This window comes from Polistes fuscatus, unplaced genomic scaffold (assembly GCF_010416935.1).
Source record: "Polistes fuscatus isolate 324 unplaced genomic scaffold, CU_Pfus_HIC Scaffold8, whole genome shotgun sequence".
Classification (NCBI taxonomy): domain Eukaryota; kingdom Metazoa; phylum Arthropoda; class Insecta; order Hymenoptera; family Vespidae; genus Polistes; species Polistes fuscatus.
Window position 1 is genome coordinate 1,867,921 of NW_025113162.1, and position 143,731 is coordinate 2,011,651.

At 32.5% G+C, this 143,731-nt stretch overlaps 10 protein-coding genes and 6 long non-coding RNA genes across 25 annotated transcripts in view; 5 read left to right on the forward strand and 11 right to left on the reverse strand.

Moving 5' to 3' along the window:
- Positions 1-47,290: 47,290 nt before the first annotated feature.
- LOC122524828 (nascent polypeptide-associated complex subunit alpha) lies at positions 47,291-50,047 on the reverse strand. 2 transcript variants are annotated; one of them, XM_043647301.1, is made up of 6 exons: positions 49,896-50,047; positions 48,867-49,139; positions 48,650-48,769; positions 48,011-48,106; positions 47,777-47,935; positions 47,291-47,561 (listed from the first exon to the last, which is right to left on the reverse strand). In XM_043647301.1, exons 2-6 carry the CDS (start codon positions 49,125-49,127, stop codon positions 47,547-47,549), a joined length of 651 nt encoding a protein of 216 aa, XP_043503236.1. In that variant the 5' UTR covers positions 49,128-49,139; positions 49,896-50,047; the 3' UTR covers positions 47,291-47,546. The 2 variants fall into 2 exon arrangements, with proteins under 2 accessions (XP_043503236.1, XP_043503237.1); XM_043647302.1 differs by lacking the exon at positions 49,896-50,047 and adding an exon at positions 49,738-49,841.
- A 1,952-nt stretch (positions 50,048-51,999) lies between these two features.
- LOC122524805 (endoplasmic reticulum junction formation protein lunapark-B) lies at positions 52,000-55,704 on the reverse strand. Of its 3 annotated transcripts, XM_043647247.1 has the most exons (10): positions 55,288-55,681; positions 55,062-55,123; positions 54,249-54,290; positions 53,973-54,160; positions 53,602-53,788; positions 53,138-53,393; positions 52,835-53,005; positions 52,576-52,758; positions 52,423-52,500; positions 52,000-52,150 (listed from the first exon to the last, which is right to left on the reverse strand). In XM_043647247.1, the coding sequence occupies exons 2-10, from the start codon at positions 55,086-55,088 to the stop codon at positions 52,080-52,082; spliced, it is 1,203 nt and encodes a 400-aa protein (XP_043503182.1). In that variant the 5' UTR covers positions 55,089-55,123; positions 55,288-55,681; the 3' UTR covers positions 52,000-52,079. The 3 variants fall into 3 exon arrangements, with proteins under 3 accessions (XP_043503182.1, XP_043503181.1, XP_043503183.1); XM_043647246.1 differs by having other exon boundaries at positions 55,062-55,681; XM_043647248.1 differs by lacking the exon at positions 52,000-52,150 and adding an exon at positions 52,323-52,349 and having other exon boundaries at positions 55,062-55,704.
- Positions 55,705-55,987: 283 nt separating this feature from the next.
- On the reverse strand, positions 55,988-57,193 carry LOC122524806 (malate dehydrogenase-like). The gene is made up of 3 exons (XM_043647249.1): positions 56,901-57,193; positions 56,453-56,836; positions 55,988-56,356 (listed from the first exon to the last, which is right to left on the reverse strand). Exons 1-3 carry the CDS (start codon positions 57,153-57,155, stop codon positions 56,006-56,008), a joined length of 990 nt encoding a protein of 329 aa, XP_043503184.1. The 5' UTR covers positions 57,156-57,193; the 3' UTR covers positions 55,988-56,005.
- A 188-nt stretch (positions 57,194-57,381) lies between these two features.
- On the reverse strand, positions 57,382-58,958 carry LOC122524807. 2 transcript variants are annotated; one of them, XR_006305631.1, is made up of 3 exons: positions 58,822-58,958; positions 58,583-58,697; positions 57,382-57,613 (listed from the first exon to the last, which is right to left on the reverse strand). It is a non-coding gene; the product is annotated as an uncharacterized LOC122524807 (long non-coding RNA). The 2 variants fall into 2 exon arrangements; XR_006305632.1 differs by lacking the exon at positions 58,822-58,958 and adding an exon at positions 58,779-58,817.
- Positions 58,959-59,633: 675 nt separating this feature from the next.
- On the forward strand, positions 59,634-61,395 carry LOC122524676 (microfibrillar-associated protein 1). The gene is made up of 2 exons (XM_043647052.1): positions 59,634-59,924; positions 60,066-61,395. The coding sequence occupies exons 1-2, from the start codon at positions 59,828-59,830 to the stop codon at positions 61,349-61,351; spliced, it is 1,383 nt and encodes a 460-aa protein (XP_043502987.1). The 5' UTR covers positions 59,634-59,827; the 3' UTR covers positions 61,352-61,395.
- A 304-nt stretch (positions 61,396-61,699) lies between these two features.
- On the reverse strand, positions 61,700-76,104 carry LOC122524677 (endoribonuclease Dicer). 2 transcript variants are annotated; one of them, XM_043647053.1, is made up of 26 exons: positions 76,002-76,104; positions 75,748-75,912; positions 75,467-75,644; positions 75,140-75,379; positions 74,716-74,995; positions 74,557-74,633; positions 74,383-74,486; positions 74,167-74,305; positions 73,684-73,814; positions 73,323-73,563; positions 72,243-72,482; positions 71,872-72,132; positions 71,120-71,293; positions 69,143-69,347; positions 68,738-69,053; positions 68,312-68,679; positions 67,862-67,995; positions 67,477-67,602; positions 63,863-64,159; positions 63,537-63,752; positions 63,246-63,446; positions 62,984-63,065; positions 62,650-62,870; positions 62,309-62,480; positions 62,099-62,174; positions 61,700-62,012 (listed from the first exon to the last, which is right to left on the reverse strand). In XM_043647053.1, the coding sequence occupies exons 1-26, from the start codon at positions 76,022-76,024 to the stop codon at positions 61,850-61,852; spliced, it is 4,830 nt and encodes a 1,609-aa protein (XP_043502988.1). In that variant the 5' UTR covers positions 76,025-76,104; the 3' UTR covers positions 61,700-61,849. The 2 variants fall into 2 exon arrangements, with proteins under 2 accessions (XP_043502988.1, XP_043502989.1); XM_043647054.1 differs by lacking the exon at positions 76,002-76,104 and having other exon boundaries at positions 75,809-75,900.
- A 351-nt stretch (positions 76,105-76,455) lies between these two features.
- Positions 76,456-76,857, forward strand: LOC122524725. Its single transcript, XR_006305610.1, has 2 exons — positions 76,456-76,649; positions 76,737-76,857. It is a non-coding gene; the product is annotated as an uncharacterized LOC122524725 (long non-coding RNA).
- A 1,152-nt stretch (positions 76,858-78,009) lies between these two features.
- LOC122524928 (nucleoporin-like protein amo1) lies at positions 78,010-81,701 on the forward strand. The gene is made up of 6 exons (XM_043647448.1): positions 78,010-78,565; positions 79,178-79,263; positions 79,343-79,379; positions 79,460-79,631; positions 79,729-79,815; positions 80,007-81,701. Exons 2-6 carry the CDS (start codon positions 79,182-79,184, stop codon positions 81,489-81,491), a joined length of 1,863 nt encoding a protein of 620 aa, XP_043503383.1. The 5' UTR covers positions 78,010-78,565; positions 79,178-79,181; the 3' UTR covers positions 81,492-81,701.
- A 161-nt stretch (positions 81,702-81,862) lies between these two features.
- LOC122524603 (putative uncharacterized protein DDB_G0282133) lies at positions 81,863-90,222 on the reverse strand. Its single transcript, XM_043646935.1, has 9 exons — positions 90,024-90,222; positions 89,598-89,794; positions 89,320-89,502; positions 88,924-89,163; positions 88,806-88,859; positions 83,739-88,734; positions 82,493-83,567; positions 82,280-82,399; positions 81,863-82,008 (listed from the first exon to the last, which is right to left on the reverse strand). Exons 1-9 carry the CDS (start codon positions 90,041-90,043, stop codon positions 81,874-81,876), a joined length of 7,020 nt encoding a protein of 2,339 aa, XP_043502870.1. The 5' UTR covers positions 90,044-90,222; the 3' UTR covers positions 81,863-81,873.
- A 125-nt stretch (positions 90,223-90,347) lies between these two features.
- LOC122524600 (N(6)-adenine-specific methyltransferase METTL4) lies at positions 90,348-92,489 on the forward strand. The gene is made up of 5 exons (XM_043646930.1): positions 90,348-90,947; positions 91,012-91,376; positions 91,716-91,890; positions 91,972-92,140; positions 92,223-92,489. The coding sequence occupies exons 1-5, from the start codon at positions 90,693-90,695 to the stop codon at positions 92,408-92,410; spliced, it is 1,152 nt and encodes a 383-aa protein (XP_043502865.1). The 5' UTR covers positions 90,348-90,692; the 3' UTR covers positions 92,411-92,489.
- A 59-nt stretch (positions 92,490-92,548) lies between these two features.
- LOC122524601 (UDP-glucose 4-epimerase-like) lies at positions 92,549-95,271 on the reverse strand. Of its 2 annotated transcripts, none has more exons than XM_043646931.1 (7): positions 94,921-95,271; positions 93,860-94,107; positions 93,676-93,789; positions 93,424-93,600; positions 93,142-93,322; positions 92,783-93,064; positions 92,549-92,697 (listed from the first exon to the last, which is right to left on the reverse strand). In XM_043646931.1, the coding sequence occupies exons 2-7, from the start codon at positions 94,103-94,105 to the stop codon at positions 92,603-92,605; spliced, it is 1,095 nt and encodes a 364-aa protein (XP_043502866.1). In that variant the 5' UTR covers positions 94,106-94,107; positions 94,921-95,271; the 3' UTR covers positions 92,549-92,602. The 2 variants fall into 2 exon arrangements, with proteins under 2 accessions (XP_043502866.1, XP_043502867.1); XM_043646932.1 differs by lacking the exon at positions 94,921-95,271 and adding an exon at positions 94,822-94,896.
- An 83-nt stretch (positions 95,272-95,354) lies between these two features.
- Positions 95,355-96,892, reverse strand: LOC122524602 (40-kDa huntingtin-associated protein-like). The gene is made up of 7 exons (XM_043646934.1): positions 96,743-96,892; positions 96,624-96,670; positions 96,352-96,554; positions 96,070-96,271; positions 95,893-95,995; positions 95,691-95,809; positions 95,355-95,596 (listed from the first exon to the last, which is right to left on the reverse strand). Exons 1-7 carry the CDS (start codon positions 96,823-96,825, stop codon positions 95,427-95,429), a joined length of 927 nt encoding a protein of 308 aa, XP_043502869.1. The 5' UTR covers positions 96,826-96,892; the 3' UTR covers positions 95,355-95,426.
- A 20,618-nt stretch (positions 96,893-117,510) lies between these two features.
- LOC122524565 lies at positions 117,511-121,628 on the reverse strand. 2 transcript variants are annotated; one of them, XR_006305572.1, is made up of 4 exons: positions 121,278-121,628; positions 120,522-120,930; positions 119,641-120,441; positions 117,511-117,725 (listed from the first exon to the last, which is right to left on the reverse strand). It is a non-coding gene; the product is annotated as an uncharacterized LOC122524565 (long non-coding RNA). The 2 variants fall into 2 exon arrangements; XR_006305571.1 differs by having other exon boundaries at positions 119,641-120,930.
- A 12,598-nt stretch (positions 121,629-134,226) lies between these two features.
- LOC122524568 lies at positions 134,227-143,425 on the reverse strand. 2 transcript variants are annotated; one of them, XR_006305575.1, is made up of 3 exons: positions 143,402-143,425; positions 143,185-143,311; positions 134,227-134,669 (listed from the first exon to the last, which is right to left on the reverse strand). It is a non-coding gene; the product is annotated as an uncharacterized LOC122524568 (long non-coding RNA). The 2 variants fall into 2 exon arrangements; XR_006305576.1 differs by lacking the exons at positions 143,185-143,311; positions 143,402-143,425 and adding an exon at positions 140,600-141,330.
- Positions 142,035-143,396, forward strand: LOC122524574. Of its 2 annotated transcripts, none has more exons than XR_006305582.1 (2): positions 142,035-142,854; positions 143,306-143,396. It is a non-coding gene; the product is annotated as an uncharacterized LOC122524574 (long non-coding RNA). The 2 variants fall into 2 exon arrangements; XR_006305581.1 differs by having other exon boundaries at positions 142,035-142,796.
- The window catches only part of LOC122524566, an 800-nt gene continuing 489 nt past the window's right edge, over positions 143,421-143,731 (reverse strand). Inside the window, exon 3 of the long non-coding RNA XR_006305573.1 lies at positions 143,421-143,458. This is a non-coding gene — a long non-coding RNA (uncharacterized LOC122524566). The remainder of the gene's footprint in view (positions 143,459-143,731) is intronic.

Here is a 143,731-nt window from a genome sequence, read left to right on the forward strand (position 1 = left end):
TCTTCATTTCTTTTTTATTAAAAATATATAATTAGTCGCATTCATCAAACGGGTTGATGGTTAAATTTCATAAAATTAACATAAAAACTATTCCAAAGAAAAAATGGTTATCGATGTACCAAACTCTTTTGATTTGTATTTTAAAAGATATGGATAATAATTTTTGATTTATATCCCTGTATTTCTTGTACACAATCGTTCAATTATTCTCACGAAAATAATGACTGAAAAAATCTTTAATTGGCCATCTTTAAGAGTCGAACGTAACACGTTCGTTTGAGACGTAACAGCAGGAAACTAATTGTAAGGAAATAAAAAAAGAAAAAGAGAAGCCTTTTGCATTTCATTTCCGGCAGAATTTTAAGGAGACTAACTAATTGTTAGAAGAAGAAAAAGAAGAAAAAGAGATGGAGGAGAAGGAGGAGGAGAAAAAAAATGGAATAGAAGAGAGTTAGTGGCCGTGTACAACAGTCGACGAGTTCGAGCGGATCCGCAACGGAGTAAATACGCGTAAATACGGCCGTCGCAATTACACGAGTGCCTGCAAGTATAATGAGCCGTGCGTTTCATTGTGATTTATGTCATGGCACGGGTACCGTCTCTTTCTCTTTCTGTTTCTGTCCTTTTCTCACTGTCGTTTATTCTTCCTCCTTTGAAATTCGCGCGTAAACTTACCGAACAAGGCGGACCAAAGAACCGTCTCGAATTCGTACAAGTTTCTTTAACCATTTACTTATTCTTCAGCGATCATAAAATATCATTATTTGTTGTACAACTCGATACATTGTTCGTTAAAATGAACTCATCTTTATTTTCACTAAACATTTATTAATTCTCAAAAACCACCAAAATTTATTAACACTATTTTTACTACGGTTTTGTTTATACGTATTTCGACCAAAAAGTGTCTTTTTACACTTTTGCGTTTGAATGCAAATATTTTGAGATATCAAATAATTAATTCAAGAACCATTATAGAAATAGTTAACAATTTATTGAAGAGAAACGATTAAACTAATGATGATAATTTTAACCGAAAATTTCAATAAGTATCTTTTGACACCTTCGATAGAAATAGTATATATTAAACTATATGAATGATTTATATTTTATTTTTATTTTTATACAAATTGTACCTTTTTACGAATTTGAATCACTTCGCTACGAACATCTTCTTACACCTATCAACAATATACGGTTTTTGTTTTTTTCAAACAAGTCTCCCATCCATTTTGCTAGTCGTGTCAACGTTGTTTGACTTTACTGAACTATTGTGATTATTTTTGTATAAATAAATTTATACGAACAGATTAAAACAAATTGTTTAACACTTACATTTATTAAATAACAAAGGAATTATACTTTTGTGACTTCAGCAATCTTTATGTTTGTAAGAAATAAATCATGACTATTGTACATATAATTCGATTTGCTCGAAACCTTACCTATATATTCTAGAGTGTCATACCTACATTTAATGTTAATATCATTTTGGTATAAATGTTGTATAATATACTTATTATAATTAATAAAATATTTAATGGTAAGTGTTCAAATACTTTTGTGAATCATTGTAATAATGAAATATATTTCCCACGATCGTATCTGTTCGCGCGTTGAGTTTGACAAACGTTGAGATTGGTTTGATGAAGAAGAGACTTCCCCATCTATAGAACTCGTTGAAAAATCTCCATCCACCATTGGACGAGAAGTTAGACGACGACAACGATGACGACGACTCGAACGATGACGTCTACCTTCTCGCGATCGAAGGAATGCAAGCTCGCGCTCGCATTTATCTTGATCGATAAATCGAGTGGGCTAAACAACTCGTCAAAAAGCTGACGTATGACCCGAGAGCGACATGACAGGCGTCATGGGCATCGCGTGTCGCACTCTAGACCGGTCTAATACTATTCGGTTACATGTATTATTCAATCAAGAAATAATGAAAACACGCGATTCATATAACACTTTATCGTTCTATCTTTCTATTTTTACAAGTTTCTGTAAATTTCTATAAAGATATACATACATATATGTCTACATTATTGATCAGAAGTTTGAAATGTACCTATGTAAATCCAAAGAAATGTCTTTGAAGTAACCAAGATTGATTTATTTTTTCCAAAAAACACATGAATACAATGGGACTACCAGTATCACATATATATGTGTATATTATCAACCAAAAGTTCGGAATCTTTACATGAATTCAAAGGAACAGGATATTTTTCATGTATTATTAAGTATTGCTAGTCTTCTATTATACATATATTTCTTTAAACTATACAAAACCATTATGATCATAAGAAGATACAGAAATTTCTTAAAACATAATTCAACAGAAATCGGCAAATGATTTTAAGCTTTTAACCAGTAGGATACATAATTTACGTATTTGCGTTCCTGTATGTCTCTCATCTGTATATATATTTCAATACACGCATACATACATACGTATAGATGATATACGTACGTGAATATGTATAAGTATGGTTCGATTGGCTTAAATCAATCGCGCATATTCTTCGAGCAAGAGAAATTCCACTCGGGCGAGATATTAAGTTATAGCGGTGTATTTCAATCAACGGCAATCAGCGGTGTACGTTCGAGCTCGTTATTAACTCCTTTTACCGAGCCGACTTCAAGCTCGTTACACGTCCGACCATTCTTTCTAACGTCTCGATGCACTTGACCGACCACGATTTTATCGATACCCATACACCAAACTATTTACGTTTACTTATATACTTACATCGATCGATTGCTAAACTTTATTATTAAGTCTTAACTTTCTTTGTTAATATTTTTTAAATCAAATACATCTATCCACCTCGTTACGAACAAAAATTCATTACTGTTCTTCAATTTAATAAAAAAAAAAAATTTTCAATAGTAATCGAACTATTTTTTTTATTGTTATATTGTAAAATATAGAAATTTATTTTTTTCGATTTTACGTGTATCAAAATTATACAGGTAATTATGCTAGTGGTGTAAGTTTAAATATTATACAAATTTATATTTGATGATTTATTTTATTATATAAAATAAATGATAATTACCACAGAATATTATTATGTATATATATCAAGTTTTTCATTTGATATTGGAAAATGAAAAATGCTAATGATTAATATTATTTCTTGCTACCAGAATTATATTTTAATTCCCAATTGAAAAAAAAAAAATACAAGAATTTTAAAAGATATATGAGAACTGTATTAAAATGAAGAGAGTTTAGATCTTTTTATAAAACGATAAAAGTCGATTTGCTTAGGTGAATGGCCAATTCCTAGATTGATATATAACATATACATAGATGTAATGTAATAAATTTATGTTTATATGTATGTGTGTCTACTTAACACCCACGTAAGCAAGTCACAACTTGCCGTTACTTTTTTATTTTATCGAGTCGTCAAATGACAAGAAGAAGAAAAAAAAATAAAAGAGGAAGAAAGAAAGACAGAAAAGGAGAGAAAGAGAGAGAGAGAGAGAGAGAGAAGATTGGACGAATACGGAGAGCTGACAGCTTTATTTTTCCGCGCTTTCACTCAAATCCCAAGAGAGTTTTATCGACGTCCTAAATTTGCCGACAAGCTTCTTACGAGGAGTGTAACTTTTCTCCCCCTTTCTTTCTCTTTTTCTGAAGGCATGTAAAAAAAAGACAGCTTTATTCATAGCTAGCTTCTTTTCTTAATCGACTTTATTCCTACTTTTCGTTTTAAAATTTGTGAGATTTAGAATTTACACAAGAATTAATAAGATTTTTCCATAATCGATGACCTCAATTGTTATATAATATTTTTTACAGGATCTCGTATTATTGTACATTCCAAAGTATTCTTGGTAAACTTTCTTAAATCATATTGGAATAACAAATTTCGATACAACTAACGAAACCGATGGTTTTTTTTTGTATACCTACTACTTTGTATACCTTTGTATACCTTTTTGTATACCTACCTACTTTGTAGGTATACAAAATCATGAATATTTTTTATGAAAAAATTTTTCGAAGAAATCGATGACGAATCAGCAAGATAGAAAAGATATACACGCGAAATACCTGTAATTTTCAAAAGATCGTTGTAACTTTACCTTACTCGTCCTACCTCTTCGTAAGTACTCCCTTCGATCTTTCTGATATCGATCTATCTACTTGCTTTTCTGATCTAAAGTGTGTACGGGCATCGTATATTCATTCGATTAATATAATAATAAACTCTCTCATTTATATTCCGATCTACGCGTTGATCGAGAAAACACCTCGTTAAGAAGCGTTACACGGGTTATGCTCGTCAACGATGCGTAAAAACGTACCTCGCTCACGCAACATTGTTTTTCGAGCGAATAACTGACACCATTAAAAAGATCATCATCGTATTCCTGTTACAAGCAAATAATAAGCCTCTTTTCTCAGAATTACGTAGATATATTTTCATACATTAATGGTTTGATTAAAAGTAAATTTAAGTATAACTAAATGACTGAATTAAATATCAATAAGTGATTAATGCTATTAGTGTTTAGAATGTATTATGATAATTAGTTTAAATAATATTACAGAAACAAAATAATACAAGTTGATCATCTACGAAAATTAATTTAGTAAAGAAGAAAATTTAAGATTATTTAATGTATACAACAATAAATATTGCAATATTATAATTTTTAAATATTTGATATAAAAACTATACCACAATTAGCTCCAACATTCTCAACAAACCCAATAATCCTATTCCTACTTACAGAAAAAAAATCAAACAATAATATCCTTCAACATATAATGATCGTAAGAAAAAACAAGTATTATAAATCCTTACCCTAGGAACATAAGGATAAACTAATCCTTCGATTTGTGGAGCAAGACTTGTAACATTGAACGTTGACGGACGACGACTCGATACCTCGTTCGATCGAACATATCCCAGTGCATTGCACGATACACAAGCATCCTCCTTTTCTTACTCTTTTTCTTCCTATCCCTCTGTTCCCTTCTTGGTAGGCTTCTTTGTTTCCACAAATACGTTGGACAGATCGCGAGCAAGATCGCGCTGGGATTCGTGCGAGCTCGTGGCTACTTGCCTATCGAATCCTCACGATCTCTTCTTCTTCTTCTTCTCCTTCTTCTTCTTCTCCTTCTTCTTCTTCTTCTTCTTCTTCCTCTTCTTCTTCTATATCCTTCTTCTTCTATGTCCTTCTTCTTCTATGTCCTTCTTCTTGGTTCAACACAAGCTCTTTGTGTCCTGTTTCTTTTCCATTGGAAACGGACAAGCTACCGTGAATCTGACGTTCTCGTAAAATCCTTCTTCTTTTCTTCTTACCCTGTAAGTCTTTCCTGTACGATCGTCAGATGGCTCTTTATTAGGGAGTGGATCGATTATATTGAAGCTATTCATTTTATTCCATTCTTTTTCTAGATACATCCTTAAACGGATCAACTACTATTACCAAAGAAGATTATTTTTATTACCCCAACTACCAACGATCTTGTTTTTTCATCTTGTTAATACTAAATTGTTATATATCAAGCAATTTTCTTTTTTATCGTTCAAAAGATCAAGCTAAGGATCGAACCGAATCAAAGCTAAGGATTAATACGTCATAGACATTTACCTTTCATTATTAATATTTATTTATTACTCAAAGATATTCCATTTTTCCAATAAGTACCATTGTCTATACTATTGCTAATTAAAATGATTCCCTAGCTGACATTTTGTTTTTTTTTTCATTGGAAATATCGATGATTAAAGATAAATATTTATACATCATAATATTTATCTGTCTTGATTAATAACATTTTTAATTACTCGAAAATGTTTCACTTTCCCAAGAGCTACTGCTGACATCACTGTTGCTATTATCAATTAATGGCGATCTCAAAATTGCTGATTCACGAACAGTTAGTATTGTTTTTGTACCAATTTTTAAATCAGGGTCGATTACCGATGTCGTACATCTTGCAATTATAATAATCTTCTCGTCTTCGTGTTCCTTCGAAATGTTTTAATGAAATATAATAAATTTGAGTATTAAAGAAAAAAATTAATCACTCATTTTATGAAACTAACCTCTGTCTGTTTATTTTTAATCCAAATTCGTTTGCATTTCCGAATCCATTCATTCAAATATCCTGACAATCTACTTCGCAGTTTATCAATGATTCATCTAATTTTTTATCATTACAATCTTAAAAAAAAATAAATCAAGAACATTCGAGAATATAAATTCAAATATGATAAAACGAGAAACGAACAAATTTAAGATACGACAAATGAAAAGTAAAATTTTCCTATCGATTTCTACAAGGTGTGTGAGAACAAAAAGCCAAATACAATAGAACATCTCACGGTACAAATCGGTGATCTGTTGTGAATCTTTAGAATCGGATAATTTGTATTCATTGAAAAATAACTAAAACATGACTTTATGCGGTTATAACAATAAAAAAGAAATAAAGAAAAATTGAATCAAGGGCGAAATTCGAATTAGGATAAAGTCGACTTTGGAACGGTTCGTTCAAGTTTGAGTATTCGTCCTTTGAAAATTTACACGCGTGTAAAATAGAAAATAAATAGAGAGAGAGAAAAATGATACGATTTTACATGGTAAAGTAAATCGACAAGAAAGGAACGTAAAACATGTGAAAAACTCAAGGAGGATGATTCTTGAGAATAAAAAAAAATAAAAATAAAAAAGAAATAAAATCTCAAGAGTGAATATTTCCTATTCAATTATAAAAAGGTAAGAAATGTGTTTTCTATGGTGTTTCCCTTAGAAGAGTAAAAAAGCATGAAAGGGGATCTTCCTCGGCTCGCTAAACGCATCTCGAGGATCGCATTTGAAAATTGGATCATTCAGGTGCAAAATAGGCTGTCCAGTCAAACTGAAAGGTATCTTCTATCTTCTAATTCTAATTTTCTATTCCCTCTTGCCTCGAGTGAATACATTTTCGAAATGGGCCCTGTCATCCTCGTCTGCTTATCTTTTTTTTCTATTTTTTTTCTTCAAATATCAGGAATCTCGTTTTGATCGTTTTCATGTTAAACTATAAGATATTTGTTTGGGGGGGTTTCATTTTTATCTAATTATTTATAATAAATGTCGTTAATAATAAAAGATAAGTATGCGTGCATTTGTTAATTATTATTATTCCTACGGAAACAGTAATTGGTGGTAAAGAAAAATGAAATTTTGTATAATTGGTGTCTAACCCGTCGGAAAGATTAAATTACTTTACTTACAGAAATGTAAGCTATAAAAAAATCTTTAGTTACAATAATAGTGCATACAAAGTGTCTCATTTAGATTACACAAGAATACGAGTCCAACAAAATTACACTAACTCACTAACTCGGATTTATATGAACATCACATTTATTCAACATTGTTTTAGTTATGACGCCATATTTACCAAGAGAAAATATACAGTCATACAAATTATTTTTATGTTATAAAAAATATTATAAAGATTTACGAAGATAATACTTAAAGTGTATACTATAAATAATATGATTTAATATATAAATAAAATACGTGATATTTGTTGCAATGGCATGCCGGATACGATCAAAGAGCGATTTCTAAGGCGAATATTTACGCATGTCCACGCATGTTCACTGATCGTAAAGATAAAGAAAAGACAGCGAAACAGTGACACGTTAGCGGTACTCTCTCTCTCTTTCTCTCTCTCACTCTTTACGAAATATATTTATATATTTTTCTCATTTTACGAGAATCTTATCGACCAAACGTTACATTCGCTACGACAGAAAAAGATCCTTACCGGCGTTAAATAATTTCTCGCTTTACGATCTCGTTTGAGCAAATATGTACGCGCTTCTTATACGCATGCGCACATTTATAGCGCGAGTTTTGATTCGCGTCGGACAACGAAAAAAAAGTTGAAAAAATAATGAAAAATACGCCATTGGGCACACGCGTCATAAATTTTCATTTGACAGATAGAAAAAAATAAAGAAAAATAAAAGAAAAGAAAGAAGACAATATCGAGGCCTTTTTTCAATAAATTCACATGTTCAAAATTGGATCATTCAAGTGCAAAACAGCTGAGACTGACGAACGATTCTCTAAAGAATTTTTGAACAAAGAATTATTCCTTAGTCGTGGAGAATTTTCTTATGTTATACGGATTTCTCTCCTTCTTTTTTTTTTTAGTTTTTTCGTCTCGCAGCGTGAAAATCGGTCGCATCAGTTTCATGAATTTCCATCTGAAACGAACCACGACATAGGACATTTTTTGTGAGGTTAGTTTTCTATTGTGTGGATTCTTTAACATTGGCGTCGCGATTACCCTCGATTTGTTTTCTTCTTTACTTAATCTTCTGAATTCTTCTTTCAACCCTTTTTTATTTTTACTGTCATGTATGAAGAATGTTTAAACAATTTCTGAACAATACGACAATAATTACAAATTACAATATATATATGACATATATAATCTTTTTATTTTAATAATCAAAAATTTTTAAAATATGAAATAGTTTGAATAAATAATTTCTAAAATACACAAGCATTTAATAAACAGCATTGCCATCATTTCAAATTACACAACAGATATTATAATGATGAAATTGTAAGTACATTGAATCCGTAAGAAGTCAAGCGTAAGTGAGAACCACAGGGGAAAAATAGCTAACAATTACTTTATTTTGACTTTGTGGCTATGCTCGTTGGCTTTGAATAATGCCGCATGTAACAAAAAGTATTTGTATGAAAAGCTGGTGGAAACTCCAGCTTCGCCCAAAGCCGCATTTACCTGTTATTATTCCTTTACCTGTCAACCATGCGGAAGATCAGTTTCTATAGCGACAAATGGTCTTCTTCTTTCCTCCTGCTTCTTTCTTTTTCTCGTTTTTAGAAAAAGAAGGAGAAATAAAAAGAGAGAGAAGGAAGATCTATCTATTTGTTGCGATACATACCGAATTCTATACAACAACACTCGTTTCTTCGGGTAAACGTATAATATAACGTAAAGCCTTCCGCTTTGCAAGCCCAACGGGCACGTTTGCAAACAATCCATTTGATCGAGATTTACGAGGAGAGATGTAAACTGGAAGTTTGCGGATGCATATTCTAGAAATTTAGGGTAGATGATACACTTGGGATCACCTATACCAACTCGTTACATCAAACTGCGACACTGACTCAACTAGGTGATTTTAAAGCTTATTATCGTAATTCGAAAATCATCTGACGTAATTTTAATCTTGCATTATTATTGTATTTTTGTTTTATTATAGAAAAAGATTATGCCTGGAAAATCTATCAATTTTTCTGGCGTATAAAAATTATTTCCTAATAAACAGTAGAACAATAAGAAAATACCGATAGTTTCTTGCTAAAACGATAACAATATCAGCCTTATGTAAAAAAATAAAAGCACAACGTTTTCGTATACAGTACAGTGCTAAAAAAGCATTTAAAAAAATGTTAAAAAATAGAAAGAGGTATAAGAAGCAGAGATTTTATTTTTATATCGGCTTAAAGGGCGTCCGAATCAGGATAGAGATTTTTTTCGTCCTCTCATCGGCGGAACGAGGTACGTGCCACGGTCGCGGTCGCTGGATCCGCACGAGTCGATCCCCTTTTATGGCTTTCCCAAGACAAGATTCTCAGGAGCACCATGCACCGAAATGGTGGACCTCCTACGGTCTCTCTCTTTCTATCTCTCTCCCTCTTTCTGTTCGTTAGAATCGATCATTGCGAGTTTGTCAACTTGCTTTGGAGGATCATTTCCTAGCTTGTGTCTTTTCTTCTTGGGTGGTCCTACGAGTTATTAACAACCACAAAATCCTTCCCACTTTCGAGAATATTTTTATTTTGTTTAATATAAATGTTAATTTGAGTTTTATAAAGTGCAAACAAACGTAACAGCAAATGTTTCTATATGCGTGAACTAAAATAATAATTTATCAAAGTCATCAAGTCTATTTACCGGTTGATGAGAACCAAAAATAATTTTATCAGCGGTTGCCGTTTGCTTGCTTGTAGATCAACAAAGCCGAAAGGATAATAGAATGGTTTTTGAAAAAAGGTTAGGTAGAGGTAACGCGTTCCTGTCTAATCTAAAGACTTAACCATGGCGTGTATCGTAATTCAACGTTTTATGAGAACCTTACACGTCAAGTAAAAAAGTCGGAACGCTGTATAAGATTGTCAACGGGGACAGAGAAAGAAAGAAAGAAAGAAAGAGAGGGAGAGAGGGAAAGAGCAAGCACATGAAAACCTTTCGAGACCAATCAGCTCCGGCATTATGCCCGTCACACAAGGCGAAGACGCAAAAGCAAGAGGACCTGAAATGCATCTTGGGTGGCCGTCCCATAAAACGCTTTGCGTTCTTAATATTATGCAGGGCACGCATCTATATAAAGCGTCTCCAATTGTGCCTCGACTTAGCTAAAGAAAAGGTTTAACTTTCAAGAGAAAATAGTTGTTTCCGAGTTTCATCCAGAAATGGAAATTCAGAAATGTAATGCGGAAATTTCGAAGTTTCCGAGTGTTCAAATTATCAAATTATTTACTAACTCGGATCAATTTCTATTCGAGAAAAGATCATCGTCATTGTTTACCTTTCATTGGTGATTTAAAAGGATAGCCATGTAGAATGACTCGAAAAATAATTTGTAAATACCTAAACAATATCTGAAATCGATCTCACGATCGTCCGAACAAGAGGGTAAGATCGTATAATATCTAAGAAACATTCTAGCGACTTTCTAATCTATGATAGGTCTACTCCTCGAAAGATTTTCTTCAGGAGGGGCTGATGGTACCCATCTCTTCCTCCCCTCCTTCTCCTCCTCCTTCTCCTCCTCCTCTTACCTCAGAATCGGTCGTGCCGAATGCCGCAGAGTCTTTGACTTTTCGCGGTTCGTTTCATCCCCGGATGGATAGAATGCATAGATCACCAGGTGTCGCTCTGTTTATACCGCAAACGTCCAAACAAGTCGGCTTGGCTTCCCCTTGGGTCTATTAAGTGCCGGGGTATTTCAAAAGATCTACACCGATGGAAACGGGGAAGGGAAAAGAAAAAAGGAAAGGCGCGCGTTCTATACCTGAATCCAAAGAGGATCCTAACTGTCCTGTTGGCAACCATTGATGTCACCGCACTAATCCAAAGGACAACTCGACTATTCGGGGCGTGCCTTATTTTCTTTCTCTGCTCCATCCTTATCTACTTCTTCTTCTTCTTTTTCTTAATCCTTGTCCCTCTGCCACACGCAAACACATACAGAAAGACTCAACATGTGAGTATTCTATCGATCTCTATCTTGCGACACCATAACATCCTTTTCTTGATCCGCCGACATCGACCTCCAACGATATCTTCGAGTATAACCTTTCCATGAACGAATCCTACTCACCCTACCTTTCTTCCTTTACCTTTCCAACATGTCCTTCTTCTCCCATTAGGACGTCTCATTTTCGTATCACTTCGCGTTATCTACTAGAATTTGTCTTTCAAAACGTAAACGCACCCAACTAGTCACTTTAATTTTCTTCTTTTTCTTCTTCTTTTTCTCTACTTGCATCCTGATCTTCTCAAAGATCTTTTTTAAAGATCTAATGATAACTTTAGAAAATATTTTACCGATCTTCCCTGTCACGTCGTCACTCTAACTATCTTTTTAAAAGATTGGTTTGATAATCAATTTTTAATCATTTCCTATTTTTCGTTAATATTACGTAATTTGTTATAATTTTATGATGATAATTGTAAGACTGTTTGTTGATGTTACAAACTTTAGATTTGTGTTCTTGATGATTCACAAACTTCCCATTCGATGCCACCAATTTACGATCGATCGAATCATCTCATTAGTACACTTTCTCTCTCTTTCTCTCTCTCACTCTCTCTCTCTCTCTCTACGTCCATAACGTATTCGCACGATCAGTATTTTACCCCTCCGGCTTGGTAATACGTATTCATTACTAGCACAAGGGCGTACGCTCTAAATGATTAGCTGTTTGGTTACGCCCATAGAACGGCAGTCTGCCAGTCATCGTGATGCCAATCGTTCTAAATCCTAATTAGAAAAATCAATCCGAATACACCAAGATTATATAATTTAATCAAATAATTAATTACAGATATTTTTAGATATCTATTACCAATCAGAACGTATCTAATATCTTTTTAATTTATATTCTTTTTTTGACATGTGTAAATTAAAATTGAAAAGAATCTCATATTATTTCAAGATTATCTAATCTTATTTATTAATTAATTATCGATATTTTAAAGTATCTATTGTATTAATGATCAGAATGTGTTTAATATTTTTGAAATTTTTAACATATATAAATAAAAATTGGAAATTTTATATTAAAATTATATTATCTAATTTAACAATAAATTATAGATATTTTTAAATAAATATTACCGATCCAAAATTTATCTAACATTTTCCATTTAAAAACACTCTTTCGAATCTATAAATCAAAATTTAAAAAAATCTTACAAGATTACATCAAGATTATTTAATCTAATAATTAATTGTAGATATCATAAAAAATGTATTGCTGTTTAGAATATATCTAATGTTATTCATATTTATAAATTCTTTTAATGCATATGAATAAAAATGAAAAAATAAACTTTAAATAAAAGAAGTTCGCCGTAGTTCTCTTGATCTTTTTTAATTCTCGAGTTTGCCAGAAGGTAGCAGCACCGATAGGACTCTAAAAGCTTAGGGCAGGAAAGGTAGCCGAAAGAAGAAGAAGAAGAAGAAGGTATCGAAACTTACGGAAGCAAGTCGAGTGGGAAAGTAACAGCTGTGTCCGGTGTTTCTCCCTTTTTTTTCTAACGTGAGCAGGGAAGAAGGAAGGGAAAAGGATGTAGGGTGTAGGACGAAGGACGAATGGTAGGAAGAGATAAAGAGTAAGAGAGACTCATACATCAAGGACGCCTCCCATTCTTTCATTTCCATCCAGGGTGACACGCGCTTCGTCTTCACGAACCCATTAGCAAGCTGTTCAGCTAACATAAAGCCCACAGTCAAGATTTTCTCTCGGTGGTAAAAAAAAGAAGAAACCGGAAGCTTAAGGAAGCTTAAGGAAGAAAATCTGTTCATTCCTGAGACACCACGGAGCAGCTGAAAAGCGTCTTCACCATTTTGGGAATGAAAAAAGGTACGAAATTTTAGCATATAAATAGCATGAAAATATTATTTGTTGTGTCGTACGTTGAATGATCGTTAATGGATTTGAATCTGGATATATTATTTTAATGGATTATCTACAAGATAAACACTTCAAGTCTTCACCATTTTGGGAATGAAAAAAGATACGAAATTTTAGCATATAAATAGCATGAAAATATTATTTGTTGTGTTGTACGTTGAATGATCGTTAATGGATTTGAATCTGGATATATTATTTTAATGGATTATCTACAAGATAAACACTTAATCGACAAATTAAGTCTAACAACAGAAAATATATATATACCCGAACAATTCTTAGAAACGATGAGCTTAGAAAAACAGATCGGTTTCAAGAAATACATATCATGTTTAAATCTTATTGAATAGAGGTATGCAAACGGTAAGTTAAAAGTCGGAAAATGGACAAAAGAAGAAAGGCTAAGTGTGGACTACTGTAGATTCGTAAATAACCTCACACCTCAATCCCTCTCTTTTTGTCCCTCCTCACAAGGGGATCACTTTCATTTAGTTTTTCTTTTTTGGTTAAAACGGCCACCTAGGTCGCACGGATCGGTCTGGATAACCACTCAAAGCGCCGTCGGGTTTCTCCTGGTCGTATAATGGCGCCCGTTTGTCAAAACACGTCAAAACACAATCCCGGCTACGAAATCCTCTCGGTCCATAGCAGTCACGCCCCGCGATGCATCATGCGTCCTGGTGTAGAACAGCCTCGTCGCTTTCAGGTAGATATCGTCTTGGTATTCTCTACAGAAAACCAGAGAGAAACAGAGAAAGAAATCACTAAAGAAAGAGATAGAACGTGTACAAGTGAAGCGCCTCCTCGAGGCAAGCCTCTTCTTCTTGCCGAGTCACTGGACCAACATTACTCTCTCTCTCTCTCTCTCTTTCTATCTATCTATCTATCTATCTATCTATCTATCTCTCTTCTCTCGTTCGATCTTCAAACGTGAAAATTCTCCTAACGTTCATTCACGTTGCCGACGGCTCTGCACTTCTGCTTTTCCGATCTCCAATCTTAAATCTCGACATGTAACTAAGTACATTTAATGATTTATAGGAAAAGTTACAATCACGAATTAAAGCTATCGGTTTATTCATTTTTATTTTCTTGTCTTTGTTCTTTTTGTTTTTTTTTAATTGTTTTTTCTTACTTCTTATTCTTCTTATTTTAAGTACTTACTCTCTTGATTTTGTTTTATAACGACGCTTTAATGCTGTCTTCGTATTCATTTAAAAGGAGCGATCAGTTAATGTGACTTATAAGTTTATAACGTGCCTAACTCCTCTCATTTTCTCTCCGGGGGCAGCCATTTCCTCCACGAAGCAGGAAGCCGAGTTACCTTAGTAGATCTTGACTTTATTTATGCAAAGACACTTGCGTGAGTTTCCTTATCAGCCGATTAGGAGGAGCATTATTAGGTGACAGAGATCGCGTGGTAACTGGTGTTGCAGCCAAGTTTCGTATAATGGCGAACGGTCACGTTAACTTTTAGTAACAACTACTGGTATATGAGGAAATTTTAAATAAAATATGTGTTTGTATCTGTTTGCGTATGTGAGAGAGAGAGAGAGAGAGAGAGAGAGAGAGAGTCGAATTTTCGACAACGTACGATCATACACGGTACATGGACAACGTGCAATCATGTTGAAAAATAAAATGCGTAATTTACTGTATAAAGATAATATTAAATCATCGAGTCGCAAAATTAATAAACGGGAACTCTTACGACGATGTACTTTTCTTTCAATTGGAATGTTAATGAACGGATTAACACAAAATTGAACGACGAATCGACACCAAAGAGAGACAGAGAGAGAATATTTTCAATTGAAGTATCGATGGATGATGGATTTATAGTTATTTTATTAATTCAAGAAAAGTTTTTTCCAACTTGTACGAATGAAAATTTGAATATTCAAATATTAATTATATTTATTATATTAAATTTATCCAGTATAAGCAGGTACATACTTAAGTATTCCTATTATCTGTTATTTTAAATAACATTTGGTATAATAAATATATATATAAATATTTTCGAGTATCTTTCCAGTTACAGAATATTTCAGTTCTAGTCTCCACAAAAAAAAAAATATTGATTCGTTAAGCTAAAAATTGAAAAATATAATTTTTGTTATGGAAAACAAATCTCAAAATATAAAAGTATTTATTATACAAAATGAAGCCAGTATATAAATAATTATAGTGCATTAAAATCAAGGTTGTTAACGAGTCGACAATGAAAATAAAAGTAAAACGAGAGGTACGTTAATGCAGGAGGTACCTACCTGCCTTCCTGCCTGCCTGCCTGCGCTTGCCTTCTTGCCTGATCTTCTCGAACTCGCACGAAGCACATGATATTTTTTATCGGCATATCAGAGGAAAGTCAAAGTGCCCTTCTCACGTAATAACGCAGCAGCTCACAATCAAGAGCGGCTTGATTAGACGACGCGGAAGTGCGTTGAAATAGCCTTTTAAAAACCCTTCACGCGAGAGTTCAACCATACCATAAAAAACTACTATTACTACCACTATATCGTATAAGACTTATTATGGTGTTCACGAACAACGTTCTACGAAATTTTATTTAATCGTTCCTAATTCGATACTCATTAAAATCACTATAAAACGACCTACTCTGAACTGAGTTAAATTCAATTATATGTTGTTTTTTCGACGAACTCGCGTAATTTCCCATTTCAATCTTCTTTTTCGTCCTTTTTCTTATTTATATAAAAAGAAAAATCAATCTTTTTTTAACTACGAAGAATATTTAATATACAAACTAATTGTATTAATATATTGGGTTCTCCGTAAATTTCATGCCGATTAATCATTTTTCATACATTTGAATACATTTTGCTCAAAATCTGCTCCAACTTTTTCGGAGAATCAAATATTATTCTAAACAAAAGTGTATATAAATTAAAAATATAAACCAACTAAATATATTTATAAATCAGGCCAAACTTTTCGAACAACCCAATATAACATATTCAAATTCCATCGCAATAAGTAGCAATTCACGATTTGCCGACACATCGTCCTTTTAATCCGAACCATCCATTAGATTTATAAGAACACGGACACCCCTGATGTTAGGAAAAAATTGTACGATTTTGCGATCGACCAATGAGAATACATCTGTCTCTACTCTGCTGAAGTTCATTCGCCTCGCTAAACGTCACAAATGGGCCGCGTTCCATCTGCTAAGAATGAGATGACGAATGTCTCCCAGTGGACGCACAAAAGGGAGAGGATGATCTTGTACGTATATTTATAAATATCTGTGTGTGTGTGTGTAAAATCGCAGAAGTAAATTGTGAACGCCCCATGAAAAGAGATAGAAAAATAGAAAGAGAAAGAAAGAAAAGAAAAGAAAGAAGAAGATATAGTTCGAGGGAGGATACAACCACCACTATGTATACACAGGAACGAAATTTGATTTTCTTGTCGCCTTACAATACTCAATTATCCTCGTCAGACCTGGGGGATGAAACATCTGTCGTCGGCACCCTCTTCCTACCCATAAATACAACTCCTTTCCCCATTAACGGATTGACGTACATAACGTATAGGTACGCGTTACGATTCATGAATGCCAAGGAGACCACTATAGCAATGTGTATATATCTACGTAAGACACTGTAACGTTATATAAGCCTCGAGGTAAAGATCTATTATCTTATTTTACACGACGATGATAACAAACACCTTCAACAATTTCCCTACGTTAATAATTTTATACGATAATATATAAATTATTATCGAGGATATAATAATGATTATTAAGCACGTAAACAAATGATTTTTCAAAGATTCTTGGAATAATTCAGTGATAATGTATTCGTGATACTTGAATAACACGAACATAAATTGGTATACTCGTTATCAATCTTGCTTCCAGACAGCTCCCAACACTTTCCTATTAAAGAATTAACATCGATAGTGTTACAACGTACGAAGCGATATAATGTGTGTGTGAGAGAAAGATAGGGAGAGAGAAAGTAAAATAAAGAGAGCAAATAGAAGTGTGGGCCTATTATTTGCTCGTTGAGTGTAGTCTGGAAGAAGCGATTATAAGGATAGCCGAGAAGACAGCGCTTAGGCCAGTATACTAGAGCCTCGCGAAGAACCTAACGCTTGCCAGGACGGCAGGATGGAAGTGTTGATCCCATAACAAACTCAATCCAGCGGCGTGTGTAAAAGCTTCATTTAGCTGTAGCATTCAGAGGAGAGGAGAACAAGCGTAGATAAGTGTATAGGTGAAAGATGGGTTCTCTTTCTTTCTTTCTTTCTTTCTTTCTTTCTTTCTTTCTTTCTCTTTCCATCTTCACTCAACGCGATCCTCAGAAAGGATCCTTTTCGAGCGATCAGATTTGATGGACCGATCGTTATGGATTATAATTACTCGCCAAGCCGAACCAGTCTTCCTTCCAACGCGTTCTATTCACTTTGAATGTATTATAATAAATGGACACGTGTGTGTATATGTGTGTGTGTGGTGTGTGTATGAATTTACGTACACAAATTGCATATACGTAGATGAGGGATCCTGTTGCCTCCTGACTCCTCGCGAACAGGGCCCTGAGAGTATCCCCACCTTCGTCCTTTACCAACCAATACCACAAGAGCTTCGAACTCACCAACATACACCTCCTGCTCCCCTTCCGCCGTCCTCTTTTTACCGGTCGCCCGGTACACGGGGGAAACATGGCCGCATGCCTCCTCACATGGGCCAAACAATGGCGGATACACGGAGCCGGCCTGTTGTTTGCTCGCTCGTGTTTCGATGAAGTAGGGCCCCGCACAATACCCTCGCCTTTCCTTCCTTCTTCTTTTTTTCTTTTTCCTTTTTCATTTTTCCTTTTCTTTTTCTTTATTTACTCTTTCTTCTTACTTTAATTTCTTTTTATCTAACCTGACTTTTCCCACTCATTTTGTAAGAAAAATCGATTTTTTTCACAAACAACCGAGGACAATAAACAGTTTAAAGTCTTAAAAGAATGACAAACATCATTTTTCTATCTTAAATTCAAGAATTTAATTGTAACACGGTTTTATTGATGGTATAAGAAAGTAAAGATATTCCATTAGACATATTAGAATAATTAATCATAGTCATCAATTTTGTCGCCGATCTAATTACAAAAATATATTTGATTGGACGATAATTTCATGCCGATTTATAAAAATATATGTCCGATTAATATTTTGTAATAAACACGAATTTATCTCAAAACCGGTACGAACTATCCGGACAACTTAATTAATGTTATAAGTATTAGATTGTTAGGAAAATTCATTTTTAGACAAATTTATGTGTATATTTTGTCACAAATTTTCTTAGAACCCAATATATTTAATACTTCGTATAGAAAATCTGTGATATATGTATAAGAATAACTTGTAGGAAATTGATAAAGTTAAGTTATAAAACAAAAGAAATATCCATTAGGTTAGATTTTTCACAGTACTTCTTCGTGTCTCTTGGTACATCGAGGCAATATTTTCACGACATCGAGCGTGCCCACTAACTTACCTCATACGGATCAGATAATGGCGGACATGGGCCGGCCTCTGTCCACTGGCTCGTGTTCCGCTGACGTAGAACCCAGATCGCATAATACCAGGCGAGACCATATTCTCATCCTATTTCTCCTTCTCTTTCTTCTTCTTCTTCTTCTTCTTCATCATTCTCCTCTTTATCTTCCTTCCCTTATTTTTATTCTTATTCATTTATTTGTCCTTTTACTATCGGTCTTTTCCACCACCCATTGGATTCGTGGTGTTGTACTTGGGGATCCATTGAAAAGGTTCTTTCGATCCCGCGGACAAGACTTAAATAAGACGTGGATAACATATACGAAAGAAAGAAGAAGAAAGAAATAAAGAAAGAAAGAAAGAAAGAAAAAGAGAAGTTGTTCGACGAGGAATTAAACGGAGCCCAGGAGAATTACACGCCATCAAAATATACTACGTCTTTCGGTATTGGATTACACGTACGGAAAATTTAACGGGCGACGTCTTAAGCGCATTTTGTTGTTCGTATTAACGAACGAACGAACGAACGAACGAACGGCCCCGATCTATATGCGTATGTATATGTGTAAATCTACATGAAAAGTAGTCAAACGCGATAGATATATTTCATTGTAAATAAACGTGTGGATTTAATCATTGCGTTTCGATCCTAATGAATTTACTGAAATATCTAGAAATTTATTTGAACGTAAGCAGATACATATGTATATGATCTGTATATATATACAGATATTTTAAAAAAAAGAAAAAAGAAATTTTCAAGGTCCGTCGGATATATAATCGTTGAATAATCGACTAGTTTATTTATTGCTTTTTAAACTCTTCCTTTCTCTCTCTATCTCTCTCTCTCTCAATACACGTCCCACCCATCGTCGTTAATACGTTTTAATTGATTACAATAAAGTTCTCGTACGAGTGAGCGCGATAACGCTCTCAAATCGAATAGTTGCGTAATCGGGAGCCGACAGGTGTTGCATCCTCGTGTTATGTGATGATACCTGCATATACATACACTTATACACATACATATTTATATACACGTAGAATAACTGACGATCGTCTTCAGTTAAAACGTGGTAGACAAATAATTCTTTGGCGTAATTTAGTTGAGTCGGATCCGCGTACGATTTACGACTATGTAAGGTGCGTTTCATTTACTTTACTGCTTATACACCTTTGGTGTATAAGCGACGATGAAAGAAAGAAATAAAGAGAAAGAAAAAGAGAAAGATAGAAAAAGAGAGAGTGAGAGAGAGTACAACAAGCCGGTTGTATTTTAGCCTTTTCAGTGGCTTCATGCCTGACTCGTTTGCCGGTATGTATAGATCCGTTTGCTGGATTATATTCAAATATTTAATAGCCAAGTTAGCGCGTGTTTCGCTAACCTAATGAGCCGAACATCGAAGTTTCTTATCGATATTGTTAAAAATATGATAGAAGTTGGTAAATGGAACGTGGTTGCTTTATACTGTCAGATTATATTTCAACCTAACGAAAATATAATCTCGAATCGATCTGATCGGTATCTTATATCTTTCTAACGTAAAAGATATGTTAGAGAATTTAAAGTTACATTAGAGGACGTATTTATCCAATATATATATATGAAACTTTAGAAATGCATAAGACATTCGTTTATATACTAACCTATCAAATAAAATAAATAAAGAAAGAAACCCTTTTTTTTAATTTTTAGTATTTCATCCTAACCCCCACAAATACGTAGCATAAATCGTAATTCCCATATTGAAACACAGATCTCCCAAGCGAGCTGTTTTATTAGCGGGTTCGAAAAAAAGGAACATGAATGTTGTCTTTCCATCCGACAAGTCCCAATATCTTTGACACTGGCCCCTTCCTGCGAGCCCTCATCGAGCTTTATATTAGTATTTATATATGTATGCGTATAGTTTCTACTTAACTAAGGTTATATATGTAAACGCGGACCAAATCGTTAAGCATTTTAAGCAAGATTTTCTACCGGTCGTAGGACCCCGACGAACAGAGTTAAATAAAAAAAAAAAGAAAGAAAGAATAAGAAAAAAAGAAATGAAATAATCGCCGGAATGCGGCTGGCTGACTGGTTCGTTGTTGTTAACGCTCACTAGAGGATTATAATTCACGCATGAATCTTATTCGACTCAGGAGGGGGTACTGGAGATACCGTGACTTAGAAAATCGAGACTCTCTTTCTTTCTCTTTGATGAGAAAAATATAAAATAAAATCAAAATGAATTCTTAGGAATGTAGAATTGAATGTTGAAAGTAAAAATGAAATAGCAATTTTATATTAAAAAAAAAAAAAAGAAAGAAATATTATAAAATCAAGAAAGTAAAAGAGAGAGAGACGTTGCTTTAAGGTATGGGTGTTTGAATGAAAAAATGAAAAGATGGCGACGGACATCATGAATCAGGTTTCTCGTAGAAAGTAACTCGTTTTTGCGAAGTCATACGGAACGGTAGCCGGTGACGATGAGGATAGCCGATGTTTGAATATCGTTCAATTTTCAATTCGACGAGGGAGCCTCGAAAGAAAAAAAAATGAAAGAAAGAAAGAAATAAGGTAAAGAAGAGGGAAAAATGGAAAACAGAAAAGAAGAGAGGAAGAGGAGGGAAGCAAAAAATAAACGCAGCTGGTACACAGCACGAGGGAATTGGACCAATCAGAAGCAACGGGCTCCAACGTTCAAAGAGAGAAAGAGAGAGAGAGAAGCGCACTATTAATCCCGAGGGATTTGCTATGGGGTTTTTGCCTTCGTGATCCGTACTCAGGGTGGCGTTGCGGTCGGAGCTGCGGTTTGATTTATCTCGAACCGCTTCTCACGCAACCGCGATAACTCACCGACCCTTAATTTCTATTTTTCACCCTCCTCCTCTTCTTTTTCCTCCAACACGATCACCACCACTACTACCATCACCGATACCACCACCTTTTCCTGCTCCTCCTCCTCCCCCTCTTCTTCTTCTTCCCACCCTTACTACACACATTCTTTGCTGTTTCTTCATCGAGATCAACAAGACTACACCATAATTGTTAATTTGCAATAATAATTAATTAAATATAATAATAAGAGAAACAAATATAATACAGAAAAGAAAGAAAGAGTGTGTGTGTGTGTGTGTGAGAGAGAGAGAGAGAAAGAGTTAACATTAAGTTACGTAAAAGTTAACTCAAAATAATCATCAGATAGACGTTTAACTGTTTATTCAGTTGTCCCATCTCCGATAATACGATTTCGAAGACGTCCTAGAAATTGTGAAGAAGAATATCGAGCGGGTCCAAGTATTCGCAAATTCATCGTCCTTCCTCTTCGTTCTTAATACTATTGAAGCACCTGAATCTACACTATAAAGTTGTCGTCGCGGTGTATCTGTTTCAATTCACTCGTTGATCATTCGACGATAGCTATATTTTTTTCTTTCTCTTTCCTCTTTCTTTTTCTTTTTCTTTTTTATACCGTCAAATTACGAACATAATGAGAAATCGATTATGAATCCATAATATATACATAAAAACTATAAATGTTTAAATATAAATATCCAAACATTTTATTCGGTAATATAAGTAAGTGAGTAATATTTCGCATACTCGATCAACATTAATTATCTCGTAGACGGTAGTAAACGCATGAATAGAAATATTTCAATATTATCCAATAAGACGTCTTTCATCCTATGCCTGTTTTTCAATTACGTTACATTTAAAAACAGTTAGATCGTGTATTAAAAACGTATATTATAAATAAAATCCGATAGTATCGATGAGTTATTATCTTTAGGTGGACTACACCTTAGAGTGTAGTGGAAAGGTAGGTAAAACGATAATTATAGATGGAAGATCGAATCGCCGATGGGGGAAAGAAAAAAGAAAAAAGAAAGAAAGAGAGAGAGAGAGAGATCTCCAGTGAGAAAAGATGTTTTTAGTAGGTGGAGCCTGCAAGCTAGCCAGGGTGTGGCTCCTGAGGAACGTACGAGGGTAGTTAGTATAGACAGGAAGTACGGTAGAGGGGCTGAAATGATTTAGGTTCTTCGTGTCGCTATGGCGTAGTACGAGGGGGTCGATGTTCGATGGGGTGGTAAATGGGTGGGGGTCTGTTTGGAGTTAGTACGAGGTGGAAGAAGAAGAGGAGGAGGAGGAAGAGTAAGAGGGTTTGTTTCAATATGAACCAGCTGGCGCCTCGCACGCGGATCATCGTTGATACCTATGTTCCATTTCGATGAAAACCGGCTTTACGTCCCACGTTTCGTCGCCTTTCAGAAAGAAAAAGAGAAAAAAAAAAGTCGACGAGTTCGCGAAACGACTTTGTAAATTATATCGCGTGGTAAATCGGAGATCGTAGTGCACGTGCTGTGGTAAGTGGAGGTAGTAATAGTAGTAGTAGTATTTCGTGTTTGATATTATTACTTTGTCACACACACACACACACAGACTCGCGCGCATAGTATTAAGTGATAGAATTAGTAGATATGTAATACTAATTTTTAGGTATTTTTTTGTCACGGTAATTGTGCGCTTTTTATCTCACAAAAATTAACACATTTCATTCAATGTTTTACCAAATCAAGATATAAAAATATTAATGTATAAAATACTGATTTAACTTCGTGTTAAAAAAAAGGAAAAAAAAAACAGAAAATTGAATTGTCGGCACTTTTGAAATATATAAAAATTCAGGTAGTAAAAGAAAGTTCAAAGTTGATACGGTGTTACGCGCGTGTCTTGCCAGCGGGACGCTAAGTTTTCGTGTCAAGGGACCAATCGATAGGATCCTTTTGAATTGACAATGATCAACCGGTCGGCTCATGGGACAAACGAAAACACGGCTACCGCCTACTCGATCGTTTTTATTTTCAACTCACATTGTCCTCTCTTTCTTGTTGTACTAGTCGTCGTTTTGGTCGTTTTCATCTTGTTCGTCGTTCTTCTACACCAATTTCTAAAGTTCCCGTATAAACGAGACGGTATTTACCAGCCGTACAATAAAATCAGATTTGTACGTTAGTGACACCCTGGGAATTTGAACAATGAGCAACAACGGGAAATGAACAAACGCATGGGACAAACAAAATATACACATGTGACTTTCGTTTACGTTTACGCATCATTCAGGGATTTTTATTGTCAACCCAACAGAAGATGATTATTCTTCTTCTTCTCCTTCCCTGCTATTGGAAAAGATCTTTTATGCTATCCCTTTTGAAAAGAATATCATCGAGTCATCGTATAAACATCAAAATTTCTCATAAAACGAATCCGTAAAAATCTCTTTTATAAAAATGAATTAAAATTGAAATTTAAATCAAACTAAAAATGGTAACCGAATTTCTGTTCGTAAACTGTGAAAACAAAAGTCAATTTTGACGTCCTGTTTTCTATAAGAATCATTATCACGGGTCTTCTTTTAACGTCGGAAATACAAGATAAAAATGAACAAGAAAAAGAAGATGAAGAAGATGAGAAGTTTCTTTTTATCCTAAAAATGCCGACAGGAGGAGTCTCTAGACCTGTTCTGCCGACGATACTTAGCCCTTAGACACCTGGCAGCCTCGAAGCCTTCTTTCCCATCTTCTTTTTCTTTTTCTTCTTCTTCTTCTTCTTACCTACAAAAAGTGTAGAATAGAAAATTATCTGAACGATGGAAGATGACACGTGGTCTCCGAAAGAAACCTCACTAATCACCATTGACTATTATTTCGATCCCTTCCTTTCTCTCATAGAATATAATAAACTATAATCCCTCGTATGAACATATCCCTATAAAAAAAAAAACTATGTATATTAAAAATTACATTGAAATATTAAATTCGGCTTATTCCAAAAGTTTATATTTTTTAACAGTTCTCGTAATAAAAATCTTTATTTTAACCATAACGATTTAATCAAGGAACTGTGAATAATAGAAAATAGTGGATAAAGCAGATGGAAGCTATCAATAAATATAATCCTGAACAAGAACCATTTGGACACAGTTTACTTTTCTAACAATTATCCAAATCCTATTGGAATAATTCAAAATAAATCCTTTTAAAAACAATCATACATTTATAACAAAAACTATAATAAAAAAAAAATAAGTAACTTACACATTCTTTAAACAACTGCATAACAACTACAATAAAAAAGAATATTCAAAATTCTTACGACAACCCTAATTTCGAACAATTTCAAAATTCCAAGCAAACAAACAAATAAAATGAAATGAATTCTCTGTGTGTTCTGTTGTTGGTAATCTTACTTGGTTTAAAATGGGGAAGCTCGGTGGCGCGTATGGCGGCTATGAGAAGCCGATTAGCTCGAGACTGTGTTAAATTCTCTGGTAGGCGCGAAGGACGGTGGCAGGGACGACGACGACGACGACGACGACGACGAGGTCGACGATGGCGATGGTGGTTCCAACGACGATGGTGGTGATGGTGGTGGTTGTATGCCGGTAGAGGCAAAACGGACGATCGTACTCGAGGACATAATTTACGCTTGGGAAAGGGCGAAGTAGCGACAGCATTAGTAGCTAAGTGGGACCCTACGTTATCCTATATCCCCAGTGAGGATTGCACCTTTGTGAGGGCTTACGTGCATGCACGAATATACGTGTATATATACATGTGTGTGTGTGTATCTCAGCTACCTTTCTCTGTGTGTTGATATATGTAGATATGCATGTAAGTATATACTTAAATATATACATATACATATACATTTAAGTATATATATGCATATATGGACGAATGCTGTGGTTCGAGCCGATTCCTATCTGCAGTGGGCTACTCGCCACGATGGAGAACACCAAGAACCATTCAGATTACGATCTTCTACCCTAACCACCGAGACGAGAGCGAGCCTTAAAGGTAAAAAATGCTCGCGTTGTCCACCACCTTCTCTTTCTTTCCTTCTTTCTTTCTCCTTTCCCTTTCTTTCCTTTCTTTATTTCTTTCTTATTGTCAAGCTTCTTGTTATTGTTATTGCTTGTGGCAGCGTTATCATTGTCAGCGTCGTTATTGTTGCTGCTTCTTGACGCGCTTACGCGAAACTATACGACTTCGCACTCTTTCGTAAATGCACAGTATAATACGATGGGCATTACCATTCGCAGCATAAAACGAGGCGCACGCAATAAATCAACGTATAACCAGACTTTCTTCTTCTTCTTTTTCTTCTTCTTCTTCTTCTTCTTCCTCTTACTCTTACTCTTATTCCTTTTTTTTCTTGTTTTTCTTTTGCTATCAACGAAAATATTCTTCCTCGGGGCTACGTATTTACCCGAGATCTGTTACTCTCGCCGATCGCCAAGAATCACTTTGAAATCACGATCTATAGGCGTCGCATCTTTCGAGATTCGATATAACGAGGTTGCTTGGTGCGCGGTAGCACAAAGAGAGATCGATAAATCGATAGATAAATAGATCGATCATACAGATTCTACGTTGATATCAACTATATCTCGTTAAATTGTATCGAAAAGTAAATAAATAAAATTAATCAATTAATTGAAGATATTAATTCTATCGTTAAGGAATTTTTCTAATACGAAATAATTATTTCTACAGTAACAATTAATAATTACTTTCCAATGAAAATACGGAAAATATATTTTCTGCCATCTATTAAAAATATCATTAAAAAAAAAAATATAAAATTAATATTCATATTAAATTATCACACTTGAAAACTGAACTAATAAAAAGATTTCGCAATAGCCATTATACTATCGTGTCTTTTCATTTTCCGTATTTACTTTATCATACTTTCTAACATGGTAACCAAAAATCCATGTCACTTTACAATACAAGTTAAAAAATCAATAATAAAATAAATTTACTTTTTCATCATAAACTGCATCGAAAAATATAATTGTAACGATCAACGCAGAGAGAACGATTTCGAAATAACTGTGGAATTCAAAGGAGTTTCTCTCTCTCTCTCTCTCTCTCCTTTCGAGACATAAACATTTCTAAACGTTGGTGTTTAAGACCGATCGGATATGGAGGCATCCGAATACATTAGGAGAAAACGAGCGGACATTTAGAAGGCAACGGCCAGTATCGTGTGTATCTCTTCACAACCACCACCCTCCCCCCCTTCCTTGATCAGCCTCCCTTTTATAATTCCCCTCTCATCTTTCCTCCTCGTCCTCCTCCTCCTCGTCTTCCTCCTGTTCACCAACCCTTGCTCTTTCCTTTTCTCGATTAATTAGACCCAAAATGGCCACCGTCGTTCTCTCACCGTTCTCCTCTTGGACCACCATTTTATCTGAGGTGTTTCAACGGTGGGATTCGACGTTAAGCGTCGAACGTGGTCGCTCGTAAAGTAGAGATAAGTCGCCGCCTACCAGAAAGGATCGCCGAAACGGCAGCAGCTGCACCGTAGATATTATGGCGCCGAAAGGAGGCTGGAAAGGATAAATCCTTTGAGATTAGATCGTGGGTCCTGGCTCGAGTTTCAAACTCGAAGAAAGAAAGAAAGAAAGAAAGAAGTCAATACGAAACTTTAAAAAGTTTAACGTCCAAAGTTTAACTCTTAATGATAGCAGCGGAACGTTTTCTTGATAAACAAGTTTCCAATCTTGATTGTAATCATTTCAACAAATACGTTATTGATTACTCGACTGAAACAGAGATAAAGTAAAATTTTTAATCAATACTTGATCTTGATTGGTACGATTTAGTCTTTGATTAGAAATGTTAGAAAGAATGAATATCATTTTAAATGTGTTTGACTAGAGCGACAAGTACGGACAAAATATGAACTAAAAGCGTATTAGGGGGATTCCTATCCCTTCTCTTGAACCGCTGACGCAGTTGACAAGCATGAATTGATGAACCGAGGTGAAATTATCATACTATTTTAGATTATTAAATTTTTGCAGAACAGTTTGTACGAAAAATAGATAAATCTTAATGTTTTTCTCATATTCGATTGACGTTAAATTTAATCTTTTTTACGCATAAAATAAATGTTTATCTCTATTTTTCAAATGAACTTTAGATCACCAAAATCGGATCAAAATTGAGACCGTGAGAATTGAGGGTATTAATCCTTCCTTGCAAAAGGATAGAAATAGAACACCCTTAAAAGAACTTTCTTAATGGGAAATCAAAAATGGATAATCCTCTAACTAGATGCAGTGGTACGAAAGATACAAACACACATACATTCATGCCAATATACTTTACACGGTTAATCACGATATTCTCATTCGTTGAACGTATCTGATTGGCATAGAAAGGAGCAAACGAAAGCGGAAAATATTTAACGAGAAGTAAAGGAAAATACGGCTAATCTCATGACTCGTTTACCATCTAAAGTTAAAAGCGTGCTTACCGAATGGGAAACTTTGAGGCTTACGACGTGAGATGCTAATTTTCTCTCTCTTTCTCTTTCTCTTACTTCTCACGTAATTACGGACAATTACGAGCTCATACGAGCGATTAAAACAGGCCCTTCACTCTATGAGAAGCTCGTGTCCTGAGTCTAGTTCTATTCATGCCCAGTGTTTACAAGCCGTTGAATATCGCGAAAATCGTGTTTACAACGGCGCGTAACGTTTCATTCCCTCGTAATCCTTATCGTAACATGCCGCATTAAGTATCGTGACAGGATATCAAAATATCGTTTAGAAAGTCGACGATGACTTGAAGAATAGTCTTCCGTAAAAACAGACAGAGAGAGGGAAAAAGAGAAAGAAAACTAATCGTAAATGGAAAGAAAACGTAATTAAAACAAAATTATACTTAATCGATACAAGTATCGGGTAACCTAGAAAGTAGGTGCCGTTTTAAACTATAGAAATAAATGGCACACAAACCTAAAAACGGCATTAACTTTCTTGGTTATTTGAAATCTAAATAGATCTGTAAGAAAAATAATTTTACATTAAAAAAATATCATAATAAATGTATCGAAATATTTGATTGCCCAAAACGTTCGTACCGATTAATATAATTTAAATAAAAGTGTATGATATATTAAAACGTTTCCTCCCACGTATGTCGTTTTCAGTACACGCTAGAACTCATTTCTACGCCAAATAATATTTATCTCATTAATTGTATGTTGATTGCTGAAATTACTTTGAACTGGATCACTTTTTGGCACCCCAAATACTTTTCCATCCCCCCTTCATCAAAAAATTATAAAGATACAAGAATTGGTTGAAAAGTTGTAAATCTCGACAAAATAATCTTTTAATTTTGTTTTTTGTTTTTTAGTTAGTTCGATTGAAAAAGAAATTGTCTCTGCGTTAAAACTTTTAAACCCAGCAACGCGTATTTACAAATTCAAAGATATCATCTCGTATTGAAATAGGAACGAAAGGAAAGCATCGATGTTGAAATAGTAAGAAATAAATAAGAATAGGAAGAATAAGTAAAAGAAAAGATGAGATAGAACTGGAAAACAAAAAAAAATAAAAAAGAAGTAGGTAAAAGAAGCACGCATGGTGGCTACGAACGTAGCGAAGAAAACGAAATAATTGCCTTCTTAAAGTGGCACGAAGGCACATAATTTCTCACGAAAGGGGCGAGATTCTCTGGAGCGAGCAAGCGAACGAACGAACAAGCGAAAGAAGGAAAGAAAGAAATAAAGAAGAAGAAAAAAGATAAGAAAGAGAAGAAGAAGAAGAAGAAGAAGACGAAGAAGAAGAAGAAGAAAAAGATGGCTTCGCGGTAAAGAGGGGCCAATTTCGTCGCTAAAAGGGACGAGTATAATAATGCAATTATTGGCGCTCCATCTCTCTCTACGTCTGCATGCATGTTGTGCATGCGCCTCAGAACGGCGTTCTTATTAGCAGGCAATATTTTAATCTCAAATTGGATCTAATGACGTTCGTAATTCGCGTCAGCCCAACGGCCTCTCTTTTCTTTTTTTTTTTCTTTTTATTAATCTTTCTCGAACAAGAAACTTTTCTTATCCCTTCGGTTATTCTAATATACCCAAGAAAAATTTGTATTTTCAATTCAAATGTTCCGTCTTCTTCAATCAACGCGATATCATTTCTATCATCGACATTCAAAAGAAAAGAATTATTATTTACGAACAAATGTAATTACAATAAATTCGACGACGGAGAGATAAAGGATAGACAGATCGTAAAGGTTAAAGAGAAAATCACTCAATCTTTGCGAATCGATTTATCCAATTGAATCGTTCGGTAAATAATCATCCCTATAATTCGCGCTAAGTATCACCGAGTCGGATCTCCCTGACAAATGATAGCCGTGTTAACGTTAAAAACGGATAATGAAGAGTCTCTCTAACTCTCTCTCTCTTTCTCTTATATAAGAGAGAGCACCAAATTTGAACGTGCGTTCGTGTATTTGGATGTTTTACCACGATGTCATCTGCGGTTGAGAGAAGGAAAGAAGATGAATGAAAGAGAAGAAGAAGAAGAAAAAGAAAGGAACACAGAAGAGAAAGAGAGAGAAAGAGATTTCTTCAGGTACGCGTTCATCTCGACGAGATCTCGAGGGCGTGACGAGATACGAGAGGCAGAGTCAAGAAAATAAAAGAAAAGATTAAAAGAAGAAGAAGAAGAAGAAGAAGAAGAAAAAAAGCAAAAACTGATTGCAGGTACCCACGAGCAGCACTCAATTCAGATAATGGAATGACTTGATCGTACTACCACCACCTTCGCCACCAACACCATCACCACCAGCATCACCACAACAACCATTGCCATCAGCTTCGTCTTCGTGCGTACACCGTCCATCAGCCTCAAGGCCTTTTACCCAGGTCGGAATAAATTGGCATGCAGGGTGCGGCATTTCCAACCAGCTTACGCCGATTCCGTGCTTGTATTATACCACCTAAGTATCCGCGATTGGTATCCCATTTAAAGTTGCTTTCGTTCTCATTAAAACCACGCCGCGATCTAACGAAACGCATTTATTACCCTCTTTCTCTTCCTCTCCCACCCTCTTCACCTTCTTCCTTTTCTTTCACTTCTTTTTTTTCTTCTTATTCTTTTCCTTCTTCATTTAAAAGTCGCACGTTTTTCCATCTGCGGATAGGTGTACCTACATAGAAACAAACTACGAGATAGGAATTTTTCCTTTCGAAATCGCACGGAGTTATGTGTGTTTATATAAAAAGAAGAAAGAACGAAAGAATTTATCTACGGGCATAGAAAGAAACGGAAAAGAATTTGTGTCCCAGATTAGAAAATACTTTTAGCGCGGAATCATCCTAAGAAATTTTACAGGACACCAATGAAATAACCCTAGTCTTTACTTGATAACTCTTCCACCATGCCGGAAGGCATGTACGTAATAATATATACACATGTACACACGCATACACAATAAGAATACAGTGCAATACAGACAAATCGAAATTAATAAGAGCAACTTCTTATTCTCGCTCGAGGATCATTCCAAGTTGGAACTATGAATCTTCTCTTTTGCACATCCTCTTCTTCTTCTTCCTCTTTCTCCTCCTCCTCCTTCCTTACAAAATGCTATACTCTACACCTCAGACACACGCTGTTATTGCATTTCATTTTACTTATGTACTCTTCAAAGTAAGAATCATTTAGCATCGCGTTACAAAAAAAGAAACAACAACGACAGCACCCTAAAAAAAAAAGAAGGGTTGCTGTATCAAGAAGACAATGCGGTTTAAATTTGAAATCTAATAAAAAGTAGAAGATGAGCTGGCAAAAATCATTCGACCAGGATGGAAACTAATTCGTGATCGTGCCTGGTGGTGTTAAACGAAATAGAACGAAAAACAAAAAGAAGGAAACAAAAAATTACAGAGTGTGTGAGAGCAAGAGAGAGAGAGAGAAGGATAAAAGCTTAAAAAGCGCAGCGTGGCGATGGCGGACGGAACGATCTAACTCGGCTTAACTACATAACTACATCTTTCTTTTACGTTCAACCCAAGTAGGGCCCGCGGCCACTTACCTTCTTCACCCTTTGCCAGCTTCGCCCTCTGTTCCTTCCTTTTTCTCTCTCTCTCTTTCTCTTTCTCTCTCTCTCTCCTGTTCTCTCTCGTTCTCTTTCTTTCTTTCCTCATCCGTACAACTTTGTCTTCTCCTGTTTTCTCCCTCTTCTCTCCTTTCTCATCAACCATCTTCCCCTTCCCCACCCCTCCACCCCCACCCTTCATACGTCCGCGCTATATCTTTCTCTCCCTCTTCTTCTTTCACCTTCCATGATCATTCTCAGTCTCTCTCGTTCTTTCTTTCTTTCTTTCTTTCTTTCTTTCTTTCTCTTCCTTGCTTGCTTTCTCTCTCTTGCTCGTTCAAACTGTCTTCCTTCCTCGTTCGTTGCACCGCCTTTCTGCGTTACGGTACGATCCAGCGGAGTCGTCGGCACGGAAAAAAGGCGGCCCTAAAAGAACTTCATATTTTTTATGCCCTGACAGCGACTTGGGTGGTCCAAAATGGCCGCTCAATGATGTAATATAGTGCTCTCGCTACGAACCATCTCTCTCTCTCTCTCTCTCTTGCTTTCTTTCTTTCTTTCTCGCGTCTTTCGAAGAGAAGATACTCAGAGTGAACGAGTTTTAAAAATGTGCAAACTTTCTTCTTTTTCCTTTTCTCTTCTCGCTCCCCCTTCTCCTCCCACTTTCCACGCTTTCTGAAAACGCATGAATTTTTGACTGATTTTTTAATATTTTTGTTGTTGTTCATGATTTAGATCGAAATTGGCGAAATTAGCGAAAATAGCGGACTAGGAATGTATACGTACGTGGTTAGGTTAAGAGAGAAAGATGCTTTTGTGGACCAAGATCGAACATGTTGCCTTCCGGCGACGGACGATAATTGTCGGCCGCGCGTGGATGCTTTAATAGTATAGGTGTACCAAGGCGCGAACTCTTGTGTAACATCAATAACGACGGAGAACGTGTTAATATCGTATCGAGATAGTTAAGTTTCATGTTGCTTAGAGAACAGTTTTTTACAATAATTCCAATAACGACAACAAAAATCATACGAGTTTGAAAATAAATTCGCTGTAATTTAATTGAATGTGAAATAAAAAAAGAAAAAGTATTCTTTTATCAAAGATTAAAAATACGAACCATTTTAATTGGACTATCAGTAGGCATTCTTTTCTTTTATTTTTTTTTTAAATCAAAATTAAATCATATTAACGTGTTGATCAGTCATGATTACTCATATCTACTCCCTGTTTACAGATATACAAGCTGCTTATATTAATAATTATTAAAATATAAAATGAATGAAAGCATGAAATACGGAATTATTTTTTACACGCAATAGTTGGTCAACAATATGTTAAAATATTTGAATAATATCTGTGTTTTTTGGTATTTTTAAAAGCAAATATAATTATCGATATTTTCAATTCGAACCTTTCCTGAGCTTTGTGAAATTTAGATTAACGCTTCCGAAATGATTTCCAAGAGAAATAAACCGTATCCGATCAGTAGGAATCGTATTGAAGTCGGCTCGACACTACCATTTGCGGTACTTCACCAATTCCACGCCCATCCGAAAGTTTTACGAGCCTTAGGAGCTAAGCCCTTGGTTCGCCGAGCTATGTTTATCCGCACCGGGCATCGGGCACCGGGAAATCTCGGTTCAGTTTGTTGCGCTACGGTACGCTACGGAAACCGCAATATTCTTTCCACCTCCTCCTTCTTTCCTTCGCCAACCCAAAGCCCCAAACCCTTAGAAAGATCGTAACCATTGCGTCAAAGGGACCACCACCACAGGGACGAATTAGGATGAAACGTTCAAATGGGCAGAAAGCGGAAAGACGGCCTATACCTTTCTCGAAAATGGCGCTAAAATCGTCCCACGAACGATATTATTCGTTTTAGGTTGAAAACGAATTTTATGACCAACCGTAATATCTTAAGGAAGAAAAAAAAGGCGACAAATTTCGATTTCCGGTAGAGAAGAGATAAAGGGAAACCAATTTCAAATATGGTGCCAGAAAGAGGTGCGTTAGAATCGCAGAATGTATGAGTAAATGTAATAATAATTTAATAATGATTTAAATAATAATAACATCTATACGAAAAATACTTTAAAAAAGTAAATTAAAGTATAACGTAGCAAGGAAAGAAAAGAAAGGAAAGGAAGAAAAAAAGGAAAAGAAAGATGAAGAAGTGCAGAAGCGTTTAGCGCTGGAAGCATTGGTCGACGCCATTACTCACACCGTTTGCGCCTGCCACATGGCTCGATGGGTCCAATCTTATCCGTGCCTCCTCCTCCTCATCCTCCTTCTCCTCATGCTCTTCTTCTTCCTCTTCCTCTTCCTTCTTCTCTTCTTCTCTCTTGCTTTTCTTGTTTCATCCTTCGTACGATCTTGTTCCTTCCTCTTCTCTTTATAGAAGACACTGAGCTTCTCTGAAGTGCAAAGTCTGACAGCTGTATCGCATCGACATTCTGAAATTCTCGCCTCCTTCAGCTACTTCTTTCTGTTAACGAAGTAGGGAACAACAATATCTAGACGGTCTCTCTTTGTAGATATCCGACTTTATGAAGACGTTACCGGTAACGATAGTGCGACAATGACGACGACAACGACGAGGACATACGAAACATTCTTCGAGCAATACGACACATTATCTGATGTCTCGACATACGTCTTCGACTTGACAGTCGATCGTTAAGAGAAACCAGAATCAGAACTCCTAAGGAAGAGACCCTTCCTTCGTAAATTCTCATTCCTTAACCTTTTTTAAACATCTTACTTCATGTGTCCTTCCCAATTCACCAACCCAACTTTCAACTGACCTACAAAGTTGGGCGGCCATTTTTTTTTCTCGGCGAAATCAAAGAAACTTCTTCCACTAATTTCGATAATTATCTTTAAAATATAAGATTTTTCTAAATAGAATATATCACAAACTCATAGATACTTCTGAACAAATACTTTGTCTGCGATCAAAAATTATTTTTCCATCAGAACAAAAGAAAAAAAGAAAGAAAAAGCATTACGAGAATTTTATTTCTTTTCCCGCGACCAATGTTTTTGCTGCTTCTTCATTACGTGACAATATTACCAACCTTTTCTTGCGAACAATAAACGTGGATTCGGATAAGTCCAACCAGATGTCACCGAGGAAGTGTCATATACGCGACCGCAATTTCAAATATTAGCACGAATCTCACGGCGAATAAAGCGAATGGGAACGAGGGAATCCCTCCCACGCCACGATGGTTCGTAATATCGCGCTTCTTCTTTTTCTTTCTTTCTTTTTTTTCTTCTTTCTTTCCCCTTGAAGCTTTCCGCAGACAACACGTGCGCGAAACGACTTAAATAAAACTTTCACCGTGCTTCGACAGCATCCGAACAAAAGTCGTTTTCCAAAATCGTTAATATCGATAAGTACGTGTTTGTTATTACGTTGTTAGTACGTATTGTTACGAAATGAATAAATAAATTTATCTTCTTCGATTGAGATAATACAGATTTTATTATTACAAGAAATATTAGGAACATTTTTTATACAAAATATTGTCTAATTTCAACAATAATTTACTGTAACAATAGTTATATATAATCTGATATAAAAATAACATACAATAATATATATAAAAAAATTGTTAAACAGCATCACTTCAATATTTAGCGAATACTACTGACATCTACCAGGTGTACTATGAATTCAACAAATAGCTTTAAACTCGTCGAAGTAAATGGTCGGTCGATAATACAGATCACAAAATTATCATTTAATGATAAATTTAGAAAATTATATTATCAACTTAATTTTTTTTCATTATGGACGTAACTAAGCACCAAAAAATTGGCATAGAACCGCAACAGCAGAAAAAAATGAAAAAGTGGTCTTAGTTACTCAAAAATTGCTAATTTAAAATCCATAACTGCTTACTTTATTAATTAATTATTTAATTACTTATTAATAACAAAAAGTACAAAAACGTTTTTCTCATTTCTAAGCAAAGCAATGAAGTTTTCTATTGTTTTTCGTTTTCAATCAATTACTCACTTTTTGTTTGTCTGGCTCCTAAACTATATTTTATTAAATATTTTTTATTTATCGTTAATTAATTGAAAAGAACTGAAAAAAAAACAAATAATCTAATTTTTGTATACAATAATAAAGTATACTCTTTTTTTACAATCACAAAAAACCCAAGCACAAAAAGTTATTAAAAAACATTATAAAGTAATTAGTTTCTGTATATTAAATGGATAAAAGGAAACAAGGAAAGGAGTACAAGAATATGGTATTAATTGGGAAGTTAAAAAAAACTAATTACAATTATAATGTTTATGGTAAGCGGTCTTTGGCTAGATTTTACTTGCAATGGAATGTATAACATATAAAATATGTTAAACATTATACTGAAAGTAAAATACCATTGCCCAGGTCTAACCACGAGGAGGTAACCGCTTCTGAAGACCCGGGATGTGCATCCTGAAGATGTCCCCATCCGAATTTAATTGAAACCAAAGAAAATGAAAACCCCGAGAACGTTTTTTAATGAGCCCCACTCTTAGGCTCCACCCTAAGAGTTTTATTCGGAAAATCCTTGTAATTATTATCTAGAATTATGAGAAAAGTGAAATACCAAATATCAAAATGATAACGGAGGAGTGAAACATAAATAGAATCATGGAACCTGTGAACGAATAAATATATAAAAAATAAATATCACACGCGTGCGATCCTAAGGGGAGAAGAATAAATAGATTAAAATTATACATTTCATTATACATTTAATTATAAAAATAATTACCTTATACTATACTTTATTATAACTAACAATAAGTCCTCGGCTGGTCCTCAGCTGGTCCTCGGCGAGTCCTCGTGTTGCTCTCCTCCTATGTAACCTGCAACAAAAAAAAAACAAAGGCGTATGGAAAAAGAAGAAAATCGGGCCTGGAAACGAACCTGAAAAAGAAAAAGAAAAGATTATTTTAGATTTGCAAAAATGCAATGAATGATCCATGGTATCTATAAAAATTCGACTTCTGGTCCCTCTTTCACATAATTCATCCTGCCAATAAAATATTAAGAAAAGGATCGTTTGGTGTGGGTGGAATTTTAGGTAAGGACATGATTCTATCCTTGGGAGTAAGATAGAATCAAGGCTCGCGTGGGCAGGGTCGCATCCCTGAAGTAGACCTTTCTTCGCAAAGAAAGAATCTACCCGCTACCCATTGAAAAAAATACTGGAAACGAACCTGAAACAGAAAACAGAAAGATTAGTTTAGATTTGCGAAAAACCAATGAATGCATCGAAAGCATATTCCTTTTCTAGATCAAAATCCAATACTACAAATGCATTGGAATTAATCACATCCTGAAACAAAATATAAATGAAAATTAATTAAATATATAATATAATAATTGAGTAAATCTTAATACCTAAAACAATAAAAGAGACATTAAAAAACATTATAAGATAATTAGTTTCTACGAATGAAATGAAGAATGAAAAGTGGGGAAATTGTGTGTAATAGGAAATTAGAAAATGATATGATATTGGAGCGGGAATTCGGGAATGTATTGTATTCTATCATGATTTTAAAGTATTTTCTATCTTTTAAATGAAATATCATTTATAAAATCAAATTTTCTTAATACTCGATTTATTTTAAGAAAAATTATGTTTGGTGTTTGGTGGGTGGCATGGCAAATCCAACGATGTCACCTGTAACAAAAAGAAAACTATTTTAATTATTACCATTCTTAATAACCATTATAAATTATTGACGAGCAAAACAAAAAAATAAAACAATAAAAATATCAAATGACCAACGAGCTATTCTCAAAAAATTCAACCATGCTGTTGAATTTGAAAATAACTCATTAAGTCTGTAGTTGCCCTCTTGAGCCACAATTAAGTGGGGGCCTCTTCGGCTTTTAGCCTCTTCTTTCTTCAAGCCTACTGTCGGACATTCCCTACGTGCGAGCATGAAAAGAATCTTTGACCAAAACGTCAATCGTTCCAAAAAGTATTCGCATAATTTGGCATATTACAACGATTAATGATATAGAATTAGAATCGTCCCTGATTCTATATTATAAAAAAAACCTAACCGACCCTAACACAACCCTGAAAAAAAAATGTGATTAGTAAAACATCCTGAGCTTTTTACATAGAAAATATTATTAACTATGTAAAGTATCGATTCTATTCTAATACCAAACCGTTATAATATGCCAAATTATGGTCGTACAATTTAGAAACGACTTCAAGACATTTTCACCCAATTACTCTCAACTGCTTATAACACTAATATAAATGAAATACATTTCACATTACAATATATATATGAAATAATTCCATTTATTTTCTTTCATCATACATCTTATGCAAATAATTCCGATGTTCGTTAAGGGGGTGACTCTATTTATTAATTATTACAAAATGCATTCGCGTTTCCCGTTAGCTATCCTAGCTCGTGGACAATCAACGAACTTAAAAGTTCATCGACTGTGCACATATTACACGAGCACATTTAATCGAATGTCCGAGCAGTTAATTATGCTAATCGATGACCTAATAACACTTCGCACTTTTACTATCGAGTAATATAATCGAATTGAAATAAAAATAATACTAAAAATGCAATGCATTTCTTTGCAATATTTTTATTTAATTTATTCTTTATATTAAATTATATGAAACATTTCAAAGACTAAATCGCGATAGTGCGAAGTGCTAGTTATAATACTTAAAACTAAGTATCAATTCATCAAAGGTTTTGCGGATTTGATTTCGACTCTATCTCGTTCGAGATACAATCGAAATAGAAATGAATTTCTTAAATGGTTGCAAATCCCTTTGAATCATGATACATAATACATATTACAGAATTGTCACAAAAAAGATTTACAAGTCAAGCAAGATAGAATAAAAAAAGATATAATTTTGTGACAATTCCGTATAAAACCCGGAGGTGGGGACTCGCACTGAAAAGTGCAAGTATGCCACGTGCCATTCCGGGGTCCTACCTACTTATAATTAAAGTTTCACATTCGCTCAAAAAAATACACATGCATACCCACCCACACACTCCACGGTTCTCACACATACCACCAGGGTGCAAAAGCCTAAACTAGAGAGCATGCCCCGGGGCACCTCCGACACCCTAGTTCAAACGCGTTTTCTAAATTTATGGGAGTACGTACCAATTGCTGTAATCGTCTGTCAAGGCTAGTGATTATTGCATAAATGACTAATGCAAAAATACAAGTATAAACTAGTATATATGCATACTAGTTTATACGAGTATATCATAGTTTCCGCAAATAAATGGTAACTCTACTATGCAAAACGATTGTTAAAAAAAAAATTTCGTATCGTACGCGTGACTCTACAAGTATTTTTATTCAATAACTTTAAAAAATAATAAGCGCGGTATTACGTATCACGAAACGATGTACAATGCACATTCCTAACCGCACACACATGTGCAATGTACACCGTGCAATCACTAGCACAATGACAGACGCCAAATGGGGAGGGAAAAACTTAAAACTAAACCCATACTAACCGTTTCCTCACCCATACGTGTAACACCTGGGCACACGCATAAATGAGAACGCAGAAAGTATAGGGGGGAGAAACGGGGATTAGTATATTAATTGCTGAAAATCCTAATCTAAGATTTGATTATTAAATAAAATGTTCTCTCATTAATCTAAGCGGGCTATGACTCTACAAGTCATTATAATGACTTAAAAAGATTTTAAGAATTTAAAAAAAATAATAAAAATCTCGGACGACTCTTTCGTTAAATGGCTGTTCTAATGAAAGAACTGGGCTTTGAGCCACCATATAACAGCCAGAGTGTATCCGTCGCGAATGGGTTTGTCTTCTTGCTCATTTTTTATTATATCGAAAAATAAAATCGCGATTAAATAAACTAAGTACGAAGCAATGCATGTAAGACATTTATTACATGCTTTTTGGACGAAATCGAGTAAATTAATACTCGATTTCACAACTACTAAACGCGAACGAAACACGTAATAAAAAAGAAAAGTGCATTAATTAATTGCACTGTTAATTAAATGAATTTAACCGATGAGACAAGAAGACCTATCCTGAACTAATAATATAACATACAATAAAATATACAGTTTCATGAGCAATTTCAAAAAAGGACTAATCCTTTTTTGGAATAACTCATGTGCTCGTCAATAATTTTTTGGAATAATTACAACCAGTAACTCGTGCCGATTGGGACCTTTCATCCTCGGCATGATTGAGCACCGGAGGGACTTTAAATTTTAACTCACGACTGCTAACTGTTATATTACATATATGTGGCATTTTAAAAAAAATGACGCATGTATGCAATATGAACAATTAGCATTAGAAGTTCTGCGGTGGCTCCAAAACACTCCTACTTCGCAGCATGATTCCGCTGCATCCCTCGTCCACCAGATCCATCGGAGAATTCCTTGATGCACTTTTCCTCGCACTCCCGTGACTCTAATATCGCGGTAAACGAATATAAGAAACTATAAAAGAGTTTCTTATCGCGAAACCGAAATTTTTCTTAAACGGCGAACAGCACTGAATCTACATACGCGATACGATTTGAATTTAATTTACGCCCGGTCACTGACTCTACTTCGCGATAAAATGTTACTTTAATTATTCGTACAAACACTGACTCTAAATCTAATTCAAAGACTGCATTGCACGCAGTCAATGCAAACACAAAAATTTCACTCCCGATACGCGGTCACTTCACTGATGCACTTCACTGATGCACTTCACTGACTCTATTTCGCGAACAGTCTGTACGACTGTTTTAAAATTAAAAAACTATAATTTTATACGAACAAACTCTAATGCAATTAACTGCATTGCTCGCAGTTAATTTAATATATAAATCTCAAAAATAACGCGAACGCGAACACGAACGCGAAACGCGACCGAATTTTTATTAACGAGCGAACGTGCTTCTAATCCGTGATTTTAAATTATATTAAACGATCAAACACTCCCGGTACATTGCTTCACGCACGAATTGCAATGATGTTCTGAAAAAGAAAAAGAAAAGGAACGATTAATAATCATCATCGTAATAAAAACCATTGAAATTATCATAGAAATGTTTGATAGAAAAATTATGCTTACTTTTAATCTTCAGTGATGAATGCACGATGGGTCTCCTACCCTTAGGATGACGATGACTGAATGCACTGACTCTACTTCGCGATAAAAATTTTACTTTAATTATTCGAACAAACATGACTCTACTGCGCGATCAAAATTTGATTTTAATAATTCGAACAAACATGACTCTGCTTCGCGATCAAAATTTTATTTTAATTATTCGAACAAACATGACTCTACTTCGCGATCAAATTGTATTTTAATTATTCGAACAAAAATGACTCTACTTCGCGATAAAAATTGTATTTTTTAATTATTCGTACAAACACTGACTCTAATTTTTACAACTGCATTGCGTGCAGTTAAAAATCAAACACCAACACTTGCTTACCTTTCTGTGGAAAGAGAGAAAATAGCAAAACTATTAGTATCATTGTTACCATTTAAAAGTTACAAGTAATTATTAAAGAAATGTTTAATAGAAAAATTAATTTACCTTCTATCTTGATTGATGAATGCCCGATGGGTTCCTACCCTTAAGATGACGATGCCGTAGACGGTTCCAACGAAAATCAGAAACTTACGTGTTTCTTATCGCGACCACGACACTGATTCTAATTTTTACAACTGCATTGCACGCAGTTCAAACACTAACACAAACACTTAGCCTTCTGGAAAAAGAAAAAGAAAAAACAAAACGATTAGTATCATTGTTATCGTTTAAAAATTACAAGTAATAATTAATGAAATATTTAATAGAAAAATTAATTTACCTTTTATCTTCAGTGATGAATGCCCGATGGGTCTCCTACCCTTAGATGACGATGGCACACGTATAAACCGAATAAAAGAAACTTTCGGAGTTTCTTTACCCGAAAAATTTCCGATTTTTGTTTAACGATGCAAACACTCGAGTATCTCATTGCCTACGCGCTCGATTGCAATGATGTTCTGAAACAGAAAATGAAAAAGAACAATTAATATCTTCGTCGTAATCAAAAACTATTGAAAATTTATCATAGAAAATGTTTCATAGAAAAATTATACTTACTTTTAATCTTCAGTGATGAATGCCCGATGGGTCTCCTACCCTTAGGATGACGATGGGTGGACGGTAACGAAAATAAAAAACTATAAAAAAGTTTTTTATCGCGAATGCGACCGAGACGTGCTTTACCGACCGCACTGCACGTCAAAAACGTCTGAAAGAATGCACAAGATTAGTGTTCCTAGAAAATAAATCGAGTATTTTAATGTGGGATATAATATGAAGGTAGTATTAAAGGGAAAACAATGTAATGAATTGTAATATGATATTAATTAGGAAAATGAAAGAAACTAATTATCATTACAATGTTTATGGTAAGCGGTCTTTAGCTAGATTTTACTTGCAATGGAATGTTTAGCATGTAAAACATGTTAAACATTATACTGAAAGTAAAATACCATTGCCCGGGACTAACCACGAGGAGGTAACCGCTTCCGAAGACCCAAAAAATGATTAAAAAACAATATAAGTAATCGGTTAATTTTATGTTTATGTATTAGCTCAGTAACGAAATTAAATTTAAAAAAGTCATCTAAAGAAACATAAAATAAAAATATATTAAAATTATTTCTATTGAAAGTACGTTAATATGTATGTAATGTTTAAACCAGTAGATATGTAGTTAAAAAATCTGAAACATAAAGAGAGTGCATTAAAATATTAAAATAATTGTTAATTAATCGATAGAAGTGTCTATTGTTGTTAAAAAGTTCGTAATATATGTTCGAAGCTCCGTCCTCTTCGAAATTCCCCTTCAGACAGGGCCTTTGTCCTCTATGTAAATTACTTTTATTGAAAGTTGTTTATATGACTTTCTGAACGTCGCGCATGTGTATAAAAGAAAATCAATAAAATTAATCAATAAAATTTAATATTATAACGCTCTTATTTTAATATTCTTTTATTTTTTGTATAATTGTTTAAACTAATGTACATTTGTTGTTACGTTCTTGCGCAGTGATAACTTCGAGAGTAAAATTTTTATCGAATGAAATATAAGATCAAAATTAATTAATATTTAAAATAGAATAATAGATATGTAATATTTTAAAGTTGGATAATTGAAATATAAAATTTTAAAGAATATATTACGAATTCGTAAGCAACATTATCAATGACGTATAAAGTAATATCTTATTAACGATTATTTAGAAAGAGAGAGCATACTATCTATCCATTGCAGCTATGATTTAAAAAAGAACCCTGCAAAAAGAAATGTTATTCTAGGACTGTAAAGATGCAATGAATGAATCGAATGTAATCTCTTTTATAGATTGCAATTAAAATTTTAATAATTTTGGACTACTCCCTGGTATCTGCAAATACATAAAGTTATTAAAAACATTACAAAGTAATTAGTTTCTGTATATGAAATGAATAAAATGGAACCAAGGAAAGGAATAGGGATATGATATTAATTAGGGATTTAAAAGAAACAATTATAATGTTTATGGAAAGCGGTCTTTGGCTAGATTTTACTTGCAATGGAATGTTTAGCATGTAAAACATGTTAAACATTATACTGAAAGTAAAATACCATTGCCCGGGACTAACCACGAGGAGGTAACCGCTTCTGAAGACCCGGGATGTGCATCCTGAAGATGTCCCCATCCGAATTAAATTGAAACCATAGAAGATGAAAGTCCCGAGAAGGTTTTTTAATAAGCCCCACTCTTAGGCCCCACCCTAAGAGTTTTATTCGGAAAATCCTTGCAATTATTATCGAGGAGTAAGAGAAAATTGGAATAGCAGATATCAAAATGATAAAGGAGGAGTGAAACATGAATAGAATCGCATAAACATGGAACCTATGAACGAATAAAATACATAAAAAATAAATATCACATGCGTGCTATCCTAAGGGGAGAAGAATAAATAGATTAAAATTATGCATGTAATTATACATTTAATTATAAATTTAATTATACAGATAATTATCTTACACTATCCTTTATTATAACTAAGTCCTCGTGCTGTCCTGGTTTGGTCCTCGTGCTGTCCTGGTGTGGTCCTCCTCCTATGTAACCTGCAACAAAAAAAACAAAGGGATAGGGAAGAAGTTGAAAAGTAGGCTTTTTAAAGTGAAACTTTTTAGGTTTTTTTTTTAAGTGGTATCCCACCGGTTGGACTAATCCACTGACTCTAATCTATATTACGAGGAACTTACGCTGCACGTACAGTTTGCCCACCGGTACTATATTTACTGCAGGCTTGAAGAACTTAATCCCTGGGCCCGTCTTACTAATAGCGTTGGTAGACATCCCTTCTAATGCAGTTTCAGTTCCTATGCTACGTGCACATCTATGCTTGCAAAATCGCGAGTTAAAAAAAGCAAAGTAAAATAAAAAAAATAAAAAAAAAAGGATAGGGCGTTTCACTTTAAAAAGCTGAGGGAAGGACATGATTCTATCCTTGGGGGAAAGATAGAATCAAGGCTCGCGTGGGCAGGGTCGCATCCCTGAAGTAAATTCCTTCTTAACAAATGGCGCCCTTTGCGAAGAAGAAATCCACCCGCTACCCATTGAATTGTTTCTAAAAAAATAATAAAATTTTAATAAACGTTTGATATTAAATTTTATGTAACAATGATTGAAAAACAATCTAAGTAATTGGAGAAGTTTATAATTATGTTACAATCCAAGAACGCAACCAAGCTGAAGACACAGTCATCTAAAATCATAAAAATAAATTCATATAAAAATTATTTTCTATATTTAAAATACGTTAATAGGAGAGTATGTAATATTTAAAATAATGTATGTATATGTTTAAGCAATTATATATATAAATTATAAGTATTAGTAGAGAATAATACTTTGTTCAATACACCTTAAATAATTGTTAATTAAATGATAGAAATGTATATTGTAATCTAAAAATAAAGATGTACCTTTTGATGAACTTTCCTCTTTGAAATCTACTGTAAGACTGAAACATTGTCATATAAAAAAGTTTTTTTTTTAATGAATGTTATATACATGGCTTTCCGAAAGTTTCTTATGTATGTAACGAGAAAATTAATTGTAATAAATAGAAATAAAAATTATATAAAATTCTGATTTTAACATTATTTCAATTTTTATGTAATTATTTAAACAAATGTACATTTGTTGTTATGTTCTTGCGCAGTGATGACTTCGGAGAGGAGAGGTAAAATTGTCATCTATTAAAACATAAAATCGCAATTAATTAATATTCAAAATACGTCAAAAGTTAGGTAATATTTAAATAAATATATATGCGTTTAAACAATCTTAATTATAATAAGAATTTATTAAAATATTAAAATAATTGTTAATTAATCGATGCAAGCGTCTATTGTTGTCTAAAAGCTCGGAGTATATGTTCTGTTATCCCTCCTCCTCGAAATCCACCGTTGATCTGAGTAATTATCCTCTGTTAAAGTTCTTTTGGTGGAAGTTGTTTATGTGACTTTCCGAAAATTGCGCATGTGTATAAAAGGAAATCAATAAAATTAATCAATAAAATTTAATATTATAACGCTCTCATTTTAATATTCTTTTATTTTTTGTATAATTGTTTAAACTAATGTACATTTGTTGTTACGTTCTTGCGCAGTGATGACTTCGAGGAGGTGGGGTAAAATTTTCATCTAATAAAATATCGGATTGAAATTATTTAATATTTAAAATATGTTAATAAGTATGTAATACCTATATATATATATATATATATACTAGTACATATATGTGTCTAAATAATCTGAAATATAAAGAGAGTGCATTAGTGCATTAAAATAATTGTTAATTAATCGATGCAAGTGTCTATTGTTGCTTAAAAACTCGGAGTATATGTTCTGTGATCCCTCCTCCTCGAAATTCGTCGTTAGACTGAGTCATTATCCTCTGTTAAAGTTCTTTTGGTGAAAGTTGATACAGGACCTCCCGAACGTTGAACACGTGTATAAAAAGAATAATAAACCTATTGAATAAAATTTAAGATTAAAACATTATGATTTTCGTATTTTTATCTATTTGATGTAATTATTTTAATGCTTCTGAGCAGTGATATCTTCGAGGGTAAAATTCTGCTGTAACATAAAGAGAGTGCATTAGTGCATTAAAATAATTGTTAATTAATCAATAAAAATGTCTATTGTTGTTTAGAAGATCGGAGTATATGTTCTGTGATCCGTCCTCCTCGAAATTCACCGTTGATCTGAGTCATTGTCCTCTATAAAATTTGTTTTATTAAGTTTTATTTACATGACTTTCTTTACGTTGTGCGTGTGCGTAACGAGAATTTTATTTGTAATAAAGAGAAATTAAGAAATAAACGCTGTGATTTTTGCATTTTTTCATTTTTATGTAATTGTGTAAAGAAATGTACATTTTTTTTAATGTTCCTGTGCAGTCGTGACTTCAGAGGGGGAAATTTTCATGGAAGTGATTATCACATCGAAATTATTTTTTATTCGCCTTATTTTTTATGTATATCTTCTTCAGAAGGATTATGCAACTCTCGCGATATAATATTAATATAATATAATAGAAGTAAATGCGAAGTCTGTTATTAATAACTTGTTATATGACTGTTAGTGATATAAAATATATTAAAAATTACTGTTAAACAAATTTCTTTGCGCATTAGTTATTTTTTCACAATGCAGTCATTTTGACTGCTTTCAGGCAATATAGGTATATACTAAGCTCCCGTCTTTCTAGTGTTAAACAATTACCGTATATAAAAGCAGTACATTACTATCTAACAGTTTTCAAATTATCAGCTGCATATAAAAAAAGTTCGTATGTTTTTCGTAAAGATTCCTTAATGATTAAATTATAATTTTTCCTAAAAATATATTTTAAATACTTAATTTTTAACATTTCACTTAAATATGAATTAATATGAAGACTAATTCAAAAAGTAAGCAAGTAAGCTATTCGAGTGAGCCACTATAGTGGCGCATCGCCACTGTAGTGGCAGGCCGGCTAAGCTCATATCGGTAATAGCAGTGCTTTACCTTTATCTTATCCACCGTCGGTATATGTAGTTTTCTACATTAACAACGCTGACCGTCGGTAACAGTAGATTTTTAATTTGCTTTACTCTACGTCGATAATACTTTATATTAAGGTTTCCGACGGTCAATATTGTTAAAGTAGAAATTGCCATTAACAGCGTTCGATATTTTTAAAAAGGAACCTACTATTACCGACGGTCGATATTTATTAAAGTAAAATAACCGTTTTTGTATTTTCAATTAATAACTAATTAAATGATTAATTAATAAAGTAAGCAATTATGGATTTTAAATGAGCAATTTGTGAGCAACTAAGAGTACCTATTCATTTTTTTATTGTTGTTATGGTTTTATGCCAATTTTTTGTATTTCGTAACTATAATTCAATAGAATACAAAAATAAAATATATATATATAAATAAACGAAGTTTGTGTAGAAGGAATTATTGGTTCATATAAAAAGTGAATAAAACTAATGGCATATACCATGTCCTTAATGTATTTATTTGTTAATTCCGTATGAATTATGTACATACACGTAAATTTAGATTCCCGAAAAAGATCGCCTGGCCTATATATATCTATGAGATTTTGTCTTACGGAATTATGTGAATTATTGCAATGCAATGATAGAAAGAAAGAAATAATGAGTTTTTTTTATGATGCATAGATGATTCAACAGTGACTTCAAAATGCAGGCTTCGTCATACCATAGCATAACCATTTCTAAAAAGCTTCATCACATTGTCAATTCCTAAAACAAACATTACATTATTGTTAATATTGTATCCTAATTTCCATAAAATTAAATTACATTTACAATTGTGTACTTTCAGTCTGCCAAGATTAACAACAATATATTTTCAGATAATTATTAACTTTATCACGAAACCTTTTTAATATTAATCATCATGATAAAAATATTAAAAAATAATTATTAAAAATAATATTCCAATAAAATTTACTTACCATAATAGCATTGACAATGTCATTTTTATTATTTCTAAGAGCTTTAATAGCTTTGCCTTTAGATACGTTGGCCTGGCACATTACCAAATCGACATCTTTCTCTTCCACATCTGTGTCATCCACTTCTTCTTCCGATTCTTCTTGTATTGGAGCAACAACCTTAAATAATATAGAAAAAATATAAGATTTGCTATCAATGTATTATGTCAATTAGAATATGTGCAATTTCTTTACCGTTGTGCTGCCACCAGCTTCGGTTGCAGGAATCACAGGTGGTTCTTTAAATTTCTCAGCAGCTGCGACTTGAGCTTGTTGGCTTAAATCTTCAATCTATAAATATATATATAAAAATCCGAAAATAATATATTTTATTAAAAATGAGCATAATATAATAATAATAAAAAATGAAAAATCATCTATTATATATCAGTCTGCCAAGGTATTTATCTACACGATATATTCAGTTGATAAATTGTGAAACCATACAGTGTCATCATATATATTCCAATCATTAACATTTGACTGCCATACCATAATCACATGTTTCGCTTAAAGCGCCATGATAGCATTTTTATTAAAGATTTCATAGAAATTAATCTTTCATTTTCAATATTCCAATAAAAATTTGTAATTGTTCAATAAGGAACTTTTTATTTCAAAGTATATTCTAATTAGCAGTAATTTTTAGAATGCACTAAATGTAAATTTTCATTTAACTTTTACAATTATTAGTACTTTAAATGCTTCGGTCACTAATGACCACCATGGTGTCACTGGAGAACCGTGGCCGGTCATATATGACTAACGTGACAGTCAAAGTGTTAAACAAAAATGTTTTCTTATTAAATTAAATGTACAGAAATAAGAACATACCTTAGCTTCTCCAAATACAATATAAATATCTGAAGCTGGATTTTTCAAAACGTCTGGCTTATTAATGACAAACAATATGTTCTTCGACTTCCTAATGGTTACCCTATTGACACCTTGTACCTAAATTGAAAGACACGAAATGAGAAACTAATATCTAAAATGAGTAGTAGTTTTAAATAATAAATATCATTTTATGAGAATAGGTAACAAAACGTACCGGCTTCAATCCTAACTTGCTCATTAATTTTCTAGCTTTCTTCTCTCCACGGCTCTGTTTAGCTTTAGAGACCATGTCAAGAGGAAGTCCAGCAATTGCTGCTGCTGGATAACTAGCAGCACCACCGACACTGGCATCTTCTAATTCTGGAATGGTATCATCCGAATCTGAATCAGTGCCAGACCCAACTCCTACTCTTGCAGCCTCAATTTTTGTGGGCTCAGAACTGGCAGCTTTATCTAGTTCGGTTAATTCCGGCATTTTTCTTTATCTCTGACAAAAATTCAATAAATAAGTTTTTCATTATTATAACAATGTAATAAAAACATAATGTAATATAAAACAAAATTTAATCTTATCTGAATAATATAAACATGTATCTAAAAAACAAAATTTCCAAATACAGAAATAAAATTCTACTGCAGTCAATGCTACAGTAAATCAATCAATCCCAAAAGAAGAAAAATAATGCACGTGTTAGGTATAAACGAAATTATAAAACATCATTAACTTCTATCAAATAAACTTAAAAACTAAATGTTGATTATGCCTAAATCAAATGAACACATTGTAAAAACTTAAAAGTGAAATATAGAAATAAAAATAAAACATCGAAGAAAAGAAAACCAATGCGGAGTCGATGCGGCCATTTCTACAATTAAGCAGACATTGTTATGGCACCTATTGAACTACTGTAAAAGCCCGCATACGTTAATACATATTAATTGGTCATAAATTTATTTAAAAAACTTAAAAAATTTTACGCCATGACAAATATTTCATTTTTTAAATATCCAACAAGTGTATTGTTCATTAACAAAACTTGAAATTGTTAATTTGTAAATGCGAACGAAGTCGTAGACAAGCATACCAAGAACAAGATTCCAAATACAATTGCGTATATTATCGATGATATAAATTATAGTAGAATATTATTTCCATATAAAAGTTATTTCAATTAATGTTACATCGATTTAAAACAATTTAACAATTTTTGTTTGACGATGTCGATATTATCATTAGATTTACCTCGAACGATAATTCCTCGTCGATACCGCACTATTTTTACTATACTATTCAAGCGTGTTTACAAGTGTGAAATTTTCTGACACTATTTTATAATTTTAAGAACGCAAACATTGGACTAGCGTGACATTAAGTCTTATACACAATGGACGACATTATTCATTATTTTACCATCACGAATTTTAAATATCATTTTTCTTTCATTTTTTATTCATAATTTGTATCTAAAAATAATCTTTTAAATAAATCAACGATGTAAGTGTTCTAAAAATAAAATTATAAGCATTTTTCGACTCTTAAAGAACAAGCCAATCACGTTTCTCAAGAGTTGTATGAAAATGATCACACTGATCTGTATAATCACATTGAGTATAGATCAAAATTTTATTTTATTTATAACTAATCAAAAGAAATAATGAATAATGTATAGCTTAACACTATTTGATAATTATTTTATTTTAATTAAAATTATATTTTTTAACAGTATCTTAATTATTTTTTATACTCATGTTAAATAATTATATTAAAATTGTAAAAAATAGTTTAAAATAAGCAGAAAAGTGAATGCAATGATTTACATAAGCAGTTGTAAACAAAAATAAATAAATAAAATTCAAATTGTTATTACAATTATTCGAATAATTTTTCTTCCTATGCAATAGCAAAAAGAAAAGAAAAATCTGTGTACGAGGAGTTTTAAGAAATTGTATAAATCTCTGTCCGAAATACTAGTAATAATAATAATAATTTTCACTCTTAAGGAGACACAATAAAATATAATAAATGATTTATAAATAAATGATGAAAAAGTATTTCAAAAGAAAAGAAACAGATATTGTAGATTATTCTTAAGAGACAAACAAATATAATTTTTCTTTCCTTATAAAAATATTCATGTAAAATTTTATTTAACTTTTAAAATTTGTATATGTATAGCATATATAACTTATAATAATTAAATATACATATACACTTATATATTACAAATATATCCGTTTTTGTTTTTGTTTTCTGTCTCTGGAGATTGCATTTGATACAATATAAATCCAAAACAACAAGAATATCTACTATATTATGCGTATAATAAATTGATATATATATATGTATAAATTTCGTTTGATTATATATATATATATATTATTATAATAATAATAATAATAATAATATACGTTGAAGAAACAAACGCGCATCTCGGCAGATATTTTCTTTGATCATGTTTTTTTTTAATAACATTTAATTCTTCACAAGATAACATTTAAGCTTTTATCTGGCAAAATTTAAAATATTCTTTTAACAAATATATTCTTTGTTTTTCCTTTTTTAATAGCAAACGTCTCGTTAAATGTTTGTTATTATTTTCTTACTTTATTCTTATTAAATGTAAACATTTAAAATATCTTTAAAATGCTGTATTATTTTTTAATATATACGTAAAGTTTTTTTGAGACCAGCACTTTTAAATACTTAAAAATATAATATAAAATTTTACTTTCAAGAGAAAATATCAATCATCGTGGAATTCAAAATTAGATAAAGTAATGTAATCCTAACAAAATTGCATTAAAAAATAATATGATTTGCTTTTTTCATTTCCCAAAAAATGTATAAAGACAAAAAAATTATTGTATGTATTATGACAAAAAAATTGATCTCATATTTTAATTATACTTTCTTACAAAAATGATTCTTCCTCTAATATAAATACTTATTTATTTCTCTATTTATCAAGATAAAACAGTCTCATATAAAATACATATTTTATACTAAACAATATAAGAATTTGATTATTCTTTCTCTTCTACTGCTAAATGACTCATGATTGTAAAAATAATAATAATATAAACATTATTCTGATATAAACTGGAAAGCATAATTATTCTTTATCATCCCAAAAAATAAAAAAAAATACAAAAAATAAACTATATATTTTATTTTATTATACTGTGCTATTAAATCTCTTTATGCAATTTCGATTACAAATTACATAAAGATAACTTGGAATGATTTTATTTTTAATTCTCGAAAATTTCATTATTTCATCATTGTTAACCTTTATATATATATATATATATATATATAATTAACCACTACTGAACATAAAACAGAATTATATTATATTGCGCTGTATTATTGATGTCATTATCAACAGTAATATAGAGTACCTATGCCGACTGAATATTAATGATATCAATCATCGACTTCCATATCTTCCGCGAATGGATTTGTGCTGAATTGGTTCGTTTGCGAGCTTTGCATTCCTAATTACGAAACAGTTATTTGGAATTAATTAAAAAATAAATATAGATAAAAAAAATAAGAAGAATATTATTTCCTTTTTTTAACCCTTTCGTTACGGAATACTTTGTTTATATGGACATCGTCGAATGATAGAATCCCTATTTGGATCGGTTGGTCGTTCATACAGGCTCCTTTACATGGACAACTATATATGGGTTGCTGATAACGAAAGGGTTCAAAATATATAAATAAAATAGTAAAGAAATATAATAGGTAAACATGTAATGTTTACCTTCATTGGAATCGCCATCAACCTGATCTCGATTTTCCGATATTTCTGTCGGTTTTTCGACCAGTTCAATATCTGAATCTAAAAATTAGACAATCTATAAAATATATGTATATGCTTACCTAAATCAAGAAAGTAATAAGGTATTTTGATTACCAGTATCAGACGAACATAACGCATCTATTTCTGAAATTTTAGCTGTTTCAGTGATTTTATTGGGCAATTCGACCATAGATGTAGCAGAAGTTAGAGAAATATTATAAAGATCTTCTATTTTTTGGACACCTGGCTTTTGCTTTTTCGGAGGATTCCAAAAATTGCAATAACAACATCTGAATCCTATGAATGCAAGTATTACGTTTCTTCATATATTGTTTACATCTTAAGTTAACAGATTTCCAGAAATCTTATTCACCTAAATATTCAAATTCTTCTTTAAGAGCCATTCCATTATGACATTCACATTGACGACAAATTAAAGCGTAACGATTTGATGGGCCATCACCAACTAAGTAATCAATTAATCGGTCAAAAACACTTCTCTGATGCGGCAGTATGGGGCGTGCTAATATATACTCAGGCGATTCTAATATGTAACATAAATTTGTATTAATAAATAATATATATAAAATGATTACCAGAATATAAATATATTAATATGATTATTACAAATAATTAAATATTATTTATTATTATATAAATATCAAATGATACTAACTGTTTCCCATTGATGTCCTATTAAGCATTCTAGAACCAATTTGAAGAGGAGTGTTTAACGGTGTGTTTTTAATAGGAGTTGCATCAACAGGTAAAATTTGAGCATTGCTACCACTTGAAACATTGAACGATTGATTAGAATTTCCTATAGTTCTTCTTCTTAATTCTCCCACATCAGGTGAAGAAGATGTAGTAGCTTGTGATACGTTGGGTTGTCGTAATTTTTCTACTGCCTGTGGTAGTGCTTTAATGGGTGCCTAAAAAACAATAACATTCATTAATCCAAATATAGTTATTAGAATTTTTTGATTTATAGAATCTCATTTTTTTTATCTATTAAATAGTATAATCAGCAATTATTATTATAACTTGTACTTGCAGAATTCTAAATAAAGATATTACTTACCTTTACTGTAAACATATAAGATTCTTTATTTTTTACTTAATATAATTATTTAGACTTACTGATATTACTGTAAGTTGATCCGGTGCAAATCTCAACAAAATTTCTTTGGCCTTTCTATAAGTTTGTGTTTCGGTCACTTCATCTAAAATTTTAATTTTCTCTCGTTGCATTGTTATCAATTTTTCTTGATTCTGTGATATTTTCTGTTTGTAGTACCATGATACCATTTTTTTAGTTAACAGTATTCTGTAGTAATACACAATGTTCTCTTCATATTTATTATCAATTCATTTAGAAATTAATTAATCAATTAACTTATATGCTTGCCTTTATATATAATCAATTTTAAGATTTTAAGGAAAAAAAAAAAGAAAGAAGAAGAAGAAAAGAAGAAAAGAAGAAAAGAACAAATAATAATAAGGATACTTACAAAATTGGAAAAATTAATAACGGAGTAATATAGAATAATTGATCGTACAAAGAAGCTGGGAAGAAGTAAAAATAGAAAATGAAGGCTGTCATGATATAAAGAACAACACTATAAATGACAAGTGTTCCCACAATCTTTTTATGCCTTTGTTCAGTATTTTGCCCATATTCTTGTATTTCTTTTATTTTCTACAGAAAGAAAAGAAGAAATCTTATAATTTATACAACAATAAAATAAAAATAAATATGCCTATCATAAAACAAAGGTTTCTCTTACCGAATCTAATTCTTCTAAAATTTCAATAGTCGTTTTCTTTCTCTGTAACAAAATAAAAACGAATTCCTTATTATAACAAATATAATTTATAAAAAATACAAAGTCATCTTGTTCAAAGTACAGTAATCTTAAAATAAAAATATTTAAAATTTATTTGAATACTAATATCAGAAAAATATTCAATACTATTGTATGCAAATACGTTAACCAAAAGCATAAGAGTTCACCTAGCATTTTATATTGTATTCATTATCTTTCAATTTTGACTAATCATCCCAACAATATAGAATCCAAAAAATGATAACGCATTAAATCTTAAAGATAAATATTTTAACCAAATTCATTTTAACATAATGAGTTTAATTCAAACAAAGAGATTAACTCAATAACGATTTATACCATATTGACAATTATTTTTGATAATAAGTTGTAACTATAATGATTATTTTAAGATATTTAAAATCGATATGCACGTAATGTATGTAATATCTTAAAATAATAATGAAATATATAATACAACGAGCCTGTCTTGATTCTAAAAATAACCATAGTTGTCAGATAAAAATATTATTCATGCACATCTCTTTTTACATGATTTGATTAACAAAAAAAAAGAGGAAAATATAATTATAATAATAGCAATAATAATAATATTAAAAGTTTATCTTATAATATATGAAAACCTTTAATGAACTATTTCAAATATAACGCATAACCTCTTTGATACAAAAAAATTTATTTACGATGAAAAAAATACGAAGTATATAATAAGAAAATTAATGAAATATAAAAATATAAGAAAATAATACTCACACGAAATGTGGACAAAATGATTCCCATGTTTGCAAATGATAATTACGATGGTCACGTCCTTCCTTTTATTAAGAAAAAATAAATTACTAATGTGATTGGATATTATTGTCAATTCTTATGTCAGAATTAGCATTTGATTTACAAAAGATTTGTTTTTTTTTTTAAATTAAACTTCGAGATTCAATTGTCATACATATGTGTATATATATGTGTGTAACGGTTCTACCTTTTAAATCTGATATAACTACACCCGCGTTTTGTTCCGATATTTATAACTTGCTTCCTACAAAGATTTTCTAGATGCCAACAGGATAATGTTTACTCGCATATTGCCATGAAAAACTACATATATATATATACATACACGTATGTATATATATATTTTTTTTTTATTTATTTTCTATTTAAATCACAAACTCAATTTAATAGATCATTCGTTTTTTCACTATTGTTAACATTTTCTATTTTTTATTGTTTTCTTTCCCTTTTCAATTTACATGGATTTCTTAGGAAAAAAAAATTAACCACAAAAGAAATTTTAAGAAGCTACTGAAATGCAACTATAGAATAGCCGTAAGAAATCATACCAACTAAATAAATTTAAAACCTATGTTAAAATTCGCGGACTTATATTCTTTTTCAATTTTAGTAATTTGTGATTAGTTATTTATTGGCTCATTTCTTATGGAGCTAACAGAAATAATTAATTGTTGCTAGAAAATATAACCAATCATATTTCGTAGATTTAATTTACTAGACAATTCTTCTTGACACGAAATTTGAATGACTGGAAATTATATATATATTAAAATAATCTTTTTAATATTTGATTAATATTAATATGGTAAAAGATAATAGTTTTTAAATTTAGAAACCTTGAATAACAATACAAATTATCTGTAAAATATTAATAATAAATAAATAAATTTAAGATGTAATTTTTTTTATTTGCAATTAGAAGCTTTCATTCCCATTTCTATGTACTCATTAATAATTGGAATTGCACTTTCGATCATACTAACTTCCAAAGATGAAACTTTTGGTAAACCAAAATTTTTCTTTATTCCTCCCATCCCAAATTGTAATTGAGATGTAAAGAAACGACATACTGGCAATACATTTGAACGTACAAATGCACATGCATAGACATTATCGAAATCGTTTAAACCACCGACGAGAGTCAAGATTAACTTTGCTGCAGCTGATCCATCTAAGAGAGCTAAATTTTTCACTTTAAAATTAATTTGATCTTGTTTGGTTGCTTGAAATAATTCTATCAATGCATTACTTTGACCCTAAACAATTAATATATGATTATTTATATTTTATTATTACACGAAAGGAAAAAAAGAAAAAGTTTTAAAATATAACAAGATATTTTATACTCATACACTTGTAAATTCATTGATAGGCTTGGTGCACGATAAAAGCGGAACAATAGTATTTAAATCAGCTCCTCCAGCTATTGGAATTGTTATAAATGCAGGATTCAAATCTAAGACATTTCCAGTTATCGTTTCGATTCGCATTATTTCTGTAGAAACTGAACCAATCAATCTATTTGGATCCCATTTGCCTGCATGTTTATAAATTTCTGATACCATCGATAACGTTGCTGTTACAGGTTTTGTAAAAATTGCTACAAGTGCTGTAGGGCAAATTGCGATTATATGCTCTACTATTTGATGAATATATTTTGAACACCTATTAAGTTGAACATATGGATCTTTGTCGATATTAAAATCCGTCTCATCCATAAGTGCAACAATATTTGTCTAAAAATAAATTATAATTGATTTTTCTTCATTTCATTATTATAAAGTAATTATAATAACGTACTTTTACCAAGGCTTTACTGATTAATTTTTTAGTAAAATACTTTATACGAATGGTAGTATCAATATGGTTTGCATCCAAAATGGTACCAGCTAATTTTTCACTTAAATCAACTAAATGTATATCTTTTATAAAACGAGATTGTTTCAAAAGAACTGTTGTATAAATGGAAGACAAACCTCCACCAATAATACAAACATTTACGTCGACCATACGATTACCAAAAATATTATATTCATAAGATTGTGAGGGACGCATAATATTATTTCGTTTGCGTTCTTCATTTATTTTGTTCTCTTTAGATCTGTTATAACATTGCAATTTAATATTTCTCTTGCTAATATTTAATTGTATATTGGAAATATTTTGTAAAATGTAAAATTTATTAAAACAGCTAATAATATTTCGAAAGTAATATGAGAAACACTTGGAGATCATTTTTACATTTAATTTTAGGTTTATGATATTTTAATACTTTGTCAAAAAGGGATCGAAAATGATTTTATTGATAAAAAATATTAATGAAAAAAATTCTTAAGAAAACGACAATTTACAAATATCAGTAGTATTATTACATCTTTCTTCAAAAATGAATAAAAATATATGATTACTTTATCGTATTCGATATTTTTAATATGGTGTATTACGCTATTTAGGAATTTTTTTACTTTTTTTAATAACTCCAGCTTTAGCGTCTTTTTGTATTGGGAAAAAATCTGAAACAATACATTGTTTTTAATTAATTGGACATATTTTTGTATTATTCATTTTAAAACATACCTGGAGTTTTTCCAAACAAAATATATAATTTGTAAAGTTATTTTAAATTTGATTGATCAAGCTTGTTAAATTTATCTATCTTCGCGTCAAGATGATAAAGAAAAAAAGGTTATTTTTTACAAATACTTCAATAGTCTTTTGTTCTATTAGTAATAAAATCATTTATTAAATAAAATTGTATATATACTAGGTGTTTTTTAATATGTGGAAGCCACTTTGAAAATAAAAAAGTTCATATAAATATGTATCCTATTTGAGATTGTTTCAAAGTTATAGCTAATGGATATTTCTTGTCTTTATCAATGTCATACATTCAGTTAATTAAATTTAGTCATCTTGGTTTAATCAGTTCAATTTCAATACTGCTTGGTTATCAAACTAGAAGTACTTCATTATTTCCTATTTGCTGTGCACGTTGGAAGTTACATGTGCATAATTCGATTTTTATTTCTGAGCTCATTTAAAAACAATTGTGTATTCAACACCCATTGTCACTATTAAAGAACTTACAGCACATATATAAGAAGACTGTTAACAGAGCTATGGAATTCGATGAGACGACAACTGTAAGTGTGTATACAATTCAAATCTTTTTGAGAACCTTGTATGAAAATAAATTGTTTCAATAATTTGAAACATTAAAGTAGCTATAACTTTGAAACAAATTCAAATAGAAGGAGACATGTTTGTATGAATTTTTGTATCTTCTGTCCACTCCTGAAGTAGGACACATTACAAAATACTCTATATATTATATTAAATAATGAATATATTTATTATTTAAATAATACTATTTTTTATGTATTATACGAATAAAAATAATAAACCAAATATTTCTTACTAATAGTTTAATTTAAGTTTTCTATTTACTAATATTAATTAAAATAATGTTATAAATTTTTTACCAGGTGCAGACGAGAAGTTGCTTATCATTTTTTCTATATCATTTCTTACTATCCTCAAAAGAGAATAATAGTCCTCTAAGTCATTGTACGTTTTTTGTAACATTTGTAATTCTTCCTGAAAAAAAGTATGTTAAAATATTTTTTGAGTTTTAAATTTACAATATATAAGAATAAAAATCAAATATGTTTCACGCACAAAAAAATGATCAAGTGAATTTAAATCATTTCATCAAACATACTTTATCTGCCATTTGAAAAAAAAGTACTTGTAAATTGTTGTAAATAAAAACAATACACAAGCACAGGCAACAACAATAACAATACGTCGGCGTTTGATTGAAAGCTGCGCGCAATACCTTGTATCTAGTGTTTTCTAATTTTTCTGGTTAGCTGAGGGCAGCCGTAGGGCAGGGCTTAGGTTGTCAGCCTGCTTGATTTTAATTGGCTACGTAGTAGTCCCACAAATCTCTAGATCCTAATCCTGAGATCACTATAAAAATAATGTCAGACAGAATATAACGAAAAATATAAAATAATTTATTAATTTTAACAGAAATATATATAATAATATGCATAGAGAATAATAATTGCGTTTGCCGGAAAACAAAAGAGACCGCGCTTAGCGCGTAGTGGAAAACCTCGATAGTAGGAAACGCTCCTATTGGCTGCTTGTCAGATGTTGCGCATGCAGTGTTCTCATTGGTCGCTTGCCAGAAGGTAAGTATGAAGCATTCTCATTGGCTGTTTACCGGACGGCGAGTGTGAAGCGCCTTTACACGTTCATGAGGAAGCGCTGAGATGTAGGATATTCCCCACAAGTTTATGGCGAGTAATGAATGGTGAAGGGTAGAGGTGGAAAAACCGTTTAACAAGGTAATATTATATTTTCGTTTGATAACCAAAGTTAGATAACCAAAATTTAATATTTCAGAATTTTCACTTTTGATCTTTGATACAAGTTAGCGTGTAACTGCCTAGAGATTTTTTATTTTAGTACTGCTAAGTTCCGCGCCTTTCGCTAGCGCTTCAGTGCGGTAAGCGCTCTGACACGTGTTGCGTGTCCGCCACAAGTTTATGGTACACGCTGCCATCTAGATCTTAATATTGTAAACCCTATTTTTCCTTTCATATGAATTATAATTAATTGTAGTTAGTCGAAGCTTGTTATAGTGGTCTTAATTTTACAGAGAAAAAAGTGGAGAAAAAAGAGAATTTAATAATTGTTATTTCAACAATAACGTCAAAATGATGATGGATTATTTTGTAACCAATAATTCTTTAGCACCCGCACCTATGGGAATACAAAGTACAGCGGGTGCTGTACCAGTAAAAAATGATAAAGGTTAGTTATAATGATATCATATTTTTCAAAAAATTTTTAGCAAAAAAATTTATATATATTATAAAATTATATGTTAAGTAATTAGTCTTTGATTAATACTTTATATTTATATTAAATATAATTTCTTTTCTATTTTTACAGGAGAACTTTCTATGAAAAAAGTAAAAGTTCATCGTTATGTATCTGGTAAACGTCCTGATTATGCTCCAGTGGCTAGTTCAGAAGAAGAATCAGAAGATGAAGACTTTCTAGAAAAGCGTGTTCACAAAAATTATGATGATAATGAAACCATTACTGATATTCCACATACCGCTCAAGCAGTTAAAATAAGAGACGAAGATGATCCACGCTTAAGGAGATTAACACGATTAGAAAGACAAAGAGATTCAACTGTGGAATCTAATATTGAAAGACAAAGACATATTCATGAACCAGAATTAATTGAGGTAGAACCAGAAAGATCACGTGAAAGGATCAAATTAGAAAGTTCAGATTCTTCAGAAGATGAAGAATTATCAGACTCGGAGATAGAGCGAAGACGCGAAGCCTTGAAACAACGAGTATTATCGAAAAAAGAGACAGAAGAAGAATTATTACATGGAGAAGAAGATGAAAGATCTGGCGACAGTACCGAAGAAAGCTCTGAATATGAGGAATACACAGATTCGGAAGAAGAAACTGGCCCAAGACTTAAGCCAGTTTTTGTTAGAAAAAAGGATAGAATTACTGTTATGGAAAAAGAAAAAGAAGCTATGAAACAGAAACAAGCTGAAATAGAAGCTAAAAAATTAGCTGAGGAAAGGAAAAGGCAAACTTTCCGTATGGTAGAAGAAGCTATTAGAAAAGAAACACAAGTAAACAAAACTAACAACGAGCAAGAGGGAAAGCTCGAGGATGTTTGTACAGATGATGAAAACGATGAAGTCGAATACGAAGCTTGGAAATTAAGAGAATTGAAAAGAATTAAACGAGATAGAGAAGAAAGGGAACAAATTGAAAAGGAAAGATTAGAAATTGAACGAATACGTAATATGACGGAGGAAGAGCGTAGACAAGAAGCTCGATTAAATCCAAAAGTAATAACTAACAAAGCTGCTAAAGGAAAATATAAATTTTTACAGAAATATTATCATCGTGGTGCCTTCTACTTGGACAAAGATGATAACATATTTAAAAGAGACTTTTCCGGTGCTACTTTGGAAGATCACTTTGATAAGACAATATTACCAAAAGTAATGCAAGTTAAAAACTTTGGTCGTAGTGGTAGAACTAAATATACTCATTTAGTTGATCAAGATACTACCCAATTTGATTCACCTTGGATATCAGAAACTGCTCAAAACCTCAAGTTTCATAATAATCAAGCTGCTGGAATGAAACAAGTTTTTGATCGACCGTCTTTGAAAAAAAGGAAAGATGAAAATTAAATTGAATGTAAATATAACTAAGCATTTATATAATTTTACTCTGTTTAAATTATATAATCGTCTATTAAAATTTATTAATAATAAAATTTGAATATAAGTATGTATATATATATAAATAAAGAGTATAAATGTTATATATAATTTTAAGCAATTTAAAGTATATATTTATTTAAATTAGATTTATACATTAAACATTGACATTAAATTCATTGCAAAAAAATCGTTGTCTTTTTTTGTCAAGGAATTCGACAGTTGTCTGAAAGATGGATCAAAGTCTTTGAAAATAATGGAGACTATTTAAAAAAATAACAGATGTATGATTACTTTATAAATAAATACTAATTTTGGTTAAAAAGGCATCGAAATAATTACCATACGTAATAGAATTTATTTTCTTGTCCAATTACCAGATAATAATATATAAAAAAATATTTAAGAACATAAGATATTATTAAAAAAATATTAGAAACTATATAAAAATATATCTTATTCTTATACCTATTCATTTCTACAACGTAAATACTTCAAAGCCTGTTTTGCTGCTGCACATTTAGCTTGCTTCTTATTGGCACCAAATCCATGAAAAATTTTTGTTACCCTTTTGGTTACTATTTCTAAAGGTACCATAATAGTATTTGTACCTTCTACTATAGTAGCAGAGCTAGAAAGAATAATTTTAAAATTAAAAACTATTTTATACTATTCATAAAACAGAAAAATAAAGTTCTATTCTAAAATGAAATTTACAAAAACTTAGCATTTGATCCTAGCTTCTCATAGATTAAACGTACAGGTTGCTTTGGAATATTTTGACTAAAGGTATCTGTAAAAATATATAAAATTCTTGTGTTTAATAGGAATCATATGCGCTCATAATATTATAAAAAAAGTCGTCTTAAAAAAAATAAAGAAAAAATATTAGTTACTGGATGATGAAAAGGGTTCTCAGAAACGTACCAATTTCTTTGTACATAAGAGCATATAAAATTTCCCAGACTTTTTTAATATCTTTGCAAGTATCTATATAAATAGCTGCTATAAAAGATTCAAATATATCGCTTAAAACTTTAGGAACATCAACATATTCAGCCATATTACATTCTTCTTCTTTAAGTAAGATCCACAAATTCTATAAGAAAATAATTCATCAAAATTTTATAAATTATTCTCTCTCTCTACGAGTTTAAAAATTTTCAAATAAAAATATATAATAAAACAGAAGAGAAGAGAGAGAGAGAGAAATTATATTTTTATATTATCCATATCGGTATGTAGACTATAAGATATGAATAATTTACCTCGTTATCAACCGTGTGATTTCCTTCTTCTTGAAATTTAACGAATCGATCAATAACATCATTTAATTGCGGAGCGTAGTACAAAAGAGATGTATGCAAACCATACTTTACAGCTAAGCATGCAAACGTAATATTATTTACAAGTGCAGATCTCAGATCTGTCACATCACCAGGATTTAATGATTCCAAATTTTGATGAATGTAAGCAGTAATTAAGAAATCTGAAATGAAATGAGAAAAATAATTATGCTTTAGAATAAAATAATAAATATATATGAAGTATACAAATATACACATATTGATAATAAATTTATATAAATTTCCTCATTCTTACCAATAATAGCATCACCTAAAAATTCTAATCTTTGATAACCTTCTGTTATATTATTTTCTGTGAAAGATGGATGTGTGAAGGCCTATAAAAATATAAATATATTTTATCAATATTTGTGTGTGTATGTGTATGTGTGTGTGACTTTAAACATAAAATATTATAATTGTTAATACATTTAAAAATTATTATTACTGTTTGGAAAGGAAGATAGAGAGAGATAGAGAGAAAGAGAGATAAATAGATTATTAGCGTCTTAAATTACCTGTAACAAATATGCTCTATTTTTAAACTTATAACCCATATTGGTTTCTAGTTTGTCAGCCCATGGCATATACAGATTTGGATCTTCTAAACCAATTTCTGGCTTTTGTGAAACACTATATAATAATGAGTGAATATCAGTATTGGAAGGCAAAATATTAAGCCAAATCATTAGTTTAACAGCTCCTACCAATCCCATACTCTGTTTAAGTAAATAATAATAGTATAAAAAATATTATTAATAATAATAAAAACAACAATGCAATAATATTAAATAGTAAAATGATCTTACCTTAAGATACACGCTTATTAATGCTTCTACGCAATCTGCAATAGATTTATCTGAAACTACTTGCATACCTAAGAAATACTCAATACCTGTTTGAGTTTCTGCATCAATCGAATCCAAAACTTTTATTTGCATACTATTTTTTGTATCTCCACTTATATATCCAGAAAATCTTTCTATTTCGGGTATTTCAATATCGTACAACACATTCGGTGATACCTTTTATAAAAAAGTAGTGCCCAATTCATTTTTAATATAAATAAGATAGAGAAAACAAAAGTATAATATCAATTAATAAAATAATTAAAAGAAAAGAAAGAAATCAAAACCTTGTTATCTAATAAAATTTGTTGTAAAGGACGAAATGTTGTATAAGCCGGAGGGATAAACGTGCTCAGTGGTATAAAGTCGTCAACTTTCATATATCCTGGGATGGACTTTTTTGTTCCACAATAATATAAATTTCGGTTTCCAATTATCTTTCCTTTAAGTGCAGTCAAACGACCTTCATTATAAGTTGGATAGTGGGTATATAAATATAAAGATGAAATAAATTTTAAATAAGAATCTCCTAAAGTTTCTAATCTTTCCAAATCAAATACATCATTTCCGGCAGTCGTAAGCGCCTGAAAAAAAATAAAAAGTTATACTATTATTATTATTGTTACAACAATTTTATAGAACATATATGTTACCGCCAACTCCGCCTGCATGATCGCAGATCAGCGATCATGTTGCCGGTCCTAAGCCCGGGAAAAGGAGGAAGGTTGTTGGATCAGGTTAGCTCCCTACCCAACGTAAAAAAAAGAAATTTGCTCATAGAGAAGAGTTTTTGCCTCGGAACAGGACGGATATACAGATGACGACACATGCAAGGAAATGGACAACGAAATGGAAGAAAGAACATATAATGCGACTGGCTACATGGAACATCAAGTCATTCAATAATAAAGATCAAGAAACCCTGAAAGAACTGAAGGATAATAACATAGATATTTGCGCCTTACAAGAGACCAAAAAGAAAGGCAAAGGACAAATACAGTACGAAGACTACTTAGTGATCTATAGTGGTGTAGAACAACAAATCAGGGCAAAAGAAGGGGTAGCCATCGCAGTGTCTAAGAAGTATCAAAACAACATACAAGAATGTAATTACGTATCTTCACGAATCTTGGTTGTAAAAATGGAAGCGGAAAATCAAAAATTAAATATAGTGTCAATTTATGCACCAGAAGATAATAAAACAAAAGAAGAAAGAGAAGCCTTCTACGACCAACTACAAAATTTAGTCGGATCATTACCAAGTAACCAACAAATGATAATCCTTGGAGATTTTAACGCCCGCATCGGAAACGAAATAATACCTGGAATAAAACAAAGGTTCAACGAAAACGTGTTAAATGACAATGGAGAACTAATGACACAGCTATGCACATTTAACGAGCTAAGGATTAATAATACATTTTACAATCATAAGGAACACTATAAATTTACATACAGCAACACCAGAGGCTTCAGGTCTACAATTGATTACATTGTTACCAACAGATACGTCCAACCAAACCAAATATTAGATATCAGGACGTTAAATTCCGCGGATGTAGGAAGCGATCATAGCCTGCTATTAGCAAAGATAAGAATGAAGTTTAAACCCCAAAGAAATCTTGCACGAGTAACTCAAGAAGTGAAAATAAACATCGAGTCACTATGGAACTTATCAACCAAACAACTATACGAGAACAGGTTGAAAGAAAAAATCGAAAAAAGCCCAATAAAAGAAGAAGATAACATAAACATAGCCTGGAAGAAACTAAGAACCAACATTTTAGAAGCTGCATATGAAGCCCTGGGAACACGAACTGTAAAAAACCGGGCTAGAATGATCAAAACTCCTTGGTTCCGCCCAGAGATTAAGGAAATATGCAAAAAAAAGAAAATAGCATACCTTAACTATAGGACATTAAGAACACCTGAGTCATACGAAACGTATAGACGAATCCGGAATCAAACAGCGACATTAGTAAGGCAAACAAAGCAAAATTATTGGGAGATTTTTTCGAAAAGAATGGAGAGTGACTTCTATGGACTCCAAAAACAAATCTGGCGATTTATTAGAAATCAAAGAAAGGAGGTCAATGAAATGATAGAAACAAACCAGATCACAAAAGAAAATTGGATTAACTATCTAACAGAGCTCTATAAATCAGAAGAACCTCAAACGGAACTAAATACGCCAGAAATAATAACCAGAAGCGACATACAAATTGAGTCCAGTGATGTAGAAACAGCTATTCGAAGACTAAAGAATAGGAAGAGCCCAGGGCAAGATGGCATCCAAAACGAGCTAATAAAATATGGTGGTCAACGTCTCACACAACAAATAACATTCCTAATCCAAAAAATACTATGCCAACACAAAATACCTGACGAATGGCGAACTAGTACAACTATAGTTATGTTTAAAAAAGGAGACAAAAAGTTGCCTACAAACTACAGGGGAATCAATCTTTTAAACACTTCATTAAAACTAACGACAAAGATTATAACGAATAAAATTAACAGCTTAACGAATCTAGAAGACGAACAGCAGGGATTCAGATCAGGCAGATCGTGCACAGACGCGGTTTTCATCATAAGACAGATAACAGAAAAATCAATTGAATACAACAGACCAGCATATATGTGTTTCATTGATTTGGAAAAGGCATTCGACCGAGTGCAGTTAAAGGATGTTATACACCTCCTCTATAACCGGCAAATTCCGAACAATCTTATCAAGACCATAGAGGACATCTATAGAAACAATAAGATCCAAGCAAAGATAAATGGCGCCTTGACTGAACCGATTGATGCAGGTCGTGGTATCCGACAAGGGGATTCCCTAAGTCCCCTGCTTTTTAACATCATTATGGACGAAATAATAAGAAACGTAAGACTGCTAAAAGGATATAAAATGGGCAGTGAAGAAATAACCATCCTATGCTATGCTGATGACGCTGTATTAGTGGCCGAAAATGAGGATGATCTACAACGTCTACTACACCGATTTAACTGCATAGCCAAATCATTCAACATGAAAATATCGGCCCAGAAAACTAAATGCATGACAACATCAAAGACGCCGTTAAGATGCAAACTGGAAGTGGAAGGGAAGGTTATTCAGCAGGAAATGAGATTTAAGTACCTAGGAATAGAAATCTCAGGATATGGTGATGTTGAAGCAGAGGTAAGAGAACAGACAATGAAGGCATCCAGAATAGCGGGTTGTTTGAATGACACAATATGGCGAAACAAAAACATTGACATAGAGACCAAAGCAAGAATCTACAAGGCAATGGTAAGACCTATTATGTCACATACCGCAGAAACTCGACCAGACACGGCGAAAACGAAACAGTTACTAGAGACAACCGAAATGAGAGTTCTTCGCAGAATAGCTGGAAAAACACTACTGGATCGAGAGAGAAGTGAAGATATAAGAAGAACATGCAAAGTGGAAAACATCAACGAATGGATACTAAAAAGAAAAAAAGAATGGAACGAACATATTAACAGAATGGACAACGGAAGAATTGTCAGAATTGCACGGGATAAGTCACCTGTAGGCCGCAGAAGCACGGGACGCCCACGAAAACGATGGTGCGACAATTTAACAGTGCAATAGGCAGAAAAACGTCGCTACGAAACAGGCAATTTGCCTAAACTAAAGAAAGAAGAAGAAGAAGATATATGTTACCGTACAAGACCGAAAATGGAGAATATCAGGATTCACATAGTCGCTTGGTGTATGACCGAAATATTAATGTATAGAAATAAACCCAAATATTCAGTACTTCACCGACATATTTGGTATGTGTGACAAACGACCATATAAATCTTGACATTTTCCAACTTCGGTCTTTCACGATAACATATATAAATTGGAATTTGATATTTTATTTACCTGTATTATTAGTACTGGGTCTGGTCCTATATCATTATAAGTTTTATCTAGTATTTTTAAAGTTGGTACTGATACATCAGGTTTACTTGAATAACTAATTATTTTGGATTTACGTTCTGCAGACTTCTATAATAATTACAAATAAAAAAATATAATACACATATATATATACATATATATAGGACAATTAAAATGATTCATCGAGATTTAAAAATTGTATTTTACCAAATATTACTAATAAAAAACGGAATGACATATAAAAAAAAAGAAGACCTCAGACGTAATCTTAAGGCAATCCTAACGCAGTCCGATGAATTATTTGTAATTATCTTGTGTGTACATATTGTGTGTGTGTGTATATATATATATATATATATGATTTTACCTCTAGTTGGGAAGCACACATAAAATTATAGTAATATTGAATATCGATTAATTGTACTTGCTCAGCATTTCTCTCTAAATCTGATGGTTCTTGTTCTTTTGACCAAGGATACAGACTTGCATCGGTATTTAGAACTATATACAATAAAGTATGTATTAAAACATATGCATTGCTTTTATATTGTTAACCCTTTCGCTACGGGTGGGTTCTCCGCCGCGGTACTTCCGCTGAACGGAGTGCCGCAACATCACGCCGACATGGAAATTTTTCTCCAAAGGGTATTTGTAAATAAAGGGTATTCCAGAGTATTTATAACGTCTTAGCATGCACTCTTTAATTTACATTGGCATTGGCATTAATACATTGCAATTACAGTGGCATCTTATGGAAGGCCACTATAGCGGCCCGTAGTAGCGAAAGGGTTAAATAATTTTTAAAATCATAGAATACCATCAATTTCAGGTCCATTCAAATCTGGCACTGGCTGTTCAGTTTCTATAACTTCATCTAATGCACTTTCTAACACCTGTTCTGATTTAATTGGAGATTCTAGTGCATCTATAATCAAAGGAGGCCAATCATGATCTTTAAGATCATGTATTGAAATACCCAGCTTTGCCTCTTGAACAATAATCTCTCTTAAATCTAATGCAATTAAAAATTGTGAAATTCTATGAAGAACCGATGGTAATGTGGTTGCTTTAAGCCAATACAATGCAGGATATTCAATTTTAGAACACAGTTCTGGTACTAAATGTTCATCATAATCTTCAAGTGCATCTGCACGTTTTCGTTTACTTAAACCAGATTTCATAGATCTGTAAAAATGTACAAATGTTTTTATTCTCTCTTTTCACGCATAGGAATTATACATACCTTGGTTTTATACAATTAATTTTGTTTGAAATTGATTTTACTTCTAACATTGATTGGTTTAAGTCTTGTATTTTTAACTCATGTTTCTCTTCATAATATTCAACATAAGTATAAAAATCAGAACCCGGAAAACATGAATTGGGTACAAGGTCATCACATACTTGTGTGACGATATATACATTTGGAGATGCTCTATAATTAGGAACAATCAATGCTAACTCGTAATCGGAAGGTCTTAATGATGTAAGACATTTAGTATAACTGATATATTTATATTTCTCGACAACACTCCAATTTATTTTGTTTTCATTATCAGCTGTAAAAGAAAAAGAAGTTTAGTAATAAATACAATATTTTCTATGGGTTAAATTGTGCAAAAAAAGAGAAGGTACCTTTGTTACTTACTTGGTACAATAAGAAAACAATTATCAAGATTATCAATATCAAATGTCATGAATTCTTTAATTACTAATACAATTTTACTAAATATTGTGGTATGAAAAATTTTGAGTTCCTCAATCTGTTCATCAGTTAAAACTAGTTTTTCATAATCAACTTTAGTATTAACATTTAGCTCTCCAACATTCATGAAGATAGGAAATGATGGAATCTAATGAATACAAAACAAATAAGATTTTTTAAATTTACACATATATACAAATCCTTATAAATATAGTATATTTATTAGCTTTGAATATTTATTTAGTCAACAACCATGCTGCGCTGGAAGCACTAGTTCTTGTTCAATCACTAACAAGGGGATCTTACACTGGGACCCCCACAGATCTTAACGAGCTTTGGTATATTAGTAGTATACTTTTAGGGTGTTATCGTGGTAAAGGGTTTCTTCAAAATGCCTAGCCATTTTTGAGAAAAAAGGTTTTAAATGAAACCTATATGAACCTATATGAATAAATTTAAATCTTGATTTTTGTTTTATATATGTTTATATTATCTTAATTTCGACCGTGTATCAAGTGGCGTGATAGCGTCAGTAGTATCGTTCTCGCTTCTCGCGCCGTTAGTCAGTGTTCGATCCTTCGTGGGGGAAGTATTTTTAATAATTTTTTTCTATCTGTTTTTTAATTTTTTTTTCATATTTCTTAATTTTTAAATATATACAGGAAAGAGAAAATTATTTATTACAAAAAAATTAGAAATAATAAATTTTTTAACATCTTGCGCAAATAATAAAGGAAAATTGATTACTTGAATTACAGTTAACATTTTATTTTTTAACAGGTATATAAAAATAGATAAATCTTCAATATACTAACAAATAACATTCGTATATATTCTAATCATTAACAATTTCATGTAGATATAATATTAAGTTCATGCCTTATTAAAACCAAATGAAAGAGAAATATTTTTAAACGTTCATCAGGTTTGTTTTCCAACAGATCTTTTAAAAAATCGTTGTTTATGTAACAAGTCATCTTTCATTAATTGCGCGAGATGTGAAAAAATTTATTGTTTTGAATGCTTTTACAATAACTATCACTCTGGAACCTACGTCTATTAAATAATAATAGATGTAAAATAAATGTTAAAACTCATAGATATAAAAAAATTATACATGAAATTGTTAATGATTAGAATATATACGAATGTTATTTGTTAGTATATTGAAGATTTATCTATTTTTATATACCTGTTAAAAAATAAAATGTTAACTGTAATTCAAGTAATCAATTTTCCTTTATTATTTGCGCAAGATGTTAAAAAATTTATTATTTCTAATTTTTTTGTAATAAATAATTTTCTCTTTCCTGTATATATTTAAAAATTAAGAAATATGAAAAAAAAATTAAAAAACAGATAGAAAAAAATTATTAAAAATACTTCCCCCACGAAGGATTGAACACTGACTAACGGCGCGAGAAGCGAGAACGATACTACTGACGCTATCACGCCACTTGATATACGGTCGAAATTAAGATAATATAAACATATATAAAACAAAAATCAAGACTTTAAAACCTTTTTTCTCAAAAATGGCTAGGCATTTTGAAAAAACCCTTTACCACGATAACACCCTAAAAGTATACTACTAATATACCAAAGCTCGTTAAGATCTGTGGGGGTCCCAGTGTAAGGTCCCCTTGTAAGTCAAGCAGCGCTGAGCACGGTTAGTATATTACTTGGATGGGTGAACCACTTGGAAATACTATGTACCGTTGACGCCAAAACTCCGCCTAGTTAGCATCTAGAGCTGGTCCCAAGCCCAGACAAAAGGAGAGGGTTCGAGGGTGAGGCTAGCAACCTACCCTCGGTAAAAACAATAAATCGCTCCCAGAAATAGCAATAAAAAAGCTATTATAACAGGACGAAGTCCTAATAAAAAGAAGAAGAAAAAGAAGAAGAAGAATATTTATTTACCTTTGGAATTGATTTCGTTGAAAGTATTCCAAATCCTGCTGGATCGTTTAATAAATTATAAAATATTAAATTTCTATTATCTTGTGGTACTGAATACGCTGGACTAAAATTAAGAATATGAAGATATAATTCGGTTCCTGCTGAAGGATATGCACCAAATAATGGCTCTGGATGCTATAAAAAAAAATAAATTTTTTAATAACATTTCTTCTCTCATCTAATTTTTATAATATTTTATAAGTTACTATTTATTTTATTTAAGATAAATTATATTATAAAATTAGATATATATTGTTGCGAGCCAGTCTGAGTCGCCCTGCGAAAAAGGGCGAGAAAGTTGTTTCCAGACGACTCGTTTGTTTATGGTAGGAACTTCAGAGAGATCTGGACGAGAAGCCGCGGCGTGCGGACATATTAGTAAAGAGTACGCGGGATTTTCTAAAAGGGACTATGCTTATTATATTGTTGTTCTTAGCGTTCATAAAGTTTTTGTTCTTATTTTAATCCGTTTCCGAGGAGTGTTACAGTTTTGGAGGCTCGTCCGGGATAAATAGGAAGCGAGTTAAGCTGTGGGATTAACCAAGACCAGTTTGGATTCGAAATTTAGGGAAGTTGTTTCAGGCTATGAAGGGACAGTGGCGAGGATCACGAAGGGAGCCTATGAAGTGCTGGACGGCGTATTAATAATAATACATTCATCCAGAGAACTACGAAAATAATAAAAATAATAATAGTAGTAGTTGAATAATTACATGAATTTCATGAGATCTTCTTTTTCTAGCAGTACCGCTTATGTTGTTACAGTTTTCCTCTATCCAATTTGGAAATAGATGATCTGTATCGTGTATTATTTCATTCACAGTCGGCAATAAATTGTCGGATAATTCACCAATTTCATACAATTTAATACAAGTTTTAAAAGCAGCAGATCTTTTAGCTCCATCTATAGAAGACATAATGTCTCCAAATATTATGTCTTTTAATGGAGATATGGTTGGTAATTGAAGGGATACCTAGGAAATTTATTGTATTATACGTATATGCCAATCAAATATAGTTAATATCTAACTATAATTCTTCTTTTCCTTTTCTTTTTTCAATAAAACTAATGTAATGGGAATACCTGGTACTTGTCTTCAATTGTATACAACTTCCAAATTGGAACTAAGGATACTAATTTCGACTTCAACAATACACTGCAATATTTATTTACTAAAGAAATTGCAGCTTGCTCTGTTAGTACACTTTTGACGACGCCATCCTTAGTTTTTATTACATATGGATCGATTGTGTAAGTATATAAATATTCCTCAATTTCCTTTTCAGTAGGTTTTTCCCGAAGATTCGATTTTCCTACTAAAATCTGAGAGAATATAATAAAATTAGGATAAAATTAATAATTTCATATATATTAGATGAGAGGAATTTATACAAAAGCAAATAATATAATCCTAATATTGAGTAAATTAATTTTAACAGATAACTAAAGTCATTAGTGAGGTACAGCAAGCATGCAATGATGTGGATGATTATTTTTATTTATTATAATAAAACGGTTATATACATTACTGACAAAATTTTTGAATACATGTTAATTAAAGCTACTAATTTCTTATCGTTTCATTTATATCTAATTGTAGAAAATGTAAACAATCTACTGAGACATCACGACCTTAGTTTGTGAAAGATCTCATACGTGTAAACAAAAACAAAGCTAAACGCTTAAGGTATTATCATGTGATATCATAAACAGTATAAGTGGACGTGAAAGCTTATTACTTAAAAGTAGGGATGCAATGTATTTGGATAAAAGTAAAGTTATATAAAATGCATCCAAAAATAAAGAAATGTTAACAAAATAGAAACCTATAGCTTGTATATAACTGTGTGTAATGCAAATGCAGTGAAGGTATATTCAAACTTTCAGTTGTAGTGTATATATACATGTTATTACTATTATTCTCCTTTTTATGGGTTTGAATAATCTTAACAACACTTTTCCATACCCCTGATGTCTTTCTCTAAAGTCAACAGTATACAATGTGTTCTAAATTCACCTATCCAAATACTAACTGTGCAATCATTATTTAACTTTAGTGATCGAACAGGAACTAGTTTTTTTAACAAGGCAAGGCCGTTGGCCAGTATATATATTTATATAAAAAAACACTATATTATGAAAACAATATATATTATGACATACCTGTTCTAAGGATGCATCAATATCTTTAAATAGTTTGTGTTTCTTGATATAATTATTATCACTTTTATCTAACATAATAACATATTGACTTGACGATTGACGAGCGCGTCCTTTACTTTGCATATAAGATCGGAAATCTGTTGGAATATCAAAACGCACTATAAGTGTGCAAGTAGGTATATCAATCCCTTCATCAAGAACATCTGTTGCTATGACACAATTACTTAATCCATTTCTAAATCTGTAAGAATGTTATAATGTATTAATATTATAATAATATGATATAGTATTCTGACTAAATGTTAAGAGATTTGTAATCAGAGAAATAATATATACAAAATAATATAAGTAAATGATAAACCTTTGTAAAACTTCTTTGTTCCACTTAGAAACACACAAAACTTCTTTAGAATTTTTGAAAGGATTATTACTAAACCCTACCACATAATCCGGAATCAAAAATTTATATTCTTCATCGGTAGCGTGTAAATCCTAAAAATAAGCAAAGAAAAGATAAGATTTTACAGAAATGTATAATTGCAGACAGATATTTTAATATGATAACAGTAAATCAATAAAAACAGTCATAAAATTTATATAATATAAGCAATATATTGCAAAAATTTAGCCTGAACACTGTACTTACATTTAAAAAAAAACAAATTAGAACAAAGATATTAAAAGATAAAATTAGAAAATATTATTTATTAGATTCAGAAGATAAAATAAAATATTTTCAAAGATAAATTTGGTAAAAACATTTTATTTTAAATTGAAAAATTTCAGTTATATTTTTTTTCAATAAATTAACTAAGAATGTTATTTTTAATTTTGTTTCTCTTACCTTTAAAATATGATACAATATTTTAGCGGTAAATCTACGTTTTACAAAAATAATGCAACAGAATTTTTGATCGAGTAACTTATTGTCATTGAAATGTTTCAATAATTTGATAAGTTTGAGGACATGATCCGATACAAATCTGTAATTTATAAAATCATATTTATATATATATACACTTTAAAAAATATATTAATAAAAGTCTTAATGTATGCTTACTTGAATATTTTATATTGATCTATATAAGCTTTCATTTCATCATCTAAAATTTTTCTTATTGTAAATAATTCAGTTAATATATAATCAAAGATGAACATTGTTTCCTGGAAATAAATAGCACATTAATTTTATACTTGCTAAACCGATATAATATAATCTTCTTAGTATACATACATGATCCTCAATGGTCCTCTTTTTGTATTCTAATTGGATTAAATGTAATAAAATACACTTACTAACGCCATATATACCTGGAAATAAACGTATTTAAATAATAAATAATTAACTTTAATTATATATTATATTTATTTCTATTATTGGGGCCATAGTTACCTGTCATTTCCACATGTTCTATAATGTCTTCGATAATGGACTGAAGTTTTACGTTTATTGGTTTTGCTTTAAACTCTTTACTTGATTCATTGAAGTTAGAACATGGTAAAGACAAAATGTTTAAAAATTCTTTTAAATTTTCTAATCTTTTAATCAATTCGACCAAACTTTGTGGAATAATATATTTTTCATAGTAAATAAAAACTTCTTTCGGGCTCGCAGAATATCCCTTTACATTTCCTACTGTTGCTATTTTTGAATGAAATGTTATTTCTAAAGTCTGTAATATAAAATGATTTGTATCACAGATGCATTCATGTTTATACTTATTTTCTTTTATATATTTAAAAAAAACTTTTTTTTGTTGATATGTTGATAATTTATAGGATGTAAGATTCTCTCATAACTTATTATTCATTATTACCTTAATCGAATCTATAATATTAGTCAATTTGACGTTAGAATTAAGTAAAGTTGCTGACAATGCTAATATTCTAGGTTGCTTTTTGGCATCACATTGTTCAAATTGCTGCATAACTTGTCGCATAGGATGATCATTTACTGCTCTGTGACATTCGTCAAAGATAATCAAATTAATTCTATTTAAATTTAAGTATCCGTGAGTAATAAGATCTACCAATATTTGAGATGTCATTACTAAAACCTAATAAATATTTCGTATTTATATTAACATTATTCAAAAAACGAAAAGAAATATATATTTATAAATATATAAGTATTATATATGTACTTGATGTTCTTCCAATTCTTTTAACCATATTTCTTTTGTCCAATAATCGACGTTCATATCACCACAATATCCCTTACATGATAAACCTGTATGTCTTGCAATATATTCAGATTGTTGCATTACTAAAGGTACTGTATTAACTGCAAACACTGTTCTTTTACCACCTTCGCTATAAGGTCTAAAAAAAGAATATAAAAGCTTATTTTTGGTATATAATTAACAAACTATTGATGATGAATAAAATCAATCAAAAGAAAGAAAAAAAAATAATTATTACATACTTCTGTACAGCTGTACTTAATCTTTTAAGAAGCATCATTGCTATAAATGTTTTTCCCGTACCAGTCGGTAGATAAATAATAGTATTAGATTTCAATGCTGTTTCATAAAGATCTATTTGATATGGTCTGGCGACGAATTCCATCCCTCCATTTTCCATTTTTGTACTGAAACATAAATTAAAGTAAATAATAAATCTTTGCAGTTTGCAATTTTAACCTGAAAGTAATGAAAATATGAATGATTATCAACTGACCTGACTACTTCTGTATTATCCATAATTAGTTTAATATATTTATAAAAACGAATATATTGCAACCAAACCGAATAAACATTTATTTACCCTTGCCAATTAAAATTTTCATTACCAATTTTAAAGAAATGCAAGTTCTAATTAAATTTAAGACCAGGAATATGTAATATTATTGATTATCGACTACTTTCGATGTTATTTGGATCAAAGAGATTTTTTGGAGCCAATCATAGAATTACAAAAGTTCCTATTTTTCTTATTGCTGAAATTTGAATATGATTAAATGGAATATGATTTTTTTCGTATTTTTACTTGATAAAACGTAAAAAAATAGATACATATAATACATATTATATAAAAAAATATATAAGAAAAAATATTTAGATAATTTTAATCCTAGAGTACTATTTTTTAATACGTTAAATTGGCAATTTAAATATTACTGAAGATATTTTAAGTTACCACCACTGATTATGACTATCTTGTAAAAAAAAAAGAAAAAACAAAAAAGAAAAGAAAAGAAAAGTACAAATAAAAATAGTAAATAACTCTTGGAATAATCCGGAGATTCATAAATACAACCATTTTACATTGGTTTTTTCATTAATACTCTAGTGATCTTTTAAAAAGACATATTACTCGTATTTAGAGGTAAGCACCTCAAAACTTGTTTGGTTTTTATTCTTTTCTGTATTTATTGGTATTAAAATCTTGGTATATAAGTATTTATTCTTGCAGTTTGCAGTTATAGTTTTCATCGTCTTACATTAAAAAACATTGAATAGAAAAAACCAAAACATACACAGATATTATTCGTAAACAACAATTACAGATATAATAAAAAAAAATTTGTTAACAATTGATCAACAAGAACTTTGATTAACCATTTAAATGGTGATTTTTGGACTAACTATAGAAGTTCAGGTTGTATGAATATAAATAATAATATAGGTGCATATATCATTACATGGAATTCAATAATTGATCAATAATAGAAAGATTGCTTTAAAATGCATAAAAGCTTAAAAAAACTTTTATCTATGAAAATAATCTAAAAATGCCATTCAAGTTCGAATAATAATTTCATGTGACAAATTAAGTCATTGTAAATGTATATAAGTACATGCAGAATGACATCAGCAGTTTATCTTGGTAGTGGTGGTATCCTCCATCGTGCATTGATATTTATGTTAAAACTAGGATGGAAGTCAAGATTTCGTCTACCAGTATTAATTGTTGTAGCTTTTGTTGCTTTGGATATTAGCATGCAGCTAGAAATTGCATTAGAGCATGAAAATGGTACAGAACATACTGCTCATTTATGATCCTTGAATAAGATCTTCTTGATTTAAATTAATTGGATATTAAACAATACTATACGTATGTGTCATATGATTCATACGAATACTATTTTTGTTCGTTATATTTTGTAATAATACTGTGTATTTTTTGTATTCTTATAAATAATAAGATATATATAAATTATATAAATTAATTATATATCAGAGAGATAAAAGTGTATTCCAGTCTTATTTAACTATATATATATATATTTTTATTGTTTTCTTTTTGAATAGATAAGTATTATTTTAAATAATTCAATTTCTTTTTTTATGATGAATGCATATTATTGAATTTATAGTTATTAAATAATATCGATAATAATTTATAAAAGAGAGAGTAAACTATTTATAAATTGATTAACTATTATATTATAAAAATATATAATATAATATAATATATCAGTGATTGTTTTAATTATCTGTACACTTAAGAAATATTTTTAATGTCAATTTTAAAAAGTAATATTTCATTCATTATTTTTAATTAAATAAATCATTAATATTATAAATATTATTATTTTTTTTATTTAATATGACATATTTTATTACTAAAAGAATGCAATTATATCTCTATTTTTCTTCTTTTTATTCAAACATATAACCACGAAGCGTATATATAAGGAGAACGAACTCGATACGCGTTCTCGTCGAATTTGTGTCATTGAAAATGAGGAAACATCGGGTACGATAATTCTCCACAAGGGCGGCGGTGGTGTTCGAGAGTTCAGATTTTAGTACGTGGTGTGTTATTTTTTGTGTGTATGTGTGTGTGGTATATATATATTTGAAAAATCTGACCCATCGAATCGACACGCTCTCTAGTGGCAATAGAAATCATCCTTTCATACTGCATATACGTAGACACATTTATAACACTGCGTTCGTTCTCTTTGTATAAGCTTCGTGCATATAACCATATGCATTATTCATGAATTATAACCTTACTTATTCATTTGTCTAAAATTTTGATTTCCAACGGTTGGTAACATTAGTTAAATGACAATAATAAACTTATAAATATACTTATATAATTATAAATATATGTGGTGTGTGTGAAAGGACGAGTGAGATAGCTTTTAATGCGTGAAATAAAAAGTGTGAAGTTTCGATGTAGGAGTGAATGGGATAGAGATCGAATACTGTAAACAGTAAAATAGTAATAGAGTGTTTTACCGCGAGACAAAGACCGAAGAAGACAGTTATCGTTTAGTAGTCAAACAACGAGTACGTGTTACTGTATCATTATTTTTGTAGTTCATTTATCAGAATATATTGCATATCCGTGAAGAGAGGTTTCCTTCCTCAAAGAACCTATCATCAAATTTATCGAAATTCCTATTTTTTGTTTGTTGTTGTTTCGGAGAGAATCCCACATATATATTTATCAGAATCAACATTATTTGAAAGTTATTAAAACAAAGAGTTAATACGTTTAGTGTATCGTCACTTTATCATTAATCCTTTGCACTATGATTAAATGCGCGCCATATACGATGCTATATTTCGAGCCTCTAATATTTTGACCGAAAAATATATCACAAATTTCACATATTGTTATAGCGCAAGAGATTATGTAGAATAACCTGATGAGACAATTAAAAGCTTGTTTTACTTATAGGTTTAAATAAATTTAAAAAATCTTGTTATTGTATCTATAAATCTCACAGGATTTCTTTTCGTTTCTTGTCTATCTTTCTATTATTCCTTTTAGACATGGAGAAATGTCTATTAATATATTTTGAGTTTTATACAGCATATGTCTTAATAAGTTAGAATTATTTACATCACGGTGTTCATGTACTACGAATTTTGTTATTGAAATTTATACTACTTCAGTGATATGATGCCAGCCTGTAAGTTTTATCGCCAAGGCAATTGTCGTAATGGACAATATTGTCAATATGAACATTATAATGGCTTTGGTAAGTAAAAAATTGTTATATTTTTTATTATATTATTATTATTATATGATTAATTTGTTTTTTTTTTCTTTCTTTCCAGCAATTCTTAACAATATCAATGATGAGAATAAGACAGCGTAAGTGATAGGAAAAAACAAAAACATTTTAATTTTGCATAAATATGCATATTTTCTTCTAAAAATTAATGTTATATTAGGGTTGTTATTGCACGCGAAGTACTTTGTGCAGAGATGGGTGGCCAATGGTTATTGTCATGTTTTGCACCATTCAGAGATCGACCTAATATACCTGGCATGGATGATGTGTCACCTGAAGAAGTTAGATGGGAAATGTATCAAGCACAAAAAAATGGTGTTGTTGAACAGGCAGTAAATAAATTAATAAATTAATCAATTAATTTACTTACTAATCTGAATGTATTTACTGCTATATATATGATCTGTATCATTTATTTTTTGCTTATAGAAACTTCGCTTTCAACAACTATGTCAAGATATGCAAGCAAAACGTGAAGCTTTAAAATATCCTACACAAGAAACTTTAGAAATGTTGGTAAGTAATTGTTTTATTTATAATCATATTAAAGAATTTATAAAGAAATTGTGTATGTTTATGAATTTATATATATTTTTACAGAATATTTCTTGCGAGTATATTTACATAAACATTCATAATCTAAATATTCATTATAAGTACTTGTTAATGAAGTTGTTTTTCCTTTTCTTTCTTTTTTCTTTTTGAAGAAAAAACTTTTAGGTAATAGATTTAACAATGGAACATCAGATATGTCAAACTTCTCTTTTGCAAATTCACAAATGTTAATTAATAATAATACAACTACTAATGTATTTGGTACTGAAACATTTGTTAATCAAAATAATACATTTGGTCAAGGTTTTGGTTCGGTGAATAATAATCCATCTCCATTTACAAGAACAAACAATTCAGCATCTTTGTTTGGTGCTAGTTCAACTTTTGGTAACAACGCATTGACATTTCCTAATGTAACTAATTCAAGTTCAGTATTTGGTGGTACTACGAATTCTCCTGTATTTGGTAATGGACAAAATAATCAAGCATTTGGTACAGTTACGAACAATTCTATTTTTGGTGGTGCAACATCGCAAGCAGTATTTGGCCAACCTAGCAATTTTGGTACTACCACTCAAACCACTAATGTTTTTGCCAGACCAAGTACATCACAGACAACAACATCAGTATTTGATAGTGGAACAGTAGTACCTTCTAATTCTTTATTTTATACGCCTCAATCAAATACATCCTTGTTTGGTGAAAATAAACCATCTACCAATGGTCCATTTGGAGAATCTTCTGCTATACAAACATCAAATTCTATCTTTGGAGGATCAACTACATCATCAGGAAATATGTCTACTAATTCAACAAGTATTTTTGGGCAGTCAAAGACTACTACAGTATTTGGAGGATCATTTACAAACAATTCTAGTCCATCTATTTTTGGTGGTCAAACATTTAACAAAGATACACAAGTGCCTAGTGATAACATTTTCGGTAGATTTATTACCTCATCGAACTTTGCTCCTGCGAGTCAAGGAACTAATGTTTTTAATGTTACAAAAACTACAAGTAATGTGGGCAATTTTGGAGTTCCTCAAAATGCTTTAGCTGTTATGCCAGCAACAAATACAGCTTCATTTGCCTCCGCAGCAACTACGACTAGTATTGCGCCTTTCGGTACAGTAAACTCGCAAACTGATACTAAAAATACAACATATACCATTGCAAGGCCAACATTTGGTATAACAAATACAACCAATCCATTAAGCAACACGGTTACTTCATCTGCCATGCCATTTGGAGCTACAACAGGAACAAGCTTTAATGGTAATACAAATATAACATCATCACCTTTTATTGTACCTACGTTTGGAGGTTTTACTTCTTCTTTTATGCAAACGAGTACAACAGCCACAACTACTACAACCAATCCATTTATTTCACAACAAACTAATTCACCATTTAATGGCGCAGCTCACAATCAAATTGGAACAATAAATGAATCGCTTGTTGCAAATCAACCTAATGAAAAATCACTGTTCTCATTTGCACAAAAAAATACTCCTACTGATGATACTACTTATTCTGAAGAATTACAGTTAACTGATGATGAAAAGAGTATATATTTATCAAACGAATTTATAGTTGGTACAATACCACTAAAACCTCCAAGTAATAATATGATATAACGCTGTTGTATTTACATATATATTTATAAATATGTAAACATATGTATATGAAAAGTTAAATTCATTACATTTTTATAAAATAATGTAATTGTACTAATACTTAAAGATATGAATTACAATTCATTTTCGTTAGAATACAAATTATAGCCAATTATTGTATATAAATCGTTGAATAAGATTTTTGTAATATAACTGTAATGTAACTTTTAGAAAAATAACAAATGTTATTTCAGCAAATATATAAGCAGAGAAAGAAATTAAATTTCTTCTTCCAAATAATTTGTTTATTTAATTTTTACCTATATTATTATTTATTTACATATATACATTTGTACTTGATAAAATAACATTCATTAATTAATGCTATAAACTATAAACATTATTATACATTTTTATAATGAATTACTCCTGATGGTGGTAACGGTGGTGGTGGAGGTGGTGGAGGAGCTGAACCAGTAGATGGAGAACGAGATGTAACGGAAGTTACATCATTACTAAACTGCATAGTTTCTGATACCTAAAAAAAAGAAATTTTTTTACAATATAAAATTAAAATAATCGAAATGAAATGTCATCTGTTTATATTATACACATTTTATTGTGTATCTAATACTCTAAATACTCTGTTTATACTTATATTTCTAATACTCTTTAAATACTCTTATCTGTGTATTTAAGACTCTAAATAATCTGTTTATATCATACACATTTGATTATTAAACTTAAATTTATATAAAATATATAAGTAGGCTTCTCTTATTAAATAAAATCATTATTAATGCTCTGACCTGAGGTAAATGACATAAAGAATTTGTGTAATTTATTCGTTGTGCATAAGGTACCGATCCATGATTAGATAATTGAGATGGACCAGGTGGAATACCACTAGTAGATTTATACCCAGTTATCTGAAAAGTAAAAAGTAAAAAAAAAAGAGAATACATTTACAGGTTCCAACAAAAAATTTTATAACTAAAATAAATGATAATGTTTTAACATACTTTGTCATTCATTTCAGGAAAAATTGTACTTAAATTGAAATTGGTGAGACTGGTTCCAGATGGGTGATGAGACATGGTCACTGAATTACTTGTGACAACTCGAACTCTAGGAATATTTGGATTTACGGAAAAACCAGCAGGTGTTATTGTAGGCACATTTTGATTCCCAGCAACGGATGGTGGTGGTGGCAAACTATTTACAGCCTTTGTATACATATTTGTTTGCGGATGATTCTGATAAAGAGAATTTGCATGTGGCAAAGGTGGTAAAAATGAATTCGACTGATGATAATCTTCTAGAGGTGAATTCATGTTAACAAGAGGGAATTCAATATTTTGTATTGTTCCATCTACACCTTTTCTTTTACCCTTCTTTGCAGTTGATGCATAAGAGCGTTTATCACAGTTTTGATGTTTCCCATAATTTTGATGTTTTTGTGGAGTCGCACTTGTAGATACATTAATTGTTGAAGTGGTAGAAGTAGATGTTGTTGTTGTTATTGGTGTATTTGGTAATAAGAAAGTATTTACTTCCATATAATCCGTATTTTCATGCAATGGCATCATGTAGCTGCTAGATGTATTTGGTATACTAGTTATAAAAGTCGAAGTAGGATAGATATTAGCATTTGATGAATATGTATAAGAATTAAAATTCTGATTAACCATTTGCCCATATCCTGTATTGTCATCTGTATTTGAAAAATAGTTAAGTGGCATTACAGTATCACTGGTTGGTAGGCTACTTTGGAATTTATTTTGTGAATGACTAGAAATAAGCTTTATGGATGTATGCTTGTCCTGGTGATTAGTATCATTGATATTATTATTTGAACTAATTAATGCTTCAGCTGTATAATTGCTTTTACAATTTCTACTTCTCCAATAAGCATTATTTTGTTGATACTTTTGTTGATGCTGATAAGCTTGCTCTGAGAACGTATGGCTCGATGTTTTCTGTTCTTCGTGTCTTTGATGAAGTTGATCATTTGTTGAAGTTTGCTTTCGAATATCTATTTGTCGTTTATTATTACCTCTAGGAGTAACATTATTTTTTCTTTGATGCTTCCTACTCGTTTGTTGCTGTTGCTGCTGTTGTTGCTGTTGCTGTTGCTGTTGCTGATGCTGTTGTTGCTGCTGTTGTTGCTGCTGTTGTTGCTGCTGCTGCTGCTGCTGTTGCTGTTGCTGTTGTTGTTGTTGCTGTTGTTGTTGTTGCTGTTGTTGTTGTTGCTGTTGTTGTTGTTGCTGTTGCTGCTGTTGTTGTTGTTGTTGTTGTTGTTGTTGATGATGATGAGGATGTTGATGTTGATGCGGATGATGATGGTGTAAATGGTAATGTTGTTGCTGGGTTTTTTCTGCCTTTTCTTGTTCTACTAATTGACTTACTGATAAAAAAGATGATCCTTGTGCCGAATGCGGAACACTTTGTGTACTCAAAACTGTGTGGAAATCTCGTCCAAGAACATTTTCTTCTTTATCTCTGATCAATTCTTTATTCTGTTCTACCAATATTCTTGGCGGTACTTGTCCAAGTAAGAAGTTTTGCTTCTCTGATACATTCGTTCCTAGATCCAAATCACTTACTAATGTTGACAATGTAGATGAAACGGCATGCTGATCTATAGCTTTTATACTCTGTTGTCCAAGATTCTGTTCTACATTATGAACAGGATTTTTAGTTGGTGACCAAGAAAAAGGTTGCTCCTCTGAATAAAATGCCTCAGTAGGCCTTTTTTGCTCACTTTGCAACATTGATAAATTAGAAAAACTATGCGCTGTAACATCATAATTATTGTAAAATTGATTTGGAGTACTTTGATTATAGGATGGCGTTTGAGTGAAAAGATTGTTTTGACAAAATTCCAATTCTTTACCAATTGGTGGAAAAATAATATCTGTAATACTTGTATTATGTTTAAATTCCGGTGTCATCATCCAATTAACTGGAGCTCTAATCGTATGTTGTTGTTGATTGTTTTTCAATTTGTTACTACTTTGTTGCTGTTGTCTATGTTTATTCACTTCGCTATTGTAAGTAGTACTTCCCTGTTGTAACAAAGGTACCTGAGTTTGATTTAAAAGCTGATATCTATGTTGACCGTGTTGTTGTATTTTATCAACATATTTAAAATTAGCTCCAACATAAGTCTCAATTGAATATTTTAATTGTGTACTAATTTCTGGTACATCAAAATTAATATGAGAATCATAGCTTGATATTGGATATGTTGATTTATCTTGTTTAGCAGATAAGCTTTGATGATTCTTTTGTCCATGTTGTTGCGATGCTTGTTGTGTTTGCTCACTTATGCTGGTATATTCTGTTGGTATATAATCAGAATTTATTTCATATTTTGATTTACTTTTATTTTCTGTACTAAATTTGTAATCATTATTATTTGATGTTTGAGTCTGATTTTGCAAACGATTTGGTTTAGTTGCTGATGATGATGCAGTAGATTGTAAGTTTCTATTTTTTGAAACATCTACAAAGGGTGGCTTTTGTGTATCCACATCTGATTTCATCCTTAATTTATCAATGCCACTCACATTTGGATGAGTTGAATAAGTATCAGTTGTTAACACATCAGAAAAACCTGAATTTTCTTTGTGCAAGGGGACATAATTATAATTTTCACAAATCGTTTTTCCGTCTGCATTATCGTTCGGGTGAGATCCCTGTTCAAATTGTACTGGATTATTATTACCACATCCACCAACCGGTGAAAATGTTGTCCATGAAAGGATACTGAAATTGGATGAATTATGAGCAACTGTTGTCATTGATTTTGTATTATTATCTGTTATAGTACTCTGTTCGTAATTGGATGTTGCCACAAAGGAAGGCATTTGTTGCTGAGTATAAAGCAACGTAGGTGTATCTTGAATAAGAGATTTACTCGTTATAGAATTTGTTGTATTAGTACTCACTTTTTTAATGTCTTTATTAGAAAAAGGAGTATAATTTGATGTGTTATGTTTTTCTTGAAACATTGTAACGACATTAGGATTTACATCAGCTTGATTTGGTTGCGTAGTTATTGATGATTTAACTCCATATGAAAATGTTTGCCCAAATGGATCAATATCAACTTTTTTTGTAGATACATAATTCGTATCACGTCTTTCATCAGAATGTTCTTGCTGTTTTGTTCTTAAGACAGTGTTTAATTTTGTACCTTGTTCTATGTTGTTATTGCTCTCATTATTAGAATCTTTATTTAATTTCGTATAATTTTGATTGTGAGATGAACGCTCATTTTCATTTCCTGAAGAATATGATATAGAATTTTTGCATGATAAACTTTTGTTCTGATCCTTGCAATATTCAGTATGAGAATGTTGATCCATGTGATCTTTTTGATGAATATCAAATGTCTGCTGTGAATTATGTGATACGGCAATACAATTTGATTCTTTTGTATGTGTATTATAAACAGATTGCATTCCTTGAGAAGAAAGAATTGGGGTTGATGGATCCTTAGTATGTGCAGTATTATAGTTCTGCTGTAAATTTTGAGATGGTGTAGGAAGTGATTCATGAACTTCACCATAATCAAGACGATGATTAGGTACCAATGTAGTATCAATCAGAGACTCTTTATTATGAGCAACATAAGCTGCATGTTGTCGTTCTTGTGGATCTTTTTCTTTTATTTGTGGCGTATAATCAGTTTGTAATGACCCCAAACTTGTAGATGATGAAGTAGTCGTGGTTGTAATATTGTTGAGGCAAGAAGCAAGTGACATTTGGGATATGTCACTCATGATATTTCGCGATGATCCGATGGTACCTGAATCTTCTGCTGTAGATGTATCCATAAAAGTAGATGTATTTTCTTGCAATGTTCTTTGGTTGCTATTTGTTATAGTTGGATAATTTGGCAAAAAACTTTGCGTGTCAGAATACTGAACATTATTATAATCGGAAGTTCGTATTGCAGGATTCCTGTCGATACTTTTATTTATTATTGACGTGCCAGTGATATGTGCCTGAGATACTGTATTTTCGGTTGCGATAGATTCTGTGTTATTCTGAAATATTGTAGTTGTTTGCTTTTGACAATCTTTATTTGTACAAGTAGTATTTGATGTGACCGGTGATGAATTTACATTAGAATATGTGGAAGATGCATGAGAATAAGTATTAGTTAAATCTGTTGATTTTTCTAAAATTGGTGGTAATGCAGATTGTATGACTTTGTATGGTTCTTTAAGTGTTTCCTCACTTACAATTTTTGGTACAACTCTTGTCGTCGATGTACAAACATTAGGAAGCATGATTTCCGGATGAATATTTACGCTTGTAGGTGTAACAATATCTTTTTTGTTCTCACATGTTGGTTTTAAACATTTCTCAGTTACCGTTTCAAAGATTGGGGATGACGACACTCTGACTTTGAAGCTATTTGGTTCCATACTACCAATCTGTAAGAGCATAGGTGGTGTTTGACTATGATATTTAAAATCTTCTTTCATTTCTTCATCAAGAACTTCAGTTTTTCCATTTAAAGATGACACTAGCGGAAATGCCATCAAGAAAGCTGCTGTAGGTGATAACGATTCAGTATTATGTGAATTAGAGGATACTTGCAGAGAAGCAAATATATCATTTGATAAATCAGAATGAAGTGCTTCTGCTCTACTATTAATTGGAATGAAACTATTTTCTGCATTATAAGGTAAGCATTTAGATATATCTTCTTTCGATGGTCTAATCAATTTGATATCATCATTTTGAATATTTACTGAATTTAATGAAGTTGATGTTGTTATTGCCGATGTTTGAATAATGGCCGTACTTGTTTCAGGTTTCATCGAAGTGGTTGTGTTTGTATCCAAATTTAAAAGAATCTTGCTGCTTTCTAAATTTACTGTTCCTTCTAAAATTTCAGGGCCTTTGGCATTTACACGTAAAAGACTATCGAATTGAGTTCCTAAGTTACACACTTCTTTTATTCTTTCAGATTCTACTGTACTTTGTACTGTTTCAGCAACTTCAGGTAAAGTTGATTTTATATTTGATGGTTCTGTAGTATTGACAATTTTTTCTACTTCGTTGTCTACAGGAATATCATATCCAGTTTCAGGTGAAGGTCTTATTATTGCATCATTTGTTCCATTTAATTCAGATGAATTATTGGTTGGAGAACCTTGTGGCGATACAACTTTATTTTCTACATTTTTCTCTTCATTATGCGAATAATCCGAATTCATATTAACTACTGGTTCTGAGGAACTAGGAGTATTTTCAATGGCTGTGTTATTAGGTGATAATGAACTTGGATTTGTAATATTTGATTCTATAACAATTTCATTGTGTTTTGTTACGGGTGTATGATTTTTGTCTTGGATTTCATTTGAATTCTCTCCAATTTTTTCTATTACATGCTTTAAACTTTCAATAGATTTACATGTTGCTGTAAAATTTGTAATACTAGAACTAGATACCGTTATGGTATCTATATCATCTCCTTTCCGCTTTTTATCTTCTGGTTCATCAGAAGATATATTTTCGATGCTTAAACATCGTTTATATGGTATTTTCTCAGTAGACACATTATCGTTAAAGCACTGTGTACTTTTTTCTTTGACTATTTTTTCCATTGTTGCTTCTTCCACCAGCAACGTACTTTTAATACTTTTAACATTGTTTTTATTAACTTTAGATTTTCCTTCAGATTCTTTTCGATTAGAACTTTCCTTATATTTATCTACTTTTTCTTTATGAATCGCTGGAATAGGAACTTTGTAAGTCATAGTTGTTTTAGTAACTTCTTTTCCTTTTGGCAAAATACCTTTATGACCACCTATTCGTGTTGAATTAATGATATTTTTAACATTGGATGCCCAATTTTGCGAATCTACAACCAAATTAGATCTAATACTCGGTACTGTGTTTAAAGTAACTTTTTGCATGGTGTTTATTACACCCTGCTTTCGAATAGAAACCACTGAATTTTGTACGTGATTTGTTAAAGGCTGCATAACAATCATCTGACTTTGTTGAGCGTTACTAAGAATTATTGGATTTGCTGATTGCGGTTGCGTATTGACTATTATGTTAGATGTTAGAGAAGTCATAGGTGTTACCAAGGGTACCAGTTTTCCACCTGATAAAATTAAAGTACTCGGTGTTAAATTTGTTACAGAATTATTTATACATATGGATGAAGGCTTCTTAGCATCTTTTATTTTCGATTTCTTCTTAAGTTTTTTCCGATTTTCTATCTTTTGTACAACTGTAAGAAGACATTTTATTTTATTATTTAAAAAAATAGAATAATTAAAAATTATATACACGCATACGTACCATTACAGCTTTTGATAGTCTGCCTGTTGTTTTCAAAACTTTTAGAAATTTCACCTAAATCAATAATTTATAAAAATGTTTGTATAAAAAATGATATTTATATTATTATAAAAATTACCTTTCTCAATTTGAACATTATTCTCTCTGCATTCAATTTGCAAATCATTGCCTAAATTATTAGAATCGTTATCATTATTATTCACACAATTTAAACGATTTTCTTGATTTTCTATAGAAGAGTTTTTAGAAATATTAGATTCATCCACAACTTTTTTCGAAGATGTTTGGGATGGGGATTTCTTATTTAAAGGCACTTTACTGTCCGCTGATTTTTCTTTCTTTTTTTCTGAAGTTTTTTCTGAAAAATATTTAGAAATTTAAGATAAAATATTATATATATATGTTTATAAACATTTTTGTTTTATTTTCTTGCATAGAATACTCTGACAACATTTAGCTGGAAGAACTTCAAACACTCTGTATATAAAAACATAATAATTTATACATTGTATACCTTTTGTAAAATACTTTTCTATATCTTCTACATTAATCTTGTTTGACCATTTTAATGGAGATATCCTTTCTAAAGCTGGCTCTGCGGGTACAGATATTCCAGCTTCTTGAAGCAGGGTTGAAAGTAATTGTGTTCGTGAGAATAATATCGTTACAAGTTTTTTCAAACGTGCTAATTCTTCTTCTAGGGAAGAATAAAAAAAAGAAATAATATTGTTTATATTTAACTTTACAACATTTGTAAGCAATGATAGTATTAAAAATTATATTGATACATACTGTGAGCTTCCGATGCATGAGCCAAGAATAAGTCTTCAGTACGAACATGAAGTTCTTTGATATATTTTGATGCGTGAATTAATATATCAACTTTGTTGCGTTTGCGACCTTCTTGATGAGGAGGTAAGAGATCTGCCAAGGTCTTGAAATATGTATTCATTCGTTTTCGTCTGTCTCGCTCCCATGTTTTGGCTTTACTAAAACAATTATTAATCTGAAGGACAACTTTGCTATGATCATTGATAAAAATAAGTTTAACAATTTTTCTTAATTATTAACGAATATAAAAATCATCGTTTAATGCCAGTCTTTTAACATCGTTAATTTTCAATGCAAAATTTTCTGCAGAACTATGTACATAAACGAAAGTTTTTTTCCTTAATGATATATAGCAATGGTGAATGAAATTTTTTGACAGAAACTTACGTGTTTTCTTTTCGAGGCATAATTTATCTTCTTGACATCGTTTAATTAAAATGACGTACCGTGGGAAACGTCAAAATATCACTTATCATCCACATTATGATTTCAAATTAATATATTTTCACACTTTGACATCCCGATAATTGAGCTGGCCCCAGATGGGCTCCAACCGGTTTTACATTCTACTCCATTCTTTCACCGTAAAATTAGAGATTTCAGATCGAAGTTACAGATTGCGCCACTATTCCTGTACCAGTGACATCTGATAGATGGAAAATGTACTTATCTAATTTATTGCATACAATATAAACAATATTGTTCCATTTCTTTTTTATCCGGTTAATTTGATAAATATTCTATGGCAAGATTTTTTAGATCGCCGTAAAGTAATTATCGTTTATCACGTCGATATAAACAAGGTGCCGATGCTATTAAAGTTAATGGAGAAAAATTTTTTAAGCTTTTTTGGTAAAGGATTATCAAGTGATTTTGCAAAAGGGTGGGGCGTAACTAAAATTGACTAACATTTTCGTTTATGCAACTGTGTCATTTCTATTTTTCTCTATAATTATCAATAACAATCTTAATTAATATATTTTATAAAACGTCATAAAAATGTGTATAAATAATTAGCTGGTTAAAATTATATTTATATTCATTGGAAAATTAATTATGAGCATAGTTTTTTCTAGTACAGATGGTTGGATTATTTCTCATTTAGATTATCTCAATAATGTTTATCAAAGTGTTACCACAGAAAGTGGATTGCATTCTTTGACATTTAATAATATGTTGTTTGAAATTAATTCGCAATATTTGAGACAAAATCAATTGGCACGTACCATGGAAGATAATGCAAATCCTTTACCAAGCAAAACTAGGAAACGTAAACGAAACAAACTTCTTCCACAGGACCATTTAAACGAAGTAGGCTCAAAATTATTTTAATAATTGCTATATATTATGTTTCATATGTTTTTCTATTTTATAGTTAAATTTTATCCAACAAGCATTCAACAAACTAATATCATCTGGCAAATTAAATGGATTATTTGGTGATAATATTTTAATTGATAACAATGAAGCAGCACGTTCAACCTCAGAGAAATTTTACTCCGATACATTTCATCAAAGATTAGAAAATTTACATGGTTGTAATAATTCTGACGTAGCAATTATATGGGAGGCACAGTATAAGAAATATGTATTTCCTAAAAAATGCAGCTTTTATTGTTATGATGTCAGAAACATGACGCAGAAAATGGAGTTGAACAATCAGTATGATTTTGTACTATTGGATCCCCCATGGTGGAACAAGTCTATAAGAAGAAAAAAGAGCAAATCTGTAGAAGCTAGGTGATCTTGTATGGTTCAGTATAAACCAGTAAAAAAAATAAAATAACGAAATATCTATCAGCACTTTTAATGAGAACAAGTAATTTATATACTAGTTATATTTATCCTGTTCTCAGTTTTCTAAACAAAGATCGGTAAATAAGATTTTAGATGCAACTATTCGTCGTTAAAATCACTCTCGAACATTTGATCGCATACTATTTGTATATATATATTTGTATATATTTTATTGATTATTTTTTTATTTTTATTTTTAATTATTATTATTATAGTAGTTATTTAATATTATTTATAACTTCTTATAAATTACCAAACTTTTATTTAATATCTTTGTAACAGTTACCAAATGATGTATAATGAAGAATTAGTCAAGATACCTATTGGAAAATTATTATGTTCAAGTGGTATTGTAGCAATTTGGTGTACCAATGCTCCCAGTCATTTGAATAGTATTTTTAATGAAATATTTCCTTCCTGGGGTGTTACATATAAAGCAAAATGGTATTGGGTCAAAGTAAGTTCAATAATTGCAACAAAAAAATTTTACTTAATATTTCAATGAACAGTAAAACATTAGAACTTCCAAATATTTCAGGTAACTCAAATGGGTAATACAATTTGTAATTTTACTTCAACGCCTGGAAAACAACCTTATGAGTTAATAATATTAGGATGCGCATCTGATATTAATGTTAATATTCCAGATGGTAAATTAATTATCAGTGTACCAAGTGCTGTACATTCGCATAAACCACCTCTTATAGGTGAGTACTATGATGTATTTAAAATGTAAATATTTTTTTTTTCAAGTATTTATATCAACGAAAACTGTTGCTAATATTTTAGAAGTTATAAAGGAATATTTGCCTAGCGAACCAAAGTGTTTAGAAATTTTTGCTAGATATTTGTTGCCTGGATGGACAAGTTGGGGTTTAGAGGTGTTAAAATTTCAAGATCTTTCTCTCTATACAATTCTAGAACATGTTAAAAATAATAAAGATGCGACGGAAAGCGTGACAGTAGTTGTGAAGTAGTAGATAGTTATATGCATTAACTATAATTATAATTGTAACTACCAGTTATTTGGGCAATTAAACAATTATGTTTAAAATGTAATATAAGTTGAGAGATAAACTTTTATTATTATTATTATTATTATTATTATATATATATATATATATATATATATAAATTATTTATTTGTTAATTATACAAGTCTTATAAGTTTATGTAGTATTATTTACATGACAATGAACGCCATTTTTAACTGGCGCACGATAACCATATGGATTCATGGTTTGCCACCTCCAAAAATCTTCACCTTTATTTAAAATATATTATTAAATATACAGTTCTCACTTATATATATACGATATAATTGAATATATAAAAAAAAGAACACTTACACATTCGTTCAACATTATGTTTAGTTTTCCATCCAAGTTCTTTCTTTGCTAAATCTGTATTAGCAAACATTGAAACAATGTCGCCTTCTCTCCTATCTTTTATAATATATGGGACGGTTGAGCCTGTCACCTTTTCAAATGTTTTTATTAATTCAAGAACGGATACTCCTTGTCCAGTACCTAAATTGTAAATTTTTAGTCTGACATGTTGTTTATGTAAAGCGTTTAAAGCAGCTACATGACCAGATGCCAAATCCATTACATGAATATAATCTCGAATTCCTAAAAAAAAAACAAGTAATTGATAAGTAAACAAGTTTATTCAATAATTACTAAAAATAATAAACTTTATATTGTACCCGTTCCATCCTTTGTAGGATAATCACCACCAAAGATAGTCAATTCAGATTTATGCCTTAATGCAACTTGTGCAATGTATGGCATTAAATTTGTGAATGGTTTAGTTGGGTCTTCTCCTATTAATCCGCTAGGATGAGCACCTACTGGGTTGAAGTATCTTAAAGAGATTATATTCCAACTCTGTCAAATAAAATTAATGTTTCACTCTGAGAAATAATACAATTTATAATAATTGTAAATAATGTTTCTTTTCTTAATAGAAATACATATTAAAATAATACCTTCTCTGCTCTTGATATATCTTTAAGCATCTCTTCAATAAAATACTTAGTACGACCATATACATTAGTTATATTTCCTGTAGGATGTTCTTCAGTTATTGGTAATTCATTTGGTTCTCCATATACTGTACAAGAACTACTAAAAACTAATTGAAAGCAACCAGCAGCTTTCATTACCTAGAAATATTAAATTATTTTACAATAAATTAAATCGCATAGTTATCATTGTATATAATAACGAAATACTCTTACTTCTAATAAATTAATGGCACCGATAATATTATTCTTATAATAATGAAGTGGAACTTGCATAGATTCACCCACTGCTTTTATTGCCGCAAAATGAATGACACAATCTATTTTATGCTAAAAAGTAATATATAAATTAATAGGAATATTACATTAATGCGTATCACTTTATGTTGATAACATTTACCTTATTAAATAATTCTTCAAGGTTGTTTTTATTGATTAGATCACAATTGTAAAATATTACTTTTTTTCCGGTTATTTTTTCAACTCTTTTAAGAGCAGCTGATTCACCTTTACCTTCTACAACGCTATTCGCAAAATTGTCTATAGCTACTACATCATATCCAGATTCTAAAAGTTCAACAATACAATGACTACCAATATAACCAGCACCCCCAGTTACAAATATTGTCTTCCAATTTTCACTCATAGCTGTAATAACAATAATATTAAAAATAAAATAAAAAGAACAATTTATAATTAAACAATTGTATTTATTATAAATGAAGAAATAAATGTTATCACATTGTATGAAAATATTTCAAGGCTGATCGTGCAAATCTACACGTAATTGCGGGCAATCACCTTCGGAAATGTGTACGTTGAAAGTTCAAGGACACACGTAATAGATCATTCCGAGAATGATCCAACAAATAGATATTAATCATTTAAATTTTAGTAGGAAGTATATAATATAATGTTTTTCTTAAATAGTTGGATGCTTTTAATTAATAATAATTAGAAGTTTTAAATAAAAATATAATAAAAAAAGCAAAAGAAAAAGAAAAATGCCTATGAAAATTTGAAAATCTGGAGGATCATTTCGAATCTTTTAATGATCTACTGCGCAATTGTATTTTTAAATATAACGGTATTCCTCGAATGTTCATGGTTTACGTTCTTGCATCGTAATTAACTACGGAATCTAGTATATGTGACACTGTAACGCAATCAAATAGTTTTTTAAACTTGAATCCTATTACAGCAACCTTGACATTCTTTGTTAAATAATACAAAGTAAAAGACTCTGTTGATTTAATTTATAAAGAACTTATTTTATTTATTAGAAATATAAAAAATATTTAGAAAATATATACGAATGAATCCAAATTGAATTTTGATTTTTTAATAATTAAAATGTATTACCCTTAAATATTTGCAGAATTAATATAAATACTTTAATCACTTTAGTAATTTTCACTATTGTTTAAAAAATATTTAAATAAAAAGATTAAATGATTTTACCTTAAAAAATAATTTATTTTTCACTCGATTAGATATTAACAAAAATAATTTTTTTTTAAATGTCGAAGGATCGTGGAGGATGCTTTCGCGTTTATCTAATGACTGAATGTATTTCCAGTTACGTCTACGTTCTTCAACTGAAGAAGGGAGAATTTAGTATACTCTGAAACTAAGAACAGTGCCTCCTGCACGATTATACGAAATCGTATACTATACCTATCCTCATACACTCTCACTCTTCCATTCGTACAATCTGTTATAACAGGTTCTTTCTTTCACAACCTTCCCAACACCATTCTTGCGAAAGATGCTTCAAAGACGATATTGGAAAATGAAATTTTTTTTAATTATTTGTCCTTTATGAAACGTATTGTTATTTACGGAAAATTTGAAGTCTGCAATATTTATCATGATGAAAGAATAAAATAATAAAAGAAAGTTTATGACTTTATTAAATGCGTTATTTGATTCATAAACATATTTATATATATACAATTATCACATATTTACTGTAATGTTAATACTCTAATTAACTTATGTAATAATTCCTTTTGTTCTGTGTTGAAATATGGCCATAATTCACCCTCTAATTCAAATAATACTTGAAAATCTCGCGATTGACAAGCAAGTACCAATGATTGCAGTAATAAAAGTTCATCCTCACTCATATCAAGACCTATAATGTTTAAATATTTTTCTTTAACATATATAAAAGTTCCCCAGACTTTAATTTATGCAATAATTTTTAAATAAGAAATAAGCATACAAACCATTGTTTGTACCTTCCTCAACCCATGTATACTTCTCTAAAACTTGCACCAATGACGGTGCTAGCCTTTTAGGCGACGGTTGAAGAATTAAAAGTAAAAGAACTCTAGTTATTTCACATCTAAAAAATATTATAATTAAAATTATAGATGAACCTTCATATGTTACAAAAAAAAGTATTGTGTAAATAATAAATATACTTTCCGACGTAAAATAACATTGTAATTGCCTCTTATACCGATATTAATGTAAGCTTTTACAAATTCGACGAATTCGTTAAGAACGTTTAAAGCAGCAACATGATCACCTGAAATTAATATTTAAAGATGATTATAATGTATATCTAGTTATAATTTTTATCCAATATAACAAATTTTCTACCTTGTTCGATATAATAAGAAATCAAAGTATTAACACTTTTTGGAGTTGGAAAAGTATCAATCGATTTTCGTAATTGTTGAATTCCAGCTGAATTAGCACCTAACGACAATGCTAATTCTATTGCTAGTCCTGCAGATAATGTATTAAATCCCATTTGATTGCTACAACGCAATGAGGAATGACTGAAACAGCTGACTGCAGCCTGAAATATATTTCCTTATGCTTATGATTTAAAATATCAATTAAAAGTAGAAAAAAATTAAAGTATAATTAATTATTTACCACCATATTTTCTTGTCCTAATGATGGACAACCGATATCATTATTTTTTTTCTCTGCAGTTAAAAACTGCCTACCAGCTTTAATCAACAAGTTTATTTCAGAAGAAGCATTTTTTAACGTTCCATGACACCTAGCTGCTGCTAAATAACATAAGCCTGCGTACTGCCATAATTCTTTTTGTTCGCATTCAACAGCCAAAGCACCTATGTAAGGAATTGTTATAAAACTATACTAAAAAATGTTAACGAATACAATAGTATAATACTACTTACAAAACTGATCACTGGCTTCTGTAATATTAGGCTTTCTCAGAAAACGTCTAAAATTTATTGATTTAAGAATGGTTCCAATAATTTAACAAAAATGAATTAGTCATATGAAATTTTCTTACTTTTTAACTTTGTTTGATATGATCTGATATCTTGCCAAAATATCTGCCGTTTCTCCCTTCTGTCCTTGATTGATTTGAGACATTTTATTTAAATAAATAATTACAAATATCAATCATACTGATACATCTCTTTCTCTCTCTCTCATAAATATTTGTATGAAATATAATTTTTCTTGTATGCCATATAAGAGACTTTCAAAATATATATATTTAAATTTAAATATATACACAATATATATATATAAATGAAATAAAATTTAATTAAAATATTTAATTATAAAGTCTTAGCATATATATATATCGATACAATTTGACAGTGATAATTAATTTATCAAAGAATATTTGCCTTAAGGCAAAGAGTGCAGAAGTACATAGAAACTAACAAGTCACCTTTTTTATCAACCCACATTCATCTTAGTTACTACCGAAACCACAAGTGGGCGATAGTAGATACTCAACGCGATGACGGTACAATACTATCAATGAATAGAGTATTCTTTGATACTATATAAGTATATAAGTAATAAGTATTTGATAGTATAGTTATATATATATATATATTGTAATAAATATTAAATAATTATATTTAAATTTAGTGTATAAATATGTGTGTGGGTGCCTTCAGAAATGCATTTATAAATATATTTTAAAAAGTAGTCATTATTAGGAGCTCAAGTAGAAGGAAATCAAAACGAGTAGATGATACATCTAACGACGATCACCTGTAACAAGAAGAAAACTATATTAATCATACAATCAAGTGATACAATAGCCTGACATATAAATCGTCCAATTCGCAGATGCACTTTTCAATTGAATTTTCTATTTACTATTAACAAATCTCTAGTTACCGTTACAATAAAATTAAATTTAAACGCGTGATTTTACATTTACATAAAGTATATATATAAAAAAAAAAAAGAAAAAGTACAAATATTAAGTTACTAAAAAAATAATGTCTATTAATTATTATGAAATACTTTTAAACTGCTTTATATAGAGAAGAAAAATTGTAAATTTAATAAAATACGATCACAATAAAAAATTTTAAAGACGAAACAAGAAAAGAGAAATTACTGTAATATTTACCGAACGTTATTTAAGCTTTAAAATTTAATGGTACGAAAATTTTAATATTTTTGACTTTAACTAAACACATATGCATTTTTAGACGATATAGACACAAATTTGATGTCCCAAGGAGATGGAATGGTCCATCATCTCCAATTACAAATACAAATTAATGACGAGCAAGTATGTAATATAATAAAATATAAAATATGACTAGAGAACTATTCTCGAAAAGTTCAAACTTGTTGTTGAACATTTGAAAATAACTCAATAGCCTTAATAGTAGTTGCCCTCTTCAGCCACATTTAAGTGGGGGCCTCTTCGGCATTTAGCATCTTCTTTCTTCATCCCTGAAAACTGCATTGGACATTTTCTACATGCGAGAGAGATAAGATCTTTCATACTACTTTTGCAAATTAACTCGTACAATTCTAATTCTCAATAATTACAAAATTAATATACATTCTCTGTTCATTATAGTAAAGCTCGTGAAATATCAATGAACTTAGAGTTCATTGACATATACACGAGCACAATTAAATGAATGTCCAAGCAGATAATTCTCGATGACCTAATAACACGTCGCACTTTTAATGTCAAAAATAAAATAGAATTGAAATAAATAATGCAATAAATGTCATGCATTTTCTTGGAATATTTTAATTTCATTCATTCGTTATATTGAATTATATAAAATATTTCTAATTGAGAAAATCGCGATTGTGCGAAGTGCTAATATTATAATACTTAAAACTAAGTATCAAATGGATCAAAGTATTTGCGAATTTTTTCGACTCTATATCGTTCGAGATAGAATCAAATAAATTTTATTATTGAATTTCATAATTCATCTATTTAGAAATCGCAGAGTTTAACATTTATATTTTCAAGAGAATATATAGATATATATACAAATACAAATTTCAATTGAGTTGCGCAGTGTGTTCTGTAGTAGCCGGAAGTCAACTTGGCTCTCTCAAAGCAGAGAGACATAGACGGTTACATGTGTTTCACTTGCTGCTTTCTTGTTGTCAAATATTGTCGAAAATGCCTGGCATTTACGTAATAAACAAGAACTCGGTGCTACAACGATGTTACTAGACGTTGCAAGTCAAAGAAAAAAGAATCTGCAGTGTCGATACGACGAATAAGAAGAAACATTAGGGCGTACGGGTATAACTTCCATCATCAAGAAAAGTTTTGTGAGATAGAGGGCGCGCATGCGCAAGAGCAAACTCATACCGGGAAGTAGAAGCCCGACGCGACCATAACAGCGAACCCACACGGCATAAGAAGATTGGCTCTTGTAACGTGAGGGTGCGTAGTCTCTGCATTTTTTTAATAGTCGACGAGCTAAGAAACAGATTGAGAGAGGGAGAGAGACTTGGGATTGCATTAAGTTAACTGTAAGTTTAAACACGATCTAGAGCATGAGGTTTATTTTTTTATTTCTTTTTGTTTAAGTATTTCACGACGTACAAATATCACATGCGCTCGAAGCGTGGTACGACGATAAAACTCTGTTCTTTATTTAATGCCTGAATGATCCGTTCGTGATTACAATTGAGATTCACTTTATTTTGGTTTGCTACGAAAACGAAAAGATAGATTTGACGAATCATTCATGAAACCGGCGAGTACTTGTGTTATTTTGAATTTCGTCGTAGTTGGAAAGTAAAGATTGTTATTTCAGTAAGTTTGTAAGAAAAGTAAAAAAAGCGAAAGATTTGAAGAAGGAATAACACGTTGAGAAATAAATTGGGAGAGAGAGAAAAAGGAGAGAAAAAAGAGAGAAAATAAAAGGTGGGACAACCCGTTTCCTCGTGTTTTTTTCTCCACGCGGGCGATTCAAGATGGCGGCAAAAGTGGTCAGCAGCTGCAGCGCTCAGGGAAGCACAAAGCGAGAAGAGGGGGGCTCTGGTGTATTCTACGCTAGCATAGTCAATCCCGAAGCAGCCTCGAACGAGACTAATACCGCTAGAGTAGTTTCCTCGAATAAAGGAAATAATAAAGAAAATATAGGGGGCAAAATTGTAAGCCAACAATCCAATGGAACTAAAGAGAGCGTGGTTTTCGATTTTACGGATATCGGAGATTGGCCAACGTTGGGACCTCTAGACAAAAAGACGACTGCTGTGACAATTCAAGAACAAAATGGTGTTACCGAGCCAAGTAATACTAAAGAAATTAGTGGCCACTCGATTGAAATAAAATCCAAAGAAAATAAAAAGCAGCACAATCATTGCCAAGACGACAGCGATGAGCTCGCGGACAACGGTAATGATAACAGAAGAAAGTTTAATAAACAGAAATGGGTTCCCCTCGACACAGATATCACAAAAAATAGAGGGAAGAAGAAACGTTCGCCGAGATACAACCCAAGAGATAGATACAACGAAGATGGAGAAGCCTGGAGAGATAAAGAATACGATAGTAGGTCAGGATCCAGTATTAGGGATGGCTCGTATACACGAGATTGCCGAAGCTTTAGGAGTAGAGGACGCGGTGAACGTGATGGCATTACGTCTCGTAATAATTTTAGGCATAGATACGATAACGATTTTTCTAATTATGACGTAGATTACGTGAAATACGAGAATCAAGATTTAAATCAAGATAAATCGAGATATATAGCGCCGGCATACGCAGGAAGAGCGATGTTTTATGAAAATAATTACATTCAACAGGACTCCTCCATTCTTATGCAAGAATTTATAAGAAAACAAATAGAATACTACTTCAGCGAAGAGAATCTATTATATGACATTTATTTGAGACGTAAAATGGATAAAGAAGGATTCTTGCCTATTATGTTGATAGCATCCTTTAGTCTGATTCAAAGCGTGACGGAGGATTTGAGCTTTGTGATCAATTCTATTGCGAAATCGGATAAATTGGAATTGGTTCAAGGATACATGATAAGAACCAGAATCGATCCATTGAGGTGGCCTTTACTGGATACAGCTGGCAATTCAACTTGTACTGATACGCAAAACGAAAATATGAACGAGTCTGAATTTTATCCTTGTTCGAAATCCATGATATCGATCACACGTGCGCCTGCACCTCATCAAATCTATCGATTTTGTTACCAATCACAATCGACAATAGGAAAAGTAAACGGATCCGAAAATACCTTGGTGACAATGGGGGGTGATAGTCTCAATCCGAATGTACCTGAATTTGAACTAGTAGACATTCCGAGTAAGCTGATTGCGAGTAAACAAATCAATTTAGAGGAAATTGATCAACCAACGAACGTTGAAATGATCGATAAAACTGTCGATGAAGTGCCAATAAATTCTATGCTTTTTGGGCCGTCGAGTAATGAAGAATCGACTAACGAATCTAATAGCAACGAATCGACGATCACTTTGAACGATAAAACGCTTACTCTCTCTGAGGATTCTACTTTAGAGAAAGTACAAATCAACGATGAGAAGGCACCATCGCCTTCCTTCAAATCCGATAACACTTGGAAAGAGGTCAAAAGAAGAACAAAGCATTCACATAAAGATGGAGTAAAAGGACAACTAGAGTCAAAATGACTCAGGATCTCGAACAAGCAATCAATAATGGATTGCGTTATTACGAAAAGGGTTTATGGAGTGGAGATGGGCAAAGGTATGGATCGTCATCCTCTATTAACAATTACAAATTTCAATTATATTATTTTTATCGTCATTATACTTTGGTACTTATTATTGTTTGTAGATAAGGTTTCGCTGTCTGCCGGGATGTTATTACCGAAACAAATGTCTGCCGTATAAAATGTGGGCTCCTAATACTATAATAAATAACATATTAAAATTTCAGATTTGTTAAAATATATTTGTATATTAAAAGTTTGTATTTGTATATTAAAAGTTATTTATATATTAAAGTATATTGTACTCTTAAGCTATATTGCAATCGCCAATATATGTGTATCAAATGTGCAAAACCACATCCAACTGTGGAATGCAAAAAATTTGTTGAAACTCCACCAACTTGTCTCCTATGTGGAGACCACCATACCGCGAACTACAAAAAATGCCCTAATTATAAAGAATTGCTCAAGAAGACGGTTCCGGTACCCAGACTAAAAGAAAATCCAAACATTCAATTAGTTTATTACCCCTCTAAACACAATATCCAAAAAGACAATTTCAATTTATTTTTCGAAACTCTAGGTTCTAGATTTGTTGCTGGAGGTGATCTCAATGCCAAACATAATCTTTGGGGTAGTAGAATTGTAACACTAAGCGGGAGAGCACTCTCAAAAAGCATCGAAACTAATAGATTAACACATTTTAGTTTATGTGAACCTAATTATTGGCCAACTGATATCAACAAAATGGAGGATTTGAGCTTTGTGATCAATTCTATTGCGAAATCGAATAAATTGGAATTGGTTCAAGGATACATGATAAGAACCAGAATCGATCCATTGAGGTGGCCTTTACTGGATACAGCTGGCAATTCAACTTGTACTGATACGCAAAACGAAAATATGAACGAGTCTGAATTTTATCCTTGTTCGAAATCCATGATATCGATCATACGTGCGCCTGCACCTCAGCAAATCTATCGATCTTGTTACCAATCACAATCGACAATACGATGGTTGTACCGAAAAATTCTGATTGTGAGCCTAATAAACAACGATAGGTTGAAAAGTTTTTTTTAAAACCACGAGGAAAGTTGACAAATTTTGAGCATAATGGTGTGGAAAACCATAAAAATGTACAAAATTAAATTTTAAATTCTTTTGTTTTGATAGAAGTCAAATAAAAATGTTGTAGAAAAAAAATGAATCAGGATTTGAGGAAGATTGACTACATAGACTACATATTCACGACCATATTGTATATTTTTTTTCCTTATAATATGAAGTTGCACTTACGAAAAAAGTGAAGTAATAGAGGGGAAAATCGCTTACCAAATTCAAGACATGATTTTGATCTCAATTATCTGATATACCCGGTATATTAATTCCATATGAACTCAGTATAATATTGCGTAGAGAGAACTAACAATGAGTATGAGAAGTCTTAATAAATGTTTAAACGTCAAATAATTATTTCTATTATATGTTTTGTTTTTTATTTTGTTTACCAATACATTACAAATAATTGTATAATTGTTATTAAAAGACTTCTGTGTTAACTTTTAATATCATTCCAATTGCAATGAAACCACTACAAAATTCCGCTAAAAGTATTCTATGTAAGCTATTATAATATTTAAAGATATTTTGTAATTATAATTATAGAAAATGTAGACTATTGTAAAGTATTAAGTTTGTAATACGTACGAGAAAAGAAATAACTAGTCATAGATTTAAAAAAAAATTCATAAGAGTTGAAATGTGAAAATTAACAACACAATCATTGTTATAAATAAAATGCATTAAATATAAACAATACAATGATGCTTAATGATACAACATCTCCTGTTAATTTTTGTTTCAGGGTAACAAAGCTGGATAATAATTATGAAAATAATATTTCATATATATATTGAATATGATTATTATATTCATGATATATATATTTCATGATATATGTACGTGTTATACGTCTACATTGCTCAAAAGCAGTCATTTTGACTGCTTGGGAAATTTAAATATAAAAAAAAACTGGTGTGTGTACTTCTTACTTACACTAAGAAGTTATACTTCTTTGGCGTACCAAAATGAATATAGCATCAACAACCTCAAAAATAACTGCAAAAAAAATAAGTATAATCTTATTTATTTATACATGAAGAGGAAGAAGAAGGGTTTAATTAAAATAAGAAATAAAAAATAAAATAAGATATAAGAAATAAAAAAATTCATCAAATAATAAACTTTGAGGTAAATTTTCTTCGCCAGGTGCAATACATAAATATTGTTCTTCATCCCACATTAATGTCGGTTGGTTCGCCGTAAGACTCTCTTCTACAGGAATGTGTTCGCTGACATCATTTTGTCCAACTTTGTTGTGAATTTGATTATCATTAAAATATGAATCATCAATTTTAATATCGTACATTCTATACGATGGAGACGATATTAAAAATTGTAGCCAAGCTTTAATTGTACGCTTGTTAACAATGCCATGTAAGTAACTAGATCGGTCAATTTTCTTACGTTTAATATGTACATTTATACAATAATCGTCATCAATATTTCTTTGAAGAGATTTGACCATTGTATTAACTGAAACAGGCACGTTAATTAATTGACCATAAATGGCTTATTTACCATTCACATGTCTCAGACGTCTGATCTGCATAAAAGAAATACGAGGCGAAATTATTCTTTCAGAAACTAAATCTAAAGGTGGTAGATGCTGAGGTACATCTGAATATTTGAAGCCGTTATATGTTGATATTAAAGGAATATTCTTCTTGATTAAAGCTTGTATGCATGTATTACAAAGCTTAGTATTATCCATAGGCACATTAGGTATAATTTGTGTTAGAATATCCTTATGTTCATTAGATGGCTCTTTTAAATCCTTTTTAAACCACAATCAGTCACATACTGAGCATGGATGTCCAAATGAATTGCCCAAGAATTTTATTTTAAATTCCTTATGAGTTCGTTTAAATTGATGATAATTGCTATATGGTAAAGAAGGATCTAAATCCATATTAATTTGCTCGCCAGTGGAATGATTAATTACTAACTGGTCTGAAGAGTTAGAATAAATAGAGTGTACATCTGATTGAGATAATTTCTGATCCATGATTGTGTCTTGGTTTAACGAATTGCGTTCTTCATTCGGTACAATGTCTTGATTAGACAATACATGTATAATCGAAGCATCAGCTAAATATTGATTATTTCGTGCTTAAGATCGTGAACTTTGCTCCATGTTTGTTAATGTAATGTTTTTTGATGTTATACGATGATGACACGGCATAGAAGAATTTTCCATATGCACATCAGCTTGCACAGTAATACAGTTGTGATAGACATCTTTTGCAGTAGACAACGATGCATCTTGAAGAAGTAAATTTAAAAAATAAAGACCAAATTCTCAAACGTACCAATAGAAGTATAAGTTCAAAATAATAATTAGTAGTACTATTAGTTATTGCTGTGAATTTTAAATTGTATAAATTTGTACCGGTAATCATAGGCTGAGTCGATGGTTCAGAAGTCACTAGTACATTCGAAGTCGATGAGGCACATAAAGTTCCATTCCCAGACAATTGGTTTTCTTGAAGAAATAAATGTCAAATAAAATAAATGTAAATAACTTCAAATAACTTCAAATAACTTCAAAACATAAAGACCAAACAAAAAAAATAAATAATTAGCAATAATATTAGTTATTGCAGAAACATTTAATTTATTTAAATTTGTACCGGTAATCACAGGCTTAGCCGATAGTTCGCAAAGTAAATTAGAAGTTGACGGAGTACATAAAATTTCATTCGCAGGCAATTCATATCCTTTTTGAATCATTTTTCTTCGCAGCCAATGAACCCTACAACGTTCTGCATTGAATAATAATATATAGTAGATAAGCTACTAATTATTCTATTTTATTAAGTTAACAAAAAAACTTCAAAAAAGAAAGGAAAAATATTTTCAATAGATCGATATATTATATATATAAGAAAGAATAAAAAGAATAAAAAAATATAAAAATATAGATATCAATCCACATTAAATTTAAGGGAGATATATCGAATTACTTTATGCGTCAACGGCCATGGCGCGGTTACAGCATTAATTCTCGCTCGATCATTTAAGTAAAGCAGTGCTGAGTATGATTAGTATTTGGATGATGGAGACCCGCTTGAGAAGAAAAGGGGAAGAAGAAGAGAAGACAGCTTCATGCCGTAAACTTGAAATCGTTTTGCCGCGCGTCGTAAATATCGACAAACTTCATGGTGTCGTTTTCCTAGACGCTCGGAACCAAATTACTCCCCATTACATTTTCCCCAACGCGCCAAAAGAAGTATTGTATTGATTTAACCAAGAGTTCTTCTTTTTTCTTATTTGTTGTTTAATTTTATTAATTTTTTTAATAATTGTATTTTATTTAAATTGTATTTAATATCTTTATTTTGTTAAAGTTTTTATTGAAGTTATATTTTATATTATTTACAAATGTAGAGTATATATTGGCATTCGGGAAAATTGTAGTTATTTCATATTGAATACAATGAAGATGGAGAAGTAAATGTTGTTTGGCTTAAGTTTTCAGATTCACTAAAGATTGGCCAGAAAATCGTGCAGAAAGTTGCTGGACACGTTGCGATTTAAATTAATAAAACAATAGTGCCGATCGGACGTAGATCTTCAACTATTCTCCTTAGCAATAATACAAAAATTAAGATTAAGCGTTCACATTTATCTATAGTTTAAATTTAATTATTTATTATTAATTATTGAAAATTTATTAATTTTATTTTAATTATTGAAGTTATACTTCTTTTTTTAATTATTTTAATTTTAAAGTTATTATTAAGCTATAATCTCTTGCAGCTTTCTTATTGACCAAGATCAGTATACATTTAAATTTTTGTTTAAGTTTTCAATATGCCTAAAACTAATGCAGAGAAATGTAGAGATTATCGTCTTCGTAGGAAAAGGAATAAGAAAAATAAGGAAAATAATGAGGAAAATAAGGAAAACATAATGCACGCTAATGCAAAACGTTGTAGGGTTCATTGGCTGCGAAGAAAAATGATTCAAAAAGGATATGAATTGCCTGCGAATGAAATTTTATGTACTCCGTCAACTTCTAATTTACTTTGCGAACTATCGGCTAAGCCTGTGATTACCGGTACAAATTTAAATAAATTAAATGTTTCTGCAATAACTAATATTATTGCTAATTATTTATTTTTTTTGTTTGGTCTTTATGTTTTGAAGTTATTTGAAGTTATTTGAAGTTATTTACATTTATTTTATTTGACATTTATTTCTTCAAGAAAACCAATTGTCTGGGAATGGAACTTTATGTGCCTCATCGACTTCGAATGTACTAGTGACTTCTGAACCATCGACTCAGCCTATGATTACCGGTACAAATTTATACAATTTAAAATTCACAGCAATAACTAATAGTACTACTAATTATTATTTTTGAACTTATACTTCTATTGGTACGTTTGAGAATTTGGTCTTTATTTTTTAAATTTACTTCTTCAAGATGCATCGTTGTCTACTGCAAAAGATGTCTATCACAACTGTATTACTGTGCAAGCTGATGTGCATATGGAAAATTCTTCTATGCCGTGTCATCATCGTATAACATCAAAAAACATTACATTAACAAACATGGAGCAAAGTTCACGATCTTAAGCACGAAATAATCAATATTTAGCTGATGCTTCGATTATACATGTATTGTCTAATCAAGACATTGTACCGAATGAAGAACGCAATTCGTTAAACCAAGACACAATCATGGATCAGAAATTATCTCAATCAGATGTACACTCTATTTATTCTAACTCTTCAGACCAGTTAGTAATTAATCATTCCACTGGCGAGCAAATTAATATGGATTTAGATCCTTCTTTACCATATAGCAATTATCATCAATTTAAACGAACTCATAAGGAATTTAAAATAAAATTCTTGGGCAATTCATTTGGACATCCATGCTCAGTATGTGACTGATTGTGGTTTAAAAAGGATTTAAAAGAGCCATCTAATGAACATAAGGATATTCTAACACAAATTATACCTAATGTGCCTATGGATAATACTAAGCTTTGTAATACATGCATACAAGCTTTAATCAAGAAGAATATTCCTTTAATATCAACATATAACGGCTTCAAATATTCAGATGTACCTCAGCATCTACCACCTTTAGATTTAGTTTCTGAAAGAATAATTTCGCCTCGTATTTCTTTTATGCAGATCAGACGTCTGAGACATGTGAATGGTAAATAAGCCATTTATGGTCAATTAATTAACGTGCCTGTTTCAGTTAATACAATGGTCAAATCTCTTCAAAGAAATATTGATGACGATTATTGTATAAATGTACATATTAAACGTAAGAAAATTGACCGATCTAGTTACTTACATGGCATTGTTAACAAGCGTACAATTAAAGCTTGGCTACAATTTTTAATATCGTCTCCATCGTATAGAATGTACGATATTAAAATTGATGATTCATATTTTAATGATAATCAAATTCACAACAAAGTTGGACAAAATGATGTCAGTGAACACATTCCTGTAGAAGAGAGTCTTACGGCGAACCAACCGACATTAATGTGGGATGAAGAACAATATTTATGTATTGCACCTGGCGAAGAAAATTTACCTCAAAGTTTATTATTTGATGAATTTTTTTATTTCTTATATCTTATTTTATTTTTTATTTCTCATTTTAATTAAACCCTTCTTCTTCCTCTTCATGTATAAATAAATAAGATTATACTTATTTTTTTTGCAGTTATTTTTGAGGTTGTTGATGCTATATTCATTTTGGTACGCCAAAGAAGTATAACTTCTTAGTGTAAGTAAGAAGTACACACACCAGTTTTTTTTTATATTTAAATTTCCCAAGCAGTCAAAATGACTGCTTTTGAGCAATGTAGACGTATAACACGTACATATATCATGAAATATATATATCATGAATATAATAATCATATTCAATATATATATGAAATATTATTTTCATAATTATTATCCAGCTTTGTTACCCTGAAACAAAAATTAACAGGAGATGTTGTATCATTAAGCATCATTGTATTGTTTATATTTAATGCATTTTATTTATAACAATGATTGTGTTGTTAATTTTCACATTTCAACTCTTATGAATTTTTTTTTAAATCTATGACTAGTTATTTCTTTTCTCGTACGTATTACAAACTTAATACTTTACAATGGTCTACATTTTCTATAATTATAATTACAAAATATATTTAAATATTATAATAGCTTACATAGAATACTTTTAGCGGAATTTTGTAGTGGTTTCATTGCAATTGGAATGATATTAAAAGTTAACACAGAAGTCTTTTAATAACAATTATACAATTATTTGTAATGTATTGGTAAACAAAATAAAAAACAAAACATATAATAGAAATAATTATTTGACGTTTAAACATTTATTAAGACTTCTCATACTCATTGTTAGTTCTCTCTACGCAATATTATACTGAGTTCATATGGAATTAATATACCGGGTATATCAGATAATTGAGATCAAAATCATGTCTTGAATTTGGTAAGCGATAGAAACAAAATTATTGAAAAAAAATTTGAATAGTATGACAATTTTTTCCCCTCTATTACTTCACTTTTTTCGTAAGTGCAACTTCATATTATAAGGAAAAAAATATACAATATGGTCGTGAATATGTAGTCTATGTAGTCAATCTTCCTCAAATCCTGATTCATTTTTTTTCTACAACATTTTTATTTGACTTCTATCAAAACAAAAGAATTTAAAATTTAATTTTGTACATTTTTATGGTTTTCCACACCATTATGCTCAAAATTTGTCAACTTTCCTCGTGGTTTTAAAAAAAACTTTTCAACCTATCGTTGTTTATTAGGCTCACAATCAGAATTTTTCGGTACAACCATCGTATTGTCGATTGTGATTGGTAACAAGATCGATAGATTTGCTGAGGTGCAGGCGCACGTATGATCGATATCATGGATTTCGAACAAGGATAAAATTCAGACTCGTTCATATTTTCGTTTTGCGTATCAGTACAAGTTGAATTGCCAGCTGTATCCAGTAAAGGCCACCTCAATGGATCGATTCTGGTTCTTATCATGTATCCTTGAACCAATTCCAATTTATTCGATTTCGCAATAGAATTGATCACAAAGCTCAAATCCTCCATTTTGTTGATATCAGTTGGCCAATAATTAGGTTCACATAAACTAAAATGTGTTAATCTATTAGTTTCGATGCTTTTTGAGAGTGCTCTCCCGCTTAGTGTTACAATTCTACTACCCCAAAGATTATGTTTGGCATTGAGATCACCTCCAGCAACAAATCTAGAACCTAGAGTTTCGAAAAATAAATTGAAATTGTCTTTTTGGATATTGTGTTTAGAGGGGTAATAAACTAATTGAATGTTTGGATTTTCTTTTAGTCTGGGTACCGGAACCGTCTTCTTGAGCAATTCTTTATAATTAGGGCATTTTTTGTAGTTCGCGGTATGGTGGTCTCCACATAGGAGACAAGTTGGTGGAGTTTCAACAAATTTTTTGCATTCCACAGTTGGATGTGGTTTTGCACATTTGATACACATATATTGGCGATTGCAATATAGCTTAAGAGTACAATATACTTTAATATATAAATAACTTTTAATATACAAATACAAACTTTTAATATACAAATATATTTTAACAAATCTGAAATTTTAATATGTTATTTATTATAGTATTAGGAGCCCACATTTTATACGGCAGACATTTGTTTCGGTAATAACATCCCGGCAGACAGCGAAACCTTATCTACAAACAATAATAAGTACCAAAGTATAATGACGATAAAAATAATATAATTGAAATTTGTAATTGTTAATAGAGGATGACGATCCATACCTTTGCCCATCTCCACTCCATAAACCCTTTTCGTAATAACGCAATCCATTATTGATTGCTTGTTCGAGATCCTGAGTCATTTTGACTCTAGTTGTCCTTTTACTCCATCTTTATGTGAATGCTTTGTTCTTCTTTTGACCTCTTTCCAAGTGTTATCGGATTTGAAGGAAGGCGATGGTGCCTTCTCATCGTTGATTTGTACTTTCTCTAAAGTAGAATCCTCAGAGAGAGTAAGCGTTTTATCGTTCAAAGTGATCGTCGATTCGTTGCTATTAGATTCGTTAGTCGATTCTTCATTACTCGACGGCCCAAAAAGCATAGAATTTATTGGCACTTCATCGACAGTTTTATCGATCATTTCAACGTTCGTTGGTTGATCAATTTCCTCTAAATTGATTTGTTTACTCGCAATCAGCTTACTCGGAATGTCTACTAGTTCAAATTCAGGTACATTCGGATTGAGACTATCACCCCCCATTGTCACCAAGGTATTTTCGGATCCGTTTACTTTTCCTATTGTCGATTGTGATTGGTAACAAAATCGATAGATTTGATGAGGTGCAGGCGCACGTGTGATCGATATCATGGATTTCGAACAAGGATAAAATTCAGACTCGTTCATATTTTCGTTTTGCGTATCAGTACAAGTTGAATTGCCAGCTGTATCCAGTAAAGGCCACCTCAATGGATCGATTCTGGTTCTTATCATGTATCCTTGAACCAATTCCAATTTATCCGATTTCGCAATAGAATTGATCACAAAGCTCAAATCCTCCGTCACGCTTTGAATCAGACTAAAGGATGCTATCAACATAATAGGCAAGAATCCTTCTTTATCCATTTTACGTCTCAAATAAATGTCATATAATAGATTCTCTTCGCTGAAGTAGTATTCTATTTGTTTTCTTATAAATTCTTGCATAAGAATGGAGGAGTCCTGTTGAATATAATTATTTTCATAAAACATCGCTCTTCCTGCGTATGCCGGCGCTATATATCTCGATTTATCTTGATTTAAATCTTGATTCTCGTATTTCACGTAATCTACGTCATAATTAGAAAAATCGTTATCGTATCTATGCCTAAAATTATTACGAGACGTAATGCCATCACGTTCACCGCGTCCTCTACTCCTAAAGCTTCGGCAATCTCGTGTATACGAGCCATCCCTAATACTGGATCCTGACCTACTATCGTATTCTTTATCTCTCCAGGCTTCTCCATCTTCGTTGTATCTATCTCTTGGGTTGTATCTCGGCGAACGTTTCTTCTTCCCTCTATTTTTTGTGATATCTGTGTCGAGGGGAACCCATTTCTGTTTATTAAACTTTCTTCTGTTATCATTACCGTTGTCCGCGAGCTCATCGCTGTCGTCTTGGCAATGATTGTGCTGCTTTTTATTTTCTTTGGATTTTATTTCAATCGAGTGGCCACTAATTTCTTTAGTATTACTTGGCTCGGTAACACCATTTTGTTCTTGAATTGTCACAGCAGTCGTCTTTTTGTCTAGAGGTCCCAACGTTGGCCAATCTCCGATATCCGTAAAATCGAAAACCACGCTCTCTTTAGTTCCATTGGATTGTTGGCTTACAATTTTGCCCCCTATATTTTCTTTATTATTTCCTTTATTCGAGGAAACTACTCTAGCGGTATTAGTCTCGTTCGAGGCTGCTTCGGGATTGACTATGCTAGCGTAGAATACACCAGAGCCCCCCTCTTCTCGCTTTGTGCTTCCCTGAGCGCTGCAGCTGCTGACCACTTTTGCCGCCATCTTGAATCGCCCGCGTGGAGAAAAAAACACGAGGAAACGGGTTGTCCCACCTTTTATTTTCTCTCTTTTTTCTCTCCTTTTTCTCTCTCTCCCAATTTATTTCTCAACGTGTTATTCCTTCTTCAAATCTTTCGCTTTTTTTACTTTTCTTACAAACTTACTGAAATAACAATCTTTACTTTCCAACTACGACGAAATTCAAAATAACACAAGTACTCGCCGGTTTCATGAATGATTCGTCAAATCTATCTTTTCGTTTTCGTAGCAAACCAAAATAAAGTGAATCTCAATTGTAATCACGAACGGATCATTCAGGCATTAAATAAAGAACAGAGTTTTATCGTCGTACCACGCTTCGAGCGCATGTGATATTTGTACGTCGTGAAATACTTAAACAAAAAGAAATAAAAAAATAAACCTCATGCTCTAGATCGTGTTTAAACTTACAGTTAACTTAATGCAATCCCAAGTCTCTCTCCCTCTCTCAATCTGTTTCTTAGCTCGTCGACTATTAAAAAAATGCAGAGACTACGCACCCTCACGTTATAAGAGCCAATCTTCTTATGCCGTGTGGGTTCGCTGTTATGGTCGCGTCGGGCTTCTACTTCCCGGTATGAGTTTGCTCTTGCGCATGCGCGCCCTCTATCTCACAAAACTTTTCTTGATGATGGAAGTTATACCCGTACGCCCTAATGTTTCTTCTTATTCGTCGTATCGACACTGTAGATTCTTTTTTCTTTGACTTGCAACGTCTAGTAACATCGTTGTAGCACCGAGTTCTTGTTTATTACGTAAATGCCAGGCATTTTCGACAATATTTGACAACAAGAAAGCAGCAAGTGAAACACATGTAACCGTCTATGTCTCTCTGCTTTGAGAGAGCCAAGTTGACTTCCGGCTACTACAGAACACACTGCGCAACTCAATTGAAATTTGTATTTGTATATATATCTATATATTCTCTTGAAAATATAAATGTTAAACTCTGCGATTTCTAAATAGATGAATTATGAAATTCAATAATAAAATTTATTTGATTCTATCTCGAACGATATAGAGTCGAAAAAATTCGCAAATACTTTGATCCATTTGATACTTAGTTTTAAGTATTATAATATTAGCACTTCGCACAATCGCGATTTTCTCAATTAGAAATATTTTATATAATTCAATATAACGAATGAATGAAATTAAAATATTCCAAGAAAATGCATGACATTTATTGCATTATTTATTTCAATTCTATTTTATTTTTGACATTAAAAGTGCGACGTGTTATTAGGTCATCGAGAATTATCTGCTTGGACATTCATTTAATTGTGCTCGTGTATATGTCAATGAACTCTAAGTTCATTGATATTTCACGAGCTTTACTATAATGAACAGAGAATGTATATTAATTTTGTAATTATTGAGAATTAGAATTGTACGAGTTAATTTGCAAAAGTAGTATGAAAGATCTTATCTCTCTCGCATGTAGAAAATGTCCAATGCAGTTTTCAGGGATGAAGAAAGAAGATGCTAAATGCCGAAGAGGCCCCCACTTAAATGTGGCTGAAGAGGGCAACTACTATTAAGGCTATTGAGTTATTTTCAAATGTTCAACAACAAGTTTGAACTTTTCGAGAATAGTTCTCTAGTCATATTTTATATTTTATTATATTACATACTTGCTCGTCATTAATTTGTATTTGTAATTGGAGATGATGGACCATTCCATCTCCTTGGGACATCAAATTTGTGTCTATATCGTCTAAAAATGCATATGTGTTTAGTTAAAGTCAAAAATATTAAAATTTTCGTACCATTAAATTTTAAAGCTTAAATAACGTTCGGTAAATATTACAGTAATTTCTCTTTTCTTGTTTCGTCTTTAAAATTTTTTATTGTGATCGTATTTTATTAAATTTACAATTTTTCTTCTCTATATAAAGCAGTTTAAAAGTATTTCATAATAATTAATAGACATTATTTTTTTTAGTAACTTAATATTTGTACTTTTTCTTTTTTTTTTTTTATATATATACTTTATGTAAATGTAAAATCACGCGTTTAAATTTAATTTTATTGTAACGGTAACTAGAGATTTGTTAATAGTAAATAGAAAATTCAATTGAAAAGTGCATCTGCGAATTGGACGATTTATATGTCAGGCTATTGTATCACTTGATTGTATGATTAATATAGTTTTCTTCTTGTTACAGGTGATCGTCGTTGGATGTATCATCTACTCGTTTTGATTTCCTTCTACTTGAGCTCTTAATAATGACTACTTTTTAAAATATATTTATAAATGCATTTCTGAAGGCACCCACACACATGTTTATACACTAAAATTTAAATATAATTATTTAATATTTTATTACAATATATATATATATAACTATACTATGAAATACTTATTACTTATATACTTATATAGTATCAAAGAATACTCTATTCATTGATAGTATTGTACCGTCATCGCGTTGAGTATCTACTATCGCCCACCTGTGGTTTCGGTAGTAACTAAGATGAATCTGGGTTGATAGGAAAGGTGACTTTTTATTATCTATGTATTTTTTTAGTCTTTGGTTATTACTGACGCGTCTCCTTAACGTTAGTCGATAATAAGTAAGATGAAACGATAATACTAATCATGAATTGATAATATAGAACGAATGTCGGTATTGTAGAATTCTAGTCGATAACATAGAATTTGATAATAGAAGTTAATATCGAAAATATTTTTAGCAGAATATATTTTTAATTAGTTCTTTATTATTTTAATGTAATTTTTTTTACGTGTACGCTTTTATAAATCTGATAAACATATAGAATTTTGTATTCAAAGTTAAATAATCATTGTTTGAAAATAGAAAATGAATTTATATAACAAGTAGAATATGACAAGCTTCGAGAAGATGCCACCTGATCTCGCTTTGACCACTCCTTGAGTTTGTTTAACATGAGATTCGTAATGTTCTGTATGAAATATGTATATTTCTTATTGTTCACTTGAATTTGTAACGCAGTATCAGCAAAAGTAATCGTATAAAATTTATAACTTTTTATTGATGATACAAAGAATGTAGAAATATTACTTATCTCATATATAATGCATCTCAATTTATTCGCTTAAAAGTAATATTACGTATACTCGGTTAAATCGTATGTAATACTTAAATCAATGTTCTATAATATAATTAACTTTTCTCTTTCAACGTACGTAATTTAATCGATAAACAAATTTAGAAATTGTTAAGAATTATTAAATCATGGAAGTATTCTTTCGATTATCGATACTTGTGAAAGTAGTTTATTAAATCATATTGCAAACATATGTGCAGAACTTTAGTTTGAGAATTTTTACATAGGTTTAACGTACGCGTTTGATTTAACATTTCTCTCATAAATTTATTCGAATATTTTAAATATATATAAATTCTTTCATAACATATATAATTAAGAAGAAATTTTTTTCACAATTTTTGAGAACGAAGATCGTCAAGTGCGGTATGAATCAAAATATTTTAATTAATCAATTTCTTCTTAACGTTGCTTCCTTTTCTTTTCTTTTCTTGCTATCATTAAACAGTACTATATCCATTCTCGTGATGACTATACCGCGACATATTACGACGAATATACGAATGAAAGATTTCTTTTTTGTTTTTTTTTTATCAAGCTAACATATCTACAAAGGCAACTTGGTTACCATCGTATGGTAATGACGATTCGTTTGAAAATACGCGTAATGCACCGAGTACTCGATGGAATTCTATTTGAAGGGAGACTTCTCGCGCATCTCGTAGAATTTTAACATAATTCCAATTGAAAGATCCGTCCTCCTCGTCCTCTTCGTCGTTCTCGTCGTGGTAGTCGTCGTCGTTGGTTTGAGAGCGCTCGTGCGATGTGATTAAAGTTAACGTCGTTGATAAACGGAAGAGGTTGAAACGGTTTAGAAGACTCGCAGAATTTTCTCTCTTTCTCTCTTTCTCTTTGTCATTATATCTCCATAATTACTTCATTAATATACGTTGAATATTAGACGGTATTTCTTCTTCTTCTTTTTCTTCTTGAAGAGAAAGAGAGAGAAAGAGAGAGAGAGAGAAAGGTAAAAAAAGAGGGAAGAAGGGTTCAAGGGTTAAAAGGGTCTAACTCTGGAGAACTTATACTAAGTTCTCTTACTTCGAGTTAGTTAACGAATCTTTTTCTTTAACTTTTACATCACGAATTTAATTTTTAGACGAAAAACTAAAAAAAAACAAGAATTAAAAAAGAAAATTAAATAATTTAAAATTTAAAATAGATCGATAGACCTATCGATACATGTGTCGTTTATCAAGATTCCGAGTTTTCTCGATGGCGCATCGATCGTCGATTAATTTCTAGAATCGCATTCGTCTCGATCGAGAGCGATAAACTTATTTATGTTATACAAATGTAAATAAACGTATATATATGTGTCTCGAGTGATGCATAAAGAAGAACGAATAGGCAGAGTGTCTAGTCGTGTGACAACGAAACGTCTCTTTCGTAGAACGAACGAATGGACGAATGTACGAACGAACGAACAAACACGCAGAAATATATGTACGTGTTTTGGCTTCCCTCCTCCGTAAAGGCCTATTTGTAGACGACCTCGATATTTGGCTTTGTCGAATTCGCACCTACGTGAAATTTTAATCATACTATTATTCTACCAAATTACATCTACTCAAATATCTATGATTGAAAACGTTCAAAATATCTTTTTAATTATTTTATTTTATTCATCGAAATATAATATTGCTTGTATAATTAAGAAAAAAAAGTCGAATTATTCCACCAATATAGTAATAATATACAAATATATTAACACTAATATAAATAGAAGTATAATTTTAATATTGCTTACTATACTGCATATAATGGTAGAATAATATTTTATTATTTTTTAAATTTTTATTTAATTTTATTTCAGTCCATTTTTGTCTCTTATCTCTTGTAATTGCAAGTTGTAAAAGAAAATAGGGTCTGAAGGTTGTTGCGCATAAACGATGCAACAACGATATATCGAATCGTCTTCTACTTTTATCCGTCAATCGCGCTCTTTTCGATCTCTCGTACTCCGCGAGGTTTTTGCTGTTTCGTTTTTTCTCTTCTTCTTTTTTTTTTTTAAATATCTTTTTCTTTTTTTCTCTCTCTCTCTCTCTCTTTTTTCGCACGCGCTTTGCTGCGATGAGAGAGAAAGAGAGAGAGAGAGAAGGTTGTCTGCAGGATTGGCCGACCTCTGACGTCATTGCGTGGACCGACGTATCTCGTCGACGATCGTCGAAAGCCCGTCGTACTCTCGCCCACGCCTACTTTGTTTCTATCTCTTTCTCTCTTTCTTTCTCTTTCTATCTCTGTTTCTCTTTCTGTCTTTCTCTCTCTCTCTCTCTCTCTGTTTCTCTCTCTTTACGGCAATCAGCGGTAAATTCAAACGCTGTTCGAACTCGAAGGGATTCGTTTTGCCCGTATGTATGTATATATGCATGTATACCATGGAAACTCCCTTTATTTTTCTTTTTTCTTTTTTATTTCAAAGCACTGACCGTTTTAGAGATCGTCAATTTCAGGCTCCTCCATGTTGTTCTGAAAATATGCTATAAAATAATTTAACTTTGTCGATGTCGTCGTCGTTGACGTCGTTTTCGTCGATTTTGACGTTACGTCGTAAATGTTCAGCGTAGGATCTTTGAATTTAAAAAATAGTATTTTAATGAAAATCATCGCGGAAAATTTTAACGCATACAAAATGAATAAACAATTCTACGATCTCTATTTCTATTTCTATTTTTCTCTCTCTTTCTATCTGTCTGTCCGTCTGTCTTTCTCTCTCTCTTTCTCTCTCTTTCTCTCTCTCTCTCACTCTCTGTCTCTCTTTCTCTCTTCCTCTCTCTCTCTCTCTATTTCGATATCGACCGTCGCTTTAAAATATGGATCGACGCGCTTCCGAGGCCTCCGATGTATATATGCTCGTTATACTCTGTGTCCCGTTTAACTATATCAACAAAAATCTATCGATCTCTCTTTTCCTCTCATTCTCTTTCTTTTTATTGGAATCGGAAAAATAAAAAATAAATATTCTTTATTTCGAAAGTATGTGAATTTTGAAAGAAAAGTTTTGAAATATTTGTTTTTCTACAATACAGAAATCAATTGTCATTTTTACGTTGCATAGATTTTTTCGTATAGTTTTAGAAAAAAAAAAAGAAGAAAAGTAAAGAAACTAAAAGAGAATAAAAATGCGAGATCATTGTAAGGATCAAATTAAATCGGGACGTCCCATGTAGGAACTTTGAACTTTGTTACCAGCGACCTCTTGAAACGCCATCGCAAGCCCTTTCCTTTTACACGACTCGTCGTAGGTTTTTCATTCGCGTGGGTAGATTCTTTACGAAAAAAAAGAGAGAGAGAGAGAGACGAGATATTAATAATTCTTCATCGTATATTATCGAGAGAGTTCGGATTCGGATCGGATCATTTATTCCAAAGTTGAAAGTCTACGGAGTTCTTATGTTTCTCAAAGAAAAATCGGATAATGGACACGTCGATTTTTTGAGGGAGTACCTGCTATATACGTCCGACGCGCTTCTCCTTAATCGTGTCGGGGATAGGGGGATAAAAGGGTGCGAGGTGGGGGTGGAGGGTCAAAGTTCGCGAAGGACGAAGAACGTCATCGTTGAAGACGTGCGAGTAGAACACCAGTCGCGGAAAATGTTTGAGAGAAAAGTATGCGAGGAGCTATGAAGGAAGATAAAGAGAAGAGTAAAAGAGAAAAACAGCAGAAGCAGAAGTAGCAGCAGCACCAGCAGCACCAGTAATAGCAGTAGTAGTAGTAGTAGTAGAAGTGTAGAAGTAGAAGTAGAAGTAGAAGTAGAAGTAGAAGTAGAAATAGAAATAATAGTAGAAGTAATAGTAATAGTAGTAGTAGTAGTAATAGAAGAAGAAGAAGAACCAAAGAGGAAGAAGATGCAAAGATGGTAGAAGAGAAGAAAAGTACGTAGTAGCAGTAAAGAGCGAATAAGAGAGAAAGATAGAGAAAAGAGAGAAAGATAGATAGATAGACGGGTGGTATAGGTAGAGGAGTATACGTGGGTAGGTATACACGTCGTCTCTAAGAGAGCGCAGAGCGGAGCAGAGCAGAGCGTAGTAGAGAGCAGAGGCAGACGAGAAGAGACGACCGCTTGAAATCCCTCTCTCCTTCCCGCCTTTCCTGCCTGCTTCTCTCTACCGCCCGTCCGCCATGCCACTACGAGCGAGCGAACGTACGTACAGCTAGGCCGGCACGGTCCTGTAGCCCATTTGGCATTTCCCCAGCTATAGCGGCGGTCCTGTAGCCCATCGTTGTTATCGTCCCGCAGCTGCATAAAGTCGGCTCTCTCCCTCCTGCCCTCGCCCCATCCCGCGTCATCTCACCGTGCTCTCTCTCTCTCTCTCTTACTCTCTCTCACTCTCTCTCAGTCTCTCGCTCTTTCTCTTTCTCTCTCTCTCTCTCTTCTTCTCTCTCGCACTCACCGCGATCCGATCGCGCCAGCCTTCTCCCACCTCTACGGCAGTCGCATCGTCGCCACCGCCTCGACCAATCTCCTTCCTTGTCGAGCCTCGTGCGCGCGCGTTCTCTCTGTCTTTCTCTCTCTCTATTCTGGCTGTCTCGCTTGCTCGTTTCCTCGTTTCCTCTCCTCTCTCTTTCCCACGAGTCCGTCAGTCTGACGTTATCCCCACCCAAGCAGTATTGCTGCCGCTGTGCCCCGATGATACTACATATACTACCACTACTAGACCACGCCATCCCGCTACTCTACACTACCACTATTACCTACTACCACCAGTAATCTTAACACCCACACCAACGGCGCTAGTTTCATCGCATGTATCTATACGTTAAGGTCGACGGTGGTGCCGCCATCCAGGGACGCCTCGAAACGCTCCCAGGCTCCCCTCTCTCCTCTCCTTTCACCCTCTTCCTACCCTTCTTTCCTCCTTGCCGTCATTCGACGACAGCCGATGCTGCCGTAGCATGCTATCTGTATAACTATATACCCGTACGCCGTCCTTGTCGTTCTATCGATCCCCTCGCCTTTCTCCCCCTCTCGTCCAGCCTTCATCCTCCTCCTTCTCTTTCATCTCTTTTTCTCTCTCTTCTCCTCGTCGGCGCCTCTCCATCAGCCACAGCCAGCCAGCCAACCAGCCAGCTTGCTTGCCTGCTTACTTGCTTGCTTTCCTACCTGTGCCTGCCAACTCTCTTGCCTGCCTGCCTGCCTGCCTGCTGCTTGCCTGCCTGTTCGCCTGCCTCTGTCCATCCTCCTTGTTGGTAACCTTGGTGGAGAATAAACCGCCGTTCAATTCAAGGAATTATGACGGCCCCTCCTCGGCCCTCTCCTATCTTTCTTTCTTACCTTCTTTCTTTCTTTCTTTCTTTCTTGCTTGCTTGCTTGCTTGCTTGCTTACTTGCTTGCTCTTAGCTCCGTTGCGTTAGATTTCTTCGACTCCGTCTTTTTCTTTTCCTTCAAGAACGCAAGGCAAGATCATATAGAGATGAGAGAGAAGAAGTGAGAGAGAGAAAGAACAGACAGTAAGACCGGTCCGTTCATTCCTTCTTTCCATTCCTGCGTTCCGTGACTCTTCGTCCGCGTTGATATTTACGCGCTTATGCCTTCACACGGGGAATGTTCTCTATCTTTTTTGCTCTCTCATAAGAGAGAGAACCCATTTTCTTTTCGTACGAACGAGGAGGTTCGTTTCTTCCCTTCCTTCAATATTTTCGGCCTTCGGAACATTTTGCGAAGGGTAAAGGAAAGTTCCGCCCTGCAAAATCGCACGGAAATGGCGTCGTACAACGAGATGGCGCGCGAGAGGCTAACGTCGGTCACATTTCGAGGTTAGGTTCTTTCATATACTATGTATTACCCTCAACTTTTATGACTGTAGCGAGTTTACTTTTGACGATGATATTTTTATTATATAAACGTGATATCCTTAAAATGTAATCTTCTTTATATATTTAACAATATTTTCAAGATTAATCTGGTCGGATGATCAAAAGATAAAGAATAAAATGGCGTCGTGGTAATATTTATATGTTTAACTATGTGTAAAGATTCTTCTTATACTACGCAGAAAACTTTCTCTTGAAGGGAAATCGTTATACGTACCCAGGAGCTTTCCGATACTCGGCTCGGCCGGTGCCGGCAATAATGCTACCCCTCGCTGCATCCCACTTTCACCCTTGCAGGGCAAAGGACGTAGGATATCGTTCGGGCGACATCAGTGTCAGTCACTTGTTGAATGTCGACCAACACGTATGGATGAGAGTATCCGGCACATTTACTTGCCTTTTTCGTCACCCACCTCACCACCGCACCATCGCACCATCGCACCATTACCACCTACCTCCTTCCCCTCTTTCTCCTCCTTCTCTTCCTCCTCTGTCACCGACATCACGTGTCTTCGCTCGTATTGCGCGCGAAAAACCTTACGATTTTTATCCTTTACTCGTTCTACAATCACAAGCACGAATCTCTCTTTTTTTCTTACATTCTTTATCTTTCTGTTTTTCTTTCTCCCTCTATTGAATTTCGACTTCATTCCTTTTTCTTTCGTTTTTATTTTTTTTTGAAAAATCAAGCTTTTCCAACGTTACTTTGCAATAGAGAATCATCCCCCGTCGTCTTGTCAGCGTACGTGAGTGACCCACCACAAGCAAGATTAAAACAAATCCGTCGTTAATTTCGCGATTACGTTAATGATCTTCCCGCGAGAATTGAATTTCAATGCAGTGTTTGCACTTACAATTAGACTTCTCTTTCCTTCTACCATTCGCACGATAGCTAGATTTGGTTCTATAGAAGCGCGAAAAACTTATCATGTTTCGTCCCTACGAAATATATGGACTTTTATCTGTTAATTTATCTTAACTTTTTGCGGAATTACGTACATAAATATACGGGGAACGTTTTGAAAAAATGTATGATTTTTATTGACTCATATTTCTTTCTCTCTTTCTTTCATTTTTGTATTTTAGATTCACTTATAATAGAAAAATTTGATAATTCATCTACATTTTTATTTGCTTTTTATAATTTTATAATGCGAATCATTGCAATGAAGAATTTATATTATGTAATATTAATTCGTTCGTACGTTGGTAATAATTGAATATTTTTACTATTTATCGGATATGTTTTTACGATGCTTTTATTATTTATTTTAGCTTACAATAAAAATTTCAGAATACTTTACTACGTCATACAAATATTACAAATAGTAACTAGAAAATAATTCACTACAGTTAGAAATGTTTTAAATGTCCTCATGAAATTGGAAATTAATTTTTTTGGAGAACAAATGAATAAAGGAATCGTTGGAAAATTATCTTTAAAAGGACAGTTTATCTGTTTTTAAAGATCTTAAGTCCTAGTCAGTCATAACAAATTTGTGTAGATCTTAGTAGATCCTAAAAGGTTCTCTGGGATTTCTAACGTCTACCTGAACTCCGTTATATTCTAAGAAATGGATATATTCCCTTAAATTTCGAAGCCTCTATTTTCGAAAGTTCCAAGTTTGAATAGATGCTATTCTTGGAAAATCTGGAATTTCTTTTATCCATGGGACTAGGCTAACTCTTCGGAAACCTTTTCTTTTCTTTCGTTGTTGTATCGACTGAAATATATTTTCTCGAACAGGTTATTTAAACCTTTCAATTGACCTACGAATATTTTTGACTACTTTTAGCTTTCGAAATGGACATAATATCGTCGAAGAAGTTTAAAATCCATTTAGCTCAAAGACGTTCTTAAGCCACTAACAAAAGTTTCTTTATTCGAGGAAATAGAAAAAGACATTTGTCTATATATTTGTGTGAATATTTTCATTTTGGAGGATATAGATTTTTATTTGTATTAAAACAAATATTATAATCGATACAATTAAATAGAAATATAATAAATTTCAACAAATTACATTCTTTTGACCAATTAGTTGTCTAATAAATTATAAATTTCGAATTTATTGTTTAAAATACACTCAAATCGTTTATCAATCTTTTATTTTGTAGGTGAATTTGTATAAATTATTTGTAAATTATTTACTCTTAATTGCAAAAATTTGATGAACCTTTTATGTTACTTTTTTCTGATCGATTAGATGGAAAATTTGGTTTCTAAATTTTCAATTTAAAATCTCTCGTCACAATCGCGTTCTATTTTGGTCCCATTAGGATGATGTATTCCTTGACTTTTTTATTTTCCATTTAATTCCATAACAACTCTTCCACGCTTCGCGGTAATCGTAATATCAGCGTGAAACGTAAGAATCAGAAGGCGATTGTTAGGGATTGAAAAAAAGAGTCCTTCGCGTTAGCCTATTACGCAGTAACTACCTGTTCTTTACGTAATGCCTTCTATATACGCAGTTACGTTACTTCACGTGTCTCTCCTCACACACAGCTATACACACTCGCACACAAACATAGACACACATAGATGAAAAAGAGAGATCATGCTTTTAAAAAGTACTAGAGAAAAAGGAGTATGTTATGAGACGAGTCAGCCCAATTAAATAACCTTCATATTTCTCCTCTTATCAATTATAATATCCAAATTTTCCTAAATATTTTAATTCCAATTCTTTTTTCTTTTTTTTTGTATATCTGGTCGGAGGAAAAAGTTTCTTTATATTTTTAACGCCAAAGCGAAAAAACTTCTTTTTCATATTTTCTATCCAACTTTCTTCAAATTGTTTCAAATTGTTTAGTGGTCGCGTTTTTAGTTCCTTACCGAGCTCCGTTCATTTTCAAGTTGCCGTACCTTTCGATCGTAATGAAAACCAAATACAACGACTTTATTTTTTAATTATTCCATGATATTTTGCATTTTAGTTAACGGTCTAGCTACCTTGGATTATTATTTCCTTGCCAATCACTAAAGTTAAGCAACGTGGGTATGGTTAGTAAAATAGATAGGTGATCTTTTTGAAAAAAAGTAAGTAGAAAGTAAAGAAGTAACTAGAACCCATAAAAGGGAGAGTAAAAAGACATGTAGATATTTTAAACGCACGCAAGTATTGGCAGATCCGATTAATGTTAGCAAAGTTATGCGATTCTGAAATCATCGATCTTTTTCTCAAAACAGAAAAATACGCGAAGAAACTTTTTATTTATAGTAAATATATAATTAAATATTTATTTTCTTTTTCATATCATTTTTACTTTTCTTTATTTAAAAATTTGTATGCGTGGATGTAGCACAACATGATTTTATGGTAAGTTAGATGTAGGTATATTCTCGTAAAGCTAGGATATTTACGATGGGACTAACCCCATCTCTGTTGGTTGACCTTATCATACGCATATCAGGGTCAGGAGTGTGTACACACCGAGGGCGTACACCACCATCCCCTACATGTGCGATATGCCTCGTTAGCTAAGAATTCTTTTATTCGCGTGTTCTATTCTCCCTCTCTCTTTCTATATATATATGGTATAGTACTTGATAAATTGTACGGTCCTCCGTACTCGTGATGATTAATTGACTCTTCGTATTCCATCGATATCGTATTCGTGTATTCGTTTAAAGATATTACTTGGAGAAAATTAAAACAGATAAAAAAAACAAAATAAAGTATAAAACAAATCGAACAGAAACTTTGGCTAGGGATGTAAAAAGAAAAAAAAAAGAAGAAAAGAAATACGTAAAAATTAATTTGATGAACGATAAGAATTTTGTCATTTATCCTATTCCATTATTTACAATTAGTAATATCGTTTAATTGTAACACGGAAAAAAATGTTCAATGAAAAGTATTTTTTGTTCGTTTTTTGTTAATGCTTGGATAATACATCTTCAAAGGTGTATGCACTCTCGAAGGATGCAAAAGGTGGTCAAGTAGAGAGAATTATTCTCTCTGACGGAATGATTTCCTTTAGTCTTTCTCCTTCTCTCTCTCTCTCTCTTTCTCTGTCTCTTTCGTTTGTGTTTCATCCCTTTATAGTGTCAGTAAAGCTGCAACAGCAATAGCAACAGTAGCAATAGTAGTAACAGAAGCAATAGCAACAGCAGCAACAGCAACAACAATAGCAGCAGCAGCAGCAGTGATAGTAGCATGAAGAAAGCAAGCAACCAACGTGAAAAGCAAAAGGGTGGAGAGAGAATAAGAGAATAAGAGAATGAGAGAATGAGAGAATGAGAGAGAGAGAAAGATATATTCTCTTTTTAGGGGGTTCAGTTTTAGGACGACCACCGAGAGTCTCGAGAGTCGACATAGGGGGAGAGTTTTTGTCGCGTCTGTATTCTCGTGCGACTCTTAGGGGGCGCTTTTTCGAGGACGCACCAATGACTCCTTTCTCTCTTTCTCTCTCTCTCTCTCTCTCTCTCTCTTTTTCACTATATTTCTATATATATATATATGTGTGTGTGTGTGTGTAGCTAGAAACTAGAAATAATTTTTCTCTCGAATTTTACCTGTTTCAATAAGAAACATCAAATAATCTATCCTAATTTTTCTTATTTATTTTTTTAACAAATATTATTATTTTTAGAAATAAAATTATTTACCATTAAATTCTTAAACATCTTTACTATATATATATAGCTTAAAATCCATAACATAAAAATAATTGTATTTTTGTATAGCAGATGAAAGAATCATATATCTTTTTGGAAAAAAGTATTAATATAAAAATCATATTAATACAGTGATAGGAAAGACAGATATATGAAATATGTTTAACTTTTCGATAAGTCGTGCACACACGATGGACGTTAGTGTGCTGCCGGAAGAAGAAGAAGAAGAAGAAGAAGAAGAAGAAGAAGAAGAAGAAGAAGAAGGAGAAGAAGAAGAAGAAGAAGAATCGACGTTGCATAATTAATTTTTCTATAAATCTCTTGCGAGGAATATCGCGAAATTTCCTCTCGGAGTAATATCGGCGAGAGCTCGGGATGGTGGTGGGCTACGAAGGGGGAAAGCAAGAGAGAAAGAGAGAAGAGGAAGAGGGGAAAATTCGAGGAGAGAAAATTTCCCCTTCGTGAATCGAGAGAGAGAGAGAAAGAGAGAGAGAACAAGAGAAAGAGAAAGATAGAGGAGAGGAAAAGAGGAGTGGAGGGAGAGGTAGGGTGTCGAGGAAAGTAGGGAAGCTAGAGAGAGAGGGAGAGAGAAAGAGAGACTGGGAGACGAGGATGGGGCAGAAGGGGTGGTAGAAAGGGGGAGAGATTCAAGAGAGGCAGCCGAAGGGTAGAGAAGAAACGTACGGTAGAGGAGAGGTGGGAAGGGAAGATCGGGGTAGATTCTGAGCCCTGAGTGCGAGAAAGAGAGAAAGAGAGAGAGAGAGAATGAGAGAGAAAAGGGAAGGAAAAGGGAGAAAGAGGGAAAGAGAAAAACAGAGAGAGTGCTCTTCGAAGCGGGTCGAAGGATGCTTCTTCTTTTTCTCTGCTCTTTACTATCCTTGGATACTGCGGAGGGCGATTCTGTGGAAGAAATAATACTTTTAATAGAACATCAAAATATGTCTTTTTTTTACCTCCTTCTTTCTCTCTCTCTTTCTCTTTCTCTCTCTCTCTCTTTCTTTTTCTCTCTTAATTTTTTTATTTTATTTTTTTCTCTTATACGGATTTTAAGTTTTGTAGATATGTATTATTTTTGTTGTTGTTCTTTTTCTCTTTTTTTTTCTTTTCTTTTCTTTCTGTTTTTTTTTTTATTTTTTAATTTTCGATATATCGTAGAATGAAAGTATACGGCGTGTTTGTATTTAGAAAAAAATTTCGATAAATTGATCCGATGGTGAATACTGTTAGGTATCCTACTCTTTCGGCAATATCGAGATATCGATTCGTTTCTTAATATTTTATCGTCTTTGCGTACGCGTAAATTATGTGTTTTAGATGTAATCGTAATTTTTGACGAAGTATGCATTTTTTATTTCATGACATTGTATTTAAACGATTGAAAATGAAGAATTCTCGGATTTATTGCATGGTTTTTGTTATTGATTTGAAATAATCGAACATTTTTTTTATAAATTACGTTAAATAAAAAAAAAACCATTTACCAATTAATGTCTCATTGAAAAATTTTTCGGAATCATCTTTTGTAAAAATAAATGAAAGAAAAAAAAATACATATATATCTCAAGTCAAAGAGTTACACGTGAGAAGTAATTAATCATCGAATAAAAATCTTTCCTCCTTCGATGGAATCTGTTTGAATAGCAACTACCTACCTACTTACTTGCGTAGTGCTCGTTAACTTTTCGCGATCCTTCTTGAGGTCGTGGAACGAACGGGAGTCGACTTCCGGTGTCGTCGATCGCACGCACGGTCCATTGCCCGCGAATACGAGGTGCAAAACGCTTCGACGATTTGATCTGACGCTAAGAAAGATAACTTGGATTTTTTCAACTAAAACAATCCCGGAAGGTAGCTTATTTATCTTCGAAAATATCCGCCAATGCATTCCTTTTTACAATCAAATAATCAATTATTTAATATAATTATTGTTCCAACGTAATTCGTGATTCGAAAAAAAGAGTTGCTATTAATTGGCAGATAATTTTTGTCATGTTTACTTTGCTTTATAAATAAATCTACTATTTTTTTACCATAATATTTTTTCTTTCTAACATTTTTATTTAAATATGAACGAGCGTATTTGTGGCATAGATATTTTAAAATATTTTTTTCTTTCATAAAAAAATAAAAACTTTGTTCGGGGATCGGTGGATTAATTTATTTATCTGAAATATTGACAGCAACAATATATACACAATAATAATAATAATAATAATAATAATAATAATGATAATAATAATAATAACAACAATAAATACATATTTTTGATGCATACATTTTTATACACATTAATTTTATATAAATAAATGTCAAAAAATCGTATTTATTTGTATTATTTTTCATGAAAAAAACGGCAGAATCCTAAATAAAAATTTTATAGAAAAATGTGTACTCAAACAAAAATGTAGGGGACGCATAGATCGTGAGCGTACATTTTTCATCCCTTCGCTCGTAAAAGGAAAAAGAAAAAAGAAAGGAAAAAAAGGGAAATGGGAAAAAAGAAAAGAGACGGACTTTATCTGCGACGGGAATTCGCGCGAAACTCGGGCGATGCATTTCAAGGTCGAGTATGCATATAATCGCGGACCTCTTCCCACGGTCCTTTCCCTCGCACACGCCCTTTCGCGCGTTCCTCGAAGTGACGCGGCCCCTCAACTTCCGGCGTGCCAGTTTCGAGAGCGCCTCTCGGATAGGCCGTTAAACGAGATAGAAAGAGACTGAATGAGAGAGATAGAAAGAGAGAGAAAGAAAGAAGTATGCTCGACGTGTCCACCGATCGTTCCTGACCTTCCAGTCGACCTTACTTATCACATTCAATACCACCAAGGTCATCGATCACCAATACTTTATTCAAATTATTTTATTTTGCATATTTATTCATACGATTAATTAAATATTTTTATTCAATGTTTATAAATATTTTGAAGCATAATAAAAAAAGGACAGAAAGAAAGAGAGAGAGAGAGAGAGAGAAAGATAGATGTTATCTATTTTACTTTATACATTACATTATATTATATTATATTAGTATTATAGAAGATATCTAGTTAATACAAAAAAAAACAATTTCTCAATGAAAAAATGTCTAATATTCTATTTATTATACCGTTATAGTTTATGACCAATGAACAACCAGGATGATAACATTTCTTCTTCTTCCTTAAATTCTGTAACCTCTTTACAATGTGTAATTATGATTTAATATATTAATTAAAATGTTTATTTATTTATTAATTATTATACAGGGATTAAATATGAAAGAATCACAGTTTAATAAATATTCAACGAATTTTTTTCTCTCTTTATCTCTCTCTCCCTCTCTTATCTTTTTCTTTTTCTCTCTGTCTTTCTTTCTGTCGGTACTCGATCGAGGTCGTCTCGAGTCTCCATCGAGAAACGTAGCCGTGCAAGAAGCACGAAGAGTTAGCTGGCCGGTGTGGGCGTCACGGATCAGCTACCAGCAGGAAGCCATGCCTACTTGCACCCGAGAGTTCGAGTTGCACAGTTTTCCTTCTACCTCTTTATTTCTATCTCTTTCCCTCTCATATTTTATCTCTCTCTCTCTCTCGCTCTCTCTCGCTCTCTTTCTCTCTCTTATTTTATCTCTCTCTCTCTCTCTCTCTCTTTCTGATTTTTTTTTCTGTCTCTCTTTTTCTCACTACCCATCATACACAGCATTGCACTGCAACAGCCTGTACGTGTACGTGGTGCATTCGCATTCGCACTCGCGCGCGAACGCGTTTAAGCACGATTTAAAAAGTTAAACCGACCACTTTGCGACTCGACCGTGAACCAGGAACGTCTTCAAGGAGTGTCCGTTCTTTGCTGCTGCTACCCCTTCTCTGAACTACGAAACGAGAGAGGAAGAACGCTTTTTGCGGTCAACGTACAACAAAATGCAACTTTCTTATCCGTTTCCTCGATCTCTATTAGCCTACTTTTACCAGCTCAACAGCTAACCTCGAATTTTCTACCCTTGTCCTCTATTTAGATCATTTGCTTGTATTTTTCTTCAAATGCTAATAAAACTTGGTCATTGTCGAGTTTATTAGTAATGCAAATGATGTTGCTTCATTAGCGATATCTAAAGCTCTCGAGAATTAATATATATATATTATGATTATTTTTTATTTTTTTATTTTTATTAATATCTATTTTACGTTAATAAAGTCACCGCGACTAGGATAGTTTGTGAAGTATTGTTATTATTATTAGTCGTGATTAAAATTGAAAAGTATCTTTCATCCCGGTGAAATAGAAAATGTTAACCTAATTGAAACCCTTAATTTGAAGGTTCGAAAATCGATCTCGTTTCATACATCGATAGACAGACAATAGATAGTTAATGAATTACTAAACCAGAAGATAATTACGAGGTTGCTAATTTCAAAGTTCTCAGATAAATTGATATTATCGAAGGTAGTAAACAAGTTGATTCTCCGTTGTCCTATAACGTAGTGAGAAAGATAAGGATAAAGATAAAGAGATGAGAAGAGGAGTGAAAAGGAGAAAAGAGAAGAGATGGTGGAGTTTCTTGGTTCACTGGTAGTGTAGCTCTCGTTCAAGCTCTCCGAAAGAGAAAAAGAAAAAGAGAAAGAGAAAGAGAGAATTTACTATATATTTTTTTCCCTCTTCCGTCTCCTCGCCGAGGAACCGGTCGTCCGTAATAGCTTTTCTTGCCAACGCTGACAAAAGCACCAATGATCTCTCTCTCTCTCTCTCTCTCTCTCTCTCTCTCTCTCTCTCTCTTTCTTATTCTCTTTTACTATGTTGACGACGCTCAGCGTCGTTACTTTGAACCGGAAGTACGACATCAAAAATTCCTTATTCTATTGGCACTATTTCCTACCTGATAATTACTATTTTCTATTTTATTTTGTTATTATTATTATTTTTATATATTATAGTAAAGAATAAATAGAGAAGAGGGATCCTCGAAATAGTTCATACATTTTCGTATAGATGTGGTGTAAATAACGGTGAACGTTTTAGATGTGTGTGTGTGTGTGTGTATTTATATATCCATTTATTTATCTCTCTCTCTCCTTCTCTATCTCTCTTTCTTAGGCATTGTTTTTACTTTATATCTTATAGTCTTGAATATAGAATTGAAAACTGAAATTATTAATTTAATAAATAATAATACATATTCGTAATTAAGAAATTGAATGATTTATACATATACATAGTGAACGACTTAGCCACGTTGAATTACATCCCTAAAATAAATACGTTTCTACTTCTATTACGTTGGATTACTAGTTCCTGACCGATAACTAAAATCAAGCAACATGGGTACGGTTAGTAACATGGATGAGTGACCCGTTAGGGAAAACAAAAACCGTGTGCTGTTAATAGATGTAAGAAGGTGTTCTTAGCAAAGTGACTCGAACTCGTAAAAGGGAGAGTAAAAAAAATCAATTATACGTATACGAATATCGAATTGAATTTTAAGATATTAAAAATCTTGGGAATTTATTTTATAATCAAATTTATAAATAATCTATTTAATGATACATAATAATTTATATGTTTTATTAATTGTAATAATATTTTCATTGTAAAGAAAAATATTGTTTTATAGTACCACTCTTCGTGATCTTGTTTTAATACTCAATTATGAGAAAAGAAGGATTCTATTCTTATATAATTAATTGTACGAGTATATTTATGAATTAATCATCAGGTAGATTCGTAAGATTTATTTCAAGATTAGATCTGATTATTTGATTATAATCGTACGATATAATCTTACAATCTTGCTTACAATAGTTTTCTTTTCCTATCTTTCTCAGGGAAATGTTCTTCTACCAAAGAATCGGCCTATTTTGGAACGGCAACTGTAGGACAAATTGTGTTACATTTTTAGACCTTATGTACCACAGTCAAGCCCTTAGCATCGTTTTAGAATTTCACTTTTCATTGGTAGAAATTCCTAATATAAAGAAACATATAAAAAATTAAGTAAAATATTGTATTTTGTTTATAAAAGTTTTAATTAATAATAAACATGATAAATGTTAAGAAAATATGAAAAGGAGTCATATACTTGGAAGATTTAAGATTCGATAGACCGTTTTAACGATGGTGAACAAGTACTCGCGAAAGAGAGAGAGAGAGAGAGAGAAAGAGAGAGATTGCGAGGAGGTTCGAGTAACGGGGGAAAATTGTGTTTGCACAACCTCGCCTAGTGTTTCGTACTAGCTTCCTATGCAACGCGAGCATGCTTTGCCTCTGAGGAGAATGTATGTACTTATATATGTGTATGTGCATGTGTATTTATATGTACGTACGTGTATGTATTTGTATATGTTTATATATGGTTTGTACTTATATGTGTACGTATGTGTATGTATTATTTGTATCTGTTTAGATGTGTTTATATATATATATATACATACATATAAATAGATAGTATGTTTATTTGTATATGTATGTATGTATATACACATACATAGATACATTGAGTAGCAAATGCAGCTTCGCGGCTGACTACGAAGGTGCCGTGAGACGATGATGACGTTAGCTTCAGAGAACTCATCGTATTTTCTCTAGTTCGCCTCTTATTACCGTTACGTGATGATAATCGATTTTGCAGACTACAAAAGAATATGATCTTTTTATTATTTCTCTTTTTCTTTATTTTCTTTTTTTTACTTTTTTAGACCTCGACATTCTAAATACTAAATTTTAATCGAAATATTATGCCTTATTTTTAAATTCAGATTATCGATTTTATATCGAAGATTCTCAATTTATAGATCACGTTCAGTTATGTAAATTATTATTACCGAATGAATATGTTTGTTAGTTGTTTTAAAAAGAAAGATTTAGAATGACATATCGAAATTATCGATTCATCTGGTCCTTACTAGTTCAACTGATGTGTTAACGATTTCGAGAAGCGTTAATTATGTATATGGTATCGTAGGTGATCGATAAGGAAGATACTTCAGACGTCTGTTCATTCGACTAAAGTTCCATCTGAAAATTCAAATAAACGAATGAACATTTTTTAATTCATAATATTATTTATTTGTTTGCAAAAGTTCATTATTTAATTAAATACAACCTTAAAAATGAAAGACAAAATTTTAAATACGTAATATAATTTTCATTAATATTTACTTAAAGTCATAAAAGTTTTATTGCTTCTTTAATACAATACAAGCATATTAAATAAAAGAACAAATTTCCAAAATACACTTTTTGTTATAATTAATTTGTTAAATAATTTATCGAAGCATGAAATGTAATCTTAATTATGAGAGTAAAAAAATGTAATAATTAATAAGACGCATGTTTCTAAGGGTATAAGTTTCTCCCTTTTATACAAGGACGCGTGTTTTTCGTGATTCGATGGAAAATATACACGGTCCTTGAACTTTTCTTCGCAATTAAGAAGTCGCTACGGGAAGTTAATTATGTCGGTTTACACGAAGCGTAAAGTTTCTTCTTCGAACGCGGCGCCTAGCCGTGTTAGCGCACCAACCAGAGGGATAAAAGAGAAGAGTCAAAGGGAGAAGGGAAAAGGGACTGGAGAAAGATTTAGCTAGGACCGAGGGAAAAAGTAGATGAAGAAGAAGAAGAAGAAAAAAAAAGAGGAGGAGGAGGAGGAGGAGGGTAAAAAACGACACATAACTTGCGAGCTAAGCTAATCGACGATCCTTGCAAAACTTTTCTTTTTTATCTCGGGTTTTTTATCGTGGTACCTTTCTAAATTCGATTGGTTTTTATATTATTTCGATTTCTTTTTTGCTTACTTTCCCAATCGTTAACTTGTTATACTATTATTAAATATAATTTCAAATTATTTTATTATGTGATTTGTAATGTTTATTAGAGAATCACACACACACACACAAAATACTGTATTCTTTATTAATTACTTTTATTACAATAATATTTAATTATTTACCTATTTATTATTTTACTTCATATCCAATTTTATATGAAAAAATACTAGACGATAATATTAATTTATCTTACATTTGTGGGGTATCACAAATAATTTCATTAAATAAAATTATTCTTCATCCGAGAAGATAATATGATTTTATGAACTTATAATTAGAATCATGTGGTTCAAATTTGATTTAATCAATCCTAAAGATTTAAAAGACTAGATTCTTCGTTTAACGATATCGTAATCGATCAAGTATTTTTTTATCTATTAAAATAAAAAAATAAAAAAGAAGAAGAAGAAGAAATGAAATGGAAAAAATACTGGCTCTTTCCTCAATAATATTAAAGCCCTTCGTAATGCAAACACATATAGGCCACGCATACGTTATCGTCCTTTCGGTGATTTCCCTTGGAAAGGAAATACGGTCAACAGGTGCGCGTCGTCCTCTCTTGGAAGGACGCTTTGAATGTATTTTTATCGAATGGTAGCTCTGGTAGGGTCAGTCCTCGACACACCGAATCGATCGATTCGAGTGTACAAGGATCGTCCTCGTTAGGCGGGAATTTTGAATTTAACCGATGGACGGTAAATCGATATTCCTGTAAAAGGAGCATCAAATCGAACGATTCCTAACGATTAGTGTTTCAACTCTCTTTATTCATCTGTCTATCTACCTGTCTATCTATATGTTTAGGAGAGCTTGGGGGTGAGTTTGGGAGGAGGAAGAGGAGGAGGAGGAGGAGAGCGGGAGGGGGGGTGAGGGGTGTGAATTAGCTAAATTCTCACGTGAAAGTCGAAAACGAACGGCACTTACGTTAATTAGGAAACGTTCTGACACGAGCCTTCGCTTCGGCTTAACGAGTACGACGCGTAATGCCGTCGTACAGTCGACGTTTTCCGGATTTCGAACTTTCACCCCCTTTTCTGACTCTTCTCCTCCTCCCCCTTCCACCCCCATTTATCGCAGTAGAGAACAAATTCCAGCATAGTTAGGTATCCACGTTCGTAGAGTCCGTAGAATACGTTAGTATTCTATTTTTTTCTTTTACGAGACTGCCAGTGTCGTTTTTAGCGTCATTCTGAAACAGAGATGCCTTCATTGTGTCACGATAGGAAATTATTCATTTAACGTCCGACTCGTCCCAAATTTGCGATATCTACAATACGCGGGACAATTTTTGACTACGACGAATCATAAACCTCGATGACGAATGAATAAATCAAAGAAAATATACATATTTCATGTTCGTTTATCTATTTCCTGGTCTTTTTTTTGTTTCTTTTTTATTTTGGGTTTCGCGTCAAAGGTTTGTTTGGCGTTATTCCTTTTTTGTTTCTTTGCTTTGAAATGTCGTTTGATACGTAGTCGCGTAGTCGGATCGTATTCGTGCATAGCCGTCGTAATTTATCTGACTTTTTAATTCTGCTTTATACATTTCTTCGCAACTATTAATTTACATTTGTACCTTTTCTTTCTTTTTTTTGTTTTTTTTGTTTACATGTAAATATATTTAAATGTAAAAAAAATAAAAATAAAATTATTCGTAATTTCGAGTTCCGTTCTATCACGAAATTCGGTCGTGGCAATAAATCGAAATAATTAACCACGTCTAAAGTGTAATACGTTGCCGAATCGCAAAAAGGTAACGTTACTAACATATACTCGCTCTGTTACAAATGTTTTATTTAAGTTATACAGGTAGCTAATTGTATTACGAAAGTATTTCGGAAATTTCTCTTGGCGTTTTCGGTTTGGCTAGCTCTCTACGTCCTCGTGGTAGTGACGTTAATTAGGAGTTCCGGCGGTATTCTCTTTCTCTCTCTCTTTCACCCTAACATCGTTGAAAATGAAATAATGCAGAGAACGACGTAGCTATCCGTATATTTTGTAACTTTCTACCTCGAGATCGATATTGGGGATCGTAGAGAAATTGCTGAACGCCATCGTCGAATATTAAATTATTATATATTCAGAGTGAGAGAGCGAAGAGGGGGGGTGTCGAGGAGAAGGAGGAAATAGAGAGCGAAATATTTTTTAATTTCTTTTTTTTTTCTTTTTCTTTTTTTTTTTTACCGATGATCATCGCTCGTAGATAATAATTTTTTGGAAACGACAATTGATCTTTTCGCGATTTATTTTTGACGATGTAAGAGAAGATAGATAAAAGAATGTGAATAAATAAAAAGTAAATAAACAAAAAAATAAAGCATTTTTGGATTCCAGGAAACAACGCAACGCAACGCAATGCAAGAGAACGTACATAGGTGTGTTGCTTTTTGGCTTAATACGCGACACGGTGGACTATTATTCAGTTTTAGCGGTCATTCGACATTAGCGCTTGGTAAACAAAATGGCCGGCCCCTCTTTTCGAAGCATTTCCCCGCGCTCGTCCCCTCTCACCCGCGATCGATGAAAATGGTTGCCTAGCTGCGAGCAGAATTTTGTCGCGCGATATTCCGTCCGCTATTCTCTTTTCTCTTCTCTTCTCTACTCTTCTCTCTTTCTCTCTCTCTCTTTACCCCCTACTTACTCTCTTTCTCCACTTTCTTCACCCCTTTTATATAATAATAGAGACTATAATTACGTCCTATCGATCATTACGTCTTTAAGTCTTCCGAAACCTTCTCGTCGACCCGTAAAATTAGATTCTCTTGGGTATCTTAGAAGGAAAAAAACATTCCACGTTAGTTTTATCCACGTAGTATTTCGATATAAACGCTAAACTAAGAAATATAAAGAAAAAAAGATAATTAATTGAATAAAAATCATGATTAATTATCAACTGCGCGCGATAGAATACATTTAATGTAACATTATATTTTCTACTATATTGATATTTCAATTGGTTACATATAGAACCCCATATTAGGATTTAATAACTCCAAATGGTATCCTATTAAAATAAAAGATACGAAAATGAACATGTTTCGTTTGGAAATAAAAATCGATAAAAAATGTATGATCGATAAAGTGGAGAGACTTCGATCGAATCCTCGGTTGGGAAACGTGTCCTTGTCGCTATTTCAACAATCCTACCATCGATCATTAACTTTGAAACGAGCCATTCACAACAAAGCAGCACGCTGCTTCCTCCTACGTCGCAGTTCCTGTCGTCGCCGCCGCTGCTGCCGCTGCCGCCGGCCTAAACCGAATGGAAATATTAATACGCGTGCGTCTGCCTGAGCTAATTGTTTCTGCGGTCCGGCCGAAGTCGTAATAATGTAGCAATTTGAAGTCGCGGAGGGACGTTTGAAGTTTCGCACATCCGGAATACGCTAGGGTTCGACGGGTTGACGAGTTGGTGTGTGGCAGGGCGAAAAGTGGTAATGGGGAGGGGGTTGGAAGGGAAGAGGAGGGATAGGGTAGTTGGTAGGGGCGAGCGAAGGGTATGGATGAGGACGTGAGGGGGGAGGAAAAGGGGGAGATATATATATATACATGGTACGTCCATCGTACGCGTTCGGTTTGGCGCATGCGCATAGGACGATTTGACTGGTCGCCGCACGGCTGACCACTGCCCGTCAAGAACTACTTCTACCTTCTCTCTCCCTCTTCTCCTCCTCTTCCTCTTCCTCTCTTCCCATCTACCCATCTATACTCGTAGCCCTCCATCCCCCTCCTTCCATCAGCCTCCCCCCATATCACGACCCACCACGTTTCGCACACGTTTTGCTCGCCGTCCTGTTCTCTTTCTCTTTCTCTTTCCAGCTGGAATACCCTTTTCTCTATCTTTTTCGATCGCTCGTTCCATCTCTTTCTATCTTTTTCGCACGAGTTGCTAGTTCGAAGGTTCGAGGAAAAAGTAATGTCGCTACTGCCAAGCCGCGAATTTATTCCCGAGGAAATATGTGTAACTCGCTGGTATCGCTCGCGTTCTCTAATATTTCAGTTTTAATCCAGCCGTCCACCGCGCGCGCCACCTCCACCCGCGGCTTCACGCGCTTTTCGATCCGAGTATAATGCCCTCCTCCGCGTCCTCCTCCTCCTCCTCCTTCTCCTCATTCTCTTCCTTCTCCTACTCTTACTCTTACTCTTTCTCTTCTTGTATGTTAGAAACGGACATGGACGGGAAAACGTTGGAAAAAAGTGTAAGAGGATCGTTCGAATGACTACACGAACGGAGTATCATCTCTTTCTCTCTTTCTTTTCTTTTTGTCTTTCTCTCTTTCACGTGGGATATGGTTGGCGGTGCAAGGGGTAGAATGATATTCCTTCTTCTTGCATTCGACGTTCCACGGAAACGGGATTTATTGCTAATTCTAGAAACTACAGATATACCGTATCCTCGTAGGTGTCATATATATACACATATGTAGTATTTTACGTAGATCCTTTTCTTATGCGAAAAAAAGGAAGCTCTATGTAAAGGTAGATCGATATAGATAGAATAGACTAAATAAAATTGGCTAGAACGATTTTTACATCCACCTTCTAGAAATCCCAGTTTATTTGCAACCCTATGTCCTTTAAGATTTTCCTATTTACGAACGAAAGTGTACTAAGTTCTTTTATCAAAAATCAGAGTTCGATGCTTTATACATTTTTTAAGATCGCTATATCAAGGAAGAAAAAGATAGGTGTAAAGATGATCGTCAAAATGATTCACTGTATTCTTCTTCCTCTTATTCTAGATCTGGATCTTGGGTTAGATCTACTCGTTTGTTTACGAATGAAGAAGCATAATGAAGCCCTCCCCACCCGAGAACGTCTTGGAACGTTCATTCTTCTCGATGAGTTGCTTCTTCACAATGTGCGTTTTTCTCTCTGTCTCTTTTCATCTTACCAAAGAGAGGGTAAAATGAGTGGAAAGAAAGATAGATATATAGATAGATAGATGGATAGATAAATAGATAGATAGATAGATAGATAGGTAGATAGATAGATAGATAGATAGATAAATAGATAGATACGTATCTATATATCATTTATACATACACACATACATGTATAGTTCAGTGGTATACAGCGAGAGAGAATTGGCGAGTAGGGTAGGAAAGCAGAGGGTGAAAGAGAGATAGAGATAGAACAAGAGATGAGAGAGAGAGAGAGAGAGAGAGAGAGAAAGCTCCACTTCATCGACCGTGAGTTCGAAGCGCGCGGGGGTTGAAACGAAGAGGCACGAGTAGGACGGGGGTGGAAGAGGAAAAGGGAGCTGCTGGGTGGGAGAGGAGTAGCAAAAAGGGGAGGGAAGGTGGGTGAGACTCAGGCTATAGTGGAGGAGAGGGGTAGCTAGGGGTCGGTCGTGGGGTCGAAGCGCGCCGCAGGACGCCATTTTCCTTGGAAATCGATCTTTCGAGGCAACGTTCCTCCTCTTCCATTTCTACCTAGAGCTTCGAGATCCCTTCCTTTTTCTTTCTTTCTTTCGTTTCTTTCCTTTCCTTTCCTTCGTTCCTTTATTTTCTTTTTATTCCTTCCTACTAAATTGATTTCTTCATTGTTTTTTACCCCCTTTTTTTTATTGTTCCTGCCGTTGTTCGAAAATTCGAATGAATTTTGTTTTCATAGCCTGGTCGATATTACGGATTAATTAATCGATTCGACCTTTCGCTATCCGAAGAAGATGATGATCGTTTCAATCCGGTTTGTGCTGAGAAGAGAGAGGGGTTGTTAAAAGCAAGGGGTGATTGCAGGGGATGGTTGCTCGAATTGTAGCTCGGTTGTACTAGGTTGGTAACTCGCCGGCAACGTGCACCGTGTTCGCCCGCCAGTTTCTATCTGACAGGGTATTTTTGTGGAAGCTACACTAGCCCGCTTTTGAACCCTTCCACCCCCTACACATCACTTTCCTTCCTTCCATCCTTCCTTCTTCCTTCCTTCCTTCCTTCCTTCGTCCTCTCTCGCTATTCTCTTCGTTTTCTCTCCCTCTCTCTCTCTTTTCTCTTCTCCGTTCTCTCCATTTCTCCACCCCACAATCCCGCTTGTTATCCCACTGCTTTTCGCGTGACGTCAGCGCGCTGCGTCGACCAATCACGACGAGGGTTGAATTATGGAGACAGAGACAGAACCGACGACGACGAAGACGACGACGACGACGACGACGACGACGACGACGACTACGACGACGACGACGACTACGACGATGAGAGGGAGAAAGAGAGAGAGAGACCGATGCAGGCCAGATTATGCTAGCCTGGACTCTGTACGACGGCCGAGCCCCTCGATGATGACGAGGATGTAGAAGACTCTGTTCCATGACATTTTCCCCGATGCAGAAGAATCGTAAATTACGTTCTTCGTTTTACCCGAAGCTCTACCTTCATTTCTGAGTTTCTAGCAACTGCTTACTATTACTACTACTGCTACTGCTACTATTACTATTAAATAGAAATGTTCTTACTATTTTTTTTATATTTTTTCTGTTTGCCATAAATATATTTATAGAAATTGTGTATAATTAACAATTTTATCGACAATATTTTTTCAAATACGTATATATATATACACACACACACATTTATATATCATTCTCGAAGATAATTATTTCCATTCTATAAAATAAAGTTAAAGAGATGTAATTTAAAATATTATATTGTATAATTATATACTTTCTTTTTTTCGTTCCTTTTTTTTCTTTTCTTGTGTTCGTCATTGATGTCGAGAATCGAGAAAGAAAAGAAAAGTTGCTAGATCACGAAAAGAAGTATCATGGCCGTCACCTTTCACTGTCTCTGCCTCTTTGCTTTCACCACGCGTGGATGTAACCATATAATATCTACAGGCTACCAAACATGCGCGTATACGTATGAACGTATATATGCGTGTTCGATGGAGGGAAATAGAAGGGCAAGATAAAAAAAGAGAAAGAGAAAGAGAAAGATACACACGGTTGATAGTTAGAGACGCGTGCCGTTGTGTTGTGTTGCTTCGAAAGTCGCGTTGCTCCGCGAAAGGCACCGTAAGAGAACCAAGCGCTATCATCTTTTTTTCTTCCCTTTCTCTTTCCCTCCCTTTCTCTTATTCTTTCTATCTTTATTTCTTTCTTTCTCATCGCGAACGGCCCTCTCTTACCAGCACAGTATATTCATACAACTCCCTATCCTTCCGGCGTGGGAGTGCGAGCCGTTTCTTCTTGCTTCTCTCGCGTGGCCTGTCTCTTCGACAAGCTCACCACCACCGAACCCCTCCCCCTCATTCTACGCCTCCTCTTCCTCCTCCTACCCTCCATCCATCTACACCCTTCCTTTTCCCATTTCACTGCTACACAATGCACACCACACCGCACGCACACGTTTACACGCGTGCGAAACGGTACACAGTGGATGATGAACGTTTCTCTTTGAAACTGTTGTGTTGTACTCTGCTGCTGACGTCACGCTTTCTCGAAGACCCGCGAAATTCGTATCACATTACGCGGGATACTGCTCTTACTTTGTCTCTTGTTTTCGTTTCATTTTATTTTATTTTATTTTATTTTTTGGACTAGTAATATTGCGAACGTACTTTCAATGACATTCTAATCGCACGCTTTTTAACGCGTAAATTATGATCGAACGTATTTGAAATAAGCGAACGTTTTATTATCTGATTATCCTCATTTTTATAACGAAAATCGTCTACGTAACGAATTACACGTACGCGTTATCGTTTCTATTGATTCGGTTATATCAATGAGGGAATTTATGTTCATTTACAAGTAACAAGGTACATTTAATACACGGACGATAGGTATAATCGATATTGTAATAAAGAACTAACGAATAATTATATAAGGGGCCGTAGGCATTGATTAACGTTACATACTCGATATATTATCATCTTTATTTAAATCATTTATAATAATATTTATTTATTTACCGGGATTAACAAGATTGCAATCGTTCAGTAATAATTAGAGAAAGAGGAGTTCGGTGCGTTAAACTCGCAAATGGAATTCTTCTCTTATTTGTTATATTTAATAACAGAAAAAAATATAGGAAAAAAGAGAGAGAGAAAGAGAGAGAGAGAGAGATCTTGTATCATTCATTATGAATATATTGTATTTTCTCTGATTATTAATATTTAAAAGAAAAAAAAATACAAACACGCACGCGCACGTACACGGGTAAAGTTTTAAACAAGAAATAATTGCACAATATTGAATAAAATCTAATTAGAAATATTTTTTAATCATTCACACAATATTCTGTCGTAGAGACGGAAGAGAACGTTGTTATATTTTTTTTTTTTTTACAAAAATAACGCTTACAAAGGATAATTTGATTGATGAATAAATCAGTATACAGCCTATATCAATGGAAGAGAAAGAGACGGAGAGAGAAAGAGAGAGAAAGAGATCTAAGCCAAGGAAAGAAGAGTCTACGTAGTTACTTCGCTTTTCCGTTCTGCTGTTTTCCAGTTTTTGGCTAGTAGTCGTCCTCCGGAGACGAGCAAAAAGAGGAGAATCAGGAGAAAGAGAGAGAGAGAGAGAGAGAAGAAAGAAAGAAAGAAAGAAAGAGAGAGAGAGGGTGGGAAAAGGGGTCCGGGGGATCGAAGGGTAGGAAACGAGGGATAGTGCGCTTGCAAGCGTAACCCGGTCAGAGCGAGTGGGGTGGTGACGGTGGGGTGAAAGGGGGCGGAAGGGGGTGGAAGAGGGTGTTTCGAGGAGAACGGATAGTCACCGAATCCTTCGGGGGTGTGTATCCGTGTGAACGCTTTAGCAACGTTGCTGACGGTGACTAGGATAATGGTAGTAGTGTTGATAGTAGTCCTAGTACTGGTATTAGTAATGGTAATGGTGTTAGTGTTGGCGATGGCGATGGTAGTGAACGTATATTATCGTGAAGCTTTTTCCGTGTCGGTGTGCTTGTGCGCGGCACCTAAAGAGAGTTAGACTGTATTGGTAGCTTCGATAATTCCCCCAGACCCCGTTCTTCCATTCGCCAGACTCGCGCGAGCGCCATACCGAACCTTTCACGTTCACGTGTATATTTCTACAAAAAGCTAGGAGCGTGGTGGATGTGAGAGCGCAGTGTGCCGAGTCGCTCAGTCCGCTTTAGGTGGGATGAGTTCGAAGCAACCTCCACGTGAACTCGCTCTACACACCCACCTAATGTATATGTACTTTATATACATATATTATATATATATATACATATATACGTATGTACATAGAGAGAATGCTTGAGACAGGGTGCGCACGCGCAGACGGTAAACTCTCGCTTGTGTTCGAGCACGAACGTGTGCCACTCTCGTCTATCGAATAGGGGTGGTTCCAACTAACACATACGTATATACTATACATATATATATTCGAGTATATACATTTACCAACACATCAAGGGAAGGTACTAACAGAGAATATATATCTATATGTACCAACTAATATACGCGCGAGAGTCTGTATATGTATGTGTGTGTGAGAGAGAAGGAGAGAGAGAGAGAGAAAGAATCATGGACTAGCATAGGAGACGATAGTACGATGAGGCAACAGAGAGAGAGAGAGAGAGAGAGGGAGAGAGAGGGAATAAGGGGGCAAGGAGGGGGACAGGAACGAGGGGAAACTAACGGAACCATAGGGAAGGGGGTGCTCGTAACTCGAGCGAAAGCCGAAATGGTGGGGATTCTCTCTTTCTCTTTCTCTCTCTCTTCCTCTCTCTCCCTCATTTTAACTCTACCTCTTTCTCTTCTACTTCGATGCTGATGCTGATGCTGATGCCGGTGTCCTCGTGCTTGCTACCGACTCCTGCTGGTGCTGCTGCTGTTGCTGCTGCTGTTGCTGTTGCTTGCTTTCCGAAGATAGAACTAACGAATAACCGAAAGACTTATTAACGTGATATCACTTAACTTGGTTTTTGTGAACGTTAGAATAAATATATTATTTTAGAGATATACCTCTCTCTCTCTCTCTTCTTCTCTCTTTATTCGAAAATATTCCAACGACGATTGTTTCTGTAATATCAAATAGGCTGTAACTATTTTATTTTATCTAATAATTTGTTTGCTTATCTTTTTCTTTTTAATATGAATAGTAATAATAGTATTAACAGGAAATTGTTATTGGTAGGATGTAAAGATAATTATTCACATACATTAATGAATTTTTGTGTTTACATGTAAGTACTTACTTTTGTAAGTACTTATTTTTTTATCAAATAATTCTTTTTGTATACATTTTTTTATTCTTTCTTGTAACGTGAATAATAATATTAATAATAATAATAA

What these genes read in the sequence shown, in the direction of transcription:
- LOC122524828 (XM_043647301.1), bottom strand. Translation starts at nt 49,127, where the DNA reads ATGCCGGAATTAACCGAACTAGATAAAGCTGCCAGTTCTGAGCCCACA. An exon ending in GCAAGTTAGGATTGAAGCCG is followed by an intron (nt 48,770 to 48,866) that starts GTACGTTTTGTT and finishes CTTTCAATTTAG; the next exon opens with GTACAAGGTGTCAATAGGGT. An exon ending in TTGTATTTGGAGAAGCTAAG is followed by an intron (nt 48,107 to 48,649) that starts GTATGTTCTTAT and finishes ATATATTTATAG; the next exon opens with ATTGAAGATTTAAGCCAACA.
- LOC122524805 (XM_043647247.1), bottom strand. Translation starts at nt 55,088, where the DNA reads ATGGGAATCATTTTGTCCACATTTCGT. An exon ending in AGAAGAATTTGAATATTTAG is followed by an intron (nt 52,759 to 52,834) that starts GTGAATAAGATT and finishes TTGCATTCATAG; the next exon opens with GATTCAGATGTTGTTATTGC. An exon ending in TGATGGCGATTCCAATGAAG is followed by an intron (nt 52,151 to 52,422) that starts GTAAACATTACA and finishes TTTCGTAATTAG; the next exon opens with GAATGCAAAGCTCGCAAACG.
- LOC122524806 (XM_043647249.1), bottom strand. Translation starts at nt 57,155, where the DNA reads ATGCGTCCCTCACAATCTTATGAATATAATATTTTTGGTAATCGTATG. An exon ending in TCAGTAAAGCCTTGGTAAAA is followed by an intron (nt 56,837 to 56,900) that starts GTACGTTATTAT and finishes ATTTATTTTTAG; the next exon opens with ACAAATATTGTTGCACTTAT. An exon ending in CTATCAATGAATTTACAAGT is followed by an intron (nt 56,357 to 56,452) that starts GTATGAGTATAA and finishes TTAATTGTTTAG; the next exon opens with GGTCAAAGTAATGCATTGAT.
- LOC122524676 (XM_043647052.1), top strand. Translation starts at nt 59,828, where the DNA reads ATGATGATGGATTATTTTGTAACCAATAATTCTTTAGCACCCGCACCT. An exon ending in ACCAGTAAAAAATGATAAAG is followed by an intron (nt 59,925 to 60,065) that starts GTTAGTTATAAT and finishes CTATTTTTACAG; the next exon opens with GAGAACTTTCTATGAAAAAA.
- LOC122524677 (XM_043647053.1), bottom strand. Translation starts at nt 76,024, where the DNA reads ATGGATAATACAGAAGTAGTCAG. An exon ending in TTTAGGTGATGCTATTATTG is followed by an intron (nt 62,871 to 62,983) that starts GTAAGAATGAGG and finishes ATTTCATTTCAG; the next exon opens with ATTTCTTAATTACTGCTTAC. An exon ending in TCTTATGTACAAAGAAATTG is followed by an intron (nt 62,175 to 62,308) that starts GTACGTTTCTGA and finishes ATATTTTTACAG; the next exon opens with ATACCTTTAGTCAAAATATT.
- LOC122524928 (XM_043647448.1), top strand. Translation starts at nt 79,182, where the DNA reads ATGATGCCAGCCTGTAAGTTTTATCGCCAAGGCAATTGTCGTAATGGA. An exon ending in TGAACATTATAATGGCTTTG is followed by an intron (nt 79,264 to 79,342) that starts GTAAGTAAAAAA and finishes CTTTCTTTCCAG; the next exon opens with CAATTCTTAACAATATCAAT. An exon ending in AATGATGAGAATAAGACAGC is followed by an intron (nt 79,380 to 79,459) that starts GTAAGTGATAGG and finishes ATGTTATATTAG; the next exon opens with GGTTGTTATTGCACGCGAAG.
- LOC122524603 (XM_043646935.1), bottom strand. Translation starts at nt 90,043, where the DNA reads ATGCCTCGAAAAGAAAACAC. An exon ending in ATGCCTCGAAAAGAAAACAC is followed by an intron (nt 89,795 to 90,023) that starts GTAAGTTTCTGT and finishes TAATTGTTTTAG; the next exon opens with TAAAGCCAAAACATGGGAGC. An exon ending in CTTTATGTCATTTACCTCAG is followed by an intron (nt 82,009 to 82,279) that starts GTCAGAGCATTA and finishes TCTTTTTTTTAG; the next exon opens with GTATCAGAAACTATGCAGTT.
- LOC122524600 (XM_043646930.1), top strand. Translation starts at nt 90,693, where the DNA reads ATGAGCATAGTTTTTTCTAGTACAGATGGTTGGATTATTTCTCATTTA. An exon ending in CAAAATGGTATTGGGTCAAA is followed by an intron (nt 91,891 to 91,971) that starts GTAAGTTCAATA and finishes CAAATATTTCAG; the next exon opens with GTAACTCAAATGGGTAATAC. An exon ending in GCATAAACCACCTCTTATAG is followed by an intron (nt 92,141 to 92,222) that starts GTGAGTACTATG and finishes CTAATATTTTAG; the next exon opens with AAGTTATAAAGGAATATTTG.
- LOC122524601 (XM_043646931.1), bottom strand. Translation starts at nt 94,105, where the DNA reads ATGAGTGAAAATTGGAAGACAATATTTGTAACTGGGGGTGCTGGTTAT. An exon ending in GTGCCATTAATTTATTAGAA is followed by an intron (nt 93,601 to 93,675) that starts GTAAGAGTATTT and finishes TAATATTTCTAG; the next exon opens with GTAATGAAAGCTGCTGGTTG. An exon ending in ACATAATGTTGAACGAATGT is followed by an intron (nt 92,698 to 92,782) that starts GTAAGTGTTCTT and finishes TTTTAAATAAAG; the next exon opens with GTGAAGATTTTTGGAGGTGG.
- LOC122524602 (XM_043646934.1), bottom strand. Translation starts at nt 96,825, where the DNA reads ATGTCTCAAATCAATCAAGGACAGAAGGGAGAAACGGCAGATATTTTG. An exon ending in TAGGACAAGAAAATATGGTG is followed by an intron (nt 96,272 to 96,351) that starts GTAAATAATTAA and finishes AATATATTTCAG; the next exon opens with GCTGCAGTCAGCTGTTTCAG. An exon ending in TTCTTATTATATCGAACAAG is followed by an intron (nt 95,996 to 96,069) that starts GTAGAAAATTTG and finishes TATTAATTTCAG; the next exon opens with GTGATCATGTTGCTGCTTTA.